At 37.0% G+C, this 120,825-nt stretch overlaps 12 protein-coding genes across 24 annotated transcripts; 4 read left to right on the forward strand and 8 right to left on the reverse strand.

Annotated features, from left to right (window-relative positions):
* The first annotated feature begins 10,363 nt into the window (after positions 1–10,363).
* Positions 10,364–27,374, forward strand: LOC100265284 (ATPase 10, plasma membrane-type). 3 transcript variants are annotated; one of them, XM_059739395.1, is made up of 22 exons: positions 10,364–10,801; positions 11,255–11,337; positions 11,428–11,547; positions 11,845–11,943; positions 12,084–12,221; positions 13,207–13,341; positions 13,534–13,713; positions 14,225–14,431; positions 14,765–14,884; positions 16,668–16,787; positions 16,883–17,005; positions 17,568–17,672; positions 18,442–18,586; positions 19,533–19,694; positions 23,975–24,213; positions 24,520–24,552; positions 24,678–24,759; positions 25,525–25,685; positions 25,788–25,958; positions 26,221–26,403; positions 26,523–26,686; positions 26,921–27,374. In XM_059739395.1, exons 2-22 carry the CDS (start codon positions 11,272–11,274, stop codon positions 27,015–27,017), a joined length of 2,850 nt encoding a protein of 949 aa, XP_059595378.1. In that variant the 5' UTR covers positions 10,364–10,801; positions 11,255–11,271; the 3' UTR covers positions 27,018–27,374. The 3 variants fall into 3 exon arrangements, with proteins under 3 accessions (XP_059595378.1, XP_059595377.1, XP_059595379.1); XM_059739394.1 differs by having other exon boundaries at positions 10,602–10,801; positions 11,249–11,337; XM_059739396.1 differs by lacking the exon at positions 10,364–10,801 and adding an exon at positions 10,866–11,134.
* A 1,727-nt stretch (positions 27,375–29,101) lies between these two features.
* Positions 29,102–32,058, reverse strand: LOC100246343 (triacylglycerol lipase OBL1). The gene is made up of 5 exons (XM_002270896.5): positions 31,565–32,058; positions 31,240–31,457; positions 31,071–31,104; positions 30,276–30,919; positions 29,102–29,613 (listed from the first exon to the last, which is right to left on the reverse strand). The coding sequence occupies exons 1-5, from the start codon at positions 31,890–31,892 to the stop codon at positions 29,359–29,361; spliced, it is 1,479 nt and encodes a 492-aa protein (XP_002270932.2). The 5' UTR covers positions 31,893–32,058; the 3' UTR covers positions 29,102–29,358.
* A 2,822-nt stretch (positions 32,059–34,880) lies between these two features.
* On the forward strand, positions 34,881–45,185 carry LOC100249831 (protein STRUBBELIG-RECEPTOR FAMILY 6). The gene is made up of 16 exons (XM_010656057.3): positions 34,881–35,236; positions 37,535–37,667; positions 37,768–37,839; positions 37,977–38,042; positions 38,137–38,208; positions 38,310–38,381; positions 38,809–38,880; positions 38,964–39,029; positions 39,138–39,200; positions 39,296–39,600; positions 41,980–42,263; positions 42,712–42,983; positions 43,677–43,809; positions 44,356–44,492; positions 44,609–44,765; positions 44,874–45,185. The coding sequence occupies exons 1-16, from the start codon at positions 35,149–35,151 to the stop codon at positions 45,024–45,026; spliced, it is 2,145 nt and encodes a 714-aa protein (XP_010654359.1). The 5' UTR covers positions 34,881–35,148; the 3' UTR covers positions 45,027–45,185.
* Positions 45,186–45,743: 558 nt separating this feature from the next.
* Positions 45,744–59,590, reverse strand: LOC100233125 (26S proteasome regulatory subunit 7). The gene is made up of 10 exons (XM_002263790.4): positions 59,378–59,590; positions 58,587–58,668; positions 58,298–58,389; positions 58,138–58,215; positions 49,057–49,118; positions 47,492–47,636; positions 47,133–47,351; positions 46,856–47,037; positions 46,215–46,390; positions 45,744–46,107 (listed from the first exon to the last, which is right to left on the reverse strand). The coding sequence occupies exons 1-10, from the start codon at positions 59,462–59,464 to the stop codon at positions 45,950–45,952; spliced, it is 1,281 nt and encodes a 426-aa protein (XP_002263826.1). The 5' UTR covers positions 59,465–59,590; the 3' UTR covers positions 45,744–45,949.
* Positions 59,591–60,897: 1,307 nt separating this feature from the next.
* Positions 60,898–66,083, reverse strand: LOC100256558 (uncharacterized protein YDL183C). 2 transcript variants are annotated; one of them, XM_002264160.5, is made up of 8 exons: positions 65,683–66,083; positions 65,544–65,608; positions 65,345–65,443; positions 64,176–64,223; positions 63,547–63,616; positions 63,149–63,220; positions 62,250–62,357; positions 60,898–61,409 (listed from the first exon to the last, which is right to left on the reverse strand). In XM_002264160.5, exons 1-8 carry the CDS (start codon positions 65,875–65,877, stop codon positions 61,266–61,268), a joined length of 801 nt encoding a protein of 266 aa, XP_002264196.1. In that variant the 5' UTR covers positions 65,878–66,083; the 3' UTR covers positions 60,898–61,265. The 2 variants fall into 2 exon arrangements, with proteins under 2 accessions (XP_002264196.1, XP_010654360.1); XM_010656058.3 differs by having other exon boundaries at positions 65,339–65,443; positions 65,683–66,071.
* A 408-nt stretch (positions 66,084–66,491) lies between these two features.
* On the reverse strand, positions 66,492–71,737 carry LOC100254979 (O-fucosyltransferase 36). The gene is made up of 3 exons (XM_002264051.4): positions 70,139–71,737; positions 69,568–69,817; positions 66,492–67,390 (listed from the first exon to the last, which is right to left on the reverse strand). Exons 1-3 carry the CDS (start codon positions 71,389–71,391, stop codon positions 67,214–67,216), a joined length of 1,680 nt encoding a protein of 559 aa, XP_002264087.1. The 5' UTR covers positions 71,392–71,737; the 3' UTR covers positions 66,492–67,213.
* A 1,002-nt stretch (positions 71,738–72,739) lies between these two features.
* Positions 72,740–80,432, reverse strand: LOC100241217 (uncharacterized). The gene is made up of 7 exons (XM_002270935.5): positions 80,217–80,432; positions 78,862–79,290; positions 78,687–78,739; positions 78,145–78,182; positions 75,173–75,491; positions 74,094–74,407; positions 72,740–73,657 (listed from the first exon to the last, which is right to left on the reverse strand). Exons 1-7 carry the CDS (start codon positions 80,227–80,229, stop codon positions 73,063–73,065), a joined length of 1,761 nt encoding a protein of 586 aa, XP_002270971.2. The 5' UTR covers positions 80,230–80,432; the 3' UTR covers positions 72,740–73,062.
* A 4,797-nt stretch (positions 80,433–85,229) lies between these two features.
* Positions 85,230–86,793, forward strand: LOC100267019 (RING-H2 finger protein ATL3). The gene has a single exon (XM_002263179.5). The coding sequence runs from the start codon at positions 85,566–85,568 to the stop codon at positions 86,478–86,480; it is 915 nt and encodes a 304-aa protein (XP_002263215.1). The 5' UTR covers positions 85,230–85,565; the 3' UTR covers positions 86,481–86,793.
* Positions 86,794–86,903: 110 nt separating this feature from the next.
* On the forward strand, positions 86,904–90,975 carry LOC100258348 (pentatricopeptide repeat-containing protein At3g18020). 2 transcript variants are annotated; one of them, XM_019222287.2, is made up of 2 exons: positions 86,904–87,814; positions 88,344–90,975. In XM_019222287.2, exons 1-2 carry the CDS (start codon positions 87,812–87,814, stop codon positions 90,378–90,380), a joined length of 2,040 nt encoding a protein of 679 aa, XP_019077832.1. In that variant the 5' UTR covers positions 86,904–87,811; the 3' UTR covers positions 90,381–90,975. The 2 variants fall into 2 exon arrangements, with proteins under 2 accessions (XP_019077832.1, XP_002271048.1); XM_002271012.4 differs by lacking the exon at positions 86,904–87,814 and having other exon boundaries at positions 87,987–90,975.
* Positions 90,976–91,577: 602 nt separating this feature from the next.
* Positions 91,578–93,054, reverse strand: LOC100854504 (uncharacterized). 4 transcript variants are annotated; one of them, XM_010656060.3, is made up of 3 exons: positions 92,668–93,054; positions 92,352–92,441; positions 91,578–92,246 (listed from the first exon to the last, which is right to left on the reverse strand). In XM_010656060.3, exons 2-3 carry the CDS (start codon positions 92,433–92,435, stop codon positions 91,842–91,844), a joined length of 489 nt encoding a protein of 162 aa, XP_010654362.1. In that variant the 5' UTR covers positions 92,436–92,441; positions 92,668–93,054; the 3' UTR covers positions 91,578–91,841. The 4 variants fall into 4 exon arrangements, with proteins under 4 accessions (XP_010654362.1, XP_003632814.1, XP_010654361.1 ...); XM_003632766.4 differs by having other exon boundaries at positions 92,678–93,052; XM_010656059.3 differs by lacking the exon at positions 92,668–93,054 and adding an exon at positions 92,553–92,661.
* Positions 93,055–94,157: 1,103 nt separating this feature from the next.
* LOC100261654 (ubiquitin-conjugating enzyme E2 34) lies at positions 94,158–104,209 on the reverse strand. 2 transcript variants are annotated; one of them, XM_002263981.4, is made up of 10 exons: positions 104,009–104,209; positions 102,714–102,866; positions 102,515–102,569; positions 101,035–101,073; positions 100,818–100,881; positions 100,628–100,689; positions 100,495–100,534; positions 100,360–100,387; positions 94,970–95,061; positions 94,158–94,673 (listed from the first exon to the last, which is right to left on the reverse strand). In XM_002263981.4, exons 2-10 carry the CDS (start codon positions 102,768–102,770, stop codon positions 94,397–94,399), a joined length of 714 nt encoding a protein of 237 aa, XP_002264017.1. In that variant the 5' UTR covers positions 102,771–102,866; positions 104,009–104,209; the 3' UTR covers positions 94,158–94,396. The 2 variants fall into 2 exon arrangements, with proteins under 2 accessions (XP_002264017.1, XP_059595380.1); XM_059739397.1 differs by lacking the exon at positions 104,009–104,209 and adding an exon at positions 103,932–104,000.
* A 1,731-nt stretch (positions 104,210–105,940) lies between these two features.
* Positions 105,941–114,991, reverse strand: LOC100248091 (pumilio homolog 23). Of its 5 annotated transcripts, none has more exons than XM_010656062.3 (11): positions 114,778–114,991; positions 114,035–114,335; positions 113,497–113,860; positions 112,870–113,169; positions 112,206–112,373; positions 111,850–111,993; positions 111,108–111,227; positions 110,709–110,894; positions 109,605–109,753; positions 108,718–108,900; positions 105,941–107,310 (listed from the first exon to the last, which is right to left on the reverse strand). In XM_010656062.3, the coding sequence occupies exons 2-11, from the start codon at positions 114,295–114,297 to the stop codon at positions 106,848–106,850; spliced, it is 2,340 nt and encodes a 779-aa protein (XP_010654364.1). In that variant the 5' UTR covers positions 114,298–114,335; positions 114,778–114,991; the 3' UTR covers positions 105,941–106,847. The 5 variants fall into 5 exon arrangements, with proteins under 5 accessions (XP_010654364.1, XP_010654366.1, XP_010654363.1 ...); XM_010656064.3 differs by having other exon boundaries at positions 114,035–114,275; positions 114,778–114,973; XM_010656061.2 differs by having other exon boundaries at positions 114,035–114,332; positions 114,778–114,973.
* Between the last annotated feature and the right edge of the window lie 5,834 nt (positions 114,992–120,825).

Genomic DNA, 120,825 nt, shown 5'->3' on the forward strand with positions numbered 1-120,825 from the left:
TCAAGCCTCATACACCAGTGGTACTATCTATGAATGGAACATAGATGGTATGACCGAGTATAACATACTCACTAAGCTTCAAGAAATGACCATGGTAAGTACAGCCTATAAATTAAACAATAGACTGCCAGATCATGCTGTAGCTCATACCATTGTTGCTAGGTTTACAGGTCAACTTAAGGGTTGGTGGGATAATTATCTCACTTTTGATGATAGAAATAGTATCCTTAAAGCCTATAGGATTAATGAGAGTAATGAAGTTGTTAAGGACGAAGATGGCCAAGATATTGAGGATGCAGTGGCTACTTTAATCTACTCAATATCCAAACACTTCATTGGAGATCCTGCAAAAATTAAGGATAAAACTGCAGATCTCTTAACCAAACTTAAGTGTCCCAAGCTTCATGATTTTAGGTGGTATAAGGAAGTCTTCCTAACCAAAGTCATGCTAAGGTCAGATTGTAACCAGTCTTTTTGGAAAGAAAAATTCATCTCAGGTTTACCCAAGCTTTTCTCTGAGAGAATTAGGATCAAGATAAGGGAACAGTATAACGGTCAAATCCCTTATGATAAGCTAACCTATGGTGAGATTATAAGCATTGTCACAGCTAAAGGGATTAAGTTGTGCAATGACTTCAAGCTTAAGCAACAAATGAAGAATGAACAAAAAATCTACAAGAATGAATTTGGATCATTCTGTAGCCAGTTTGGTTTCAGCCAAAAAGAAACTATGTCTCCCTCTAAGCAAAAACCAAGTAGGAAGCCTAACAAAGATAAGTTTTACCACAGTAAGAGAGGTACCCATGACAACTATAGGATGAATGATACTAAGCATTCAAGGCACGTCCAAAGAAGCGTCAACAAAGATACCCAGAAAAAAGTAGAAACTCCTTTAGATGTCAAGCCAATTATCTGTTTTAAATGTGGCAAAGTTGGCCATTATAAAAAAGATTGTAGAGTTAAGCAAAAGATTAATAACTTAAGTGTCTCAGATGACCTAAAAAATATGCTTTGTAAGGTAATGTTAAACTCAGATTCTGAATCAATAACTGATTCAGATAATGAAGATGACATTAATCAACGAGATAGTAGTGGTGAAGTTTCCAGCCAATCTTCTAGTGACCAAGCAGATTGTATTAAAGGTAATTGTAATTGTCGTCCTAAAACTATAAATGTCATAAGCCAAGATCAGGAATTTATCCTAGATACTTTAAGAAAAGTTGAAGATGAAAAGACTAAGCAAAATCTTTATGAAGTTTTTAAGAAGTCTGTTGTTAAGATAGAAGCCAAGAAGACTGTTAATCCTTACAACCTTAATGATATCTTAAACAGGTTTGACCAGCAGTCTCCCAAGGATGTCAGCATTAAGGAACTTCATGAAGAAGTTAAGCATCATAAAAAGGAGATTAAGGAGTTAAGACAATTCATAAGTCTAGGTCTCTCTGATCTCCAAGATCAAATCAATAGAATTGGCAACCAAGAAATCCATATGGATATTCCAGAATCTTCTCATGTTAATGATAATGAGACAGATACTTTTTTTAATACTGTGAGTAGGGTTATCTTCCAGAGGTGGGAAGTCTCCCTTACTATAGTAGTCAAAGATAAATTTGTCTTTGATATTATTGCTTTGATTGATTCAGGAGCAGCTGAAAATTGCCTTCAAGAAAGTCTTGTACCTATTCCTTTATGCGAAGAGACTAGTGAGTCTCTATTTGGAGCCAATGGTAAAAGACTTGCCATTAAGTATAAGTTAACAGATGTTCTTATCCGTAACCATGACATCTGTATTAAGCAATCCTTTATCCTTGTTAAGGACCTTAGGGAAAAAGCCCTCCTAGGAATACCCTTCTTAAGCTCTATTTATCCCTTGTGGGTAGATAACCAAGGTATAAGAACAAAGCTTTTTGATAAGGAAATTCTTTTTGAATTTGCTAATCCAACTGTAAGCATCACTCATTTTAACCAAGAAATTAACCTTGTTGGGTTAGATGTCCCAAGTAAGCTAATAGGCAACCAGTTCATGCATAATGACATTTTAAGCATTTCTTTATGCATTTCAAAATTTCAAATTGGGATTTTGAATCAAGAATTTTTATTAAAAATTATTTTCAAAGATTTTGAAAAAATTAAATATATAACTTTTAAGTATGATTTAATTAACTGGTATATTATTTTAAAATCTAAGTTTCAAAGTTACTTTATTAAAGGAGATTATTTCAACCCTAATCAGCTATCTCGTGAATTTTGCAGGGTTCATGAGATCATGGCCCCTAAAAAGAATACCCAAGCTTCTAGCTCTCAAAAACCCCAATCCAGTCAAGCTAACCAATCTCCTTCTACCCATAAAATGCTTTGGAGTCAACAAGTTGAAGAGGAAGAAGCACAACTTTTGGCAAAGCTTCATTCTTCTAAACCTATGCATGAATCCAGCCATATGCCTAACAAAATGTTGACCTTATATTATGATCCTTCTGATCATTCTAAACCAGTTAAGGCAACACAATATCCAGCTACCTCAGGGTCTCAGACCTTTAAGCAGGTTACTATGGCTAATCTCTCTCAAAAGGAATTAGCAACAAGCTCTTCTTTTTCAAGCAAACAAATTGTGGTGGCTGCCAACCCCACACCTCTTTCAACAAAATCAAGATATTGGCAAAATGATTTAAATCAATCTCTTTTAGTTATTGAAAGAGAATTTTTCTCTGAAAACCCCAGAGAGATTGCTGCAAAAGCATTTCAAGAAAATTTTCATTATCCCTCTAGTGATATTTTAAAAACAAGAGAGTTTTATGAAGCAGTCCTTATAGAAACTGGTTCTGTTAAGATTAAGCATAACGCTGATAAATTCAGCAATATGGGCTTGGCATTCTCCACCTGCCATATCTATAAGATCCTTACAGTCAAGCAATGGGGTGGAAATCCTAATCTTTCAAGGGAATTTTCTGAACCATCTAAGCCAAGATTTTTTAATTATTGGGATTATCAGAGAGCATGGTTTAATGCTTTTCTGATCCAGAATAGGGACTTCCATCATTCATGGATGTTCTATTTTCCATCTAAGAACCAGCTTTCCTCTTTCCCATTTTGGTTCTACAGTTGGTGGACTTATTATGGTCCAACTATTAAGATTCTTCCTAAGCCCATTCTGGATGGCTTTGAGCTATTCAGAAGTTCTTTTAATATTCCCAGAGAACTTTCAGCTTTTCCCCCTTTACTATTCTTTTTCAGCAATTTTGGCCTGGCTTGGATAGTCCAGTGGGACTATATTATTATTACAGATGAATTAGCAGCCTTTCCATATCTGGGAAGGACTTTTAAAACTAAATGGTGGGATGCATTGAAAAATGATGCATCTACTGATGCAGTCAAGCAGTATTTCCTCAAGAATCCCTCACAAGTCTCAGCCAGTGATGATATGTCTCAGTTTCTCCTCAAAAAGCAACAGTTACAAGCCATGCTCGCAGCAGCTAAGACCCCTCAAGAGTTTCAGAAAATCCTTGATGAAGGAAGCTCAAGCTTCTCCCAAGAAAATTCTTATGCAGAGTCTGACGATTCAACAAGCTACCTTCCAGACAATGGTGATGACTGTGAAGGAATCCTTCCTCCAATAAGAAGATCTAAGTAATCATCAGCCTTTTGTCTTCCATCAAGAGTATTTTACAAGCTTTGCAGTTTCTGTTCCAAAAGCAGCAAGCATGTGTCTACACAGTATAAAGCAGCTTGCCAGAAGTCTTCTCAGCCGAAAAAGGGTGTTTCGGGGGATTTCGGTATATAAGTGAATCTTACTTTTCACTATTCGCTATTCACTATTCAAGCACGGGTCTACTGTTCATGGTTACTATTCAAGATTCCTTTTTTGCCTATTTAAGAAGGCTCGGTCCTCATTTGTAAGGACGTTAAATTTAGGTTCCTAGGCTCTCCCTTCTCTCTTCTTTCTCTCTCATCATGTAACCTCTTCAAGCTTTCAAGCTTTCTTCAAGCTTTCCTACCTTTGTTCATTGTAAGATATTTCTCCTTATATATAATATAAGTATGTTTTGATTACCTCCTATATGGATGGTTTTTAATTAAGTTTTATTTTCATTTCATTTTATGTTCTTATACCTCATACATGGATGGTTTTAATTAAGCTTTATTTTTAAGTTTATGTTTTTTATTTTGTACCGCCTACATGGTCGGTTTTATGTTTTTTATTTTGTACCGCCTACATGGTCGGTTTTAAGCTTATTATGAACTAACAAGTTTTTTGGTTCTTTCTCTTTAAATTTCTTGTTGGATATCCTTTGTATTTTCTAACTCTCTTCTTTGTTTTGAATCATGGCATAATTCCTCTTTTCATTGCATATGACCTTGTCCTGGGTGTCTATGGTATATATATATATATATATATATATATATATATATATATATATATATTCATTTATCTATGCTAAAAAATATAGTGACTAATAAGAGTTTTGCATTCAAAAGGTATATAGTGAGTACTGATGGGGGTACAGGTTAGCCGATTCATATTTAACAGCCAACAGGTGTGAATTATATCGAGGAATTGTAAAGTCAGTGTGTACCGGTTGCATTTTAATTTCAGCAGATATGTACCGGTTGACTGGTTCCATTGAATGCAGTGTCTACCGATTGAGGAATTAAAATGACCGACATAGCTCATTTCTCAACCGGTTGATGAACTTATGGATGCAATGTCTACTGGTTAAGGATTTAACACGACCGACTAAGGAAATTTCTCAACCGGTTCATACACTATTAGATGTAGTCTCTACCGACTGAGGATCTCACACGACCGACTGATGAAATTTCTCAACCGATTGAAAAATTATTGGATGCAGTGTCTACCGACTGAGGAATTGACACAATCGGTAGAGTCGATTTCTCAACTAATTGAGGTCAATTCTCAATCGGTTGAGTTGGTCAATGCAATCATGCAATTTCATCATATGGCTATCGGCCAATAAATAACTATAAGCGGTAGAGGAAAATTTTCAACCAGTTAACATTGGTAATTGAGCCATTAAGTAAAATTTTGAGAATGAGAAATCATGGAAACTATAATTCCAAATTTTCGAATTATGATCTACCCAAATTGACATATATCACTACATTTGCCAACTTCATAAGAATTAAATCAAATCAATTACTTTCCTATAGGTAATTCATAACCACATAATTGTAAAACTTTAACCACATTTTCCTTTAATTATATTCGCATGCGCAACTATTTTTTGAAAATGATATAAATGAATCGGTTTCTCATTTGATCAATCTTACCACTTGTAATCAATTAATATAAATCTAGAGGATAGTGATTTCTATCAATCAACTTGACTCTGGTTCTGAATTCATACTTATCATTAAATACTTGGTTTAAAAGTACATATTACCCAAAATGATAACTTCAAATATTGATTTAATAGCTTCCATCACTTACTCCATTAAGGAATAACAAAAAGGTTGCATATCATTTTCATTTGGAGTATTTTTTGGATCCCCATATCCACATGGTGTTGTAATAGTTTTTTCATATTGCTGAAATCCTGGTATCTACACATGCACATTCCATGGTTAAAATTGACCCATCCAATTCCATTGCAGTTACTTCAACAAAACCATTAAGTAATGCATAGTTAAAATTAATGTCCAAAATGTTTTCGGTTCTAGAGGTTACATTCACAAGTGCACTGAAATCTATAAACATGTTAGATGTGTCATTCCACAAATGCTCTAGTCATATTCCCTGCATTTTCAAAGATTAAGTGGTGTCGACTATTGTTGAATTAGATGTTATCAAAGTTTATGTTGTTATATAACAAGCCTATCGTACATGACGTAAGGTTGCAAACATGTCAACTGATGAATTTGTTGAAGGCATCATTTCCATTTCATTGTCACATTGGGAAGACAAATTACTTTCTTGCAACAAATGCAATGAAAACAATTATGTTAGTTATATATGTAAGTACAACTAAAAAACTTAGGATTTGTGGCAAATGCTTATTGAATCTTACATACCATATCACGCTGATTACCAGTATGAGGGATTGTAGCTTCTGGACACTTTCAAACTATGTGACATACTCTTTTACAACGACTACATTGTCTTCCCTTTTGAAAATTTGATGCAACTTTGTCTGGATTTCCTTTAGTCTTCACTATATTTGGATCACGAACTTGGTGAGGACTTGTGGCTCCATCTACTGCTAATTTCTTCCATTTCAAGTTACTCTTATAGAATTCCTCCATTCTCACCGTTAAATTTTCTATTTCATTATTCGCTTCTAGAAATGAAAATGATGTATCTAACGCATAGTAAGAGAGCTTGTTGCACATCGAACTCAATGAACCGTATCGTACATAATTATTTAAAAAAAGACTAAATAATTAGAAAGGGTACGAAAAATGTGAGGAATCTTCACATTCTTCGTACCCTTCCCATTTTCTATTTCTATTACTTCTCACATTCTTCGTACCCTTTCCATTTCTGCTGCTGCTCCCAAGAGTCAAACTCCCAACCAAAATGTTGGACCGTATCGTACATAATTATTTAGTATTAAAAAATACTAAATAATTAGCAAGGTTACGAAAAATGTGAGGAATCCTCACATTCTTCATACCCTTCACATTTTTCATTTTTGCTACTCCTCACATTCTTCATACCATTTCCATTTTCCATTTCTGCTGCTTCTTACATTCTTCGTGCCCTTTCCATTTTCCATTTCTGTTGCTTCTCACATTCTTCGTACCCTTTCTGTTTTCTCATTTCTAATACTCCTCACATTCTTTATAACCTTTCCATTTTCCATTTCTGTTGCTTTTTACATTCTTCGTACCCTTTCCATTTTCCATTTCTGCTACTTCTCACATTCTCTGTATCCTTTCCATTTTCCATTTTTGCTGCTGCTCCCAGGAGTTGAACTCCCAACCAAAAGGTTGGGGCAAACACCCATCAACCATTAGGGCAAGTTTGCCCTTTGTTAATTATTATGCACCACACCCACACACACACACACACACACACACACACACACACACATATATATATATATATATTAAAAGTGTTCATATACACAAAATATTAAAACAATCCATTAAACAATGAATTAATTATAATTATTTTATAAGTGAAATTTTTTTTTTCATTTAATTAAGTATCAAAAAGTTTTTAATATCATTAATACATTAATTAAATATTAAAAAAATTATAAATTTATTATCATTTAATACAATTAAATCAAATATATCATAATTTTAATATTAAATATATTTTAAAATTAAACATATTATAATCAAATATCACAATATTATTATTTTATATTTTCATAAGTTTTGATAAATTTTAGGTCAATCGATATTTTATGTCAAAATATCTATTGATATATCTTCGATATATCCGATATATCCGTAAAATCAAACTACCGATATATCCATAATTACTGATATTTCTATCATTGGAAATAGGATCATTACACTTAGGAGGTGTTCAAATGATGCTCGAAAAAATCAAAATCCAAAAATGCTAAAAAATTACCAAGGGTACGAAGAATACGAGGAATCTCACATTCTTCATATCCTCCCAAATTTTCAATTATTTGAACTTTTCAAAAAATTTTGGGACTTTATATGATTTGGATATTATTTAAATGTGTTCATTACATTTAAAGAGTGTTCAAATGATTTCCAATTTTTTTTTTTTAAGTTTTTAAATTTTTTTTTACCTCATATGACTTGAATATTGTTTAAATAGATTCATTACACTTATGAGATGTTTAATGGAAGCAAAAAAATCATAATCCAAAAATACTAAATAATTAGTATGAGGGATAAGAATGTGCGGATTCTCTATTCTCTCATTCTTTTAACTTTTAAAAATTTTGGAAAAATCAAAATGACAAAAAAAATTAGCGAGAGTGTGAAATTCCATATTGTTACTAATTATATATATTTTTTGTATTTTCAATATTTCAACCAATATTTTATGTAATTGAATTTAAATTATAATAATTATTTTATTAATGCAATTTTCAATTAATGTTGAGTACATAACTATCTTAATGTTTGAGCAATGTATACTTATTTACATTTATTTCAATTTTTTTTCATTTTTTTATAGAAGTCTAATTAGACTTGCAATTCATTGAAATTATTCAATTATTTTATTTTTTACTTCTTAAACCAATTATATTGTTTTTTGCATTTTCAATATTCATCCAATTTTTTCCACAAATAATTTCAATTGAAAATAAAATAAATTAACTAACTCTCAGTTTATAAATTATGTTATCGAATTATTTTTTTTTACAATATTTACTTTATTTTATTTTTTTTCCTTCACCTCCTCGATTTATCACTTCATATTACAAAAATAAAATAAATTCTAATTTCTTTTTGTAGCAAAATTTTTGTTTTTACAAATTATTCAATATTTTTCAATTTTTATAAAATAATTCATTAAGATTATATAATTGAATGTTGTAAAAAATTAAAACTTTTGTGTTATATTGAATTATTATTATTATTTTTTTTTGGCATGGGAGTTGACAGGTTGGTAACCCATATAACAAGTTTTTTATTATTTTTTATTTACAATCCTTACATGTGGCAAAATGTCATTGGTGTAAGATTGGAGATATGGTATGGAAAAAAATATTTCAGTGACGGATTGATATATATATATAATAACTTAAATTAAATTATTAAGTTCGCTATGCCTCAAACAAGATTGTCATAGAAGTCCCACCACCTTGATAGTGACTCTTGCCCCTGGTACTAGCTGTGGATTCACTGCTTACTATTCCCTAATTAGAAATAGATCTCTTCACTTCCAGGTTAATGTTCATTTGTGATCTTGTTGTCTGACCTTAGTTTTTCCTAATACTATTTACATGGCTATTTCACTTATATTTATTTTATTATTTCCGCTATTCATCAGCTTATGAGTAATACCGTGATTTGCGATTTGGAGCAAGTCATGTGCCCAGTTGTTTTGTAGCCTTGCAATTAATTAAAATTAAAAAAATGGATACTTGAACCATTGCCATCGTACCTTGTGACAGAAAAATTAGGCACGAAAATTAGTTGGCTACGACTTTGGATCATGAGGTGTCTCCAAGCAAAAAGAAATACAAGGAGAATTTAATACTTTCACTTGATTTTGTTCACGTCAACTTTTAGGTGTATTCATGTTTTAATATGTCGTTTTTATATGAAAAATAAAAAAATTTATGATAATGATATCATATTAATTTTTCAATTTAAAATATTTAAGTTGAATTAAGATATAAATAAACGAGATTACGTTATAAAAAATAAATTTAAAGTAAAAAATATAAAGTAATTATATTAAGGTTTAAAACAATGGACTCGTATATAAAATATAAAACAATTAAACCCCGGATGTGAAATAACCCACTCAATCATAATGCATAAGTGGCTTCCCTTAATTGGAGGTATTTTTTCATATGGTCATGAATTTCACTTTTTATTTCTTTTTGTTGTTTTTTTTCATCGTCAAATTTTGTCTTATAAATAGTAAGGAGCATGAGTGGATCATACATGGTACATGTCATCAAGTCCATCAATCGAGCAACAATCATCGCCTCATTCTACCAGCTTAATAATCTTTACATATGAAAGAAAGAAAAACTAAAAATGAAGAAAAATTAAAAATTGTGAAAGAAAAAAAAAAAAATAGGAAGAAAGATAAAATCTAAATTTAAAGTTATTAAATTATTTTTATATTTTACTTTAATTTATTTTAACATTTCTTTATAAAGATTAAGTAATTTTAAAATATTTAATTTTTTAATTATGTTTCATTTTTTATAATAAAACAAAAAATGAGCAAATTATTTTAATATTTTATTTTAATCAAATATAACATGAAGGAAAGTAATTTTTTACGCTTGATCTATCATTAAAAAATAGGAAAATATTTAAAAAAAAATTAAAATTATTTAAATACCTATATATTTTCATATTATTTAATCTCTATATAAAATATAAGTTTATAGGAACTTTTAAAAATAAATTATTACTTTTCGTATATTTTATATTTTCATTATGTTTTCTTTTCTTCTATTTCTACCGTTTTCCCTCTCTATTTTGTATTTTCTGTGGTTATATTTTCTCTCTAATTTGGGTCAACGATTCAGATTTAGCCCTAAATTTTTTTAATTCAGATTTTAAGTTTGGTAGGATATGTAGCTCAACGGACCCACCAGTGGAACATACTCAAGATGATTAAGGGGCACGTGTTTGTAACATGAAAAAAGAAAAGGTTTCCAAGAGAAGGGGAAATCAAAATGGGAATGGCCTTTCAATTGAGAGGTGGAAGAAGGTCAAGTGGGGATTGAGAGATCTAAAATCAGAGGAAACGGTGGACTGTGGGGAGTAGTTGGGCGAGAGTTGATGGGGAAAGCAAGTGTTGGGTGGTGTCCAATAAATGAGGTGGGAGTCAAGACTCTTACAACAGGGCCCAGAAAAATGGAACGTTAGGTTTGAAGGTTAAGTTTTGAAAGGTGGTTGAAGAAGAAAGGCAAGGAAACGGTTTGTTTGTTTGAGCGCCATGACGGGATCCAGATTGAAGACTCGACTTTTAGTTCGTCCAAATGAATCACCAACCAATTATCATCTACCAAATCGTCTATCCCTTTTTAAACTCTCATCTTCTTCACGTTTATTGCTCGTACCATGCTCATCCACATCAACAAGGATCCATCCCACTCCACTACTCTCTGCTTTCCATAAACTTGGATCCTCTATCTTTCACAATTTTAAGCTTACCCAAGTAAGTCTCTCTATGTTTCTATCAACATTAGTGGTTTTTTTTGTTAGTTCATTGTTTTTATACTCACAATTGATATCTTCATAAATGGGAAATCCTTCTACCATAATGCTCTTCACTAGTCAATGCTTGTCAGCACTTGTCACATTTAGGCTAAATTAGGATATGGGCTTGGTTGATTTTTTTCCCTTGATGCTAGAATGCCTGTGGGGGATGCAGTTTGATGAGCAAACCATCTGGCTTACATGATAGGCAGATCTTGTTTTCTATTTCACACACAGAATGGGGAATGTGGCTCCCATTGGTCTTCATATCATTCTAACTAACTCACAAAAGGTGTTCATATGAGTGGAACTTATACTCATTTGGACTGTCAACCCCTGTGCTTGAGTACTTATAGGTTTGATTCATTTTGGTTCTGACATTTATGCTTGATTCTGATGGATTTAGTTCCAGGTTTTGAAGTCTGAGTCATGGCGGAGGATCTGGACAAACCATTGCTTGATCCTGAGAATTTCAACCGAGAAGGCATTGATCTGGTGAGGAGTGCAACGAATGCATGTACAAGCTTGACATCCTGAAACTCAAGTTCAATACTAACATGTTTCTTGAACAATTTAAATTATTAGGAACGGATACCGTTGGAAGAAGTTTTTGAACAACTGAGAACATCACGCGGAGGACTTTCATCTGAAGATGCTGAGGCCCGCTTGATAATTTTTGGCCCAAACAAGCTTGAAGAAAAGCCTGTGAGCACTCTAGTTCTGATCCTCTCTGATTTATAAACATTAGTGTTTGAAGCAAGAATAATATTTAATTTGAATAATAAGTAAGTTAATTTGAGCATCCTAATTGGGTTCCTATCAAAAAAGAAGTTGGAAGTAAATCAAGCCTAGGAAACTCCTCGAGTATGCAAACCATATAAATTTTTTATTATTCACAGGACAACAGATGCTTATGTTTGGCATCAATATTCATCAATTCCAAGTTTACATATTTTAAATAACTCCTACCTTCCATTATAACAAACATTTTATCTGATGCAGGAGAACAAATTTTTGAAATTTCTTAGTTTTATGTGGAATCCCTTGTCATGGGTTATGGAAGCTGCAGCTGTGATGGCGATCGTACTTGCTAACGGTGGAGTGAGTCAATTAGATCCTCCCATGCCTTTCTAGTTCACTGTCTTTCGTGGAATTTTCTTCCCTCCTCACTTTGCAATGTTAAAATTTCTTTTGACTGTTATCATTCTGTTCTCTTACCCCCTTTTTCAAATATATTTCAGGGGGAAGGTCCTGACTGGCAGGACTTTGTGGGGATCCTCTGTCTATTGATTATCAATTCAACAATTAGTTTTATAGAGGAAAATAATGCTGGGAATGCAGCAGCAGCACTTATGGCCCGTTTAGCTCCAAAAACAAAGGTATGCCTCTTTAATTTATGCTTTCAACTGAGAATAATTACATATGTCAAAATGTTCATTCAAAAATGTTCATTCAAGAATGTTCAAAATGTTCTTGCCCGAGTTTATTGTGCTTTTATATTGGTTTAGAATGTTATCCATTGTCATCAAAACCCCATTTATCTTTGGCTGCTCAGGTTCATGATGCCAAGAAAATCCCCCTTTTTTTATTTAGTGATGCTTAATTTTAGCAACTGTCTATCCACCTCAAACCCCCACTTCCTCTTCCTCCCTGTTATATTCCTCCTCTTTGAAGCATAAACACAGGCATGCATATATAGTCAACCATATGAACCAGACTTATTGTATTATTTTCTTTGCTCTCAGATAGAATGATTTGACATTTTGGATCATTAGTATGGTTGAATTTCAAATCTGTCACATCATAATGCATTTTGAAATGCTTTGGGTTGCTAATTTCTTAGAGAAGGAACCAGGAATAGGATTGCTGAGCCTCAGTTTTATTACTTGTAGGCTTAGAAGCCCAACCTAGCTTTAAAGGTATACTAGAGAAGGTACCTTTTAGTGGTTTTGCTTTTAATGATACTAGTGATTTAGATAAGGCCTAAGCCAGAGACCAGCTAGCCTGAAGATTTCCCGAGGGACTTCTATAGGTCAGAATAGTGTGCAGACTCGACTAATATGATTCATTCAGCAGTGCTTGTAGAAGCCTTGGACTTTCACTATTGTGGATCTCCTTAGGGACTCAACATAGCTAGAATTGTCGGCTGTAAATTGTAAGTTATAATTTGCACAGAACTAATGAGGATTCAGATGCTTTGGGGAATCTTTCTTCCATTTGATCACTTCTTGTCTCTCCTCTTTACCTCCTGGCCCCCTTCAAGAGGAGCTCTGATCAAGAGTATCATATTATTGCATAGTTCACCTTTTTTTTTATGAAGTAATACCCCTTGCATATGAAAGTAAAACTCATCTTCTTATACAGGTTCTCAGAGATGGGCACTGGCAAGAGCAAGATGCAGCTATTCTTGTTCCAGGAGATATTATTAGCATAAAGCTCGGTGATATCATCCCTGCAGATGCTCGCCTACTTGAAGGAGACCCACTAAAGATTGACCAGGCAAATATTTTTTATAAACTAAATTGTTTTTCATTAGTGTACTTTTGAAGTTTATACATTACTTTTTTGGCTGGGTGGTTCTTTCTTAACTTCGTAACATTCATTGCATGACTACTTACCTAGGTTGCAACTATTCTGGGAAACTTTATCTGATCTGCACAATGATGTTCAATTAAACCTTCTTCTGTGCAGTCAGCTCTTACTGGAGAATCCCTACCCGTCACCAAAAGAACAGGTGATGAAGTTTTTTCTGGTTCAACGTGTAAACATGGAGAGATTGAAGCTGTGGTGATAGCAACTGGAGTTCATTCTTTCTTTGGAAAAGCAGCACATTTAGTTGACTCCACTGAAGTTATTGGACATTTCCAGAAGGTAATTAGCATATAAGCCCGGAAGAGTCTATTTCATGCTTAAGTGTGGCCCTGATCTTGTGCATGAGAAATCACAAGATACTTCTCATTATCACATATGAAAACACACCTTGGAATTATTAAAACGGAAACTCTCAACACAGGTTGTTCCACAGTTATGCTATATGTCTTTTTCTCCAATCTTAATGAAAACAACTTGGACTAATGAGTTCCACAAAGACAAGTGTCTATTTGTGGGTTCTTGGGTGTGTCTGAATGTGCCTAAGCTTGAGTATTGGCTCTTGGATCCTGATTTCAGCATTGATTTTGAGTATTGGCTCTTGGATCCTGATTTCAGCATTGATTTAACCCACAGCTTCTTTGAACCTTGTTCAAGTTCAGAAAAATGTTGGGAAGCCTGGCCAAACTGGTTATGAGTTTGGAATTGCTTGAACTCACTTTAAGTTTTTGAAGTTCCATTGGACTCTAAAACCCTTACTAATCTGAGATCAGAAACATATCTTTTCCTGCAGGTTCTTACCTCTATCGGAAACTTCTGCATTTGCTCTATAGCTGTGGGAATGATTCTTGAAATCATTGTCATGTTCCCTATACAGCACCGATCATACCGGAATGGTATCAACAACCTTCTTGTGCTCTTAATTGGAGGAATACCCATAGCTATGCCTACGGTGTTATCTGTTACACTTGCTATTGGTTCACATCGACTATCTCAACAGGTACAGCTCTCTTTAGTTTCAAGGCTACCATGTGGCAAAACTATCATGAGATTTATAACCCCAATTAATCTGTCAAATAACATAAAAATAACTGAAATGAGTTGGAAGGTAACGCATATGAGAGGCCAAATTGTTTTAATGGTCTAAACCATCTGACAAACATAATTTCTTATATATGTGTATCTATATTGTATGGAAAAACATTTATCAATACTGACCAAACATTCTCATGAAATAAAGAGGGAAAAGAACTTCAAGTTTTTGTTTCACGCCATTACCAATTACAATTGCTGAAATTGTTTCTAATTCTTGTCTTTCATTTCTTTTCTTAAGGGTGCCATTACAAAAAGAATGACTGCAATTGAAGAAATGGCTGGAATGGATGTCCTCTGCAGTGATAAAACTGGAACTCTTACTCTGAATCGCCTCACTGTTGATCGAAACCTTATTGAGGTACAAAACATAATTTCATGATGGCTTTTTAATTCCTTCATCTAATATGATGATCTGGTTTTGGAAACTGTTATCATCTACAATGATGCAAATAACAAAACTCAATCATGTTTGATCTGGCACATTTTTAGTCATGGTATCCTAGTTGCTATGTAACATTAATATGGGAACACTGAACAACTTGTTGGATTAGCATGTTTGGTTATTGATGAGGCACCTGCCAGTTAAGAGCTTTATCTTTAGATGGGAGTAACCCACTTGAAATATTCTAAATGGACGGTGTAGTGCATACTTGGAATTAGCTCGACTCTGAGGATACTAAATTTTAGTTTTTAGATCCAACTCTTTTTTTATTTGTGTAATTACATTATGCTTTTTTATAAGAAGCAACAAATCTTTTGTTAGAAAGAAGAATTAAGGGCCGTCTTCTCCCAAATGCCTTGCGATGCCCCTCTAAGAACTCCGCCGTAGAAAAAGATTGAACATCCTTAAATAGCAAAGGCACAAATAAAAGGAACTAACCAAACAAACAGAACATCAAGACAGCCCCTAAGTGCAATAAAAAGAGTTATTAATATCCCTCAAGAACTTTCTAAGAAGAAGCTCTCCACTTTGCCAACCTGTGGGCTTCTTAATTAGCCAGATAATGGCTCACTAAGCATGCTTCAGAAGTAAGCTCTTTTAGCCTTTCTCTGAAAGCCCTTGACAGAAATAGCCATCATCCCTCAAAGATACCTTTAGGAGCTACCTGATGAATCCCTGTATGAAGAAACATCCACCATCATATATAAGAAATAGGACATTAAAGTAAAAGATGGCTTGTTGTGGTCCATGCGTCTATAGAGTCTAGAGGAGCCATCCCTTATGAGCGTTAAGAACTTCTCTCTCCCAGGCGATGTGGGATTTCACATGGTTAGCTAACTCCCAACTTCCCGCACATAAATGCATCTCTCTGGTCTGATGGCTTTTTAGAGCTTCCTAATCTGAAGCATTTCACTAGTATCACTTTATTCTGAGCCAGTAGCAAAGGCTTTGATTTTAATTTTATGAGGGGTGAAGGCCTTTACAACTCCAGAATAATTTGGCTGAAGAAAATGTTGTAAAATTATCGTTTACGAGAAGAATTGAAAAAGGAAATACTTTCAAATATTCTCATTGGATAAGTTGCATATCCAACCATGGACTATATGGTAAATAAAGCTTGCCTGGGAAGTTGTTGCTGAAATGGTAGCAACTCCATGCATGCCAATGTAACTTTGGAGGTTTGTTCTTGCTTCTAGAGATTTTAAGATGATAATTCATTATTTTTTTCTTGAAAAGGGACTTGTAAAGTCCTACTCATTTGGCAGTTTCACATAATAGTGCTCTTACTTGGTGCAAGATCTTATTGTATTTCATCAAATATATGGGATCATACTCTAACTCAGGGATGCTTTTATGTGAGAAAAAAAGGAATTTTTTATATTTTTTACAGGTACTCAGTTAGTTATCATGTATTTATTTATTTTAATAAGAAGTTTCATCTCACTGAAATACCTTTCATCTCAAATTATTCAGCCCATGTCTTTAGACATCAGAACATATAAATATAGTTCATTAACAGTTATGATATAACTTACAGTTCATTTAAGCTGGTGTCTTCTATGCAATAGTTGAGATTTATGTTCCAAATTTCTATGGCAATTCTAAAATATTGTTAATTTCTGGACAGGTAACTTGAGATGGTATTGAATCTTCCTTCTGTCTGTCTTGAGCCTACAAACTGAATGGATGTTTTCTGCAGGTTTTTGCCAAAGATATGGACAAAGACACAGTTGTCTTGCTTGCAGCCAGAGCATCAAGACTGGAAAATCAGGATGCCATTGATACAGCCATCATTAACATGCTTGCTGATCCAAAGGAGGTAGGGGAAAAAATATTTTACATTATCAGTGAATGTTGCTTGGTTTATTCTTGTTTTTGGGCTTAAATAATATCATAAATACTTTTTTCCTATAGGCACGTGCAAACATCACAGAAGTGCATTTTCTGCCTTTCAATCCTGTGGACAAGCGTACTGCAATTACTTACATTGATTCTAATGGTAACTGGATTCGGGCCAGCAAAGGAGCTCCTGAACAGGTACCCACATGTCTGAATGCCAATCACCCTAAAATTTCTAATGCCCTGGTACTTGGCAATCACAAACATTGGTGCAACTAAATATCATTTTTTTTTTTCACAAATAACAGTTTGATGGTGAATATTTCTGCAACTGAAAGAGAACCAAAGGAATTTAGATTAAAAGAAGGAACAGAACTCAAATTAGCATGCATTCATGACCAACCCATCCAAATCATGATTTATTGATCTAACTCATATCTTCATAATCATTGGATTGTCCATGGTATTAGCGATAGAATGGATGTTAGTTCCCTATAGCATTCAAAAAAAAAAAAAAAACAGAACAAAAATTCAAGGTTCTCCTTTTTGTATGTGTCTTCAGTTTTGAAGATCACATTTCAAGTTTATTCTTGTCCCTTTACTGAAGAAAGCATAACCAACATGAATGTGTCTGAAAATTTGTACTTAATGTTAAAAATCATGTCTTATGAGGATAATTTTCTGGTACAACATCCCTCCCTTTCTCTCTTTATCTAATTATCTGCCCAACTATTTATCTAATTTTAATTTAAAATTTCAGATTCTAAATCTCTGCCAAGAGAAAGAAGAAATTGCTGGAAAAGTCCATGCCATTATTGACAAGTTTGCTGAAAGGGGTTTGCGATCTCTTGGGGTTGCATATCAGGTATAGCATCTTGGTTATCTTTCCTTTTTAACTGTTATGTGAGGTGGGAATCATTGGCTAGGATAAACTCAGTTTCTTAGTTCGTGCAGTATGCATGCCACCAATAGAGTCATGAGCTGATGGGTGGTCAGTGGAAGAACATATTGCACTTGCGTGGAAAGATATTATAATCGTACAAAAGTAGCTGGCAGTTACCTAGGGAATACAATCACATGGATGTTACTACATTTTTAACCATGTTAGTTGTTAGAATTCTAGCCCAAGTAAGAGTATGTTTGACAGTGATTTTAGGAAGTGTTTCTAGTCTTTCTAATACTTGAAAGATAAAAAATTTCAAGTGTTAAAAAGACTAGAAACACTTTCTAGAATCACTACCATACGCACTCTAAGAGTGCGGTTGACAGTTATTTTATGAAGTGTTTTTAACATTTTTAATACTTAAAATTTTTTATCTCTCAAGTATTAAAAAGACTAGAAACACTTCCTAAAATCACTGTCAACCATACTCTTAAGTCAGTTTGATCTAGATTGTTGGCTCATTAGCTAACACACTTACATCTCTTTCACCCCCCCTCCAAAATATATTGACCCATGTGCAAACCAAAGAAGGCTGCCTTGGGTCAATTGGTGGCTTAACATTGGTTATTCAAAATTTTGGGTTAAACTGAAAATTACAAAAAGAAAAAAAAGGGTCTTGCTTTGGGCACTTGCTTACACCCAATCATTACGATTGTGTTTCATGCTCATTGCCTTCTTATAATCCTTTCAGGAGGTTCCAGAACAAACTAAGGAAAGTCCTGGAGGTCCTTGGACATTTTGTGGGTTGTTGCCCTTGTTTGATCCTCCAAGACATGACAGTGCTGAGACCATCCGCAGGGCGCTTAACCTTGGGGTTTGTGTTAAGATGATTACAGGTAAATCTTGATTTTTTGCAATATTACCAGGGGCTTAAATATTTCCTTACTAAGTTATGTTTTCTGATTGTGTAGGGAAAGGTAGAGACATAAGCTTTAACCAATCCATACTAACGGATGATAACTAACTGGGGAATTTTGTCAAAATGAATAAAAAAAAATTAATATCAAGAAACTACTTGCATTTTTGCTAGACACTTCTCGAACACCGACCTAAACCACTACCTGTTCTTAATATGAACCACTTAAATAATCTCATAAATGAACCAAGCAAACAACAGCACTATTGTTGTACAAGTCATGTAACTCCCAAAATCAGAGATTTACTCCAAACTTTAGATGCTTCTAATAGCTGACCCCTGAATTCTATAATATTGAGAGCTCAAGTCAATCCTCGGATTCTGAGCTATAACCTACCAAATAGGCCAAATATTTAGAAACTATGGGGTTCTAAGAAAACAAAAGTTACCACCTACCCAACCCAACCAGTCAAAATGAGTTTTACGGGGAAAATCCTGAAATGTATATATAAAATACTAACTATTTTTGGGCTAATAGATCTGGGAGATTAATTAACCAGATATAATCCAGTTAAAATCAGATTGTATTCGGGTTACCAAAACTGGCCAAGCAATGAAATATTCAACCTGAAACCATTTGTGTCAGTGATTAGATTTTGGAAGTTTTAAGCAACAGAAGACAGAAATAAATGCTTTGAAAGAGACTTGTGTCAACTCTTTATGCTTACTTATTGCTAGGGTTTTTTTTCTTGATGTAATGATGCTTCTAATTGTCTTTCATCTCAAAATTCATGATGCTTGTAATCTATGTTGAAATATCAAATGCTGCAAGTGTTTTTCAGAGTGATTTCAGGGAAACATAGTTGTCCATTGTTGGCAGTGAAAATCCTAAAGAGATAGTTGTTCTGTTTCATGTGCTAATGCAGGTGATCAGTTGGCAATCGCAAAGGAGACAGGTCGTAGACTAGGAATGGGAACAAACATGTACCCCTCTTCATCATTGTTGGGACGTGAGAAAGATGAAAGTGAAGTTCTTCCAGTGGATGAGCTTATTGAAAAGGCTGATGGGTTCGCTGGTGTATTCCCTGGTATTTAAATCCAATACCAGTCTTATGAGAAGCTAGCTTTACATTTTCATTTTTTCATTTGTTAAATCAATAATTTTTTTTTAATTATACATGAAATTTGAGGATACAAGCATTAAAAAAAGGCAAGTTAATGCAATGGAAAGAAAAAAATATAGATTTAAAGTTAATAAATTATTTTTATATGCTTTTTCAAACTCATTTAACTTATTTTAAATCTTTGATATAAAGATTAAATGATTTGAAAATACATTAGTTTCTAACTAATTTTAATTATATTTTATTTTCTTTGGTATTTTCATAGTTCAACCAAACATGAGAAGATTATTTTCCTTAGCATTTTTTTTTTCTTTCCTTAATACTTTCTGGGAACCAAACATAACCAAAGAATACTCCAACTAATGAGAACAACTTTTGTTCTTTCTCTGACCAAGATTGTAGCTTTCTTTACCTCTTCTATATTGTGCATCAATCAAGGATTCATAGTTCGAAATTGGTCTACATTCGATGATCTAATCAACCAAACTGCATTAGTAATATTGGCAAACTAATTATCTTACAGAGGCAGAGAGACAGTCACCAATCACAAATGCTGGGCATGAATGGAACATATTTTTAAATCAGACCTTCACAGTACCCATCCATAAGGCACAGGACTCTTCATTCCTTCTCACATTGTATATTCTCCCTTGCAGTGGTTGCTACATCAATATCATAATATTGATGATTTCAGCCTTCACCAGTGGAATCTTCACTCCTGATAGACTAGAATCTTTCTCATAACTCCCAAGTCTTATTCTAAATTCCACCAATTCCAGATGACACTGATTTACCCCTTTAATTAATACTAAGATAGCTTAGTGTCACGGACTTAGTCGTTCACTAAGCTCGTGCGGCACTTAGGCAAGTCAAGACGCTTGATCTTGCTAAGTCAGCCTTGATCCCCAACGCTTAGCTTGCTCGGCTCAGACACTCGCGACTCAGAAGCTTACGAAGCTTAGTAGGCAACTCTTTAAAGAATGGAAGCTCTTTATTACTCAAAGAAGCTTTTACAAGTGCTTGGAAGCTCACTTGCTTGGTTAGGAAGTGATTTGGGTGGTGCCTTGGCCAAATGAGGCCCTCACCTATTTATAAGCACCAAGGGAACTCTCTAGAACCTTGGAGGGTTCCCTTACAAATCAAGAATATTCTAGAACATCCTACCCTATTCTATGTACAACCCTATGTACAAGAATATACAAGAGATTCCTAGAAGTCTCTAGAAAGCCTTGGACTCCTCCCATGCCTTCCACCATAGTGTAGAAATGTGTGGACATCTCTAGGCATTTCTAGAACCTTCCACACTCTTCCCACCAATGACTTAGTGTAGATGGCTCCAGGAGTCTCCAGAAGCTTCCCTCCTCCTATATAAGCCCATGGGGAGGGTCATTTGAAACATCCTGTGACACTCTCCCCCACCGATGCCGTCGACGTCCTCGTCGTTGCCTCATTCTGAAACCTCTCGATGTGTTTCCAGAATTTTCTCAAGGCATCCGCATGTTCCCAGCTTACCCGCCTCTTAGGTAGTCCTTTCCATCGGACTAGGTACTCTACCACAGGAGGGACCCTTTGTCTCCTAGTGATCCGTTCAGCTAGGATATTCTTCACCTCCTTCTCCCGTGAGGCCGCAGATGGATGCAGACCCGTGCGCTTCCGACGCTTAGAGTGCTGCTTCCTCTTACCCATTGAGTTCACCTTTCCCTTGGTGACCTCTTCCATGTGTGTGCGGGCTACCTCAGCTCGCTCCCCTTTTTCCTCCTTTACTTGCACCCCTGCTAGTAAGGAGGTCTCAGGCGTACTAGGCTTCGGGTTGAATTGGAGGGCACCTAGTAGCTGCATTGAGCCCATATGTGCTTCGTCCTCCTGCTCCCTCTCCTCGATCATGGCACTGAGCGCCTTCCTCTTTGGACAATCCCGTGCCCAATGTGGTCCGTCACATAGGAAGCATTTGATTTTAGGCGTAAACTCCTTCCTTTCCGCCTTATCCCTTCCTTCCCGGACGTTAGACGTCTTGCCTGATCCCTTTTTAGGAGCATTGTGGTCCCTTGCAACCTCGTTTCCCCCACCCATGGCGTGGCTATCCTCCAAAGACTCGACCTTGGAGGAGTCTCCCCTCTTATAATCCGTTAAAGATTCTGCTATTGCCATAGCAGTGGCTAAGTCTTGAACACCTCAGCGCCTTAATTCCTGCTCGGCCCACCCTTGCAGGTTATCCATGAAGTTGAATAGCAGCTCCTCCTGAGTCATGTTAGGAATCTCAAGCATGAGCGAAGAGAATTCCTTGACGTAGTCGCGTATTGAGCCTGTGTGCTTAAGACGCCGCATGTTTTTCCTAGCCAGGTAAGCCACGTCCTCGGGGTAGAACTGCTTTTTGATCTCCCTCTTGAAATCCTCCCATGTCTCTATGGTGCAAATGCCTTTCTCCATATCGGCAAACCTTCGACGCCACCATAGAGTAGCTGTGTCAGTAAGGTAGAGAGTTGCAGTTCTTACCTTAGCCGCCTCATCCGTCAATGCGATAGCCTCAAAGTATCGCTCCATATGCCATAAGAAGTTATCCAACTCCTTGGCATCCCGATTGCCACTAAACCTATGTGGCTTCGGCACCTCCACCCTAGATGCCTCCTGTGTGGCCATGACCCGTGCCGACACAGCAGCCTTGTAGATGGCCAACTCCTGCCTCACCTCCTGGTCTCGGGCCTCCATGCGCGCAGCCAAGGCCTCCATCCTTGACTCCATGCTAGCAAGCATGCTTAAGACCTTTCCTTAGAAGGACACAAACTCCTCGTGCGACACTGGTTGAACCTGTGAGATTAGCACCCCCTCGCGAAGGTCTTGGATCTGCTCCCTTAGATCCTCTAAGCCCTTCTCCATGCCTTGCTCGATCAAGTCCAACCCCTCCCGAGTGTTTGCCATGGCTAGCTCCACCTTGGCTAACCTTGCCTCCATGTTGGCTAAGGCGTCACGAGACTTATCCTTCCTGCCCCTGCCCCGTGCAGTAGGCTCGGTCTCCCTCCCACGGGTTTGCTCACTAGTCTCCTCCACGTTGGAACCCGACATGCTTCCTTTGCTATGCCCACCTCGTAACCGCGCTCTGATACCACTTGTCACAGACTTAGTCGTTCACTAAGCTCGTGCGGCACTTAGGCAAGTCAAGACGCTTGATCTTGCTAAGTCAGCCTTGATCCCCAACGCTTAGCTTGCTCGGCTCAGACACTCGCGACTCAGAAGCTTACGAAGCTTAGTAGGCAACTCCTTAAAGAATGGAAGCTCTTTATTACTCAAAGAAGCTTTTACAAGTGCTTGGAAGCTCACTTGCTTGGTTAGGAAGTGATTTGGGTGGTGCCTTGGCCAAATGAGGCCCTCACCTATTTATAAGCACCAAGGGAACTCTCTAGAACCTTGGAGGGTTCCCTTACAAATCAAGAATATTCTAGAACATCCTACCCTATTCTATGTACAACCCTATGTACAAGAATATACAAGAGATTCCTAGAAGTCTCTAGAAAGCCTTGGACTCCTCCCATGCCTTCCACCATAGTGTAGAAATGTGTGGACATCTCTAAGCATTTCTAGAACCTTCCACACTCTTCCCACCAATGACTTAGTGTAAATGGCTCCAGGAGTCTCCAGAAGCTTCCCTCCTCCTATATAAGCCCATGGGGAGGGTCATTTGAAACATCCTGTGACATTAGGGTATACCATTGTCTTATCCTAGTCTTTGATTGTCAAGACTCTTCAAGTTACACCAGAACACCCATTAGATATTGTACTGGTATCTCTACTGGGCATGAATAATAGTGGGTGCTGAACAGATGGGAGTGTATTGTTGTGCCCATGTAATAGTATCTACTTCAGCTGACTTTGGGCAGCCAGGATTTAAGGGACCCCATGATGTGCTCTTGCTCGGATATCCATTTTTAAACCTTTTATCTGTATTCACTATTTCCGTCAGCTTCTGCGAAGCTCTATAGTATCAACCTTAAAATCATTTCTGGTAAATCAATTGTCTGTATTGCTGTTTAAAATAATTTCACTGTTCCTATTAAAATTTTTATAGTAGCTCAAAGCATAGAAAAAGTTTTCAAGCCACAGAACTATCTAACTCAATCACCTCAAAGTAGCTTTTGTTGTCTTTTATGGAAAACATAATTGATTAGTTGCAGCATAGTCAGAAATATATTCCATCTTGATTGTTCATTTCCTGATAGCTGATTCTAATTATCTTGCCTTGCAACTTTCAGAACATAAGTACGAAATTGTGAGAATTCTACAAGAAAAGAAGCATGTGTGTGGAATGACTGGAGATGGCGTGAATGATGCGCCTGCGCTGAAGAAAGCAGATATTGGAATAGCTGTGGCGGATGCTACAGATGCTGCAAGGAGTGCTGCTGATATTGTCTTAACAGAACCTGGTTTAAGTGTGATTATCAGTGCTGTCTTAACTAGCCGAGCTATATTCCAGAGAATGAAGAATTATACAGTTGAGTATCAGTATTCTTTTCTGAACAAAAAATTGTAGCTCTGTCAGCATACTTGTGATTTTTTACTTCCTGTCTCAAGTGTCTTAACTAAATACCAGCTATTTGAATGATCTAATCTCTATGCATGCATGGATTTCTATGTTTTACATTTATTGGGCTTCAAAGTCCTATGGAGTATACATAATTGCACAACTAGATATATGGCTGAGATGATTATATTATACAGTTTCCTTGTTTTATTTTTCATATTTCATGCTTCAAAAAATGTTTATATGATGGTACTGATCATATGCACGAATCTGCAGATATATGCCGTCTCTATAACCATAAGGATTGTGGTAAGTTGGATTTATCCTACAAATTCTGATGTCATGTTTTATGTTCACTTATGTACCTTAGAAGTTTCAGATTCTGATTTTTGTTTTAAACATAAAATAGTTAATGAAACCTAATTGTATTGCAGCTTGGTTTCGTGCTCCTAGCATTGATCTGGGAATATGACTTCCCACCATTCATGGTTCTGATTATTGCTATACTAAATGATGGTAATGTCTTAATCTATGGTTTTTTTTTTTGTTTTTTTCCTGTTAACAATAAAAATAAAAAATAAAAAATGTCGAAGGCCAAAAATTGAGAAAAATAGGCTTGATCACCTGAACTTTGACTGGTATTTGTATAACAAAAAAGGAAAAAAGTATGTAGAGGCCACAGTTCGAGGTTTTGGTTGGCTTGAACATCATGTGAATTGGCTGTGCCTGGGATAAGTTTCTATTGGTGTTAAGAAACTTCTTTATATCATCATCTATTAATACATTTTACACTTATTTGACACATTTGCCTGTTTTCTTCTAGTTATCTCATCTCAAAACTAGATTTTCAAACATGCAATTAGTGAAGTTCTTGTCTATTGTAACCTAAAGTGACTACAAAGTGGTTTGATTGAATTTCAACACTAAAGGCTGTTTTGACCCAAAAAAAAACTGTCAATTATATTATATGATCTCATAGGATATGAGCATTTTTTTTTCTCCTAGTTGGATGTGTGCAACTTGTTATTTCTCTTTTGTAGTTAACAAGTCATTCTCCCATGCATCTCTTGATTTGGGATCCCCATTAAGTGGAAGTTAGTAAAGTGTGTGGCTTTTAGAGCTTTCATAACTCATTCTGATTTCAAGGAAAAAATGTTTAACTGGTTTAATAAAAAAAAAAAGAAAACGATGTATCTCTTGACCATTGATGCTTAGCCATCTAAAACAAAGTAACTTCATGTGACTGTGCACTTAAACATGTTTCTTGATGTTTCTGAACAGGGACCATCATGACCATTTCCAAAGATCGGGTCAAGCCATCTCCAAAACCAGACAGTTGGAAGCTCAATGAAATATTTGCAACTGGCGTTGTCATTGGCACTTATCTTGCTTTAGTTACTGTCTTATTTTACTGGGTTATAGACAGTACCACTTTCTTTCAGGTATCAGAATTATAAAATGTGCCTCTCAAAAGTGTTAGATAATTTTGTTTTATTCCCTGTTCCCGATAGTTTTACTTGTTTAACATTTTTATTTGGCTGCAGACCCACTTCCATGTGAGTACCCTAAAGAGTACTGAGGAGATCTCATCTGCTATATATCTGCAAGTCAGCATTATCAGCCAGGCTCTCATATTTGTTACACGCAGTCAAAGTTGGTCATTTATGGAAAGGCCTGGGGCTCTTTTGATGTGTGCATTTGTGGTGGCTCAACTGGTAAGGTTTATGCAAATAGACTCAACTCCTGCAAGGAGATTCACATGTACGGTGTTTTTCAATTTATTCTTTTTCACTGATCTTCAGGGAATGTCTGTGAAGGTGCCTGTCTAAATCTTTATTTTGAGATTGAACTTGGGAATCTTGTTTGACCTTACTATTTAGAGTTCTAAAACGAATGTGATTATGAAGGAGAATGGAACCAAATTAAGTTGAGTTTTTGACATCATTAATTGGGTTTGGTGTTTCTCTTCGCTTGTAGGTGGCTACATTGATTGCAGTCTATGCAGAGATTAGTTTTGCTTCAATTAGTGGCATTGGCTGGGGATGGGCAGGTGTCATATGGATATATAGCGTGATCTTCTATGTACCCCTTGACATTATCAAGTTTACAGTTCGCTATGCTTTGAGTGGTGAAGCCTGGAATCTCTTGTTCGATAGGAAGGTTAGTGCAGTACTCACTTCTTCCTGTTTACTTGGTGTTATAATATTGTCTTTCTAGGGAAATAAGCCTCAGCTCCAAACAATTCTTCTTACTTTGTCTTTACCTCCGGGGTTCAACAGACAGCTTTTACTTCTAAGAAGGATTATGGGAAGGAAGATAGAGAGGCTAAGTGGGTACTTTCTCAAAGAACCATACAAGGATTGATGTCTTCAGAGCTTGAGATCAACGGCAGGCGGTCTTCTCTGATTGCTGAACAGGCCAGGAGGCGTGCAGAAATAGCCAGGTATATGGAATTTCGCTCATTCGGCTGACTCACTTTGATCCCTTAGTTTTCTTTCAGATTGGAATTTGTCCATGCCTATTTGGGAATGGATTTTTTATTTACTAATGTATGCTCTTTCTGTTTGTTTATCCTTTCTGCGTTGGCTTGTTTATTCACATGCTTTTGTTTTAGATGAAGGGTTCAGCAATATGTTTCCTGAATTTTACATCTTGAATTGACCCATGAACTCTGCAGGCTGGGAGAGATACACACATTGAGGGGACATGTAGAATCAGTGGTGAGGCTTAAGAATTTGGACATCAATGTGATCCAGGCAGCTCATACGGTATGAAGGCATGATGTGAAGATTGTATCATGCAATTTTCCAGGGAACAGAGACTTTGCAGCAGCCATTTACGTGATTAGTCTTGGCTATAATCTGCAAGATGCGTTGATCTTTTTGTTGTCAACTGGAAATGATGTTGGTAATCTGTGCGGTTATGTTTCATCAATTGTTTTGGACTCCAAAGGTCAGGGATGCCTCTAGAGGGTCTTCTGCTAATAATTCGTGCCATTCCTTAGTATGTATTACATTTTTTGAGAGGTGGAAATTCTAGTTTCTGTTTGCAGAGATCTTTGTGTGATGTTTGGACCATTGCGAGAGTAATAAAGCTACCAACATGGTGGAAACTCCTATTTACCAGATTCATCACCTCTCATATGATTCAGAGTTGGGTCTTATAGACCGTGCAAGTATATAGAGTTAATGGGTACCCTGTAGACTCCGTTTAGCACCATGGAGTTACTACTGTATCTAGTGGCTCATTGTAAATGCTTGAGGCTGTCTTTGGTTCCCAAAAATACAAAGAAAGAAAAAAATGCTGAGGCCATGTTTGATACGCAGGGATGGGAAGTGAGAATGAACATCTCTTTTTTTTTTTTCTCATACATTCCCATGCTTAAATAACTCAAGTGATTATGAAAATGAAATCAATAATGATTTCAAAGGTAATGAAATTTCATTTATAAGTGAGATTTCAATTCATACCCTAATAAAGGTATTTTGATTCCCTAGTGCAACTTATTTTTAAAAACATTTTTTAAATATTAAAAAATATTTTTTTTAGGTAAATTATTTTTTAAAATATTTTTTATTTAGATTTTGTAAAAAAAATTAAATTTCATTTATATAATATAAACTAACTTTAATTCAAGTCTTAATAATAATAAAAATAGTTTTGTGATTATAAATAAATTTAAAAATAAATAATTTCTAATAAAATATGAATATTAATATTATAATAAAATCATAAATTATATTTTTATAAATATTATAAAATTTTGGATATTAATATCTTATTAAAACATAATTGATTTATTTTTTTAAAATTAAATAATAATAATATTTTAAAATTAATAATTGCTAATACTATTTTATTTTAAATGAATTTAAAAACAAACAAAGTTTAACTTTTTAAGGTATAAATGAGTCAAAAAATTTATTATATGCATAACTTTAGTACTTAACTAAGAACATGATATTCTAAATTTTTTTATTTAATCTCTGAAATTTTTTATTTAATTTTTAATTTATAATTAATTAATCAATTTTTGAATTTTAAATTATTCTTAAAAATTAAAAGATTCATTAAAGAATTTAAAGTATTAATCATGTCTATTAATTTTTATTGTCATCATATCTAAAAATTAATAAACTTCTTACTTTGTTTTTTAAAAATTGTTTCTTAAGAACAACAATCAAGCAATGATATAATTTTTAAAAATAAATTTGTTTTTAAATCACACAACATAATAGTTTTTTTTTTTTTTTTTTTAATTCTGCACAATGTGAGAGTTATTTTAAAAAATGAAAATAAATATTTTAATATTTAAAATAAAAACAAATAATCATTCCAAGCCTAAATTCCTAAATCCATTCAAACTTAAGAATTGCAACCAACAAATCCATTCCTATTCAAGGAGGAATGAGAATGAAAAGAAAATATTCATTCAGATTCCTTATTCCCATGTACCAAACATGACCTAAGGGAAATAATTTTCTTATATTTGATTTCATTGATAAAAAATATAAGACAAAATCAAATATAATTCAAATTAGTTATAAATTTATGTATTTTATAATTATTTAATTCTTATACTGTGAGAGAAAATATGTGAAATGAGTTTGAAGATGTATATAAAAAGAATTTATCAATTTTAAATCTATATTTTATTTTCTTTCATTTTTCCTCTCTATTTTCTTTCCCTCACATTTTTTAGAACCAAACATAGCCTTAGAGTTGCTTCCATCACAATTTCAAAGCTATAGTTCCATTTGTAGTAATGCATCTATTTTATATGATACCGAAAATTATGGATTTCCAATGTTGGCGCAGAGTAGATGCTTATAATATCCCTCAGAAAGAAACCATTCCATTGGACTGATCCAGGCAAGAGTGTTTAATTTAAGGAATGCAGATACATAATGGTTTTAGTGGACGATGAAGGAACATTTGCCATAGCGAGCTACAAGGGTGGAAAATCAAGCAATAGACAATACTTCATTATGACTTCATCCATAGTTTAAGATTCTATAAATCCATGATGCAATGGCCTCATTAGTTGACTGCACTTCACTACAAAATCTACTCTGGTTTTGATGCTGCGACCAGCATTATTTGCAAGAGACGCTCTTAGAAGGACATTCCAGAAATATATTCCTTACCAAGCCTCACAGAGTTCACATAATTCGTGGGGCTGTGCGCAGAAACACCAGGGAGGGCTAGTCCTATTACCCTGAGAAATATAGACAACCAACCTTCCTTGTACTCTGGACCTTGCATGTACCCCATTGTTAAGCTTCTCATCAATTCCCAGACAGCATTCAGATACTCTGTAATCAGGTACCTCGACCCAAAGTAATTTCTGTTTGGCTCCTCATCCACTTTCTTCAGAGACAAACAGAAATGAAGAGGCCAAATCATTGCGAAACGATTAGGAGTGATTGATTAAAAAAAAAGCTTCAAATTGGAACAACCAAAACATGAAATCCTTCATCATAAGGAGGTTCAGAAAATAGTAGCCATCTCACAAATAATTTAGCAGAAAACTGGAAGTTGTGGCAATATGGCTCCCATTTTCTTCCTTGGCTCATTCTGTATGATGTGTGTTTATGTTCAATTAGTATGTAAAACACAATAAAGCCAAGCAAATTCCATGGAGATCAGAATGAACCTTCATCTTAACCAGTTATCTGAATTTCTTCCAGTTAACTGAAACAACAAATACTAGTCCACAAGGGTGGCAAAGATCTTAGGTTTAAACTTTAAACAGAAAGTTTCCACCTGTTTGACCATTTTGAGTAAGCACCTGTATTGTCTGATGTGTCAGAACTCATTGAGAAACTGTCATATCCTTGAGTACTGTGAGTCTGTGACAGGGCAGTTGAGATTCTCCTGTTCTTTTTCTTCCGGTTTATTATTTGGGAAGAATTTTTTACAAAATATGGTGTGACAAGATCATTTAAGATGAAGATAGACTCATAGCGAGTGCAGAAGAACTAGGAAATGTGAAAAAGGAAAGTGTGAAACGGGAAAGCTGGAGTACTTACTTGTCCAATGTACCAGCTGTCATAGTAGAGGCACACGCCAAAATGCTTATACAAGAACGTGTTGTCATCATAGGGCAACCTCGGCACAAGGTCGTTACAGTAGACTACCCTGAAGTACTTTGGGATTGGATGATCGAGTTGAGCTTCCATGAACTTGCCCAACTGCTGGTTCCCCACCCTTGGCTGTCCAAACGTGTATACGCCCAACAACCTTTGCATAACCTCCTTTTCCTCATGCAGCAACAGCACTGTTGGGAACAATATAGCAAGGGCTCCCCCTAAGCTATGCCCAGTAACTATGAATTTTGCCTTCTTATGCTCCATGAGCAAGCTTTTCAGCTTATTTCTCACTGCATAGTATGCGGTTCTCTCCAACATTCTGCCAGTACTAGCAGGCCCTGCATTAACTTGAAGGTGAGCCTGGAAGGTGGCAGCATTAGCTCTGTCGCCCAAACCTAAGGCCTCTAAGAATCCCATGTGAACTTTGCCTAATTTTGGGATCTCATACCAAGAGTAGTCAAAATCTGTGCTCCAATCATCGGCATCAAACGGCTCTGTACCCCTGAAGCTGATCAGTATCAAATTTGCGTCTTTGGGCTTGTCACATAGAATGAACACTTGGGTGGAACACTGCTTCTGGAAATCTGCAAAAACATATTCGGATTGATAGAAGAATGGGGGATAAAAAACACGAAAGTAAGAAAAGAAAACACAGAAACTTCCGGAAGAAGTAATGCAAAATTCGACTTAAAAGCAAACAAATAACTCAAAAATAGGAAGCATCTGCACCCTTACCATTCCAGCCATTGTAGAAGTCCACGAAATGCATCTGATTTTACCAAGAAATTCAAACACAAAAGTCAGTTTTATTTAAGTTATGAGAAGTTGGTACTGCTCTTTATCCTATCACTCGATATGAAAAGAAGCAAAGGCGGAAAGGAAAAAAAAAATTGAAGTAGCATGCCTTCCAGTGATGAACTACGATGTTCCTAATCACATTAGCATTCTCATAGGCCAACTTGGCAGCTATGATACAGAGGTCCATGAGAGCTTGCTCCCCTGAGGCAGAATCACCAACTTCTTTCACTAAATCATCTCTCTTGTACAAGTCTATTCGCCCATCTAAATGCCCAATCGTGCTTATAAAAGTCTCAGAACCCCTCTGCGGTATCACCACCTTTCCTGTTTCACAACACCATTATGGTGGCAAAAATCATTTTCCTTCCCTTCTCCTTTTCGTGCTAGTTGTGAAAGAGAGAAATCAGAGTAAAGAGAGAGGAAGGGCGTACCGTGGAGAAGGTTGTAGAGTAAGCCGAGGAGGCTTCCGTTCTGAGAGAATAGATTAAGGAGGAATTCGACCAAGCAGCCAGTCCACTCCATGGGCTTCCCGAAAACAGCTATGATCTTGCAAGCGATGACGGACACTAATATCACCCATCGGTGGTCCACCGCCACCGCGCCCAACAAATCCTCATCTGAGCTCTCCACAAACTTCACTGCAGTTGCTTCGCCACCCCTTACTAAGCCTCGCACAAGGTCAGCTATCCCACCGTTTTCCGGCCTAACAATCAGGTACCTGAAACCCCCAGTTGGGCTATCATCAAATTCAGTCGCCATGACTGAGAGTTCATGATTTTTGTTAGCAATTTCTACATAATTTATACATTATCCAACTCCAACACGTCCCCAAGAAAAACCCACGTTTTCGATGCAAAGCTAACAAATTGCCGTTAAACCCCTTGAGTTTAATTTCGTCATCATTGCTCCTGATGGCTCTGACCCTTTTCCTTTTCCCTTTTGTTTTTTCCCCTTAAAACTTGTAGTTTCCCAACATGCCCAATATGCAACGGTTTGTGGACATCCATTGTCCACGGCCCAACAGATAAATCCAACTTTAGAGCAAATCACGTACTCTTGTCTGCGCATCCCTGCAAGTTGCTTCATGGGCAGATGGCCTTTAGTTCTGTGGGCTGTTCATCCTGTATTCTTCCTTCCAAGGCTCATGGGCTACTACTTTCTTCTTCTTACCTATCCACGCAAGACCCAAAAGAAGAGCTAGGGACCCAGTAGATATGGCCACAGGCTCAGAGCTAAAAGAGGGTGGGACCGCTATCCAGATGCAATTCTTAGGAATGCGTGGACGTATTGAAAATGGAGAAGGTATGGCGTTCCCAAGGAAAAATATTTCTATATATATATATATATATGTGAAAGCCATAGACTCGTAGTTTGTTAGGAGCCTTCTTTTCCATTAACACCCATATCATTCTGTTATTTTTCCTCTCTAACTGCCTGCACTTTGATTCAGATAATTTATAAATAGCGTTGGTGGGTTTAGATCATTTCAAAGTATTAGCTAGCATTGAGTGCCGGTGAGTGACGAGTCTGAGCCAGGAATATAGTATATATATAAAAAATAGAGGGAATGAAAGAAGGCAAAAGTCAATTATGAGGGAGCTATGAATCCTAATATGGGCTCCCACTCTACAACTACAAGACGAGATTATAGAAAAAATGGAGTTAATAATGGGATGGGTCAGGTGCGTTATCCATTTAGTTCCTAACTTCCTACGGAAAAACATCAACGATCGGGTGGTAGTATCTGTGTAACACATGTCCTATTATCTTCTATACCCTTTTTTGTGTTTTTTTAACGTGTCTTGACCCTATAGTCTGTATTTATTTGATTCATATTTTATGGCATAGTTTTAAGGATTTAAATTTGAATATTTTAAAATGGGAAATGCTACGTTCCAGCCGACACGATGATGGAGAGTCACAGACTCACAATCTGGACAAAGAGCAAGCCTCCTCCCGCGTCCCGTGATGGTCGCCACATGGCGTGACGCGTGAGGTGCTTGATTTTTGACTTCTCATTACATCCTTCCAAAATTTCCAGCCCAGTACTTCTCCGACTCTAACGACAATTTCTTCTATCCCATCTCTGTCTTCAAATTTATTTATTTTGTAAGCATAAATTATTTTTGTGAAATCATACCAATATTGGTTGAAGCAGTACTTTCAACAATTTAGAAATATTATGGGACCATATAATTAGGAGTGGGTTCATAAAGAAGTATTATATACGAAAGACCTCACATTTCAAACTGGGGCCCTTCAAATGATGTTTAAGAATCATATAATGGTTATGGTAATTCTTGGGTTTGGATTGACTTGCAAAAAATGTACACTCTAATTCCCCAACATACACTAACATTACACTCATTCCATCTCATTGTGGGGACAGCCAGCTATGACATTATCTACGGCTCTTTGACTCTTTCCATTATTTTTGAAAATTGCTTAACATCCAACTTTTAATGTGAGCCATTGAAATATCTTTCAATTATGATATAAAAAAAAAAGTGATTTAAGTACAAAATGAGGCCTAAGGTATAAATTCTTTTATTATTATTATTATTATTATTATTATTATTATTATTATTATTATGTGGTACAATGGATCTTTTAATATCGTGTTTAAAATGTCAAAATAGAGATTGAGACTCAAAACTAAATCTCATTTCCACTCATTATTAATTTTGAATTATCTTTTAAATTTATTATATATATATATATATATATATATAAAAACTTTATTTGCATCAAGATTTTGATTCATCTATATGATTGTATTTTGATTTATAAAAAATTCTTGAAAAATAATATTTTTTATATTTAGGTATCATTAAAAAGGTAAGAAAAAAGGGAAAACCAAAATATATTTCCCTACATTTTCCTTTAATAAAAAGTGAACAAATTTTGAGAAAACTATTACTCTATTTAAAAAATGTTTTAAAAAACAATTGTCAAAATAGTTTTATAAAACAATTTTGGAATTGTTGTCATATGTTTTATCAAATAAAGATTTGTTTGAAAATGTGAAATAAATGTATTTTCTGTTTTAAAAATAATTTTTATTTATAATTATATAATTATTTTTAAAAATAATTCTTAATAAATAAATAAAAACAATTAAAAGAAAATACATTTTCTTATTTATTTAATAAAGAATAGGAAACTTTTTTAAAAAATAATTGCCAAATAAAAGTATTTTTTTCATATATACTTTCCTTACATAATTATTTCCTCTTTTTCCCCTTCAAAACTTCCTTACTCTGGGAGGCAGACATTGCCTTCTCATCTACCAAACACATTTTCAAAATAATATATTCAATGAAACAGATTGACTGAGATTGCATCCAAAAGGTCAATCAAATGATGGCCCGAAAATTTTTCCCTTCCGAAACTCAAAAGGAAAGAAAAGGAAACCCAAGCTTTTACGAGACTCTCGTGTAGGTTAAATGGTGAAAAAAAAAAGGGGAAATTTGTTCACCTTCAAAGTAAACTCCCCATCATTACGTCAGACGCACCAAACGAATTGAAAGCTACTTCCCATGAATTTCTTTCTGTTTCTTTCTACTTTAATCAATAGACTAAATACCAGGTGGATGAATCGAAAGCGTGTTTTTCTTGCGAAAGCTCCACCCTGTCTACTGCTTACATTATCATATATTTAATTTTCTTTTTCTGTAGAAAGAAAAATACGATTAAGATACGGTGTAAGCCATATGCGTGTTGTCCCCTTATTTCCTTTTTTTTTTTTTTTTTTTTTTTTTTTTGCGTTTGGGTTGGTGGAAAATACGTAAATGGGCGAGTAAAAGGGAGAGGAAAATGATATAAATAGGATAAAATAAGCCTTCTGTGGCTTTGGATTCTTCTACCAGTTCGTGCCTGCCAGCTTTACTTGAGACCGTGGGGACTTTAAAGTATAAAATCTGTGAATAGAAAAAGAGGAAGAGGAGGAAACACAGAGAGAAAAAGGGCTAATCAAGCTGCTTGCTCTGAGGGGAGAAGGGCGAGAGAGATAGAGATGTGGGACAAATGGAGAATGTTGGTTCTAATTTGCGTCTTGAGGTGGGGACCAAGTTTCATCAATGGTGCCACAGATCCACAAGATGGTTTGTACTAAACCCAGTTGCCCCTTACTCTGTCTCTTTTGCCTTTGCTTTTTCTTTCGTTTTTTAGATGATAAACTCAGCCAAATCTGCATTACTATGTGGGTTTGCGTTGCTATGGATGGGTTTTGTTTTGCATTTGTGCTTGAGATTAGTAATGGAGTGGGAACTTTTGTGGATTTTATTTTTATTTTCTTGTTTTTCAGTATACGGAATGCTGACAATGATTTTAGAGGTACCTGGAGGGTAGGATTATGGAGATCAGTTGAATGTTGTTTCTACTATGGAAAGTAGAAGTCAGATTCATGAAGAATCTTATCAAATATCTCTCTTATTTCTTACTGATGCTAGCTTCAGTTTTCAGTGTGGGCACCATGTTACCCGTTAAGCTTCACTTCTACTTTGTTTTCTGGTTGTGGTAATGAATTTCCAGGTGGCTGTGACCTAGGATCTGGTAGGGGTTAGGTAATGGTTTTTAGAACGTTAATTTTTTTATAGTTTTTTCTTTGTTGGGGCAATTTGGGGCCATTCTAATAGGGAATTAATGCTCCCCATCCGCTCCAACACAAAGCTTTAACAGTAGATTGTTGCAGGTAGTTGGCATGGGGGCTGAAACTGCCTAAGATGATCATCATAACCAAATAAACAGTATCTAGAGTTATTGAGCCACGGTTAGCACCGCTATAGAATTTCATGTTCATTATATACTTGGGAACCTGATGCTGTGTGCTTAGCTAGGGCGCAACTGCAGCATAATGGTCACAAAGGTTGGACGCTCCAACAAAATTCAATTCTTCTTTTTGTTTTTCTTTTGAAGAACACCCTAAAGAAACTGTTAACCCAAGGATAATCAAACAGAGATTTAAGTAAGGCCTCTTTGAGCTTGTGGAGAAGTTATAACAATTCAGAGACATTTGTTTTCAGTTATTTCCAATTACGCCAACAATGATCATCTTCTGAAAGCACCTTATAGGCGCCATCAAGAGACAGAAGAATCATCAGTTTCCGTACCATCTAATGATACATAAAAGTTGATAGGTTATTCACATATAAAATATGGGAGTTTGATTGCCAGATGTATTCACTGTTCCTCAGCGAAGCAATTAAGCAAAGCTTCCACATGCTTATTAAGTCATACGTATATACTTTCTATAAAATGTTTGGTGGTCAATAGACTAATGGTCCATCACGTGGATAAAGATAAGTATCTGAACAAGTATCATTTTTCCCACTCCTTTTGTACTTGTTGGAAATCATGTTCTAACTTTAAGCAATGAACTGCCATCTTCTCAAACTTCCACCACAGAAGTAAAGAGAAAAGGAGATAAGGTGTCACCCAGTCTCACATTCCTTGAGCTATGAAGGAAACCTGTGTGACAATCAGTTACCAACTTACCACAAGGCAAGAGGACACAAAAGAGGTTTAAGCAAAACTCTATCATGCACACACATTGCAAGCTAAACTCGTCCCTTGTTTATTCATTTATTCTTTGACATCTTAAAAATGCTTCATACTCTGGTCAAGCCTATCTTCCTTCTTCAGTTTCTCTGTGCGAATTGGTTTTGCTTGTGTCAACTTGAGGCACAGTTGGTTATGAAGGATTTTTTTAGAGCTTATTTTAGACTTTGTTGGTAATTTTTTTAAGGATGATTCATCCTTCTGTTTACACATTTCTTGCTTTAAGAAAATGATGAATGTTTTACAAGAAAACTGGAGTTTAGAAGGTAATTTGGTCTGGAAGAAAAGTAGGTCTAGAAGATGAGAACAGGTAATTCTAATTTTAGATTTTTCCTTCCAATATGCATTCTTTTGTTGTGCACCATTTTTTTTTTTCACTAGTATGTTCTCAGAAGGATTCTTTAGTTGCAGCCTTGCAATTACTCTTTGCTACCAAGTATGAGGTAGGACTAAGAACTTGTTGGCTTAAAGGATGTGTGTAAGCTTGGATTAAGTTTGTCCTCTGAAATTCTGATCACCTTGACTGTGCGTTGCATAGATGGGTCATGCACATCAAATGGGCTTTTACTGGATCTGAAAGAAAGTTAATTTATAATGCATAGAACCTATGACACATCCACAGCACATTTTACAGCAGTAAATCTCAGAAATCAAGAAAAGAAAAAGCAGGTGGAACATTGATGCTGAATAATTCACTTACCTTTGCTGAAAATGATATAATCATCATACCTATGTCATTCATTCACTTACCTATGTCGACTGTGTGTTGCTAAACTTGATTTAAGATTATCCGAAAGTAAAAATGGTATAGTCATTGTACCTATGACATGGTTGATGTGCAGCTTCTGCTCTTAGGGTCATGTTCAGCAGTCTTAATTCACCATCTCAGCTTGCCAAATGGAGCTCAAATGGTGGTGATCCATGTGGGGAGTCATGGCAAGGCATTACATGCAAAGGCTCAAGAGTCACAGAAATGTAACTTTTGGTTTGTCTGTTTATTTCCATGTTAATGGTATCCTAAGCATCACAGATGCTGTTGATTCATAACATATTGTCTGTTATTCTTTTCTATCAGAGAATTATCAGGTCTTCGACTTACTGGGTCAATGGGCTACCAGCTCACAAGTTTGACATCAGTAGTCAACCTGTAAGATCATTGCTTTTATATGATGTGTTGAACTTTTCCCTTTTTGTATCAAATCCTATCAATGGTTTTATAGGATGGGTAAACTTTTCTCTCCTTGTTTGGTTATCTTGATGCGGTGATTTGACAAAACTTTGCAGAGACATAAGCAACAACAATCTTGGAAACCAGATACCTTATCAACTCCCTCCAAACCTGCAACGATTGTATGCTTCAAATCTGAAAATCTTTCTTGTTCTTTTGTTTATTATTCCTATTTAATTTATAATGACTTCCATTATATAATTCGTATATATGCAGAAATCTTGCTGGTAATGGCTTCAATGGGGGCATTCCTTATTCTATTTCTCTGATGATTTCTCTTAAATACCTGTGAGCCAAATTAGATTTCTCTGTAATTTATTTCTTTATGCAACTTATTCTAAAATACAAACTAACATTTTTTTTAAAAAAAAAAAAAAAAAAAACTGTAGAAACATCAGTCACAATCAACTTCAGGGTCAACTGGGTGACATGTTCAGTCAGCTGTCGTCCCTCACCACATTGTGAGATCTTCCCCCAACTCTATCCCAATTAAAATTTATCTTTATGATAGAAGAGTCCAGAGTAAAAGGTTTATTGCTTTGTAATTTTCTTATTGGTATGGTTTTTGCTTTTCAATTTAAAAAGCCTATATAGCTTTTACTTTCCTCGTGTTACTTGCAATGTATTATTATTTTTACATAGTGTTGTCTATATTAATTTCTTCTCTTTCAATACCCCTTCTAGTATGTCTTTTAGAAATTTTAGAAGTGTCAGTTACCTCCTCAATTAGTAGGATGAATCAGATCTCCATATGGCATTTACATTCTACTTTTTTTTGGGTAATGTTCATTACATGATTAATTACAGAAAATGAAAATTATATGTCAAATAGTTGGGGTTTGTTTTGCTAGAATGTCAAATCACACTATTCTTTTTCCTATGCTTTAGGGATTTCTCTTTGAATTCCCTGACGGGTGACCTCCCAGAAAGTTTTAGCTCCCTCTCAAGCATAACGACAATGTGAGTATTTAAGAGATTATCCTGTGGAACTAATATTTTCATTTGGTTAGGATCCCTTGGTTATCTAATTTCTCATTACACAGGTTTTTGCAAAACAACCAATTTACTGGTAGTATTAATGTCCTTGCCAGTCTTCCTCTTGAAACATTGTAAGTGGTGTATCAATCAAAATGCATCTGGAGACTCATATCCCTTTCTTTTTTTCAGAAAAGATCTGTTATTTGGTCCTTTACTATGTTCATTTTTATGTTTCTTAGGAATGTTGCCAATAACCATTTTACTGGCTGGATTCCTGAATCATTGAAGAACATTAATCTGCAGTAAGCGTTTCATAGTACCATTAGTTGCTATGTTTGTTATTTTGTTTCTATAGGGCAATTTCTTGACTGTTTGGATTGGAGTAATGTTCATGCAGGAAGGATGGTAACTCATGGAGCTCAGGGCCTGCACCCCCACCTCCACCAGGTACCCCTCCAGTCAGCAGAACCCCCCCAAAACACAAATCTGGTGGTAATGATGGCCCATCTGGTGGTGGTGGTGGCAGTGGTGGCAAATCGGGAATAGGCGGTGGTGGAATAGCAGGAATAGTGATATCCATCCTTGTTATTGGGGCGATAATAACATTCTTTTTAGTGAAGAGAAGATCTAGAAGGCCATCTATGGATGTAGAAAAGCATGATGATCAGCCTTTTGCTCCTCTTGCTTCAAAAGAAGTACAAGGTAGCAATAACAATTCTGCAAACCAATTTGATTGCTTGGGAGTTATGAAAATCAACCTGGGGAATAGAGTCAGGTTTTTTTTTTTTTTTTAAATTCTTTTATTTAATCTCTAAAAGTACAAGCAACAAGGGAAGGTATTAGGAAGAACTAGCTTCATTGATAGCACACATCTTTGTGAAGAGAGTTTTCATAGAGGCTTCTACCAGAAACACCTCTGGGAGGTGAAACTCAGGATGTATACAAGGACACATCCAAAAGAAACTAACTGGAGAAAAGGCCAAGGCCAATGCTAAAATTTCTATAAAGTTGAAGAAATACAATTTCCCCGACTTAGCCCGTGAAAAGAGGGAAAGAATGCAAAGGGTTCTAGGACTAACAGCTAAGGTTTCCTCCCTTTCAAAAATCTTTCTATCCCATTTCTTCCATGGGCAGCTGAACTTGCTAAGTGGTGCAAAATTTCAAACTTCCCTATCTCTCTTTCTGACAAAGTATAGATGCCCACAAAGCGGAACTTCTGTCAAAGACAAAGACATTACTCAAGATGCCAAAAATTGAAGAAAATCATGGGCCATAGCTTATTAGCAAACTCATAATCAAGAAGAATATGATCAGCAGATTCTTCTTCCTTTCTGCATAAAAAAATACCAATTCACCCTAGTCCACCCCTCCACATCATCTGATTAAAGGTAAGAATATTTTCCAAACAGCATTCCAAGCCCAAAAAACTTCCTAGTAGGATCCGTGGAGCACCAATTAAGCGTTGACTGGAAAGAAAAAGATGAAGCATGTCTAGGAGCTTAATCTAGAATGCTTCCTTTTTGGATGCTTCCAACAATATGAGTCTTCCAACTTCTCCCTAATACAATAGTTGTAATTGGAATCCCAGAAGGACACCGCCAACTCAAGCTCCCAATCATAGAAGTTCCTAGAGAAACAAGGGCTCCATTGATCAAAACTACCTCATGAACTCAAGAGTTAGCAATAGAGGCCCCTTTATTTGAAGCCAAGTAAAAGAGACCCAAATTGATCCTTGAGAAGTCTCCTCCCTAAACCAAACATTAAGTCAAAATTTGGTTCCATCCCTTTCCTCACTAACATACACGGAAGTACATGGAAGAACTCTCTATTAGGTTAGTATACATTATGAACCTATTACCTAACGACTTAAGTTTTAGATCAAATTGATAGCTTAACATGGTATCAAAGCTATAGTCAACTAGAGGTTTTGAGATTGAGTCTCTTTGTATTTCCCCTATCTGTTTCTTTGTAATCCATGATTTGTGATGTGCTCTTCAGATGTGACCTAACAACTTAAACTTTTGGGTCAAATTGATAACTTAATACTCCCAACCTTTCTGCATGGCTTGCAACATATCCTACCCCTACCTACCCTATTCCACCACCTTCCTTTGGACTCCCCAAACTTTCCTCAATCACAGGTCTCCACAACTTATTCCTTTTAATATGAACCTCCAAAGCCCCTGCCTAATAAGCCTTGTTGAGGACAATTTTCAAAGGTGAAGTGCTTTTTGTATCGAAGGTAAAATGATGTGTTCCTTAAAGCTTGCATTTTGTAGTCTTCAAGTTCCTTCATGGAAAGAATGGTGCCTCTTCTTGATTTTGTGGACAGACTGTGAGAGGGCTGAGGGTGCTGCGGAGGGGTTATTTATTTACTTTTTTTGGCAACTTGTTATTTTCTTGCTATTCCTTCATCTGTTTACTGCGGTTGGTTGGAGACTCTTTCTGTATACTGTGTACTGGGGGTTCATCTTGTTTTGGTGCTTCAATTTGCACTCCCATTACTTAAATGAGCACCGATTCTAGAAACCAGTCACAACAATTGAAAAAATTATTGAGAGGCCCTTTAAGACCCTCTAATATAGGCTGTGTATCTCTTGCAAAATTTGTGTAGTCGACTTGCTTGATACCTGTTAGGACTTCAGCTCAATCAGCTTGATAAACATTGTTGTCCCTATTACCTAATAACATAAGTTTTGAGGTCAAATTGGTTGCTTAACATGGTGTCCGAGCCTTGGTTTACTCAATGCGCGGATTGAACCTCACGACATATTTATTTTCTCTAGCCCAAGTGCAAGCCTAAAGAAGGCTGCTTGTGAGGCAGGGTGTTAATAGCTTTAACCTAAATATGTCTAATATGTATTGTTGGCCCACTATTACCAGATAGCATAAGCTTTTGAGTGAGATTGGTAGCTTGAGAACTATCATGTAGGGTCTCACCCTACTGTGGTCTCATTGGTTGTCAATTTTAGTAGTTTGCCTCTTCATATTTAAGTTCATTGCCTTCAATCATTCTCTTGATTCCAGTTGAAATTTTAATTGTTTTTCTGTAATGTCTTATTTTTATTTTTATTTTTGCAGAAATGAAGTCTATCCAGGCATCATCCACAATAAACACAAAGACCTATGAACCTTCAGCCTCAATTAATCTTAGACCTCCACCCATTGATCGTCACAAATCATTTGATGAAGAGGATCTTCCGAAGAAGCCCATTATTACCAAGAAGGCTAATACTGCTCCTATAAATGCAATATCATATTCAATTGCAGACCTACAGATGGCTACAGGTAGCTTTAGTGTCGAAAACCTTATTGGTGAGGGGTCTTTTGGACGTGTTTATCAGGCTCAATTTGATGATGGAAAGGTACATATTTGTTTAATATTTTTCATGTTGCATGCTGCTGTAGTGTCATGCATGTTTTACTTATCCCTATATCCTAAGCTGCAAAGCATTTTTGGTTTTTTCTTTTCTCAATATCTATATTGATGATTAAGGTAAACTAGTCACCCGCTGTAAGGGACATGTTGCCTAGGAGAGAGTGGGTTGGAATGGGAAGGAGCTATAGTTGTGTAGTAACATATATTTATATATCATATGCAAATTTTGATGTGCAAAGAAATTGAACCATCAAATGATTCTTTGATTGATTCCCATTTCAACCAACACCCTCCTCTCTTTATCTCTGATTTTCATTTGGGTAACTGAAACTCCACCGAACATTGATGTCAAGCAATTGATGGAATTAAAAGACCATTTAGGTTGTTTATTTGTTTAATATCATCCTTAAAATTTCTCTTTGCCAATGTTGTAGGTTGTTGCTGTCAAGAAAATAGATTCATCTGCTCTCCCCGATCAATTTTCTGAAGATTTCACAGAGATAGTATCTAATATCTCCCAGTTGCATCACCCAAATGTAACAGAGCTGGTGGGTTATTGTTCAGAGCACGGACAGCACCTCCTAGTTTACGAGTTCCATAAAAATGGCTCGCTGCATGATTTCCTGCATCTTTCAGATGAATACAGCAAGCCTTTGACATGGAACACCCGCGTCAAGATTGCTTTAGGGACTGCCCGTGCATTAGAGTAAGTCGATAAATGGATAATGCCTAAAACAACAACAAAGTATAATTGCCTCTAGTAATATCTGTATTAGTCATCACATTAAGTCCTGTGAACAACACCCAATCAAATAGAGCATCAGCAGTTTATGTTTTGTGGATCCAGTTCTCATGATAGATTAGTAACATTGATGAAGCAATTAAAACATTTCTGGCTACCCTTCAGACTGAAATGGTGGGTCTATAAGGTTAACAGTTCTAAAATCTGAAAAGCCATTAGTTTGTTTTGCTCCTAAACTATGTTAGATCACTAATTTGTTTCTAATATTATTACTGTAATGTTGACAATCCACAATCTGAGACAGTTCTGGTGAGCCACTGTTCTGAAATCTCCCTATCTAAGGAGTGTTAAATCTCCGTAACATTGGCTGGCTTAGTTATTGCCTAGTGCTCAATACTGAATGCTCATTGGTTTTTAGGTGCTCAGAGTTTGCTAACCACCCAAGGTTTTTTAAAACTTGGAAGTTGCAGCTACTCTGATGAGATCGAAGTTGGCAGTCTATGTGATAAGAAAAGAGATGGACTCTATGAACCATTGTTTTTTCTCTGTTGGGGTTAATAAAATTAGCTTGGATTTTACATTTGATTTTGTAACCTCATTCTTACTATGATAATAATGTGAGGGGTGCACAGTACTCACCAAGGGAACTTTTATCAGGTACCTACATGAAGTTTGCTCACCATCAATTGTTCATAAAAATTTCAAATCAGCTAACATATTACTAGACACAGAGCTCAATCCACACCTTACAGACTGTGGGCTAGCAAGCTTCATCCCAAATGCTGATCAGGTAGATTTTGAGCCTCTTGAAGTTTTATTGGTACTGCTGATTATTGTTTTGACATATGATATTGTTTATCTGACTTTTCTCCTTAATGTACAATAGTTGCATGGCTTGTTTCATTTGTATCTCATGTAATGCTGGTTTCTATTATCACCTCAGCAAAGTTCATACCAGTTTTTACTGGAAACTGGTAAGTCAAAAACCAAATCCAGGACAGGACAGAACAGGCTAATTCACTTGCAGCATTTCTTGGCTCAGGCCTCACTTAGAGCCATCTGTCAAACCATTCTGGGGAAATTTTCTTTTCCTTAGATCTAAGGAGAGCTTTGCTCAAATATTTCATTGAGTGGACAAAGTGCATCCACCTTTTGTGGGCAACATATCATCATATATTGTGATTTTTAGTGGACACAAATTATTACACTTGTGTGAGATCTGCTTTGTGCCCTTTTTGCATCATGAATTTAGTTCAATAACCTACATTGAAAATTAATTTTGTTAATTGGGAAAATAGCGTGCTGACGGTTTAACTATTTCTTTTGAATTATGCAGGTACTGAACCATAATGCAGGGTCTGGATACAGTGCACCTGAGGTTGCCATGTCAGGTCAATATACTCTGAAGAGTGATGTTTACAGTTTTGGTGTAGTCATGCTGGAGCTTCTTTCTGGACGTAAACCATTTGATAGGTAAAAATGTTGCACTACTAGCCATCCAATGATTCCATTACCTTTTTTGAAGAGAAAAGGACCTGAATCATACCATTTTCTACTTAGCTAACTATTATGTTAACATTTTCTGACAGCTCCAGGTCCAGATCTGAGCAATCTTTGGTTCGATGGGCTACTCCTCAGCTTCATGACATCGATGCTCTGGCTAAAATGGTTGATCCGGCACTCAAAGGGCTCTACCCAGTCAAGTCTCTCTCCAGGTTCGCTGATGTGATTGCTCTGTGTGTCCAGGTAAGGTGTTTAGTTAAAGTAAAGAGTGCAGATGGATTCATCATCCTGTTTCAGCTGCTGATGGTAAAGATCTGTTCTCTGATTTTAATATTTTATCGTTTTGGGCAGCCTGAGCCAGAGTTCCGGCCACCAATGTCAGAAGTGGTGCAAGCACTGGTGCGGCTAGTCCAGCGGGCAAACATGAGCAAGAGAACCATTAGTAACGAACAAGGTGCATCTCCGAGAGGTGACAACCCAGACACACAAGACCACACATCTTGAAAACCCATTATTGGTTTCTTGTTTTGATGATTGAAAAATGAACAAATTAACCTTAATTTTCTTGTGTGTTGAGTGTAAACCTTAAATTGAGATTGGATGGCATAACTTTTTAAGTTTGACGTTGCAATGTAAACCTTGGAAAAAGGTGTTAATAGTGTATATGCTCGTTCTTTCGTTTTTTAAAGGGTTACCAAATGCTGCAAGTAAAATTTCAATGTATGGACCTGGCGAGAGAATTGAATAGTCTCACCAATAAGTTTCACATCATAATGAATATTTCATTGGTCAATTTTGTGGTATTTTAGTGTCAATTTGACAACATTTTTTAAAATAATTTAAAAAAAAAAAACAGTTTTCAATTCTATTTGAGAATGGAAAATAATTTCATCAACTTCTCTCTAAAAATATTGTAGACTTACGGACGATACCGCTCTCATTCTCGACATGAGACAAACCAATTTCAAGTCCCAAACCTGCCCAATGCATTTCATTCATAACATATGTGTCGTAATACAACATCACTTAAGCTGAAAATACCAATGTTCCATTTATATATTTAAGAGCACAAAAGCACAAAAAGCATTGAATCTGACAGCAAGACAACTACTGTGATCAAAGCAATCAAAAAGTCTCATCACAATTCAAACATTTGATGTAGTAAGAAGAAAGGCAATCCATAATGATACGAAAATTAAGTGAATAAATGAGACCCAAGCATGCCTGCAAAGTAGTTGGATAAGCCTTCATTGGGTCTTTTTAAATGGCACAATAGCCCAACAAGCAGTTCAAACTTCAAAGTTCCAAATAATAAATTAAGTTAAAAAAAAAATGTCAGTCAAAGGAGAATAAGGTCCATATCATCTGCAGATGGATGTATCATCACCTCAGCAAAGTTGTTTTAGATAAATGAGAAAATGGCTCGCTCAATTATAGACCATGTACTTGGGTGTTGCGCTGAACTTCTGGTATCCTTTGATAACTTTGTTCACTGAATCAAGGAAGTCCTTCTCGGTCACTGTCTTCCTTCGTGCTCGAATAGCATACATTCCAGCTTCAGTGCACACACTTCTTATGTCGGCTCCTGAATGTGGAAAAAGAATATGAGAAAAACCAAGAACCCAAAATAACAGCCAAAACCATCAATGGAGAGTATACAAAGACAACGTGCCCTTCAGATAAGTATTTTACCAGTTGAGTTTGGGCAAAGACGAGCCAAAAGTTCAAAACGGATATCCCTCTCACAGTTCATGGTTCTCGTGTGGATCTTAAATATCTGTGTTCTACTCTCCAAATCAGGAAGGCCAAACTCAACCTTGCGGTCTAACCGTCCAGGGCGTAACAGTGCTGGATCAAGTGTGTCAGGCCTGTAAAATGATAAACCAAATTTAAATTGTAAGTAGAGACATCTAAGCTAGTGGAAGAGACCCAAAAACTTGAAAATCAAACCTTATATCTAGAATTATGCTTCAAAAATGAAACATCCAGTTAAAGCTAGGAAGCAAATATCAGTAATCAATATGTGAAACAGAAGATACTTCAACTCTATTTGCACTCTGAATGAGTGAGGAGATAATACTGTCAAATTCAAAAAACTCAAAACAAATAATAAATAGGAACAATCCCAAAGTTGTGTTTGTTGCATCTGCCGCAGAGTTAAGCATCACAGAGAACACTCACAAGTAAAAGTCTGGAAAAGCAACCAAAACATCCGTAATAAATATGGTACTGGATTGTCATATTGCATTACTAGAAAAATAACCCCAACAACCATTTCTAACAGTGGTAGCACAGCAACACAGACAATAATCCAATGAAGGTAGCCAACTAACCTATTTGTTGCCATTAGAACTTTGATATTTCCTCGAGCATCAAACCCATCAAGCTGATTTACAATCTCAAGCATGGTACGCTGGACCTCATTGTCCCCACCAACACCATCATCAAAACGCGCACCCCCTATGGCATCTACTTCATCAAAAAACACAATACACGCTTTTTTGGAGCGTGCCATCTGCAGCAAAAAAAGGTAGCAGTCGGACAATATAGCAATGATCAAGAACAATAAAATAAATGAAGACAAACTGTAAACATGTGGCAGCTTGTGACCTGAAATAGTTCACGAACCATCCTAGCCCCCTCGCCAACGTATTTCTGAACAAGTTCACTTCCAATAACACGAATAAAACATGCATCAGTTCTGTTAGCCACTGCTCTAGCTAGAAGTGTTTTACCGGTTCCAGGAGGACCATAGCAGAGAACACCCTTAGGAGGATCAATTCCAAGCTTCACAAACTTCTCAGGGTGGAGCATAGGGAGCTCAACCACCTAGAGCCAAAGTTATAAATATCAGCAAACAAGAGAAGGACAGAAGTTCACAGGATCAAAAACTAGCTGTTAATCAAGAAAGACACGGTGTAAATGCATATATGATCTGACAAAAAAAAATGTAAAAAGAATATACACACTTCTCGCATCTTTTCAATCTGCTCCTTGCATCCACCAACATCATTATATGTCACATCCGGTTTCTCTTCTACTGTCATCATGGTTACACTTGGATCAATCTTTGGGGGCAAGGGAATTTGAATCTGATATTTATTTCGATCAACCCTGCAATGGCAGCATGTTGGTGAGACAAACAAGAACACATTAAACAAATAAATTTTTTCACCACAAAAATTATGAGGAAGTACATGCCTTTAAAGGCATCACAATAGATTTGTCAATCACATTGCAATAGCTACGTCAACAATTTATAGCTTAGACTTTGATATTGTTAAACAGAGGAATAATAAAAAATAATCATCAAAACAGTGCAAAAACATTAAATACTATGCCTTTGGGAGGAAAAAAAAATCCCTGCAAATCTCAATAATCACTGCAACAAAGTTAAAGCTACCAAACAGGATAGGAAAAAGTGATCTGTCATCTCTCCATTACCAGAGAGTGTCAGTTTTTTTACCAAAGTTAAAATTTAAGGACGTCTTGGCATCCAACACGCACGATTCTTGGGTGTAGGTCTTATTATCAAAGTTAATTTAGGGGGAGTGCAGCAACACTTACAATTCATCATGTTGAAACTCATATCTAGGTATAAATGTCATGGATAACAGGTATGAATAGAAGATATAAAAACATTAATGCACCCTCCATGCTTATTTTTTTTTTGATAAGTAAAGAAAATTCATATAAAAAGAGACGCCAAAAAAGCGACTCAAGGTATACAAACCTATGCTCGGTATACAAAGCTATACACCCACCACCAAAAAGCCACACAAAAAGAAAAAGACCCAAAGATCAACGGGCCCAAAATACAGCCTTAAAAGGATCCCAACCAATCAATAAAATTAACCAAAGATTAAGGACAATCAACTATAAACAGCTTAGCCTCAGACCATAGAGAGAGGATAAAGGAATATTTCAATTTTTGAATTGACAGCTCATTATCCTTGAAAGTCAATCTATTCCTCGTCTTCCAAACCGTCCAAAAAATATGCAGAGGAGCAACTCTCCACACCTTCCTGCGCTTTTTGCCCACAAAAGAACCTTGCCAATTGAGAAGCGTCTCTCTAACTGAAGAGGGCATCACCCAAGACACCCCAACCAAGGTAAAAAGTAACTCCCATAATGTCCTTGTTTTTGAACAGTGAAGTAGCAAATGATCTATGGTCTCCTCATTCTTAAGACACATAAAGCATCTATTAGCCAAGGACCATCCTCTTTTCTAAACAAGATCTAGGGTTAAAGCCTTGCCCCATGCGGCCTCCCACGCAAAGAAACTAATTTTGGGTTGTACCCTCCCATTCCAAATACAGCTATATGGAATAAGAATAAAGCACATTTCCATGCTTATAATAAGAATAAAGTTAAAAAGAAAGATCATTGAGTATTCCACATATAAATAAATCAAGCACATTTCTTGAGACAAAGAATCCAAAATATAAAAATTATTACAGCACAAAGGAGCAGCATTAAAATGCATGGTAGTGGAAATTTATTGTAAAAACGGAGAGATGAATATGAAACCTACCCAACACGCATGCCTTCTTCTATATCAGTTGGAGAAACTTTGTCACCCAGCCCAACAACAAACTGCAATCGTCAACATAATTAGAATGATGCTTGCAGTTTTGTATCTATGACTAAATCCAACAAATGAAAATTTGACTTCTGCTAGTTTCAAATCATATGCCATGGAAAACATTTCTGACAAAAATACTAATTTATCATGTAACAAGGGATCATATGCCATAAATTTGGAGTATAAAAGGCATTGTTTACAGAAAGCAATTATTGATATGTGTTTATTGGTGATAGGTCAGAACTGCAATTAGAGCAATGTTGTACAACAGTGGTGGAGCCAGAGAAAGAGTTGAGAGGCAACATATGAACTTAGTTAAGGGGGCAAATGAGACCAAAGTGCTCATATAGCCCAGTGGTAGCCATGTATATTTTGCACAATCCTGGGCATGGGATCAAAACTCATAGATTTGAGGGGGGGCATTTCCCCCCTTGGGCATAGTGTGGCTCCACCACTGCTGTCCAACTCAGCCAGGCCAGAACTGCAATAACACGAGAGAACTGCAATTCTCTCATGTAACTTTGTTTAGATACTGAGGAGCTCATGAATTAGTGGATTAATTTAGGACTGTTCCACTGCTGTTGGCTTGATGGTCCACACATGAATATTTTTAGGGTTGACAAATCTGTAACAAGGTGTTGCCTTCTTAAAAGCTACTAATGCTTAAAATGGTTTTTTAGCAAGGAATTAAGGCAAGCCATCCATCCACAGACCTTATTCAAATTCAGTCACCTTTGCATTTATACACCTTTCCCTAACTAGTTGTAGTCAAACAGTTTCACCACCAATATACAGGATTCCTTGGTTTGTGCTCATATTCACTGTTGCCCAGTTTCAAAACCATTGTTTATTTGCATGCATTCCTTGCTGTGGCAATCATCAACAACTGTGCTTATAAATAAGGCACAAGTGTGCCATTGGGATCATGGATCAGATGACACAGATGCACAAGGAGAAGAAAAATCATTATCCTTCGATGTAAATTGTTCAAGGTTACTATATTTTACTCCTTTTTATCCTTACATTGTGTATAATGGATCTGGCATTAGGTTCACTGTGGGATATGCCGTCTTTATCATCTCCTCACAACTATTAGATCTTTCAATGCCCCACAGATCTTTCAACACGCCTCCCAAATGGACAGGCTCTTCAATCTTTTCAGAACTATTTTTTTTGCTAGGTAAAAGCAATTGTACTAAAAGTGCCTAAAGAAGGGCGCACAAAAATATATGCAGTGTATAAAAGCTCCTAAGAACAAAAAAAAAGAGGGATACTTCAATTTGTGCCCCTTTTTCATCCTTCTTTTTTTTTTTTAAGCACCCTTTTTTCATCCTATCAGTCCTTCACTTGTTTCTCTTTAATAATTTCTGTTTTGTTGGTGGCACTATCTCAAATCTCTTTCATTATTGGAGATTTCTTGTCCTTGTGCAGGTTGTTTTGATATGAACTACAGTGGAATAATCTGGTTTAGTAGCGTTAAAAGTAGGTGGTGTTCTAAGAGGGGAAGGCTTCTAGGATGGTCTCTAGAAAACTATTGTAAAAGGATTATTTGTACCAACTTATATGGTGAGTTGGCAGGATGTATGGAGGATGGGGAGAAGAGTTCCTTAGAAAGGATGTTTCCTAGACTCATTGAACAAGGCAATGGATAAAAATGCTTGGGTGGTTGCTTATTGGCTTGATGAAAGTGGTTGCAGCTCCAGAATCCACTAAATTTTAGAAAATTTCATGATTATGAATGGGATTCAGTGGAGTTACTTTTGCAACTTCTTTTCTCTGCAGTTCGTGGTGGTAGAGATGATAGTTATAGTCTGAAGAATCTCTGAAATTTGTACTACTGACCAGCTAATGGGAGAGGGCAGGATTATTGTCGATTGGTGCAGCTTGTGCCAACAAATGGACAAGTCAACCAACCATCTTATCACAGACTACATGTGAGTTTAGTTTGCATTCTTTGTTAATATCCATTTTTAGGCTTTCTTGGATTTTGCTCTTGCATGGTTAAGAATACTTTTCTAGTTGGCATGACAATTAGTAGGCAAAAACCGAAAGATGTGTGGGGATTGGCCCGTTGTGCTTGTTTGGTAGGAAGAAGTGAGATCAAACCATGCCTGATTTGGAGTGTCCCAAGTTGGCTTTGAATAAGTACCTTTGCCTTTTGCCTTCCAAAGCTCCTTTTTATGCACACTGTGTAGGTGAACCGCTCACATGCATGCCAAATACACACACACATATCCAATGGACCACAATTACCAAGGAAATAAAAGAATTGCTATCTCTTCTATTTCAACTTGAATGTTCATTTTCTCTAGTAGGAATCCTCTGATTGGTTTTATGACCAATTAGTAACCTCCTCTTTCTCATAAAATTGAAGTGCAACTTTCATGAGTCTTCTTTGGTAAAACCTAGTGAAACACATATCGGTGGCAATGTTAGGGATCACAGCAACTTCTTATCTGCCTATTATATGCTTTTTTTTTCCTATTCAAAACTCATTGTTTATCATCTCAGGGACAGAAAGAGTCTGTTATCACTAATCAAGACTTTTTGAGAGGATCTCTTCGCAAATGAGATTATCATTTTCCTGGTAAAAAAACCAAGTTCTTGTTTGATATGTGATGTGGCAAGGATAATGGAGCTTAGCATTTAGAGAATGTCTAGAGGAGGTAGAAGACAGTTTACTGTGGAATCTAAAGCTTTTGAGCTTGTGATTGATGTAGTAGGAGGTAAGCTGAGAGGATGTATTTGGGAGAGATGTAAAGGGCTATCATCTTGGATCAGATTTGGAGATGCAAGCCTCAGTAGTTTGTTGGTAGGAGTGGAGTCCTGCTGTAGAGATAGAGATGATAGTAATTGGTCCCTCGCTTGGGAGGAGGAGGGAAGGAAGTATAGATTGGAGCGTCGTTCAAATGAGGCGGGTAGATTCATTCTCTGTTCTGTTCGTGATTTGGAGGCCAAAAGGTTTTGCTTAATTTTTCCAGAAGGAAAGAGGCTATCTGGAGGATGGAACACCTTGGCTGAGAAGCTAAGGGAGGTTGGGGTAGCTCCATTTAGAGGAGTAAAGGACCCTCTTTCTCTTGAGGTGCTGAAGAAGGAGAAGGAGCCTGATCAAAGGACATATGCAGATGCTGTAAATCTGAGATTGGGGAGACTTGGGGACAAGGTTTGGCTGGAAGCGGGAAGGAGGGTGAAGCCTGGTAGATTAGAGCAACTGGGTCATTGCTTAGTGGGCAGATGGGATAAGGTGGAGAACCATCCTCCTGCGTTGGATTATCTGAAGAACTGGGCTGTCCATGCTTGGCTCCTCAAAGGCAAGCTGGACATAGCTGTAATGGGAGGTGGGCTAATACTATTTGAGTTTGAATTGATGAGTGAGGCCGAGCGTGTTCTTGCTAGAGGGAAGAGAAAGGTTCTAGGCAGTGTTTTAATGATGGAAAGATGGCACCCGGAGGTGGGGTGTTTCAGCAATGGTGCTTTTGCTAGCGAGGTATGGGTGAGAGTGGTAGGTCTTCCCCTTCACCTATGGAATCGAGAGGTGTTTAAGCTGATAGGAGATGGTTGTGGCGGGTTCATTTCTGTGGACAACAAGACGGAATCAATGGCAGAGCTGCAATGGGCTAGAATGCTGGTGAAATTGGCGGGCAGGGATACACCTTCCTCCGTCCAGATTGTGGATGAGATGGGGTGCTTCTCAGTCCAGTTGTGGTGGGAATACCCACCTTGGTTCTCTCAGGTGGTGCCGGTGGGAAGTGGTCTCGGGAAAGGGGATGCCATGGCTGAAGAAGTTGCAGGGAGTGGGCCTCGTAATGAGTGTAGAGGAGGCGTGCTCGTGAAGGTTGGACAGCCGAAGGAGCAGAGGGGAGTAGTTGAGCCGCCCTGTGGTAGTTCTTCAAAAGGGGTTTCAGGCTGTCCATATGAGTTGGCTGAAAGGGGGCCTGGAAAGGAGGTGACTGATGGAGAAGACAGCTGCGGGATCAGCAGCCGAGGTGGAGGGAAGTTGGCAAATCTGGGAGGTTTTAAATCTGGGCCAGCTGCTTGTGTTTTTGGGCCCGATTGGGAGGCCCAAGCCAGGAGCGGGCTTGGAGAGGGTGGTCTTAAGTCAGAACATTTGGGAGCCCAGATGCTTGGGTCAGATTGTGAGCCCAGGCCCATCTTGTTAAAAGGGTGGATAATGGGCCGCGAGGAAAGGCCTTTCCTCATAAAGGGGTCGATCACGGGCTGTGAAGGGAGGCCCGACATGGGATTTGAACCAGTCTTGGGGGGGTTAAAAGAAAATAGGGCTTTTCCTTGTGCCGAGGTCGGGGGGGTGGAGATTAGGGCTTCGATGGAAGCTTCGGGTGGCCAAGGTAAGGAGGACAGGGGGATCGCTTGCATTCTAGGAGGAGATTGGAGGGATTCCGAGTATCAAATGGAGAAGGCGAGAGCGCGAATGACTGAAGAAGCGCTGTCGGCTGAAGCATCCAGGTACGAGACCGTTATCGATGTTCTTGGGGGGGAAAGGGTCCATTTCTCTTCTTCTACTCTTTCTGGGTGCGATCGGGCTATGGTGGTGGGGGGTGTTAGGGGTCCGTTAGTTATTGACGAAGGTGTTGGGTATCAAGCCCCGTTGCGTGCGTTGTTGACTGATGGTAGTCCATGGGAGACGGGTACAGAGGGGGGAAAGAACAGGGGCTTCACGTCAAAGGAGAGAGTGGATCTGGAGGAAGAAGAGGACCAGGGCAGCGGCTGGGATGACAGCAGCTTGGCTAAGTTTAGAAAGACTCTGGGATTCTCGACAGTTGGTGTTGAAGGGGAAATTCTTAAATTACTGTTAAGGCTGAAATCAAGGAGGGATCAAGGTAAGAAGAAAGGTATTTCAGGGATGACTAGGTTTGATAGGGAAGTGAAAAAATTGGAATGGTCGATTAATTATGAAGGAGAGAGCAGGAAGAAAGGCTCGGATAGAAGAAACGGGGACAGAGCTCTGTGTCTTAAATGAAGATTAAAATCCTATCTTGGAATGTCCGGGGGGTGAATGATAGAAATAAGAGGTGTTCAATTAAGGCCTTAATCAGATCCCAAAAAGTGGATTTGGTATGCTTGCAGGAGACTAAAATGTCTCAGATGACTCTAGGGGTGGTGAGAAGTCTTGGAGTGGGGAGATTTTTAGATTGGGGAGTTCTTAATGCGAGAGGGGCAGCTGGAGGGGTGTTGGTTTTTTGGGACAAAAGAGTGCTGGAGTTGGAAGGGATGGAGGTGGGTCTTTTCTCAGTCTCCTGCCGGTTCAAGAACTGTGAAGATGGTTTTAATTGGGTTTTTTTAGGAGTGTATGGCCCTACTGTAAAGAGATATAGAGAGTTGTTTTGGGAAGAGCTGGGGGCTATCCGCGGCCTCTGGAGCGATCCTTGGTGCATCGGAGGTGATTTCAATTTAATCAGATTTCCAAATGAGAGCAGAAGAGGGGGAAGGTTGTCTTCTTCAATGAGAAGATTTTCGGAAGTGATTGATGACTTGGATTTGAGGGATCTTCCCCTCCAGGGGGGTCCATTCACGTGGAGTGGAGGGCTGAACAATCAAGCTATGACCAGGTTAGACCGTTTTTTGGTGTCGGAGGATTGGGAGAGTCACTTTAAGGGGGCGGTGCAGTGCACTCTTCCTAGGCCTGTGTCCGACCATTTCCCTATTCTATTGGATGGAGGAGGGGTGAGAAGAGGTCCTGCTCCTTTCCGTTTTGAAAATATGTGGCTTAAGGAGGAGGGATTTAAGGATCTGTTGAAGGGGTGGTGGCAGGGTCTAAGCTTTAATGGCTCGTTTAGCTTCATCCTTGCTGAGAAGCAGAAGGCTTTGAAGGCGATTCTTAAGTTGTGGAATAAGGATGTTTTTGGGAAGGTGGATGTCAATAAGAAAGTGGCCCTGGACAAGGTGATTTTCTGGGATGGTCAGGAGAAGATTCGCCCCTTATCTTTGGAAGAGTTGGAAGCTAGAAAGGTCGCAAAGGGGGATTTCGAAAAATGGGCTCTAATGGAGGAGGTTTCTTGGAGACAAAAATCAAGAGAAGTATGGCTAAGGGAGGGGGATAGAAACACGGGCTTTTTTCATAAAATGGCTAACTCCCATAGTAGGAGAAACTGCCTGTCCAAGATTAAAGTTGACGGAGTTTGGTTAATAGAGGAGCAGGAGATAAAGAGGGGTGTGGTTAGAGCTTTCAAGGACCAGTTGACTGACCCGGGGTGCTGGCACCCTTCAATGGAAGGTCTGGACTTTAATAGAATTGGTAATGAGGATGCAGCTAGGTTGGAGGAGGTTTTTTCAGAGGAAGAGGTCCTCAAGGCTCTTTCAGACCTGAACGGGGACAAGGCCCCGGGTCCAGATGGTTTCCCCATTAGGTTTTGGCAATTTTGCTGGGATGTTGCCAAAGAAGAGATTATGGGTTTTTTGTTAGACTTTCATGAACGCGGCAGATTCGTTAGGAGCCTAAATTCGACCTTCCTGGTTCTAATCCCAAAAAAATCTGGTGCCGAGGACCTTAGAGACTTCAGACCGATCAGTTTGGTGGGCGGTTTGTATAAACTGTTGGCAAAAGTATTAGCCAACAGACTTAAGAAGGTAGTGGGCAAAGTGGTGTCTTCAGCTCAAAACGCCTTTGTTGAAGGAAGACAGATTCTTGATGCTGCCCTTATTGCCAATGAGGCAATAGATTCTCTGTTGAAACGAAACGAGAGTGGGGTGTTATGTAAATTGGATTTAGAGAAGGCATATGATCACATAAAGTGGGATTTTCTGAGTTTTGTACTGCAAAGCATGGGATTTGGGGAGAAGTGGATTGGGTGGATATCCTAGTGCATATCTACAGCAACGTTCTCAGTATTGATCAATGGCACCCCGGAAGGCTACTTCAAGAGTTCAAGGGGGCTGCGTCAGGGGGACCCCCTATCCCCTTATCTTTTTGTGATAGGAATGGAGGCCCTGAGCAGGCTGATCAATAGAGCAGTGGGGGGAGGGTTCCTATCAGGCTGTAGGGTTGATGGAAGGGGTGGGAATGGGGTTTTAGTCTCTCATTTGCTGTTTGCCGACGACACGTTAGTGTTTTGTGAAGCTTCTGAAGATCAGATGGTCCACTTAAGCTGGTTGTTGATGTGGTTTGAAGCCATATCAGGGTTGAGAATCAATTTGGACAAAAGCGAAATTTTACCGGTTGGTAGAGTGGAGAATTTGGAGAATTTGGCTCTTGAGGCTGGCTGTAAAGTGGGTAGGCTGCCTTCTTCTTATTTGGGGATCCCTTTGGGGGCGAACCATAAGTCTGTGGCGGTTTGGGATGGGGTGGAAGAAAGATTTCGGAAACGGTTGGCCTTATGGAAGAGGCAATTTATTTCCAAAGGAGGGAGAATTACTCTAATTCGGAGTACATTGTCAAGTATGCCTATATACTTGATGTCTTTACTTCGAATGCCAAGAGTGGTTTGTCTAAGGTTGGAGAAAATTCAAAGGGATTTCTTGTGGGGAGGGGGTGCTTTGGAGAGGAAGCCTCACTTAGTTAAGTGGGAGACCGTTTGCATGGATAAAAGGAAGGGGGGTTTGGGAGTTAGACGCCTTTCCATCCTTAATAAGGCTCTTCTTTGTAAGTGGAATTGGCGTTTTGCGATTGAAAGGGAGAATTTGTGGAGGCATGTAATTAGTAGGAAGTTCGGGGAGGAAGAAGGGGGGTGGAGTTCTAGAGATGTAAGGGAGAGTTATGGAGTAGGATTTTGGAAGGAAATAAGGAAGGAAGGTGCCCTTATGCAAAGAAAAGTCGCTTTTCTAGTGGGGAATGGTAGAAGGGTAAAATTTTGGAAAGATTTATGGTGGGGGAACGTCCCCTTATGCAATTCCTTTCCCTCCTTGTACGCTTTTGCTTCCTCTAAGGAGGCTTGGGTAGAGGAGTTTTGGGACACTTCGGGAGTGGAAGGGGTTTGGAGTCCTAGATTTTCTAGGCCCTTCAATGATTGGGAGGTGGAGGAGGTGGAGAGGCTTCTTTTGGCAATCCGAGGTGCAAGGCTTAATCCTCTTATGGAAGATAGAATGATGTGGAAAGTGACTTCAAATGGGAGTTTTTCAGTTAGAGCACTCTATAATGATCTATCTTCAAGAAGAGTTGGTTTTTTCCCTCATGGCTTGATATGGAACCCTAGTGTGCCTTCCAAAGTGTGTTTCTTTGCTTGGGAGGCTTCTTGGGGTAAGGTGCTTACTATGGATCAGCTTAAAAAGAGGGGGTGGGCTGTTGCTAACAGATGTTTTCTGTGCTGTGAGGAAGGGGAGTCAATTGATCATATTCTTATACATTGCTCCAAGGCAAGAGATTTATGGGATTTATTGTTCGCCCTTTTTGGAGTGTGTTGGGTCCTTCCGTTTTCGGCTAGAGAGACCCTTGTTGAATGGAGGGGCTTTATGTTGGGCAAGAAGCATAGTAAGGTGTGGAAGGCAGCCCCGTTGTGCCTCTTTTGGGCGGTTTGGATGGAAAGAAACAAGATTGCTTTCGATAATGAGGACTTTTCGGTTCATAGGCTGAAAAATTCTTTTGTTTGTAATCTTTGGGTGTGGACAAAATCAATTGTAAATGAAGGTCCTCTCTCTTTACCTAGTTTTCTTGATTGGCTAGGCGCTAGTTAAGGGTCGGGTTTGTTTTTCTCTTCCCTTGGGTGTGCCTTTAGGGTCCTTTTGTATACTCCCTGTATGCTTTTGGGTTTTCCTCTTGGTGCCCTCTTTTAATATAATTCTGTTTTTGCCTATCAAAAAAAAAAAAAAAAAAAAAAAAAAATCATTTTCCTGGTAAAGATGCAAGAAAAGTTACTCTATACTTCCATCCACACATTGTACACCTCACGTGTCTTATACTAGTATCTCGCTTGCCCTTTTATTATGACCTTGCTTATGTATTAAATGGGAAAAAAAAAGGAAAGAATTTTATGTTTCAGAAAAATTTTGCGTTTGAACAAAACAAAAGGAACAGAAAAAGAAAGTCCATGCTTTACAAGTTTCTATAGGAAGAAACAGAGTCTTAAAATTGAAGCTTACCTTTGCAATTTGTTTAACATTTATCACATATTTGGCATCCTCAGAATTGGGGCTAATTATCTTTGTGCATCTTGCCACCTAGTTTCCAAAACCAGCCACTCTTCAGATATACATTATATTAAGACAGTAAATGTTGTTCAACAAAATCAAGAAAAACCACCTGAAGAGGCTGCTCCTCCTGCATCATTTGCTTATCAGAAACAAGATCCCACTGACTTGGTGCAGCTAAGCCAGTATCAGATTCCTTGATACCTGTTATAAGATGAAAATCATTGCTATAATTTCATGAAGTGTTATTCAAGCCATAATCAGCCCATAATACATGCCTAGTTTATCAAAACTTCTCATATAACCTTGGCTACTACTATTTTCAACATGGATCAACATAATACATGCCCAGTTTATCAAATAGCACTATACATTGGAAATATCACGAATAAGAAACATACCACATAAATCGTTGACCTTCTTAGCCATTTCTTTAATTTCCTTCTCTGTTTTCTTTATTGGTGCAGAATAAGGTCCCAAGCCCTGCATAAACCATTCAACTGTTTAGAAGAACTAATAACTGACCCACCAAAATCTAAGAAGCTAATAACAGCTGAAAAATGAAATTCACAAGAAATAATTTTAATGTAAGTGTGCATCAAGAAGCACGCAACCCCTAAACAAAATTCCACATTCTAAATATAAACTAAAAAGCATTGTCAGGTTGAAAAACCAGGCCAACCCAAATGATTGACTCAATTAATGGGACCAAAATCATAAGAATTGACCCACCAGGCCCACCCATGCAACTTCAATTCAATGCCCCTAACTCTGAGAAAATTTGGGCTTGCCGTTATACACTTCTAGCACCATCAGATCTCCATCCACCCCTCGATCCAACTATCGATTTGACCACTTTAATTTTGATGTGCTCGTCAATAACATCATCATAGAGATGATAATTTTCAAGCTGTTATTGATGAACAACAATCAGGGGATAAAGGAAGTTTCCATTAAACCCATTTTTCTCCTGTCTCTTTTCAACAGTGTAAAATATGAAGTGGCCAAAATCAGCACATAGCTGATACTAATGGCAAGAACATCACAATCGCAGTAATGAAAGAACAGTGGACAAAGAGAATCAACAGCGCGAGAGAATCTCACCGGAAACCCAACAAATTGCAACAAATCTAGTCGAAACAAATCGTATTTGGAGCGTAACTATTAGGGTTTAAAGGGGACGAATACTTACATAGGTTTTAAGGAGAGCAATATCATCTTCATCAAGAGGCCGAGGGTTCTTCTCATCCTTAATCTCATCTTCGGGCTCCGGCGCCATCGATGCTTTGTCTCACCTCTTCTTTTTTTTTATCTTTCTTTCCAAACAAGTTACCTCGCACAACAGACCTCACGCTCAGTTCCGCTTCCTCAACATCGATTTATAGCTCCCCCAATGGGTTAATTTGGGCCGAAGGGGCCCAGTCTCACCGACCTTCCTTTTGAGAAAGTGGGCTTAGTTTTGGGCTTAGTTTTATTGGGCTCTTGAAGTTCAACAACCCAAACACAATTTGTTTACCATTTTCTACAATAAAATATTCTTTTTTTTTTTTTTCATACGTTTTGATTGACATAAATGTATGGATGGTAACGGGGCGGGTTCAAGACAGGTCGCCTCATCATTTATTCAAAATAATTTTCATCTTCCTCCCATTAAAAAAAAATTAAACAAAGCGGGACGAGTATAAAAATTTCTCATACCCACCCCGCCTCGACTTGTTTATATATTTTTTTTGAAATTTTTAGAATTTTTTAATTATATTAAAATAAATATATTTTATAAATAATTAAATTATTATATTTTTGTAACTTATTTTATTGAAAAGTATTTTTATTATTGTTACTATTATTAGTCTCAATGTATTAAAAATGGAAAAATAAAAATTAAATTAAATTAATTTTTAAAATTAATTTTATATATAATCGGGACAAGGTGGGGTGGAACAAGGCTTTACCTGAACTTACCTCGAACCCATCCCATAAAAAAAAAAAAAAAGGGAAAGCGGAACAAGTATTCGAAAAAACCCACTCCATTTCCAACCCTACATACATTGAGATTGGGCTAACCAGTTGAGGTAGAATATCCATTTGCCAACCCCACTTCAAGAGAAAACTTGGTTAGGGTTTTGCCACAACACTCAAAGAGACGTATGAATTATTTGAAAGAAGAAAACTTACCCTTGTTTAAGAATTTAAGGTGATGGATAACCCGGAGTCATTTTTAGAATTCATTTAAGAATGATTTTGAGAAAGGTTAAAAGCTAAAGTCATTTTGGTTTAAGTATATTTAGAGTTTGTTTAAGAATGATTTTGAGAGAGCTTAAAAGTGCTTCTAATAATAATAATAATGGAACGGATTTTTTTTGAGTTATTTGAGGATTTGAGGTTTTTTTTTTTTCCTAAACACATCTAAATTTTTTTGACAAATACGTTTCTCCTAAGTTTAAAGAATTTTTTTGTTACATAATGGCATACCAAAAACATACTATCAAAAAATTTGTTTTGGTATAAAAGTATGTCCAATAAAAGCGTACCCAAAATTACTCCTAAATAGACATATATATATATATATATATAGACGAAAATGCAATTTATGAACACAAAAATATGATTTTTGAAAGAACAACCTATGAATTACAGCAAGTGATTCTGTAGATTTTGCCAACTACCTGATTTAAAATAAAGTGCTATCAAGCATAAGAAATCACTTCCAAATTGGTTCGAAATATAAGAAACTTTTATTAAGATCAACAGTTTAGAAAAGAAATGTTTTGTCCACATGAGGATTCTGCTACAACCTTAGAAGAAAATTATCATTTGGGCCATTAGCCAGTTTACGTGCCTAGGGCGATGGCTTTAACAAAGATTTATGGCGTGATATATGAAACCAATATATCAAGACCAAACCCAGAATAATTGGATACAACTGACTTAAGAAATTTAAATTTTCCATGGTCTTTTGGTATGAGGTTAACATGGAGCAGCTGCCCAAAACCTCCCAAAAGAGAGAACAAAAATGAAATGAACAAAACTTGGTTACATGTCTTTCTCCAGATGCCAATGACATATACAAGAATCTGTAACTACATTGAATCCCAGAACTTCAGAATGTCATTCTTGTTCAAGTGAAAGGTCTTGCAGATATCTGAAACAGCATTTTTGTTAACACCATCATTGGCATCACCAATACAAAGAAGCTTCTCGAGTTCCTCAGATGGCTCCAATACCTAATTACAATAAAGAAAAAATAATTAAACAAGACAGAAGACCCCTTCACCATAGATGTCTTAAGAACATTAATATCATTATGCACAATAGCCAAAACAAGCCGTCTTAAGAAAAAGAATGCCTTATCAACAACTGTCTGATAATTTCATAGATTGACAAACAGAGAATGCATTTGATGAGTTGAACCACTTGTCAGTAAATGCATAATCCATCTGGCTTGCAGCTAGGCAACTCACATCTTACTGACAGAATTTATTTTCTGACCTGAATTGAGAATATGTGGAAAGAGAGAATAGGGATCACTCTGTCATGCACAGTACAAAGTTCACTGGCATGGATATGCCTCTTATAGAGTTATAGGCTTGTTAATCCTATGTTACCAGTAAAGAGTTCTGATCAAAGACCAATCTTTTTACCAACCAAATAAGAGATGAAGTACCTATGATATTATTGTTCACAAAAGAAGCATTCTTCTTGTTAACGATAACCCAGCTGAGTTCCAAATTAAGAGTACAAGTTTATCATGAAACCTAACAAAAAATCTTTATGATTTTCAGCCTAGGTTAAAACCAAAGAAAAGGTTAATTGCCTGAAAAATCAAATGAAAGACATCAACAGAGTTTGGGAAAGTTTTGAACTTATAAAGTCCACCAATGAGTAATGCAAACTCAGTTAATGACACAGAAAAGGAAGCGTCAACAAGTTGGAACTTTTAAGATAACGACCACAAGGCTCCAGAAAATAAAACATCCTACCAATTGTATGAAGTAATAATATCACCAACCAAAGCCATACTCCAATTATTGTCATTAAGTTCAAAATAGCAAACAATATCTTACCCATGGACAACCAAGTGATTTATGGATTTCATCCTTGGATTTATTAGAAGCATCCGATTTCTGAGTCTCTATGCAATCTGAAACTAGCCGAAGAAGTCTCTCGCTTCCCTAAAAGATCAATATAAACATATAAACAAAAATAATAAAGGAAACTGTAGTTTCATGCATATAAAGGAAAAGGGGTAAAAAAGATATACAACAATATCTGTAGACCTAGGAGACTCATCTAGGGGGAGAACAGCACAAACAGATAATATGACCATCAATACACAACATAAACCATACTAAAGGAAATACACCCATACAACTAAAACTTAACAAATCCTTAAATTTTAATCACACGTCTTTTCTTGCTTCCTCCAGTCAATTCCTTTTGCCACCCACCCCACCCCAAAATATCCACTTCTCCTTATAAGCATTCACTGGTCTTGCACATTGTAAAACCATCTTGACTGACTTCCCTTCATCGTGTCCTCAAGTGTTAATCCCTCTAGCTTCTCATGTGCATTCATGTCTTATTATACTTTTTTTGGCCACTCATCCATCCCAACATCCTTTAGCCACCATGCCATTTTCTGAATCTGTCTCTTGCCTGCCAGCATTCTATACCACCAAGGCAACTCACACCATATTTACATAAGAAAAACATTAAAACAAAATCCATTTAGTGGAAGAGTTTATGAAAAATAACCAAGGAAGATTGAACAGTGAGTAAATAATGAAGAGTGAACAATTCCCTTATTCCCTATAGATCATCCCAAAGGAGGGAAGATTGAATAGATGTAATTCCTACTCCCTTGGTTTCTAAGTGCCCGAAAGTAACTTATTTAAGATCATAGTATTTACCATAACCACATGAGCATAAAGTTAGTCACAATGTCTAAGAACATCATACACACCTGGAGAGCTTGCCAGTGAGAATAAGTGCGAAACGAAATCCAAAAGAATGGGATGTTAGGCAGAGGTAAAACCTATATAAGATAAGAAACAAAACAAGTAAGAACCTGCTAGCCAACATATTTGACAAAAGAATGTGAATAATGAGCATTTGAGAACATATAGTTTCAAGCATGCTAAGAAATAAGTTTGACAGTTGATAGAACTAACAAATATACATCCAAAAGTGAAAATGGAGTACAAGAAACAATTACCAATGTACACTGAATGCAAACGTGAACAGAAGCAATGAAACTGAACCGTAGAAGCATTTCTTGTGAATAAAATTTGACAATCAATAGAAATAACAAATATACATCCAAAAGTGAAAATGGAGTACAAGAAATGATCACCAACGTACACTGAATGCAAATGTGAATGGAAGCAATGAAACTGAACCGTAGAAGTATTTCTTGTGAATAAAATTTCCCCTGATAATCAGATAGCAGTTCCTTTCAGTAAACATTATCATTGCTAAGAAACTAATACAAACAACATAGTATGATTCAATTGAATTAAATACATCTTCAACTTTCTACATGCTTAAAATTGACAATAAGGTAGAATGAAGCTCTTATAAAGGCATAGCAATGCCCGACTCAACAACGCCTAACATGAACCATTTAGGGTCAATTCCATGCTATCTTTTGCCATTCTAAGGATCTGCTTGATCCAGGGTCATGTCTTTCAAAAGATATAGCGACTGATGGGAAATTCTAAAATTTAATCAATCCTACTGGGTGATTTGCCACAACAGAGGAGAGTTACCAAAAAAACGATTATTCATTGGCTTTAATTAGTTGAAGAACGATGCTAACCTACTTGTCATCTCCTCGTTTGGCTTATAACATTTTACTTGTTATACAAAATTCTTGGAACTATATGATCCAAATTGGCAACTTGAAGGAAGGAATGGTGACAAAAAAGCAACAATAGTTTATAACCTTTGAAATATTGAGTCACACTAAAAGAAGAAAGAATATTAGTTACCTTAGGGCAACATGCCGTAATCTTCGACGTACAAGTCGTGCATTTAAGCTGCAAGCCATGAAATACTATTAAATATTGATAGATGGATAGAAGGCACCAAAATAAAAACCGAAAAGAAATAGAATACAGGCCCTGCAATCATATCCCATGGTTACAGTCCCCTGCAGAGCATAGCACATGTAAATTATCAATATAATACGGCTCATAGAATTCAACATCCTAGTTGAATACTTCTTCTAATATCTATCAAAAAAAAAAATTCAAGACTCCCATCAACTTGAACAAAGGGTGAAAAAAAAGGTTAAAGGTTAGACCAGTGTAGTTCAAATTTCAATATGTTAATTCATACTTTTTTTTAAATAATAATAATAATAATCTACACAAACTGGACAACTTAAAAAATATAAGTAGTTTCAATGGGGTAAAAAACGACAATATGTGCTTACTCAGCAAAATTTCTAATATTTCAAAATTTGAGTGGCTCTTGTTACCTATATAAATAAGTTAAAAGTTACATATCCAAAAATTAATTAATAAGTATCTAAACCACAGATCGGAGATACAGAAAGAAGAAAAAATAACTCAAAGCAAGAAATCCTGCCCTAACTATCTAGGACCACCTGCATGAGCCCTCCCTCATCATCAGTGTTTTACATAGGGTCATACCTCAATTTATTCAGAGGATATCATAGATTTTGTCAGCCCGCAACCCGCATTCTACCAGGTTAGTAGCAATCCTCACTGTTGCAGCCACTAGTCTTAAACATACAGTTCAACCACAGTTCTCTCAAACTGGCTCCATCGGTATTACTTTTTCTTCTTGGAAATGCAATCATTTACAACTTTTTCCCTTCATTCTCAAGACAAATGCATTTTAATATTTTGTGAATATATTTCTTTAACATTTAAACAAAATCTACCAGAGAGAAGAGATCCAAACGTAAAAAGATGAAAGGCCATTGAAGAACCTACCCACAAGATGTTTATTCATATTGGTTTTTTGTTTCAGCTTTAGTTATAATTAAAGGCGTCAAGGGAAGAAAATAGGACTATAACAAGAATATCCCACACACTTGGTAATCAACAAGCGAACCCAAGAAAAAGAGCCAAAAAAAAAGAAAAGCGAAAGGGTTGAGGTGAAATAAGAGAAAAAAAGGAGAAACCTTGACCTTGACGGATATGCAACATGGACCTTTGAGACCTCCTTGGAGATAGATTTGAGGAAAATCTCAGAAGGCTTAACACGAGCCAAAAGACGCAAACCCAATCTGCATCACCACAATATGATTCAGTCCCTCTTTTACTTTAAAAAGGAAAAAAGAATGATAAAACAGGGGGTGTAAATTTAAAGAGAAAAGTCAGGATTACCCATAAAGCTTGTTTTTCAAAGTTCCCTCGGGCGCCTTCTCCAGACCCACCCAAGCTTTATTCATCTAAAAATATTGGAAATAAGAAACGAGTAAGGAGAGTTGAAGAAGAGTAAACGGAAAAAAGAAAGAGGGGAGACCTTGTTGGAGGCGAAATCGAGAAGGAGCTCAGCATTAGCGTTGAGGGGCTTTGGATTGGAGGAGATGCGGTTCCAGAGGTCTCTGAGAGTGGAAGGAGTATGAGCAGCCTGAGAGTCGGCAGCAGCGGGGTCTACGGATCTGGCGAAACACCACTTTCTTCCTTTGATCGGGAAGACCACCAATCGAGCTTTCATTCTTGAAAACCTACCCTATCTTAATTCAATTTCATTCCTCTTTATGTTTTTTTACATTGGAAGCAAATGGAAGCCCAGAGAATTCAAGTTAGAAAAATGAACTTTGAATCGCACAGAGAAAGTATTTGTGGAGGGGGTTGAAAACGAAATGCGAAAACGAGGTGAATCGCCGCGCATTTAAAGGCAAGACGGTTTTTTCTTTCTACTTTTTTAATTTTTTTTTTCGAGATGTATAAAAATGGTAATAGCAGTGAGGTCACGAAGCGATGGACTGTGAGTCAGTTCCCACGTGCCCTTCTTTATTTTTCATTCATTAGGAAAATTCTATTCCACTAATTAATCGAATCTCCAACGTCCAAATCAATCTTATGAAATACGAAACAATGACATCACGTAGTGTACTTCCGTCACCACCACCAATCAAGTGGTACAAATATCATCATTCGTATCCTTATTTACCTTACATATATTCAATGATATGGTTTAAATCTTTTGTTTGGTGGATATTACTATGAAATCTAAACATTTTTCAAAACACATACATGACAATGATAAACATCTAATTAATGATCCATTTTCGATAGATATAAAAAAAAAATGCAAATACATTTCGATTAATTTAAAGTTCAGGATCTAATTTCCATTTATTCATATCAATAAATTGAGTGGAGCATGATTAATATTACAAAAAAAGAGTGATGAGGTATCCACCCAACTTGTGAGCTGTTAATTTGTACAATCAAATTTAAACTATTAAACGAAAGCATAAGGAAATGGGACCATTTCGATACCATACCATAGAATTACCCTCTGTTACAAACACTTAAAAAAGAGTACTTCTCTAATCCCATTTCCAAAGACATCGATAAAGCCTTATATACGTGTGGCTAGTGGCTCATATGTTTTTACAAAAGCATCTTCCCTGCACCGAGCTGCAGTTCGTTCATGCACAATTTGCCATTACAATACTCCTTCCCAATGGGCCCTCTTGTCTTTACCTTCACAACATAACAATTCCAAAAGTTGTTTCTCAAAAGTGAGCATCAGTTGATTTACATCACAAATAATTCCTTGCCTGAATTCACTAGCACCAGGTGCATAAAAAATATGACTGACAAAACATGCCTTAAAAAATAAAAAAAGGTGTATGAAAGAAAATTTGGGAAAAAGGCATATGCTATATCATACACTACTAATACATGTTGATGGCAATCTGAGCAACTCAACCATTTGGAAATCCAATCATCCTGCTGAACTAACAGAATGAATGCGTACCAAGTGAAGGCAGCCAAATTCACCTAACACAAAATATCACCAATCTCTCTATTGTTTGTCTTCACTCATTGTCTGCTATGAAGTTTGGCTGTTCACCTTGGCAGAGATACTCATCACAGTGTGATGCAGATCCCCAGCCCCTCCGGAGCCGCAGAATGTCTTCTGTGAAAGTGGAACCAGGGGCTCCAATGAACACACTAGCCATAGCACAAATTGTCTTATCCAGCATGGCTTCCACCTGCAATATAACAAAATTACCAAAATTATAAGAATAATAACCAATAAATTCTCAAATTTTCTTAAAAATATTTTTGCCAAAAGCCAAACGACAACATTTATGCTTGTTAATAATGCAACACAACCACTGTTTTTCATACACAGGCCTGATCAGACTTTTGAAGGGGATACTTTTTGATCCCATTCCAACAGATTTAATTTTGGTTCATGGCTCAAATTTCAATCTTCACTTTCCACTGATAAAGCCAACCAATCTCACCTTTTTAAACTTTAACCGTGTGTGTACCTGAGTGACCTTGAGTCATTGTCTTAATATATGAGGGTGACACTGTAGCATTATCTTATTCAAATTGGAGAAAGGAAATCAAGCAAACGAAGAAACCCTAGCCCAAAAAGAACATTAAGTGGCAAGAGAAGATATGATGGCAAAGGATTTGGCAGAAGTTCTGGGACTACTACATAGAGCTGAATTGAGAAATAGGATTCATGCAGCCAAAAGATTCAGGTAGCCAAGTTCAAAATATTTGGAAGGTCTTTAACAGCTACAAATTTAGCTATGAAGATCTAACCTTAACTAGCTTCAAATGTTCCTTACATTATATGATAATGTAAGACACTTCTCCCCACTGTCAATTTTGTTTCGATAGGCAAACGGGAAAACATGTATTAAAGGCCCCTCAAAAGAGACATAACAAAGCACACATGTAGTATACAAAAAAACACCTAGTAGCGATGAGGGAAAAGAACAAAAAGCCTCCCTTCCATACTGCCAATTCATAGATTGGACATTTTTAAAACACATCCATTCCCACCTGTTTCTAGAACTGGTTAAGACACTTACCAAAGTGTCCAACTCAATTTTCATCAAAAAATATGTTGGAGGACAAGCATATTTACAAAAGACTCCTATAGTGACATTGTATCATGCACTTCTAAATGTTACTTTGAATATCTCTTCCAAAACCACCATTCTCCTTAGGATTTCAGCCAAATGAAGATCTGTGTTCCCTAAACTTTGTTGATCATAGCTAAAGAAGTGTCGAGTCATGGCTTTAATGAGGAATTTCAAGGTGTCCTAGATAGTTTTTACGCATCTAAGGGGCGTCAAAGAGACCCAATTTTATATCCAGTAACTCCATAATTCACTCATTTTTATATATGGAAGTAGTACAAGGACCATCTCTAACTTTATGAAGATATCCATGACTACTGAAAATCCTTGGCCCAATTGGCAAATGTAGAGAAACATAATTCCATTACTCTTCTAAGAAATGCCATGTTTGGACTCAAATTATCCAACGGCTACTGGTTTTTATCAGAAAATGTTTTCCATTAAATATTTGGGTGCTCCTCCCTATGTGGGTAAAGCTTCTAAAGCCACAATTTCTTTTTCTTTTTTTTCCTAATGCCATTGGCAACACAGCAGAAGGATGGAACAGATAATTATTAAATTGAAGTGGTAAGTTGTTGAAACATGTTTCAACAGCAGCCTCAGTTCATATTTTTCGATCTTAACAATTCTCAACTATGTTAAAGGTTCTGCAACGATCATTTTATCAAATGTCCATAATAAGACTCCCCTTCATCCACAATTCTGACATCTTACTAATTTCTTTTCAAAAATTTAGTTTGAAAATATGTTCTAGCAAACAAAGCTTGGATTGTTTAACATGCATTGGAGATCAAATTTCAATGGAGCAATTGCAAACCGAAAAGGATCTGCACTTTTGCACAGATGAACACAGGACTGGGCTCAATGTGGACAAACACTTCTTCTCCCAAGAAGAATTTCATGAGTTAGGGATTTAGATACCCAAGCCAATGTTCTTCCAAAAGACATGGCAGCTAAAAGGACATTACCAGATGTGATGATGGTGCTTCATCCCTCACATGCTTTTTGGTAGGACCATGAAGATTTCTCCTTCAAAATCCACACCTAAACACTAACATGGCCTCCATGTACCATATATCCCACAGACTAATCTTTTGGATAGGCCTCAAGAGATTGCATATCACATGGCAATTCCTTTGGCAAAACCAACAAATTCAGGGTTAAACCCATTGGTGGCATAATTTTGGAATGACCAGTTGAAACTTCCAAGAGTGGAATGATTGCCAATATCCAGGTAACTATGCTTGAAAGTATAAGATGAAAGAAAAAAGAAAGCACGGTCTGACCTGAGAATCTCCATCAAGGCCATGTCTGTAGAGCAAAGCATCCCATTTTTCTGCTGAATTACGGGTTGGTCGCTTAATGAGTGGCACAAGCTTCCCATTCAGGACAACCAGAGACTGCAGTAAACCAGTTTCACTTTCAGCAGCATCTGTGGAAAGATAGATGACTGGTGTATCAGCCCTCTCAACCACACGACTAATGCAGTCTGCAGCTTGGGGAATGGGGAAAAAGCAACTTGGTTCTTTAGCATTACTGACAAAATAAGCAAGAATGTTAGAGATAAATTTTGATGGCAAAGTTCTGTTCAAAAGTTCACCAACTCAGACACTATACACTCTCTGTGCCCCACTTTGCACTACTTAGTAGATAAATTTAGAAATTCCCATCATGAGAACTGAAAAAAAAAATGGAAATTGAACTTCAACTCTCAAAGGCTAAACTATTTAATACAAAATCAGCAATGCAATTCATGTATTGTTACGACAACCATGCTTCCATGCTGTCAAACATAAAATAATAAAAACATGTTCTTCAGAAATTAAAGCAAGAAAGTAAAGCCAACGAAAAGCATACCAAAACTTCAGAAACCCATGTCGTCGAAAATGGAGAGCAGTAAAACTCTTCCCCAAGAATGTTTGAACAAAACGTTGGGCAGTGAGCATAATGAGACGACTTGGTTCAATCAGAGTCTGACATTTGTGAGCAAGGGGACCACCCGGTTGCATGACCCACTCTTCCTCCACATTAGCATAAAAAACATCACCAATAGCAATAACATCATCATTCGAAGAAAATTTAGCCTGGACATCCTGGGCTGTCCTTTTCTTTGGCTTTTTGATATCCTCAGCCCAAGCAGGTTCAAGCTTACCCATTGAAATTCCCAATGACTTCAGCTTCTTAACATGGTCATCGTCCACATAGCAAGGCAGTGGCAGTGAGAAATAGCATATAACCCTGTCTATGTGTAAGTGATTCTTTTTAGATTCGGTAAACTCTTCAAATGTGACTACCACTTTTCTTCCCAAACAATTATTTATATGTTCAATATCAAGTACCCGATTGTATTGATAATCAAATTTGGAGCTGGGAATAACTAAAATGCGGTTGAGGAGGGCTGCAAAGAACATGTGTTTTTCTAAACAAATCAAGTGGTTGGACATCTGCCCAGACAAGCATATTGCAAACAGATACTTATCAGATCTCGGCTTCCATTCTATGGTTGGCCTCTGGGACATATTCTGATTAACCTTTGGACACCTATTAAAACTGTAAGCCCCGAAATTGAGATCCCCGTTGTCGTCCACCAATTCGGACAGGTTCCCAGATGGATGAGACGACAAGAGGACTTGCTGAATCTCTTTATTCAACGAAATCTGCTTCAGCAGAGCAGATTTAAAATCGGCAGAGGAGAGAAGAACCTGCCGTGTAGAGAAATCAAGAGTGGAATTGGAAGAATTAGAAGGAATGGGCGCGGAATCAGCAAATGCAGTATGGTTCCAAAGAGAGAAGAGACTCAACTGCTGCTGCCTCAACAAATACAAAGCTCGCAATTCGGATTCCCTCATACGATCAGTGGGAGAATCGGCTTTAACGATGGAAATACTGGTGGTAAATAAGTTTCGAACATCTGTGGTGAAATAAATGAGGAGGATGAAGAGAGGGGGGAAGATGGCGAAGAGGTACCTCTTATTGAAGGAGAAACGATGAGCAGAAAGTCTAGACTTGAAATCCTCGATCTGGAAGCCGGATCGATGAGGGAGCTTCCGCTCATTTTCGTCGATTAGGTTTTGTCGATCCTCCTCATCGTCGGAAGATTCTCTCTCCATTTCGAAACGCAATGCCCAAATGCCCAAAGGCCCAATTCAATTTCAAAGAATGGTGAGTGAGTTCATGTATGTATTTAGAAAATCAAAGAGGAAAGTGGTAGAGAGCGATGATGAAGATGTGGGCCGTAGGGGGGGAGGGAAGGTGGAGGTGGGGTTAGGATTGGATGGAATTCTGGACTTAGAATCAGATTCAAGTTGAGATTTGTAACGGGGAGGGTGGCAGGGGGCTTCGGAAGCAAGGAATGAAAGGAGTTGGCGATGTCGGTGGGTGATAGTGAAAACTGAAACCCCATCCACCACCACTCCTACTACAAGACGTTTCAACCATTGGCCGTTGCCCGTCCCGACTCCGCTTCTTTTATATTGATTAATTAATTAATTAATTTTAGAAGATAAATAAGAAAATTTTACTCTATTTTTTTATTAAAAAGATAAAGTGCAGGAACTTTTTTGTACATTGGATTTTTTTTATAGGTTTAAATTTTTTTATTTTTTTATTATTTATTTTCATATCAAAAAGTTATTTCTTAGAAAATATATATATATATATATATAACTTTTATATAAAATAATGTCTAATATATATATATAGTTTGACCTGTTCATGACTTTGCGTGATAACCTCGAGCATCTCCTAAAAACTAGATTTTTTTATTTTTAGCATTTAAGTTCTTTACAAAAAATCACATACAACACATATTCAATATATGAGGCGAATAATATAATATTATAATAAAATAATTATTATCATGATAATATTAATAGTATAAGCAATAACATAAAAATTTTCAAATGTAACCCTTTTCAATAATTTTCGCTAGATAAAAACAAGCCAAGCACCCAAATGATGACAGAGCGCCACGTCTACAACAAAGAGGCCACGTAGGTGCGGTCCATGCTTCCACTCCCGATATAGAAAGAAAGGATTGCTCTTCCCCATCATTCCGCTTTGAACCTTCTTCAAAAATGCAGGCGAGTCTCAACTGCTAATCTTCATCTAACTCTCTACTTTTGGTTTTGTCTTTATTCCAGAAGGAGGAAGTGGAGATGGAGATCAACTGAGGGAAAGAAAAGAAGGAAAAGAAAAGGGAAGAAATTGGGAAGACTGTGGAATCCCAATTCCTAACTCAACCACCCCCAAGAGTCTGATTCTCCCACTAAATGATCAGTGATCACCACCATAACCTGCATGTAGAATTGTTCTATCACTACTTACTATGACTTCGATTATGAGGGCCCTTGTATGAAAAACACTATTTCAAGCCAGAAGTTCACTTCTTTCACCAGTTCATTGTATGTGCCATCCGCCAAGTTAATATAAAAATGTGGCAATATTGAGGAGTTCGGATGAAACAAAGAACTAACCCAGTTCAAAATTCAAATAAAATAGCATGTACAAGAGCAATATCAGTAGATTCAGGACTATTAATGTTGCCAGAACTGTTATTTGATCAAAATTCTTGTAAACATATTATATAACAAGAAACATAATCGGCCATAGACATGAACCTCACCAGACAAGAAGAGGATGAAAGAAATCAACTTTGATGTGCCAAGACTGGGAGGCTATTCAGTTTGAAACAGCTATGATCAAGAATTGCATTATGTGGACTACACTTTAAAAGCTGAGATAAAATTTAGCTTCAGTGTTCCTTGAACCGACTCTCTCTCCTAATCCTCTTCTGCCACTTCGACGAGCCGCCCGCGAACCCATTTCTTAGTTGTAGTTACTGAATTAGCAGGTGCTGCCTCTTTTCTGGGTTTAAGTTTGCTTCCATTGGGTAGTGGGTTGTCTTCCCGTTCGACATTTAGATTTGGTAGTTGATCCAGCGGCTTTGTTGAACCTATTAGACTGTCCAAATCCAGAGGGGACAAACCATACCCACTGGAGCTTGTTGAGAGAAGCTCCATGTCGCCATTCAGTAGATCCTGCCAGGTGAACTTACCAAAATCAAAGCCCTCATTGTCATTTTTACTTGATACCAGGGTTTTAGTCCCATTTACTTTTCTTTGATCTGCTTGGTTCAGGCCTTCAATTCCCGCATCCATTTCCTTCTCAACATGGTTTACTGGTACAGCTGAGGAAAATGAAGGGTCTCTGCTGTTCTCATGGGAGGAGATCTGCCCTGCTTCTATGGATTCAATTGATTGAATTGCTTCAGCTATAAGCTTCTTGGTTTCCATGAGGGAAGCGTGAGCAAGAGGACTCCTTGTTGCTGCTACCTCAAGTGCCTTTGCTGCCTTCTCAGCTTCAGCAATTAATAGCCTGCAGAATATCATTGATACACAAAAACAAAGCTGCTTGGTGACCCGTGAAGTAGCTTATAAAACTAGCCTAATGTGCCAGTGGGGAATCGATAGCATCAAAAGAAAGATAGAAGCTCTGGGAAATTGAATAGGTCTATTTTGCCCAGCATTTCCTACAAAAGAAGACACTAAAGTTCCAGTGCTTGGGTAATCCTGGAAGAGTCATAAGTGTGCTGAAGATTGCACTCTGCCATCACATTTTTATAATTAAGAATCCATGACAGAGTTGCAAATGTCAAGTGAGCTTAACTTTTTAATACCAATGGAATCAGCACATCCGTGCATCTACAGCCTGAAATAATGTCTAGGGGGTGTTGCATTGTCAATTTGATGGTGCAGGGCAGTTTTCTATTCATTTTTAACCCATGGATGAAAGTGAACGTAAACAAACTTACCTTGCTCGTTCAATAGCTTCGGTCTTCTTGGTTTCAGCAGCTACCCTCTGAGCTCTAATATTCTTTATCATCTCTAATTTGGAATTTGCCAAAGGATCCTTATACATCGGTGAATTACTTTTCTTCAACCTGGTTTTCTGATTTTGGCTTTTAGTTTCACTCCCAGCAGAATCAAGTATATGACTAGTTGTTTTATTCGCAGGACTCCTTGTGGACTGTGTGTCACCACTTGGCCTTCTCCTTGGCTTTCTTGGAGCTCCTTCTGGTATTCCATGATATTTAGCCAGGGCAGAGCAGACCCGTTCACGGTAGGCCTAGTAGGAGAAGAAAAGTACATTTTCAACAAACAATGGTTAGGCACAATGCCATGAAATATGCGGTAAAATTAGAAAGACCGAATTGAAAATACTCAGTATCAGCTTGAAACAAGTGAGGAAGAATTCGGTCCTGAGGGACTTTAGTCTAGCATAAAATTAGATATTCTTCACAACAACCAGTTGACTGCAGATATAGGACACTAAGGGCGGAAAAATGAATCAGGTCCTCAATTTTAGGTTGAAAAAGGAGCATAACAAGCACATTTGTATATTTGTTATGTTCAAAAGCTGGGCCAAATTTTGGATAGGATTATTCTGTTCTAACCTGTTTTTACAGGTTGGATTCTATTGAGCTAGAAAATAGCACGAGTACAAAATCTTCGGGATATACAAGAGGGAAGGGTATTATGCCTTATCATCATGTTCAGACCATAATGTGGTCAAAGAACCCTTGTATGACTAAAAAATTTGGTCTCCAAGGATAAGATATTCAGGCCTTGACTCTCCACTGATAAATCCAAGGAACCTAATTATCCATGACCAATAATATGATCCACCAATGGCATTGAGGTGTTAATGAAAGATTATGCATCCATTAGTTGATAGAAAAACAATTTCCTAGTATTCTATCAGGCTACTCCCTGTAATAGTTTGATTTTCTATGGAAGACCTATAGGGATAGCAGCTATGATCATCATGAAACAACCCACATTCTGCTAGAGAATTTTCAAGACTGTTCAAAATGTCATGATAAGTTCTTACAGGATCAGACCATTTGGCAGAAATGGCCTCTGAAATTTTCCTCCTTTGCTCAGGGGACTTAGGTGCTCTCTTGCTACCCTTTGGTCTAGGCATCCTTTTTCTTTCTTCTACACTCTCTAACCACTCCCGCTCAAGCTGTTCATCCAAGATATCGTAGGAATCCCACTGAAGCTCTTCCTCACCAGCATAGCCTCTTCTAGAAGCTTCTGCAATCAAGCTCTGCCACTCAAAATAGCAGGTTTCCTGCAGCATCCGCTTCTCACGGCGTCTCTGCCATCCCATTCGCACTCCAACCCCAATTTTAACCCTTGTCTCTTCGCTGCAAAATCCATTAAAACAAGTCAGTAAAAAATGTGTGGTGGAATACAGGGAAAAAACATAAATCAAAATTTCAAAACTCAAACCTCCAGAACTTAATGAAGAACCTAGTACAAGCCAGTTTGGGAGGTATCAAGAAGCTGAGTTCTAGTTTTCCATATTTCAATAGCTCAAATTTGAACAAAAAGAAAAAATAACAAACTTAAAAGGAATAAAGAAATACCATTGTAGGCTCCAGTAACCAATCCTGACCCAACACATGGATCAATTAAATTAAGCTATGCAGGCAAGAGTATTACGTGCCACAGTCAGGCACCCATGTGGTGATGTCACCTGTGAAACTGAAAAAAGAGGGGTTCTAGACCATCCTATGCTAAGTGACCATAACCTTGGCATGGATGCTAACAGCTCAGGTGGATGCCCATAACAACAGAAGCTGCCATTCTGGTGGTTACCCAAGAGACCCCTTTCTTGAAGGCCCATTTTTAGGCACCCAAGATACAGTGCCTGATGCTTATTTTCTTGTCCAAGTTGGAAACAGGTGCTAGGGAGTACAAAAGTTGGACTTGTGCCTTACAGGTGGGGCAAACCACCCACCACCAAGTCTTCTTGGAAAGGTTTGAGGGCCTTAACTTGGTGGCTATGGATGGAAGATTCAAAGTCACAGCTGGACAGAAACAAAAAGTCAGGCATTTACATCACCAGCACCTGAGAGGAAAAGAGACCTGCCTCTGTCATAGAATAGTTATCAGTCCCAATCAGGTCTGAACACCAAAAGGCCTGAACAAGTATCATCTATGACAAAACATGAAGTCCAGGATTTTCTGAATCCTGAGGCCTGAATATGGCAAAGCCAGGGCCCCAAGCACCTTACATTCTCTTGACCTCCATTACTTTAGACAAGGCTCTTGACCTCCATTACTTTATACAAGGCTCAACTGGCCACCAGTTAAGGGGTTCAAACACCATAAGCTATAGCACAAGGTCCTAAGTTCTAAGAATTCTTTTTTTTTTGATTGGCAAACACACAAAGAAGCATATATTAGCAAGGAGCCCCAAAAACAGGCCCAAAAGCATACAGGGAGTATACAAGAGGCGCCCGAGGGCACAAAAAGAAGCAGAAATACAATACCAGCCCTCACCTAGCACCTAGCCAATCAAAAAAACCGAATAAAGAGAGAGAACCTTCATTTACAACTGGTTTAGACCACACCCAAAGATTACAAACAAAAGAATTTTTCAACCTATTCAACGATAGCTCCTCATTGTCAAAGGCAATCCTATTTCTTTCCTTCCACACCGCCCAAAAGATACACGAAGGGGCAGCCTTCCACACCTTTCTGCGCTTCTTGCCCATATTAAATCCACTCCACCCACAAAGGGTATCTCTAACCGAATAAGGCAGGACCCAAGAAACACCAAAAAGAGTAAATAATAATTCCCATAACACTCTAGCCTTGGAGCACTGAATAAGAATATGATCAATAGATTCTTCTTCCTCACCGCAAAGAAAGCATCTGTTGGCTAAACACCGACCCCTCTTTTTGAGTTGATCCAAAGTTAACACCTTACCCCAAAAAGCTTCCCAAGCAAAAAAACCCACCTTAGTAGGCACACAAGGATTCCATATAATATTGATAGGGAATTGAACACCTCTTCTTGAATCTAAAATGCTATAAAGAGATTTAACTGAGAAAATCCCATCCTTTGTCTCTTTCCACAACAAACAATCTTCCGCAAGAGGATTAAGCCTCCTCCCCCGAATTATCACAAGTAATCTCTCCACCTCCTCCACCTCCCAATCATTAAAGGGCCTAGAGAATCTTGGACTCCAAACCCCTTCACCTCCAGAATGGTCCCACATCTCCTCTATCCAAGCCTCTTTATAAGATGCAAAGGCATACAAAGAAGGGAATGAATTACAGAGAGTGGAGTTCCCACACCAATTATCTTTCCAAAATTTCACCCTTCTACCATTCCCCACAGAGAAACCCACCCTGTTTTGCAAAAGAGCACCTTCCTTCCTTATATCCTTCCAAAAACCAACTCCAAAGCCCTCCCTGACCTCTTTAGAGTACCACCCCCCATCTTCCTCCCCGAACTTCCTACTAATGACACGCCTCCATAGATTATCCCTTTCATTCGCAAAGCGCCAATTCCATTTACAAAGAAGGGCCCTATTGAGAATAGACAAACGTCTAACTCCCAAACCACCCTTACTCTTATCCAAACACACTGTATCCCATTTTACTAGGTTCTAAGAATTCTAAACCCACACTTGGAAGTCTCTAAGATCCTTAGAGTGTTCCAAGGATCCCAACCCTCAAGACCCCCTGCTTCATTCATTTTATAACTCCTTTATAAGCCTACTCACTTCTATCTCTGAGTTGTACATCTCACCATCTACATGATTAAACTCCTCTACATGAGAACCTACCATAGACAGTTCAATTGGTTCACGTCCTCTTTCATGGCTTTATAGGGCAAGCCACTGAAGATTACATGAAAAATATCATATACTTCATTACAAGGCAAAACTATAAAAGCAAGAACTTTAGAATGATAGCTACTGGAAATTTGACGTTCAGACTATAATACTTGAGACATTCATTTAACAAATCCAAGAGAACAAAGATGGAAGGCACAGGACCCACCTCTGAGCATGTCCCAGGTTAACCAACTTCATCTTAACCTGCATGGCAAAATTTTGTTAAAAGAAATAAACAATCCAATCAGATTCTAATGAAAACAATTAAATCATGACAACCCTTGTCTCCTCTTCATCAAATACATAATCTGTTGGTTACCTCATAATTCTAAAGCATCACAGATTCACTTCACCTATTGAATTGGTTGATTAAAAGGGAAGGATCTAAGGTGACTGCAAACTGAACAAGTTGACACAGTTGTTTCAAATTTAGGCGAAACTGAAAGTGCTTTTATCCTATGGAGAAAGTGACCTTTATATTATTGCATGCCTGTCCAACTATGAACAAAGACATATTTCAAATGGCATACAGTAACTGAATGTTTTTTTCCATCAGTTTGTGTGTGCCACATAAGGAATAAATGGGGGCTTAAGCAAAAGCCTGATATGAACCTCAAGAAGTGGCTCTAGTTATGAAATTGAGTTTATCCTCTACTTCATCAAGGTTATACCAAGGAAATGTGTAAAATAATTCTTACATGACATCACCTTAGGATCCTGCATGGCAAGCTTAGTTCTCTCTCTGATCCGCTGAAGGGTTTCTGCACAAAATTAAAGAAATATATATTTTTTTTATAGGTTGCACAAAATTAAAGATATTTAAATTTACAATGCAACACTATTGCGAATAGAGTGATAAATAGTTCAACCAGTACTCAGTTACCTGCGCTGTGCTTCTTTCCTTTGTTCCATGGTGTGTTTCCTTTATTTGCTTTAGAAATCCTCATTCGTCTCAACCTTTCTCTTTCGTCCAGTTCAGAGTACTCTTCACTTGAGGACTGAATTGGATTACCTGGGGGTCTTGAATCAACACCCAAGGGTAAATTGTTGTAACCTTTTTGCCCATCTTCACCCTGAACTGAGCACTTGGCTTCAAGAGTAGCAACTGCCTTGATCAGGAATTTGCCCCACCGCGCCTCAAGATGCCCAACATTGAAGTCCACTTTTTTGGGGATCTGGAAGGGTTTCCATGCAGAGGCCAACCTCTTCTCAGGTCCAGAGGCAAATTTACCTGATACCTTACCATGAATGAGGGTTTGAGCACTCAGTGTAACTAAATGATTTTGGAAAGAAGGCTGTGCTGTAGCAATATCTGCCAAACAAATAGCAACACAAGAAAGATGTCCTCAGTAATTATCAACATGGGACTCCTAAGACCACAAATTTTTCTTCCAAAAAAATCTATGTTATTTCCGTCATATTTTCTGCTAAGAGTTCCATGTAAATGATACAATTTTTTTTTTCTCTTCCACATTTTAATGCTGCTTTTACGTATATCCAAATTTACTTCAAAATCTTATGTTATTTCCATTGTGTGTTGAGGCCTATTTTGGCACTTCAGGCACAATATCAAAAAGTACTAGGCAAAGGGAAAAAAATGCTAAGAAAAATAAAATTTCCTGAATGATTTACCATAAAAAAAAATGGTAAAAGAAAATTAAAATTAGTTACAAAAGTTTATAGATTTTCAAATTATTTTTTAATACTTATATTAAAAAGAAAAAAGAGAAAAAAAAAAAAAAAGTAAAATGCATGTAAAGAAACATATAATTTAATGCTTTTTCTTTCCTATTTTCATTCCTAGCATTGTCCCCCAAATTTTCTGCAACCAAACATAACCTTCGAGTTTTTATCCAAACGATGCATTTCAATCTTGGCTAGAATGCTTTCATACCAAAAAAACACCAATACCGAAAATTTTCCGCTGGAAACCACCAAAACAAATCGAAATTCTTATAACTTCAGCAGAACTACTGCTCCTTTTTCAAAAAAGGAAAAGGGGAGAAATAAAATATTTAAAACTTGTGCATTACAGATACATTAAAAAACCTAGAACTTGCATAGAGCTACCCAACGAAATAGCCAAGTAAATTTGAGAAGGCGCGCCCAGAAGCAAAATGCCCACAAAACCCTTATGCGCGGGTCTGCTGTGTGAAGGAGCAATTGAGCTCCAATCACCAAATTTTCACATTTTTAGCAGATTGAAATCGCGAAGAAATAGAAAGAAGAGGCGTGTACCTAATAAAGGCATGGATGGGGAGGTGTCATTCAGTGAAATGCTTCAGATGGAGATAGAGAATGGTGCCATAGAAGTAGGAGTGGGATGGAGAAAGAGGCGAGTAGATGAAGCGAAGCAGCGAGAGGAGAAGAGGCCGCCCAGAAAGAGAGAGCACAGTGAGAGCCACACACACTACTGTCCAAAATGCTGTAAACGCTGGATAACGAAATTACATTCAAGCTCCAAGACTAGAGCTTCCCAAATAGGCTCACTCTTGGGCTAAGATATTTTAAGCCCATTCTGTTAGGCTTCTCCACCGTGGCTAAGCCCACTAAGCCGAGTCCGATTGATAAGGTTTTGAAAACGGTTTTGTATGTCCCGCTTGACAAACAACTATAGGAATGATTAAAAATAAATCACTTTATTTATTTTTAAAACATATTTAAAAATATGGAAAAAGGGCGAGGAGCATTTTAAATTCTTAAATAGATGTCATCGTAGGAGAGTTGTAAAATACTATTTTATTTTTTTTTTGAAAATATTTTCACAATACTTGACAAAAACAAATCTAAAAATCTATTCTTGAGAAATGTTGTAATTATATATATATATTTTTTTCATTTTTATAAATAATCATATTTTAATAAAAAAAAATTAAAATATTTTCTCCAAATACCCACTTTGAAAGTGCTTTTTTGAAATGAAATTAAAATCTAATGCTATGTTTGGTTCCCGGAAAATTTGAGGGAAAATGCGAGGGAAAGAAAATGCAAAGGAAAAGTAGAATGAAAGAAAAAATGAAGGAAAATAAAAAAATAGATTAAAAGTTGATAAATTATTTTTTTTGTTACTTCAAATTCATTTTATTTATTTTAACTCATCAATATAAAGATTAAATAATTTAAAAATACATAAGTTTTTAATTAGTTTTAATTATATTTGATTTTCTTTGATATTTTTCATAGGACAACCAAACATGAGAAAATCATTTTCCTTAGCATTTTTTTTCTTTCCTTTGTACTTTCCGGGAACCAAACATAGTAAATGTTATTGATTTATGGGAAAATTACACAAGAATAGTAATTAATTTATTTTTGTAATAATTTCATAGCAAGTTTGATGGGCAATGGCTTCACTGGAGGTTTCAAGATCCAGGATGGTCTAACATATGAATACTAGTGAATTTTATAATGAGATTTAAAAAAATAATGCATGCAAGTTAATGAAATGATACTTAAACCAATTTAAAATGATTTTTATTTAAAATTAACACATAATAAAACATGTCGGGTTATGATTATCAATTATTAGACTGGATGCTCCATGCTGCCCACACGCTACAATAAAAAATTAAAAATAATAATAATTTTAAATTTTAAAAATAAAAAATGGAGACGTCTACTTTTGTCAAAAGTTCAAAACTCAAAAGTCAAGCATTTGAACGGCCTGGGCCCTGGTAGCCTCCCGTGAATACCGAATATAGTACTTGACGAAATTCATCAATTTGTAAAACTCAAAATAAGGGATTTTGAAAAATCAAGAATAGTCATTTTTAAAAATACAATAATTCAAAAAATACTTTTAAATATATGATAGTTAGAAATTATATTTTGAGGCAATTTGGAATTTTGGAGACTACTTCCCATTGAAATTGTTTTTCTAAAAAAGAATGAAACAACTTTAAATATTCAAAAAATGATCATTTTTCCAAAATCCATCAAAATAATGTCCAAAAGAATACATCTTATTTAGCTAAAATGATAGAATTCATATTTGAAAATTTGCTAAAGAAAAAATTAATTTTCTCATATTTGAAAAATAAAAAAAATCAAATAATAAAATACTTTTCTTTTCTTTTTTCCTTTTTAATAAAAATATAAGTAAAATTTAGAGCAACTTATAAATATAATTTTATTTTTAGGAAAAAAAATTATAATTTCTCTTTCAATTTTCATTATTTTTTCACTATATATTTCATTATTTATTTATTTATTTTTTTAGTAATTTATATATATATATATATATATATATATATGTATATAAGTTAGATAATATTAAGATCAGAACAAAGTAATGCTTGTTGGATAAGAATAAACATGATAATTTTGATTCCACTTAAGCTTTCTTTCCCAAACCATTAATTTAATCCTCACTAGGCCCCTCCTTGTACAAATTAAAACAAAATTTATAGTGAAGTGGGGAATTATTAATTGGTGAATTATGAGTTTTTTAATGAACTTTGATTTTGTTAGAATTTTGGGAAAGATAGAAACTCTCTCTCATTCATTGTTTTTAATAATTTAATAAAGTATTTTATGCTTATTCAACCATTTTTTTTTAATAAGAGTGAAAAAATATTTCATATTTAATAGTAATTTTATGTTCAACTAAATTTTATAATAATGTTTTAAAATTTTGACTTTTAACACCATGTTAAAACCAAAAACAAATGTTTACAAAATAAAAATAAAAATAAAAGTTTTTTTATCTTAAAAATAGAAAATGAGATATTTTTAAAGATTTTTTAGAATTATTTTTATTTATCTTTTTAGAATTATTTTAAATATTAATTATATAAATATGAAAAGGCACTAAAAGTAAACTATTTTTTTTAGAAGTACTTTGAAAGCATTTCCCGCTTAAAGCTCAAGGATTGGTTCAATACTTCCATCACAAGATTCACAACCACGGCGCCAACAGACAAAGGCGTCCCCGGATCTTCCCTTTCGGCTGGTCTCTGGACTATAGACAGTAGATCCCTAATCCCTATCCAACCTTGTTTTTCATGTGAATTATGTTGATGGTAGGGTAGAGACTCAGCCTCAGCCTCCGATGGCTACAATGGTTGGGTGGGTGGCAGGTTGGCTGACTATTGACTTATGGAGCCACGAATCTAGGAAGAAAGGGCGGTGGGCGCGCGTGAACCCTTTTCCTTTGAATTTTCAAAGTCAGTTATGAACGGCCCCCTCTGTTCACATCTATGGTCTGATTCACAGAACCCTCCCCTCCCCCCTCCTGTGGGCACAATGACAAGGAAATATCATCATTTTGTCTTAAACGATATACCCTTCACTTGCCTGTAAAACCCAGAATGATATTTTATGATTGCATTTGCATCTATACCTTAAAATGGGGTCTCTCACATCTCAATAATCACGGGGCTGGATCATGTGTGAGAGCCTAAAGAGGCATTAATCAATGATGTTCATTTGAAAGCGACACTCCACCCTCCCTACTTAAACCAAATAATGATTAGAATTCAAAAGTTTTGCCCGCAAATGTAGGCTTCTCTTTTGCTAGGTTTTCAAAAGCACTTCCAAATAAACAATTCTTTAAAATAATTTGAATTTTTTTTTTTTTTTTTTTTTAACTTTCTAAAACCACTAGAATCAACGTAGGTGATTACTATTTTAAACTAACTTACTTATTTATTAATAACTCTCTGTTTTCAAAACCCACTAAAATCAACACTAGTAATTACTATTTTAAACCCTTCCTTGAATTTGAGTTTCAAAAGGAAGTTGATTGCTAAAACTAAAAGGAAGACCAGAAATTGACAAGGAGGACTTTCCTGGTCGTTACTTACATTGACGCTGACCACCAACAAACCCACCATCGCCGTATTGACCACCTCAAAGCCCCAAGAAGCACCAAGGGTGGATCACCACGTCACCGGCTTTTGTGGTGTGGGTCATCATTTATTTTATTTTATTTCTTAGAAAAACCAAAATAACTGTCGTGCCCATTGAGAAGAATTTGTGATGCTTGAATGGGAACCAGAATACGGGTAGCTTTCATCCTCTTTCTCACTCGGCAATAAAGAAGAGAGTGAGAGGGAAAGTAGGTATTGACTAGGTACAGTATCCAACCCAAAATTTAATCTATTGATATGCAAATAAATGAGACTGAAGTAAATAAAATACATTTTTTTTTTCTATATGGTATCAAGCTTTTTTGGTAACATAGAATCAGCCCAGGTTGAGGCTAAGGAGATGGATAGGAGGTTGATAATAATTTTGTTTGTAGTCGGAGTTCAGATGAGCAACCCTCTTGGCATGCTTATCCAGTGATTTTTGTCTACCATTCAAGGATAATGTATAAAATATTTAAAATATTAAATCATTTAAAGTGTGAAAATGCCTTTTACAATGGGCTAAATAAATTAGGCCAAAATAAATCTTCTCTTTTGTCTTTTTTGAATTTTGTACATTGATTTACGAGATCTGTTAAGCTAATTTTTTGAGCTTGTTTGCAACATGGTGGGCTGCGCCCCCTCTTTTGCTAAAGCATGTTTTGTTCAATTTGCACATAAAAAAAAGAAGGCTAAGTAGACCCGATAAGAATTGGGTTATTATATGTGCACATGAGTTCATCAATGATCATATAATAAGGATATTTATAATCCGGTATATATAAAAAATATGATAAATCAAATGATGTCGATTCTTATTATTCACGTATGATTTTATTATTTTATACCTTAGTTCAATTATTTTGTACTTTAATCTTGTCATTTTATACATTGACTTTGATATCATGATGTTGTAAATGGGTACCATCATTTAGTAATTAACCGTGATGTATCAATTTAGCAGGATTAGATTTTTCGTTTTGTATAGTGTATGAAGGTCTGATTAGAGTATCGAAGTAATCATTGACCGGATGGTGGTTTCATATGTATAAATTGACTTATCCCATGATCTCATACTCTGAGATGAGATTTTTATGGGACACTTTCTACGATCAATATTTTAACTTGGATGGTATGGATGGGGACGTAAATTTTATACAAAATATACCACCTATTTTATAATATGCTGATCACCCATAGTGAAACAACATCACCGTTACATCATTAAGAAAAAAAAAACACAAAGGCAAAAAGGAAAAACCAGCAATGGAAACATGGATGACCTCGTACACAAAAGTCAAAGTAGGGGGTAAAGAGAGGGAAGAAAGCAGAAGACAATGGGCAGTAAGCCCAAGTGGGAAAAATGGGTAGTGATGGTTAAATTGAAGAGCAGTTGCGTGAGTGAAAATGGGGTTGGGTTGCGTCTTCTAAGAATCTAAGGCCACGGGAGGAGTCAAAGGGAGAAGGCAGTAGGAAGAGAAAGAGGGGGACAGGTTTGGTGTTTACTCTATGGCATGTCAATGTAGAATTTAGACCCATCTCTCGTCATCTCTTCCCTCAATGAGTTTCCTTGTTTGAACTTTCTTTCGTTTAAATGCCTCTGAATTTTCCATTCTCCCAATCCCACCAACGAACAAGTCCAATTTGTTCTTCTCCTCGTATTTAAAGCTTCTCTGCTTCATATCCCCAAATCACATCCCCCTTCTACACCATTTTTCATTCATAGAGAGGTTGAAAGATGGGGGACTCCTTTGATTCGAGCTCGTTGGACGACTCCGCAGCCGTGGAACTGAGCGGCAAGATTATGGTGGTAGCCATAATAGTTCTCTTCTTCGTGGTTGTGTTTGTTCTCTTTCTGCATCTCTACGCGAAATGGTTCTGGTGGAGAACGGCAGACAGAGGCAGCTCCTTTGGTGGTAGCCGCCGCCGCCGCCGCCGCTTCGTCTTCGCCCCGGGCCAAGACCCGGCTCTGCCCGCCATGCGCAGAGGCCTCGATCCCTCCATTCTTGGTTCCATACCCGTACTGGTCTTCCGTCCTGAAGAGTTCAAGGACGGTCTGGAATGTGCTGTTTGCTTGTCTGAGCTCGTCACCGGCGAGAAAGCCCGGTTGCTTCCCAAATGCAACCATGGGTTCCATGTTGAATGCATCGACATGTGGTTTCAATCCCACTCCACCTGCCCTCTTTGTAGAAACCTAGTTGCGACCGTACTCTCCGACCCAACCACTCCTCAGTCGCCGGAGAGTATTCAGTTATCGGATGAGAGTTCAGCTGCTGGGGACTACTCCTTAGAGTCTCCGAATTACCCCACAAACATCTTGTTTTGGGGAAACCAGACTCGGGTCACCTCTGCTGGATTGTGCTTGGAAGAAGGCGCTGCTTCTTCTCAACCCCCTTGTGCCTCCCCTGGTAATGGGCCAGATGGGATGTTGGTGATTGACATACCCAGGCAGACGGCTGAGAATTTTTCATCCTTGTCGCCTTCCACAGGAGGAACTTCTGAGGAAGAACTCAAATCGCCAATGACGACCAGACTGAGGTCATTGAAGAGGCTTTTGAGCAGAGAGAAAAGGGTCGTTCCTTGCAGTCCCGGTTCTGTTGATGTTGAACAAGGAGGGAGAGGACAAAGTTCAAAATCAACTCTAGATGTCTGAAGACATCACCTCCCCCATTTGCGAGCATTGCCCCTGGGACATGACAATCCAGTCGAGAGCTTGAGATTGTTAAATAATCAGATCTCAGGTAGACCAGCATTCGTTATTTTTTGGTGGTTCTTTTTGAAGATGAAATGGTGAAGCTGCAGCACTTCAAATCTCTGCAATCTGTTGTTTATACTAGAATGTATCTTATGAAACAAAAGTAGGATTTCTTTCATTTGAGAGGATGGACAATCCATCTGTTGTAAAGCTATTAATCGAACTGTTCAAAACCTCATTCTCTATATAGAATCTCTTTACATTTGCTGCAGTGGAATTGATTTCTCTTACAATAAACTACTTGTGATGGAGAAACTTTCACATATGGGCTTGATTTTTCATCAGAGACTTGAAATTCCACTAAATTGAAATGCAATGTGTATCGAACCGATACTCCAAATTTGATACTAATACTAGTCAAGAAAACAAAAATTGTTGTTTAGGGGATGGACAGGTATGTGCAAGACAATTGGTTATTCATTAGAGATGCAGGCATCTAGAACTTGGTATACTACAATCTTGTAGTTCTGTTGAATACAAAAATTCATTCAACTCACTGTTATTAACAGCTTAAGAACCCCTGAATGACAACCTGATAAGTTATGCTAAAGTCATTGGTCTTACAGGCTTGTCTACTGGTGGACATTGTTGCATATGGAGGTAGCCTATTTACACAACGAAGAATGGTGGAATTATCTTTTTGTTGTTTTTGGAAGTTATACTTACCAGTCAATTTTATGATTCATTGTGCATTTGTTTGTGGGATTTGCATATTTTCAGTTTCACATTGTTCTGTAGAAGTTCATTGTTTGGATTTGATTTCATTTGATCTTCTGTCGTTATTATATCAAAGTACAGCAACTTTGCTTTAGTTCTGGTGTTCACTACAAGTATTCTTATTTATGTGGACTCTCATGTCAAAATTTTCTAAGAGCAAGGATATGAAAATTCTCTCTTTTGTTATAGACTTTGTTGGGCTTTGTTTGGCATTAGCTCTTCTATCAATCAAATATCATCTAATGTCTCTTGTTTCTCCTGAGCCAGACATGAAAATGATGGGTTGGAATGCGAATGTGTGGGCAAATGAGATCACTTCTGAATCTCTGATTGACCAAAGCTACCAGAGGTAGAAGAATCATGCAGAAAAGTTGGGAAGTTCATTGTAGAAGCCCTTCAGCAAATCATGAAAAATGTTGGGAAGGTTTTGTTTGAAAACTGTTTGGCTGAGATTACAGCTCAATCCAATTGTTTTCCTCAAGCACCAAGTCCTGCAGTGGCATTCATAAATCATGGTGGTTTCTCAATTTCTTATACCTTCTAGGCATATTCAGTGGATTGATGAATTGGTGATTTTGTTCTTTCTACTCATTGTTTTGGGATAGTTTTATTAACTTATGATTGTTTGGATTAGCTTGGAGAAATGAAAGGGCTTGTGTCCAAATTGTTCTTGAACATGGTTTTATGTTTTTATAAAATAAAAAACTCCTTTTTAATTTAAAAAATTATTTTGAATTTTCTCTTTTTAAAAATTAAATTTAAATATTGAGTTGTTTTCAACTGGTTTTTGAAGACAACTAACTAACATGAGGGATGCTATCTTCGTGAATTAATTGAGAAAGTTGTTTTCAGTATTTGAGTCAAATTGAACTCTTGTCAAAAATTAGTTTCAAAAAGTGATGTATAAAATGTTGCCAAACACAGATGGAAAGTGTTTTCCTTCTTCAAAACACAACAACTTGTCTATTTTATTTGGTCACTGAAAATTATGAATTGAATGTCAAAAGGACAAGATATTGATTCTTGTTATATGGGGAAATGCAGTTTTTGATTTGTATGGGGAAGACGATCAATGGGGTTAGGTTCAGGGGCCGGGTCCAAGTACCACAGTTGCCATCAGCAGCAAACACTCTGCCTCTTGCATTCTTCTTCTCCGCTCAATCCACCCCAAATCAACAACATGAAGAAGAAAAAGAAGAAGAAAGCATAATCAACAAGGCTTTCTGGAGCAGAAAGATTCATAACCTCTGCACCCGCGACCGCAACGTGGACGAAGCTCTCCGCCTTCTGGACTTGCTTCGCCTCCGAGGCTACCGACCCGACTCCCTCAATCTTAGCAGCATAATTCACGCTCTCTGTGATGCCAACCGTTTCTCTGAAGCTCACCATCGCCTTCTACTCTCCTTTGCTTCTCACTGCGTCCCGGACCAGCGCACCTGCAACGTCCTCATTGCTCGCTTACTTGACTCTCGTACCCCACATGCCACACTGCATGTTTTTCGCGGTTTGATCGCTGCAAGGCCCGAATTTGTGCCCTCTTTGATTAACTACAATCGTTTGATACATCAGCTTTGCTCGTTTTCACAACCCAATGAAGCCCATGGATTGTTTTTTGATATGAGGAGCAGGGGCCATTGCCCAAACGCGGTTTCTTACACTACTCTCATAGATGGTTATTGTAAAATTGGTGAAGAGACTAGTGCATGGAAGTTGTTTGACGAAATGCTTGAGAGTGGAGTAGTGCCCAATTCACTGACCTATAGTGTATTGCTTAAAGGGGTTCTTTGCAAGCGGGATGTTGAACGTGGAAGGGAACTGATGTGCAAACTTTGGCAGAAAATGATGGATGAGAATGACCCATCTGTGAACAATGCAGCCTTTGCTAATCTCATTGACTCTCTATGCAAAGAAGGGTTCTTTCTTGAAGTGTTCAGGATTGCAGAAGATATGCCTCAAGGGAAGAGTGTGAGCGAGGAATTTGTATACGGGCAAATGATAGACTCTCTTTGTAGATGTGGAAGGAACCATGGGGCTTCCAGAATTGTTTATATAATGAGAAAGCGAGGGTTTTTTCCGAGCTTAGTATCTTATAATTATATCGTACATGGGCTAAGCAAGGAGGGTGGTTGTATGAGGGCTTATCAATTGTTAAAGGAAGGAGTTGAATTTGGGTACATGATGTCAGAGCATACATATAAGGTTCTATTAGAAGCTCTTTGTCGTGACGCTGATCTCTGCAAGGCAAGGGAAGTTATGCAGTTAATGTTGAACAAGGAAGGAGTAGATCAAACTAGGATCTACAATATTTATTTAAGAGCTCTTTGTCTTATGAATAACCCAACCGAGCTTCTGAATGTGCTTGTTTTCATGCTGCAGACCCAATGCCAGCCTGATGTGATTACCCTGAACACAGTTATCAATGGGTTCTGCAAGATGGGGAGAGTTGAAGAAGCCTTGAAAGTACTAGATGATATGGTGATGGGAAAATTTTGTGCTCCTGATTCTGTGACCTATACCACTATTATCTGTGGTTTACTGAATCTCGGAAGAACTGAAGAAGCACTTGATGTATTGCGACGAGTAATGCCCGAAAAAGGTTTTAAGCCTGGTGTTGTAACGTTTAACGCAGTTCTTCATGGTTTGTTTAAGCTGCAGCAAGCAAATGTAGCAACGGAGGTTTTTAACAGTATGGTAAGTGATGGGGTAGCTGCTAACACTATAACCTACACTATAATAATTGATGGATTATTTGAGTCTGACCAAATAGATGAGGCTAAGAGGTTCTGGGATGATGTTATCTGGCCATCAAAGGTTCATGATAACTTTGTTTATGCAGCAATTCTCAAAGGGCTTTGCCGCTCAGGCAAATTGAACGAGGCTTGTGATTTCTTATATGAATTGGTAGATTGCGGGGTTACTTTGAATGTTGTGAACTATAACATTTTGATCGACCATGCTTGCAAGTTAGGTTCGAAGAGAGAAGCTTATACAATTGTTCAAGAAATGAAAAAGAATGGATTGACCCCAGATGCTGTGACTTGGAGGATTCTTCACAAATTACATGGGAATGTGGGGAAGTGATTCTGTCTTGAGGATTTAGCATTGCAACCCAAAGAGGGTTTGCATGAGGCAAGAAAATCTGAATTTCTGAAGCAAAATCAATGAAAAAACAGAAAGGGATCCAGACACTGAACATGTAAAAAGTGACCTGATGTGATGTTTCCTGTCACGGGTCAGGTCAAGGAGGCTACGTCTATTGCTGGGAGATATCATCCATCAAAAGGATGATGCTAGAATTCATGATGTAAAAGCATGGAATTATTAATTTAAGAAATTTTACTGAATGAAAAGATCTACAAAGAGTGTTTCTGAATATCAATATTTGTTCCAATTAGTCTGCAACTCAATTTCTGTGGGCTGTGTACCGAAGGAGATAAAAGCAGCCAGGTACAGAATTTTTATATAAGACTAAGGATGGGGGTTTTTTCCTTTTTACTTTTTGATTCTCTAGAATGGAAGATTAGCTAATGTAGTCCATTGCTGGAGAAGATATCAATTGCTCTTTTTCAGTGTGTCCGAGTATCCTACTTGTAGGATTACAGTCATCTCTGTAACTGCATATGCCCCATAACTTCTTGGTCATTTATGAAGGATCAATGGATTCCAGCTTATCTTATTTACCTGATCGATTTTATGCTCTCTTTTCAATCCTTTGTTTGTGGAACATGCCCCTCATCTTACTGGACAAATTATACAGTTCTCTGATAGTTATGTTCAAGGTTTGAAGGATATGGGCGGACCACACTGCTCGTATCGGACTTGGGGGAAAAATAGGAATTTCAGCTTCCTCTAGTTTTTGCCTGAGAATGATCTTGTATGTACTTTCTGTTTCACAACTTCCTCATCCCTCTTATATCATTTGGCTTGCCCTATTTCTACTTTTCTGTTCCCCAACTTCCTCATCCTTTTTTGTTTGTCTTTTTTCCTTGATAATATGAACATGAAGTCAAGCAATGACCGCTTTACTAAAGAAGGGGGAAATGGACAAATCAAACATGTTTTTGGTTACGTATTCTTTTACTCTCTGGCTCCTGCTGGCTGGTTTCTTGCCATCTTTATCACCCAAGAGACTAATATGGCTTGATGATTTCAAAAATTTTGAGTCATTTTCTGTATCTAGTTTCTGAGAAATCTCAGAAAGTAAAAGCAAATGCAGCATTATCCCCGAAATTAGAAAGAAATCCTGGGAAAGTTAGAGAAATGCACTAACAAAACAGAGGAAAAAATGAAATGGAAGCTCAAGAGACTGCTTGGAGATTTTCTTGCGCAACTTAAAGAGAACTCAACCAACCAACCTAGTTGGCTCTATTTCCAAACTCTGCATTCCCTTCAGACATTCCAATTGCTTAACCATTACAGCAGGCACTCAGATTCTACACACCATGGAAATTATCTTATTACACTTCCTTGTCGCCAAACTTCCATTGTTTTTCCAATGTACCAACATTTTCAGGCTTCTGCCAACCTTCTGGTGTCGATTCTTCACGTTACCAAGTAAACAGGTCCATAGGCCTGGGCACTATGTGAACTGCTCAGCTGGTTAAGACTCACATAGGGAATATCAGTTTCTGCTTTCCTTGTGGGGTTGAAGAGACTAGTAAGCGGGCCAGATGTGGGGCGGCGCTGCTTGCTATCTGTTCGCCTGCCGCTCCCATAAATTGGACCAGAAACATGTCCGCGTCTTGGATCAGAAATGCGAGAACAGGGCACCTGTTCCACACTGGGCTTGTTCTTTTTATCAGCTTTCCACCATGAAAACAGAGTGCTTTTCCATGACTTCTTGCTCCTTTTCTCTTCACTCAATCTTCCCTTTCCAGCTTCATCTCCATGTGGTGATGGGCCCTGGGGATTTCCTTGTCTTGCATGCCTTCTTGCTTCCTCCAAAAACTGATCATAATCGAAAATCGAATAAATGAACAGACTCAATATAGAAGGCTGTACACATAGGTCTAGAGATAAGTAGCGGAAGCTGACAAAGAGTGTATTAAATACCTGTGAAAAGTCCTCCTGAAGATCAAGACCATGGTCATTGTAATCCCCCGTCTCACATTTTGGATACACTGCAGATTTCAACATCTTTGCCTGAAAGCAACAGAACCCCATTACCATGACTAAAGCAAAACTAAAATCAAACTAGTAGAAGAACTTGTTCTGTCTCAATTTGATGATTTCAAATCATTTCCAAAAGCAAACCTCTTTCAACAGATTGAATAATCGAATCCTCCCAAAATCTATTAAAAGGAAGTGAAACCAATGGAGCAGACACTGGCAGAGAGATCAAAAGACAAGAAGATGGAATGCAACTCACGTTTACTTACCTTCAAGTATGGTTGGCTTGAAAGAGAAATGACATGAGAAAGAGAAATCTTGTTCTAACAACTTTATGATTGATGGGTGGACGAGGCAAAGCCAACCACTCCATTAAAACCCCATCAAACATCAGTATCTGTATATTTTGTAGAGTATAGAAAGCAAGCTGAATTGGCAAACAAGGGGGCAAGGGCCTTTTAACTTTTCTCTTTTTGATTTATACTAGGGTTTTGCTTTTGGCAAGGAGAGTGGTGTAAAGGAGAAGTGAATGGAAACACAGTAAAAGTCAATCCACACATTACCAAAAAAAATCAGCATCAAGACAACTCAGCCTCTACTAACAAAGAATCAAATCTAAGTTTGCCCATCCGTGAAGGAAGAGCCAATTAAAACAGTTTAATGTATTACCAGTTTAGTATTAGAATATCTGATTACCTTCCTTACTAATAATCACCAGGATGGAAAACAGTTGATATTGGAGGAGGGAAAATATTAATTTGAATAGATCAAGATATACTCTGTAATCATATTATAATGGAGGGGAATAAATTAAATGGTTGAATTGCATCAAGTCCGCCGCATGTTTCGGATTCTCACGCTACTTTTTCTGTGGGTGGAGCAAAGTATTGACCGACTTCATCTACAAACTCTCCCCACTCAATGCCTCCTGCTTTTTCTCCCTTTAGACATTATGCTGCTCGGATGTGGGTGTACAGAATTTAAAACCTGTTCTTTGATAATAAATTTCTAATTTAAAAAACATGATTAGTAAATTTTTGTGTCATATCAGTTTATGATTGAAATATTTTCAGTTATTATTTATAGAATGTTTGAAGAAACAATTGAAAAATAGAGAATACTTAAAGAGATTTCTACCATACTTAGAGGTTTTCAAAATTGAAAACCAAAAGCTATTTGAAAGAACCGTAGTCAAAAACTTATTTTTTTTCCCGAAAATTGTCAAACATGTTTGCCTCTAAATTGTAGCTAGCAGATAAGACAAATGCCAATAACGTCCGTCCAATTCTTGGATTTGATATTTGCATACTCCCATGATCCATCAGCATTAACATGGCCGATGGTTTTTTGTCTACTTCTTTCAGAAAGTGCATTAATTTTGTTGAAAACCACTTGAAAGCGTCTGAAAGATCTGCCTGTCCCAAGGTCCCTGTGAGCTCCAGCTCAAGGTTACGTCAAATTACATGTGATTTCTGGACTTAAAAACCCAATCCCACTTCCAAAACCTAGGAATAATGATTCCCTATTCTAGGAGAAAGGGGGACCTACAGAAAGTGTAGCTAATGACTATGCCCTTGAATCCACATAATACAAATAATTTCCACCCATCATCTTTAATTCCAGTCTACTAACTATAATTGCCAGAGCATTTGGGTGCCCTTCCACCGAAATCCACCCATTAGTGGCTGGAGATGGCCCCGGCAGTTGGGCTTTAGACACGGAAACAAATAAAGGAATACCAACCTCAACTGAGCCAAGCAGAAACCTCAAATAGATAAAAGATGACATCACAAGCATGTAATATCTCAAGGATGACAAACAAGGCGTCATCGGTAGAACAGAAGGAGAGACATCAGGCAAGAGATCTAACTGACCCTCTCTCCCTTCACCCCCCTATACAATTCTGTTAGATATATGGCAAACCTAGAAGCATTTTAAAAGGAGTGTTTGAACACTGCAAAAGCTAGTCTCCTTTACCATTCTACATATCAAAGTTGAAGAAGAGGGAGAGCCATTACGATGCCAAAGATGGAAACCAGCAGGACCAGCATCCAGGTTGGAAATGACTGCCTCCTGTTTTTTCTTGTGTCCTTTGGCGTTTCTACTCTTTTCAGGTCCTCCCGCATAGAATTTCCAACTTTATCCAACAAGCGTCTGGAATCTTCTTGAGAAGGCGCAGGTGACCCCTGTTCTGAAAGACTTTGCTCAGAAAGCTGCTGGTTATACTTCTCCACATACTCAGGAAACATTTTCCTAAATGTTGCGCTGTCATGAACAAAACCAAAATGGCGGTTGAGAATAATCATCATGGCAAGGTTCTACCAAAATGAACTAAATTCAGGCAGGCAATCAACAGGAAATAAAAGGGTGCCAAAACATGATAGAATAGATTGGATAACATGAAGTGTGACAAACAGAAAGTTAATTGCCTGAATATAGCATGCTATGGTGAATTACCATTATCCGAATTTAAGGGAAATGAATTTTGAAGTTTCATCCAGAAACCACAGGAATTGGGGATTAAATTACAAAAAACAGAATAAGAATAGCAATGGACTTACTTTTTACAATTGAAAGAAAGAGAAGCCTTAGCAAGACGTTGCTTCTCTTTAGTAGTAGTTGTAACACTGCCTGTTGTAGGACTGTTGTCCATCTGCATAAGAAAAATGCATACTCAGGTAAGTAGCTCTTGGGAATGGACAAATTAATAGAAAGGTATCACTATTTTAAAAGATCTAAAAAATGGTTTTAGGTTCAATCTATGGAAATAATTTCCTCAAGGATTTTTCCCATCTCTCCTTGTGCCCCAAAACCACCAACCTAATAACAACAATTTCTGGTATATCATTTCAGTAAGGTATCCCATCATATAAGGGCAACCCAGTCAGGAATATAAATTTAGATGGAAGTTTCCAGCTATGAATCCACAAAGAAACAGGTGAAGAAAAGTTTCCCAAAGCGCTCAAGACATACATCTTTTCCCTGGCAAGCTTTTTGGTGGTGGGGATGTTAGTGTGGCGGCCATGGTGGTGGTTGTGGTGGGTGAAGAGAGTTAAGAATAAAAATAAAGCACGAGTAAAGGGGCTTAAGAGCTCGCAAAGCAAGTCAAGTCATAGTTAGACCAATGCAAGGCCAGACGTTTGTATCTATTTGTATTGTGTGCACTTGGCATGAATGTTGAAAACAAATAATAGTGATAATACTTTTTCTTTTTGATGAGTAAATGGCAATAGTATAAAAGTGTCAAAAGGAATGCAACAAAGAACACACAGTTATTACAACAACTGCCAAAAAGGACAAGAAAAACAAATATAGTCCCTCCCTTAATCCAACCCCAACCAATTAATAAAATCAACTAAGGACAAAGTTATATTTTCTACAAACAAATTAGACCAAGATAACAAGCTGCACAAAAACAAGAATTTCAGCCTTTGAACGGAGAGCTCCATATTCTTGAAAGATCTTCTATCTCTCCTTTCATATTGTCTAAAAAAGACATAAAGGCGTTGCTCTCCAAACTTTTTTCCACTTTCTTCCAACAAAAGAGTCATGTCATCCTAAAAGGGTCTCTCTAATTGTAGAATGGATCACCTAATACACCCCAAACATGGAGAACAAGAGCTCCCACAACACCCTCACCTTTCCACAACGCCCTCACCTTTCCACAACGCAAGAGAATATGATCAATTGACTCCTCATGAGCATAGCAAAGCAAACATTTATTGGTTAAAGACCAACCCCTCCTTCGTAGTTGGTTTAAAGTCAAAACTTTCCCCCACGATGCCTCTTAAGCAAAAAAATTTACCTTTGGAGGAACCCACGCATTCCACACTACACTTGATGGGAAAGGCTCTACCCTTCCCGCCTCAAGGATAAAATAGAAGGACTTAACAGAGAAGGATCCACTATTTGCCGCCATCCAATACACCTTGTCCTCCCCTTCCACATCTACCGCCATATCTTGAAGCCTCGATAAAAAGCACTCCACAGTCTTAATTTCCCAGCCAGCCATTGAGAGGTCTAGAGAAGTTAGGAATCCAAACACCCTTCTCATTAGAGTGCAACCACAAGTCCGCCACCCAAGCCTCTTTAGAGCTAGCTAGAGCAAATAAGGAGGAGAATGAGACATATAAAGTCTCATCACCATACCATTTGTCTTTCCAAAACTCAATCCTTCTTCTATTGCCCACCGTGAAGGAAATCTGACAATAAACTAACTCCCACAAATTCCTTATAGCCTTCCATAACCTAACACCACAACTACCCCTCACTTCCTTAGAACACCAACTCCTTTCCATTTCCCCAGATTTACCACAAATAATTTCTCTCCAAAAGACATCCCTTTTTGTAGCAAAGCACCAATTCCACTTGCAAAGGAGGGTCTCATTTAAACAGTGAAGGCAGTCAACACCCCGAGGTTTGGGTCCTCATGGAGAGTCCTAAGAGCTTGCCCATGGAAAGTTCCTTAGTTATCAAAAAAAAAAAAACAAAAGACAGTGAAGGCGTCTAACTCCAAGACCCCCTTTCTTTTGTTTGAACAAACAATAGCCCACTTCACTAAATAAGACTTTCTCTCTGAAGACCCACCTCCCCAAAGAAAATCCATTTGAATTTTCTCTAAGCTCAAACAAACTCTCCTCGACATCCGGAGCAAAGACATAAAGTAGATTAGCAAACTAGCTAACATACTCTTGACCAACATTAACATCCCCCTTTTAGAAATATATTGTCTTTTCCACATTGCTAATATCTTTCGAAACCTTTCTTCGACCCCATCTCAAGCCACCACAAAATTATGAGCGACTTCTAACGGGAACCCCAAATAAAAGGTCGGGAATACACCCACTTTGCAACCAACTTCAAAAGTAAACTCCACATTCAACACTCTTCTAACCGGAATGAGCTCACCCTTAGCTAAATTAATTTTCAAACCCGAAATGATCTCAAACCACATAAGCAACCAACTCAAGTAAGTCATTTGGTTAGAAGTGGCCTCATAAACTCCAAAGTATCATCAACAAACAAAAGATAGGAAACCTCCAAACCCTCTCTATCTCTACAAAACACTTTGAAACCAGACAAATAACCACCCTCCCTTGCCCTTCTAAGAAGGCAACCGAGTGCCTCCATGGCTATTACAAACAAATATGGTGAGAGCAGATCCCCCTGCCTTAATCCCCTAGAGCTCTGAAAAAGCCCCAATAGGATACTATACACTAACACCAAGAATCTTGGTGTTGAGACACACCAACTGATCCAATTGATCCACCTTCCCTTAAAGCCCATTTTTTCTAATACCTCAAGTAAAAAATTCCAATTGACATGGTCATAAGCCATCTCAACATCAAGCTTGCACAGTACCCCTGATCTATCACTTCTCAATATTGAGTCAATTGCTTCATTTGCTATAAGCACAACATCAAGAATTTGTCTTCCTTCCACAAACACATTTTACAATTTGGAGACCATTTTATCCACCATTTTTTTAACCTATTAGCCAATAGCTTGTAAAGGCTACCCACCAAACTTATCAGCCTAAAATCCTTCAAATATTCACTCCTTTCTTTGGCACCAACACTAGAAATGTAGCATTGAGGCTTTTCACTAAACAGTCCTGTTCATGAAATTTCTTAAAGAAACCCAAAAACCTTTTCCTTAACAAAATCCCAGCAACATGGCCAAAAAGCCATAGAGAATCCATCCAACCCCAGTGCTTTATCCCCATTAAAATCTGACAAGGCAATGAACACCTCCTCCTCTCGAAACAGTTCCTCCAGCTTTGTTGCATTTTGACTTTGTAAAACATCGAAACACAAGTCCCTTATACAAGGATGTCACTCCCCTGATGTTTCTGTCAAAAGAGATTGGAGTGCTTGAACAATCCCTACCTTAACATCAGTCTCCTCTGTGAGAGTAACCCTATTAATCTTCACCTTAGTCAAAGTATTCCTCCTCCTATGTGCATTTGCCATTTTGTGAAAAAACCGGTATTTCTATCACTCTCCTCAACCAAACCTCTCTAGATTTCTGTCTCTAGCTTATTTCCTCCATAAGGACCCATTTTTGGTATTCTACCCTTGAAGCCTCCCTAATAGACTCATACTCAAAACATAAAAGGTCCTTGTAAATCTTTTGAATCCCAAAAATCCACTTGTTACAGGGCCAAATTTTTCTTAACTGCCACATTGCCAAAAACATCAGTGTTCCACCTCTGCAAATTAGACTTTTCTACTTTTCTACCAAAATGAAGCTGGGAGACCCCCTAAAATTGATGTTCATCCACCAAGACTTCGCTAAATATTTGAATCTCTTGTCCTTAAGCCACATATTTTCAAACCTAAACTGCAAACCCTGCCCTCGCCCTTCCCCCACCAAAAAAAAAAAAAAAAACAGTATCACTGAATGGCCTGATACAAGTTTGGTTAATAAACACAGTATCACACCACTAAAGTGGCCTTCCCACCCATCTGACACCAGAAATCTATCTAATCTTGCATGGGCTTGATTATTCAATCCCTTCCTCCAAGTAAAGGAACCTCCTAGCAACGAAAGACCTCTCAATTGAAGGTCTTCGATGACCTTTGTAAATCTTCTCATTGTTGCACACAGTCTAGTGTTGGCACCAAAACGCTCCCCTAGGAATCTCACAACAGTAAAGTCACCCCCAATGCACCACAGGTCATTCCACAAACCCCTTATTGCCCCCAAGTCTGCCCAAAAATCTTCTCTAACACCCCCAAGGGTAGGGCCATACACCCCAGTGAAAATCCAGACAAAACCATCATCATAGTTCTTGAACCGATAAGAAATTGAGTACACCCCAACCTCCATACCCACCAGCTCTAGAACTTTATCATCCCAGAAAACCACAATTCCCCCTACTGCCCCCCTCACATTCACCACTCCCCACTCAAGGAATCTGCTTGTCCCTAGACTTCACGCCAATCCTAAGGAAATATCTTGGATTTTGGTATCCTGAATGCAAACCAAATCTACCTTCCATGCTTTGATCAAAGATTTCAACACCATCCTTTCATTACTGTCATTGGCCCCTTCTACATTCCAAGACAAAAATTTTAACTTCATAAGCCTCTTGCTGAAATCTTCCCACTCTCTGTCCCTTCATTTTCTGAATTTGTCCACTTATAGCTCACCGACCACTCCAGCTTCTTAAGCTCCCTTTCAAAGCAAGAGGGCACAAATTTACCATTGCTCCTACTAAGTCTTTGACACTCATGTCCCTTACACGCCTTGATTCTTCTTAGAAGTGCCAAAATCTCCTTTTCAAAGCCTTCGGTTGGCATCCCCAGGAACTTACTAAAGGCAGCCAACCTGATGAAGGACTCCCCTCCTCCATCCCATCATCCTCCTCGCCTACAACAAAGGCCTTCCCCTCTTCATTGTTTCTCTCCTTGCAGTAACAATGTTAAAACAAATAATAGTTTACACATTAGCACAAGGAATAAAGAAGAAACTGATAATCATGACAACGATCACAATGGAAAAAAGAAATGTCCCTGGAAATGGTTAACAGTAATAGGTACAGAGTTTCCATATGATTATGAGATGGATATTTTCAGTCTAAAGTGCATGTTTCGTTTATATAGAATATCAGTTAAGAGTGTAACAATCATTAGCATGTATTAAAACTGTCCTACTACTTGTATTTTCATTCTTATTTGATTTAATATTTAGCCACCACATTTTTCAGCCAAAGAAGTGAAGTGCCTAAACGGGTGAAATTCCATATCGTAATACGTGTTTTATATATGTTTATTCAAATTGATAAGTCACCAGGCCAATATCAACATCTATCTCAATTTACTAACATGATCGTAAAATATTTCTTACACAAATAACAAAAAAGAAATTCCAAGACAAGGAGTACCAGTCACAGTAAATCAATCTATTCTTAAAAGGTAATGTAGACAAGAAGGCACAATAAACTCACCATAAATGACAGAAGCCCTGTAAGTATGCTGTATTTGTAACATACAACCATGTTAGTTCAAAAAGGCTATATTAAATAACAGAAAAGATAACATAAAACAAGTGTCGTGTATAAGAAATCTTGGCTCTGTCTTACCTTGATACAGACCACATTGGGTTCCAGCTTTCTGGATGAACTGGAAAAGTAACAGAATAAAAGTGAAAATAAAATCAACTTCTAAATATAAATAAGAAAGGATTTTCCATCTATGAAACAGCAAGAGACTTACAATCACTCATGGATAAGCAGATTTTCTTTTGTGTCATAAACCGTCCATTGGGAGTGGTCATGCTACAAGAGAGGAAAACGTCATTAAAATTAAAAGCAACTACATGAATACATTAATATAAGTAAAATACTGCTGCTAAAAGCAACAGAATATTTCTTGGGAAAATTGAAGTAGCCAGAATACAGAATACCTGATTCCTGGAGGTTTATATGGATACTCTGGAGGAAATTTGATCTTTCCATAGTAATATCCACCTTATCATCATGAGAAGAAGAAATTTCAAAAAACAGAATAAAACTGTTGAATCCCAAAGTTCAGAATGAAAGAGACAATAAAAAATACAAATCCAACAAATGACAAACTAGCGCCCAATATCACAAAATGAACAACAAAGACAGAAAAAAAACCTGCAAACGGTGTTCCCTCACTTCCCTCCAGCACATAATCTGAAACATCAAGGTAGGAGAATAAAATCAAGGTTACAAATGCTCAAGAAAATTAATAGACCATAATAAAATCAGGAAAGTGAGAGAAAAACATAATACCAGGGAAAAAAAATCCTGAATAATAATCCCCTACACTACAAAGCAGCCGCTACTACCGAGTTAAGACCAAAGCAGAGTACTTTCTAGAGACAACACGAGATAACCAAGCGAAATGGAGTAACTAATTACCATAGAGTTTACCCATGAAAATTACTTGAATTACAATATTAAGGCATAATTTTTGTCTTTTATAAACAATGAAACCCTAAGGAAGTAGATTTGACCATAATTAAGAACAGGCAATAGCCTCCCAAGTCCCAATCCATCTATGGATGAGTCCAAGTACTAGTTTGAGACATTTCGTAAAATGCAAGATTAGTAAGGAGTAAGAATATAATTGAATTTAAATTCTACGCAATTTTAGTTTTGCATCTACAATAAATCCATCTAAATACTTCTTTTTGAAGATGAGATCAAAACATAATGGAACAGTAGATGATCCACCATTTTCTCATCATATCTTGCACATATAATACCAATCGAGGGGGACTCTTCCTCATAAGACTATATTATCCGAGGTTAAGATTTTAAAAAGAGATGTCACCAAAGCAAAGAAAGAGACTTTTAAAGGGGCTCACTGCAATAAACAGATGATCTTTACCAGTACAACAAAGAACTCAATTCCAGTTATTGCATGCACCAGATATTTTAAGAACTTGCCAAGGTCCATTAGGGGTTGTTCCTTAACAGGATCCAGTTTACTTACTATCTATCTAGAAGGCAATTACATCCAACCACACTAATCAAGTTTCAAGGGAAATGCAATTTCTATTGTTAAACACTAGTGGAAAGCAAATGCTTACTTACATCCTACAGTATATGTCAACTTATCCAAGGAAAGCAATGGGAATTTGTTATTCTCAATCCATTTGAGGACATTCTAAAGCAAGTCATCAACAGGGAAACACTGGCACAGCCATGCCATATTAAAAGACACACACAATTGCAAATTCATTAAGTGAACTAAAGTTAACAAGTCAGCTCCAATAATCAATCTTTATTAGCTTGCATTATCCATAACTCCATTCTCCACAGGGTTGAGAAAAGACATGTTCCCAATTTTGCTCTATATGCATCCCGGATTTTTGGAAGTGTATCTTATACAACATATTTCATGACAGTTTCCAGTTGTAACCTACAATCATCTATCTAAAGACTAATCATTAATCTCGGTTATTCTTAATAAAGATAGATAGACAGACAAAAATGGAAGACTCAATATTGTTACAGTGCATGTGTTCAATCAATCACAGTATAGCCTTATCTAGAAAAGGTTCAGTTTCTCTAAAAGGAAAATTTAATTGAAGTAGAAAGCAAAGAGATAGAGATAGATGCAACTTACGCCACTCAAGAATATCATTTGGGGAAGGGCGGGCAACCACATGGGAAACTGGTTCCTGCAAGTTCATAGAAAGCATGATTAACAAATTTAACCCAAAAGAAAAACAAATCAAAAGTTCATTTCCAGAATGCATATGTGCTATAACTATATAATTAGTAGTTATTTATACAATTTAAAAGGGCATATTAAGAAGGCATACTTTACAGAGTGCTCTATATTCTTTCTGAAGGCGCTTGACACATGATTTTTCTGCCATCTCCCAGCTTTGGATGGTAGTAAAGACAAAAGTTGAAACTCTGTACTGTTCCTTCAATTCTTGGAGAGCTAAAGCTACAATGGATTGGATGATAACCTGAAGGGAAAGAATGTTATTAAGAAATGTAATTAGATATTTAAAAATAATAAGCCTTTAAGACCTGACCCAGGTCTCAAGGGGTAAGGGGAAGGAATGGTGAGGTTCCAGGTTCCGTTCCATGTACTCAAAAAATGCCAGAAAAACAAGTACTATTCTATGCAAGAAACAAAAACATCTAACAAGAAAATGGCATATCATGAAGATAGTATAGACAATACAAACAACCAAAAAAGACCCTCATATACATGAAATGTGGCATGCATGACACTGCAAAAGAAAAAAATATTAAAACAAATCTCCTTGTTGCATAGTCTTGCAGCCCCATCAACAAAATTTGTATAGAGAACACATCAAAGATAACATAAATTCTATGCCTATGGATTACAAAATGTCATAACACAAGATATTAGCAATTAACTAATTCCAATTAAAGTTCAACCAGGACAGGAGGGCATTCAATCAAAACCTGGAAAAAAAAAAAGGCAAGATGGTAAAACATTCCCTCTACGTGTAAATTGCAATAGCTGAAGTTATAATTGCAGTAACAAATTAGAGTTGTAAACACTAAATTTGGGACCAGATTTGTTGCTCGTGCATGCCGTAAATCACAAAAATTTCAGGTCACGAATTCATAAAAACTCGGACAAAACCAAAATCCAAACCTTTCCTCTAGAAATTCTCAACATCCTAACTAACATAGAATGCTAGCAGACCTGGAAAATCTCCAAAGCCAATCTAGATTGAATTGATTGAGAATCATCTCTCATTCAAATGATAAAATTCTCCTAAAAAGCATCCAAAAGACCGTGTTTTGACTGGCAAGCTGACCATCAACCTCAATTCCAGTGACCCTAAACTCACAACCATTGAAATTGGGAAGCAAAACGCCCAAATCAGACACCAAACAAACAAAAAATCCAAAAAAGCATGCTATTCAAAACCGAGATCCACAGAGCATTACACATGTAGTAAAAACAATCAACAAAAAACCTAAAACTGAAAAATCAAACAGCGGAAAGCAAAGATTGGTTTGATTGCAATGAGGAAAAGATTCGTCGTTACGTGAGAGGCAAAGCAAACAATCAATGAAATGGAATCAAAAGCAGAGAGAGGATCGAAGGGGAAGATCGAAGGCTTACCTCGATCGATTCACAGGATTTGGGGGCTCTCAGTCTCAGCCATACGATCGCTTCAGCGATGACAATTTTTTATTTTCTTTTTATTTTTATTTTTGGTAATAATGCGTATATAAATAATAATAATAATAATAATAATATTAAAAAATAGTAGCGTTGAGTTCGTGAAAAGATGTGTACAACAGTACAAACGGCGAGTGGCATCGTCCGAGAGGTCTTTGATGAAAACTGGCGGTTTACTCTCATACTGTAAAAGGACGAATTTGCCCTTTTGGATTCCCGTTGGTAAGTTTACCCTTCTCCAAAGCAATTGTCTAGTTTTGACCTTTCGCAGTAAGAACCATTTTTATTTGGGAGTTGTATTAATCCCAACTTAAGCCTTAAATTATTAATCAAAAAATAATTTATTTTGATCAGAGATTATCTGTGTTTCTAATTCATTTTGAATGTAGGGTATGTTTGAGTTTTCATGGATTCAAAGTATTTTGTAATGCTTAAAATACTTTTTTAAAGATGGAAAACACAGATTTTTATAATCAGTTTTATATATGATAAAAACCGAACCATTAGATTTAGAGTGAAAACTTGAATCAAACCAAAGCTTTTTAAGGTTGGTTTGGTTTGGTTTGATTTTCGTGAATTAATTTCAACCTAACTTAAATGGTTTTTTTTTTTTTAATGCTTAGTTCAATTGTAGATTTTTATTTGTTTTGAACTTAAAGTTCATTAATTTGAATTTATATTAGTTCTTAAGTCTAAATTTGTTTTTAAATTAAAATAAAATAAACTTGAATTTGATATTAAAAATATATTAAATACATTTAATCATAATATGAAAAAGGATAAATTACCTTAATTGAATATAATATTTAAAAAAAATTATCAAGTATCAAACAATTATATATAAGTTTTTAAAATATAGGTTTTTATGAGTCAAGAGACAAGAAAATTGTAAACCAAACTGACAAGGTCCGAACCAATAGAATGTTATGCTTACACCCCTAATTCGGAGATAAAACTTATTATCAAATATGAATTTGAAGATTATTATAGATATTTTTGAATAGGATTTATAGATGGCTTGGGGTCTTTCTTAGGTGTTAGATAAAATATTTAATTTGTGTTTTTTCTAAAACTTGTTATTTTATTATTTTAAAACGATTTGATATTTGTTTTCTTATCATGAGATATAAAAAAAATAAAATAAAAAATCAGTTAATAAGTTTAGAAGCTTATCAAACATAGTTTACTTTTTGGGATAGGGCCTCCCAATAATTTGATGCAACCCTTGTGGCACTGGTATATGGTTGTTAAGTTTAGAGTTGGTTGGTACTTGGTGGGCAATGTAGACGACGAAATAGGTAGGACTAGAGAATAATAGAATGTGAGTGTGATCACTGGTGCCCCCAGGGGCCAGGGCCCAGGCCCCACCCCTCAGGGTTGGAGGGTGTTTTCCAACTCATTGCGGCCCACGGGTCCAAAGTCCCAACCCAACACACTGTCCTTTCAATCCCCTCAGGGTTGGAGGGTGTTTTCCAACTCATTGCGGCCCACGGGTCCTAAGTCCCAACCCAACACACTGTCCTTTCAATATGTGGGTGGGGATGAGAAGATTGAGGAGTGATTTGTCTAATTCATCTTTTACTTTTATTCAAACTCTATACTCTGCTATAATTCAAATTAATAATAAATACTGATTTAAATTAAGGATAAACATTAACTCTCCTACTTGAAAAAAAGGGTAAATTTCTTGGGATTGAATATTAACGGAGAAGCAGGTCCTTACAGCAAAGTCTTAGGAATCAACATCTTCTAAGTTCTAACTCGGACTGAGTTTGAATGAGGGAAAGATGTAGGCTTGCTGTGGTGTGCATAACGACACAAGGCAAAGGCAATGGCAATCCCTCTTTTTTTATATTAAACAACTGCAGTAGGTTGACAGGCAGAAGCACCAGGACCAAAATCATAATATAAAACCCTTAATGTTGCAATCACGTGCCTAGTCACATGACCCGTCTGATACTATGGTAGTATGGTACCATATCCTATGGTATAGTTCCAACATGGGAGCAGTCAAAGATGCTTCACATGATCAAACTAGTGACCCAGTTTGATATTACATAAATCAACACCAATGACCAACCCACCATCCTTCAATCTCTTCACAACCTCCTAAACCCATCTTCTACTTACCATGAAGGCCTGCTGTCTTCTTCTTCTTGCTCTTGCTGCTGCAATCTTTCCATGCCTCTGGGCCAATGGAGCCTACGCCAGGCACCTTCCCTTCCCTCCACCATCTTCTTCCCCTCCGGCTCTCAAAGATTTGCATGCGGACAACAGGTTCAAGTTCCCTTCCAAGCAGGTAGGGTCCAGCTTCAGAAGAATACCTCCAAGCACTTCCAATCCCATTCAGAACAAGTAACTTCTGTCACCAACAACTGAAATTTCAGGTCTTTCAGCCATTTGCAGCTTTCCATAATTGACTCCAATGCTACATTTTTGTGCTAGGTGCAGCCCTCCATCAGATGACTGATGACTGAAAGGGAAGCAAAACACTGAAGATAACAAGATCGCTCTACATTTAATTTTCAGTTACATTCGCATCCATGTTTGCTACTGTAGACTGGTTTTTACTTCTCTAGTGTCCTGCAAGAGTCACATGTACTGAAATTTATAATGAATATACAACAGTTTTCAACTAATGCTTGCAAGGGAACTCACTATCCAGCCTAGACAATATAAACAAGAACAAATTCTCTGATTAAGCTATAGTCATGCAGCTTAAGTTAAGTCATACAAAACTGGGTGATCAAGAGAGATCAAAAGCTACGTAATCTGCATTTCAGACCTTCAACTTCTTTGTAAAAGGTTTTGACAGGCCATCCTTCCAGCTCCGTTTCTTCTCCATCTTGTCAACAGATTGGGATGGCTCCTTATCCCTTGCTGCTGCACTGGCATGCTCAATTGAACCATAATTCTTTTTCTTTTTCGATTCTTTGTTTTTTATTTTCAAGACATCTTCATCCAAAGTCTGTTTGGAAAATTTTTCACTGCCCTGTTCAGCTCCTTCTGGATGGCGCTTATGCCCAGAAACATTCAATTTAGTCACTGAAGCCAAGCACTGGTCAATCTCTTTCCTCATTGCTTTTACTGACTTTGGGTGCGATGAGTGGTAGGAAGGATCAACAAAGCTGTCAGTTTTGGATGACTGAGTTTCTTTAGAGCCAAATGTAGCATAAAAGTCTTTATAAGCAGATTCTTTTGATGATTGTTTCAGCCTCCACTGATCAGGCCAGGCAGCAAATCTGTTGCAAAAGGCAAAAGAGAACACAGATAAAGATTAACAAAAATAATAAACTGCCAAACTGCAACAATTTTTTTATAGGCAAAAGAGCAATATATTAGTAAGCCCCCAAAAAAGGCAGCACAAAGTACACAGGATGTATACTAGTGCGCAGCAAAGCAAAGAACTAGAAAAGGGCAAAAAAAAAAAATGTATTCCCTCCCCTTTCGTGCTGCCTAACCAATCGACAAAATCAAACATAGACATGGACCTAACCTCTAAGCCCCCTTTGGTCCATTCCAAAAAGCTACACATAAAACAGGATTTAAGTTCTTGATCTGATAACTTCTATTTCACCCTTTCCAAATGATCCAACTACGAAGAAATATTATACCACTTTATATAACATCAGTTAAGGTATTTTGTTTTTTTGTGTGTGTGTTGGGGGGTGGGATGATTTCTGAAAATTGAACATAAAATTTTGGGAAGTTGTTACTGCAAACATGTATATAAATCACTCCAACTATGGCGAATGGATGGTGCATGGTGCTACATATACCACCACCTTAACCATCGGGTTGGATGGCTGGAGCAATTGAATATAGTAAAAAATGCATTAAATGCAAATTTTTTTTTTACCATCAATCACTGATTGTCACCAAACAAAGTGATAAAAGTGATGGTGCAACTAGCATTTTCCATTGCTAATTATAATCAATTTCTCCTCATGCATTATTTAAGCAATGCCCAGAGAAACGTAAGACACTAAAGAAATTGATGCCCCACACCCCTGTCTCAAGAAACAGAGAATCGTGAGGAAGAATAAAAAGAGTGGATACGCAAATACAAACCAAGGTGGTTCCTAAATTGAACCACATGGAAATCTGATGTATTTATGTGCCTCATACTGGCAGGAGTAAGTGCAGTCACATTTTGATGAAACAAATCTGTGTTTTTAGTCTGTTCAATTGATTGCATTTAAAAACAAGGTTTAAAAACTCAATAATCAATAGTAGTTAAAGCTGAAGTTGATATGTAAAATTAGCAGTGATCCTCGTTCTGCAGGGCTCAAGTAACTCTTCATTTATTAAAAAACAAAAGTTTTAGGACCTAACAGTCAATAACAAGACCTTCTCTATTTGAGCAATGGATGAGCAACCCTTGAGTTTGCAAGTTTCAGGCAAACACATTGTAGATCAGTTTACCAAATTCTACACTCGTACAATCAAAGTATCTAATTAGGGTATGGAAATTCAATTAAAGTTTCAGTTAGTCTAAGCATTCAGCAAACTCATCTACAACTCAAAAAATATTTCAAACACTGTAAAGGCTATGTAATCCTCAATTTAGTTGTCAGGGGCACATCACTAAAGACAGAAAATTCAATTAGTATGCCATGAAATGATAATATACATAACCAATATATTACCTGTCAACATCTAGTCTCCTTAAGAGGTGAGGGCCATGCTTAGTCTTGGAGAGCTCGGTTCGAACAGCTAACAACTCATGCATAATGGTTTCTCTCAGTGACACATTACAGGCAGTGAAGCATTTTTCAACTGTAAATGAACCTGATGGGTGCATTGCAAGCTCTCCAAAATGTCCTCGTAGCCTTCAAATAAACAACAAGAGACCAAAGAATAAATAAATAACAATGTAAAACAACATAAAATTCAAAATCCTAAGCATTTAAAAATTGTTTCCGAATAAAATTTCTAATATGATGTCCAAACTAAAGAACTTCAAAGATCTAAAGTTTCTTATATGAAAAAAAAAAAGGTGCTTTCTAGTCCGGAACGGTTGCCGGGCAAGAGAACACTGCTGGTCTGGTTTTCCCCACTATAACCTTGTTTAAATTTCAAGCATAAAACTTTCGTTAACAATGGAATCAGACCACTTTAAAGGAATTAGTTCTCATACACAAGGTCAGAGGGCAAAAATAATCAGATCTGATAAAAAAAATTTAGCATGGTCAACTGCTTCTTCCAGTGAAAACCTTGGCCATTTGCCTTAGAGATTGATGAAGGCCTAGTAAATCAGTTTTTCCTCTTGATGCTTTGCTTCTTACCCTATTTAACAATTACTTGTTGCATATATCACACCATGCTGAGAGACATAAGTGGTCAAAACATAAAAGGGGATCCCATACAAATATCACAGCATGCTGGCATACGTATGAAGTGGAATTTTAATAACTAAGCATACAAATTTTTGGTTATTCAAATTGTTTCCATGATGCATTCCAACCAAAGTTCCTCATCATAAATAAGACTTTCTGAAATAAATACAAGCTACTACTACAGCTGCATAACTTACTTCACAACTAATCTCTGTTTGTGTTTCTTAGAAGCATTTGAACTTAGAAAAGCTTCAATAACACGTGCTCCCCCTGCATCTTTTGCTGCTTCAAGAACATGGTCAGTTTCCATGGATGTGATACTTGATACATAAGGCTGAATAAATCCCTGCAATACAGAAATTCATGATATGGCATACTGCTAGGAATAAACTAAAATCATAATACATTACATGTAACCGCTTAACCCAAGTAATCCAGCATCACTCTTGAAACCCCATAACAGATTGACACGAACATGAAGAATAATTGCAGTGTCAAATATCTGGACCATTATGATCATATTTGGGAAGTAAAAATTTATAGTGTTCCTCACATAAAAACAAACTTAAGACACAAATACCAAATATGTTCCAGAAGAGAAAAAAATACTTGGAAATATTCAACTTAATACGAGACTCCAACAATTGATCTCCGATACTGTAACATTTTAATGGAAAGGTTAGAATGATGACATAAAGAGAAAAAAGGCCAACAACACTGATAAGGTTACTATAACACTGTCATCAAACAAACCATCTTAATCATAGGGTTGAAACCCTGGCTATTACCAATGACAAAATGCTCAACATGAATAGACTATTTTCTTTAGTTGATTCCAGGGGAATGGACAACTGAAATAAGAGCAACCAATAACCATAGTTTGCATGACATAGTATGTACTTTAAGTTTTTAATGGCTATAACACAACACACTGTATGCCAAAGAATATGCAGTAAACATCCAACACTCTCTGTCAACAGAACACACGATACCACAGGATGGTTGAATTCCTTTCAATTGAAAATTTTCTTTAGGTTCTCATTTCCATGGTTCCACCAAGATTCATCACCAATGCCATCACTCAAAGCTCAGCATGTTTTTTCATTATAGGAAATGAAATTTATTGTGAGAAGAAAGAAGGAAAATTTCATAACTCCTAAAACAAAAAGAAGGCATAAAAACCCTAATATAATGAGATGTCATATAATTATTGCTACTAATAGTGTTATGGAGGAAAAAACAAACCAACCTAGGGGAAAAAACAGAAGTCAAATGCAAAAGAGGTGAGAAAGTTCACATACACTCAGACATTTAAAAACTGTCTGCAAAATCAGAGAACCTAAGACATGCATCTTAACACCTCGTGGCCAGGTCCAATTGGATTTATCTTCACAGCATAAGTAGCTTTCAAGAAATAATATCCGAGGAACAATACATTTTGGAGGCTCATTTGCTGGACATACTGCAGCAGCAAGGGCCTGACAACACTGCCAACAAAAATGAAGTGTAACCAAGATTTGATTAGATATATTTGGAGCAAGGGTATCAACTTCAGATTGTCAGTTTTATGAATAAAAATTGTTTTTTAACAGCTTATCAAAATAAATTTTACAATTTTACAATTGGCTTAAACTGTTTAAAAGTTTCCAAAACATTGATATTAACACAGATGAAGATGAAAGGTGCTTTGAGTTGTAAACCTTTTGTGCATGGGTATCAAGCCTTTGACTTGCTGCAAGCAGAGAAGCTATAACCCCTGACCTTCCCATTTCTAGAAGATCCTTAAACTTTGGACCAAGTTCTTCCCATATGGACTCCACCTATTGTGCAAAATGAACCAATGTGCATAAAAACCCAAAACACCACTTCAAGAAAAATGGAAATTGTAAATGTAATTTACTAGCCATAAAATTAGACATCAGATTGCAAGGGGTAATGAGTGCATTAAGGATTATTAAAAAAAAAAAAAAATTGACAAAGCACTGTAGTTAGAAGTGGACTGTAAATGATTTATGACACAGCAATTGGGGCTTTCTTCACTATTCTTTAGAGATGAAGCAGTTTAATGCTGAATATATGTCTTCTTTTTGGCCTCCAATGGTTTTCATCAAAGGATCCCCCTTTTCCCTTGTTCACCATGGCTGTCAATTCCCTGCATAGGTTCTTTCTGAAGGTCAACAATACCAAGTTAACAATCCAAGTCAAAGTTGAGTGATTGCTAGAAGCCTAGAAATGATGTTATGGCTTCTCCACCACTATTTGCACATGATATAGTTTTTAAGAAGATATTGACGAAGTTTGGTCCATACTTAATGCTACTATTTACTAATTTTGGGTTGAACTTAAAGGTTAACGGGAGAAAATCTCAAACAGGGGCTGGCTACACTTCCATAGAGCTTAAAGAAAAGGGAGCCATATGCAATAAAAAGCTAGAACACGTACTTGACGTTGACATCTTGCATGAGAAACTAACGCCTGAACAGAAAAATTTCCACAATGATGAGATGAAACCTCAAACAATGAATTCCTGAAAACTTTTGTGAATATCTCATCGTACAAGGTTTCAGGAGCCACTTCCAAAATAACCTGAAAAATGCAAATAAAACTCACTTAAATCAAAAGTTCACAAAAGGCGATATCAGAAAACAATTAGCAGGACCCCTGGCTTTTATGCTGAATCTGAATGCATAAAAGCCAGGGGTCTTCTGGCCATTTGTGTCACAAAAAAAGGTATGACTTTTTAAGTTCAAATACACATTAATACAAACATAATTCAACCTTGTTGATGGGCCACTCACCTCCATTAGATGGCTAAATGCAGTTTCTTTCATCAAATCAACAATGTTTCGCACTTCATCTATTTCTATGAAGTTTCCTTCCTTACTATTTTCCTTTTTGCAGCCAAGAAGAAGAGGAATAATATGCCACAATTCTTCATCATGTCCTGCTAGTAACTTCAAAACTGTCTGAACAATGACAAAACATCAAATGTGAAGTATCTGGTTATGGCACTGATTCGCAAAACTAAGATCTTATTAGGAAAAAAAAAACAATCTGAATTATTGAAAACATGAAAGGACCACAGGTAAGGACGGTGCCTCAGATAGGGAAATAAAAAATACAATGAAAACTTTATAACTCACCCATCCCATCCATGACAAATCAACTCGCCAAGAAAGAACATCCAAACACCACTTTCAATTTGTAAAAAAGGATTTCTCAGAAAAGGGCACTAAGCACCAAATAGGACTTCTAAGCTTCCTGAACTCAGTTAACTATTAGAAAGATATTTGACTATTCAAACTACGATCCTCCATATGTTCAATACATATTTTTAAAGTACTTCTCAAGATTAGAAAGGCCTTCTTAATCTTCCTATTTATGCAGTGCATCTTAATATGCGTGAACTTACCATACCTTGAAAATACAGGTCAGTAAGTTAATTAGAGATTGGAAACTTGCCTGGAGAACCAAACTGCTGTACTGTTCAACTTGCAGGATTGCAATATCTTTTTGGGCACACTTAAACATCTCTAATACAAAAAATTTAAGCAATTCTGGTAATCCCTGTTGATGCGGTACGCCATTTCCATCCAATTGAGGTGGCCTGAAATTCAACCGCTCTGCTAGAACTGTAGATGACTTTGTGGCATGGAACTCAGGAGAATCTAATGGTACTCCTTTACAAAGGCAAAGAAGACTCCGAATAACATGAGATCCATAGCAGTTACACATCACATCAACAGGATTGACTACAATCACCTGAAAAGAAGAAAAGATAAAGCCAATTGATCAGATTACGTAAACCAAATCCATCAAAATTATATTAACTACTCTAGGAATTATAATCTATCAAAAAAAAGAAATTAACTTCTCTAGTAATTATCAGCAGTTTATTTTGCCTGTGAGTGCACCACGACATCCACTCTCCTAGGTAATTACATTTACAAGATTCAGAAATTCCTCGCTAGAAATGTTCTTAAAATGGTACCCCACCAACTGGATATGCACTACTGGGAAATTAGTAACTATCAACGCAGAATACAGGAATCAGAAACTCAATTTTGATATATTTTAAACATTTGATACCTTGCATATCGTAGCTAGAGTCTCTTCGACAAGAGTGTAGGACTCTTTATCCTGAAGATGCAAAGATAAAGACTTGAGAGCTGTCTCGGCTACATGAGAACCGGACCGATCCATGGCAATATAAGGGAAATCCTTTGCACAGCTTTGAAGGAAACGACAAAGGTGGTCTACATCACAGCCCTCAAGGAGGGCTTGCAAAGTGTGACTTATGATATAATCAGTTGCCAGCTCTAATTCTTTCCCTCTAGCTTCTTCCAGAGCATTACCACAAATAACTGATCGTTCCTCCAAATCAACCTCATTACCCTCAATTACATTTGCAATTTCTGAGAAGTATTTTGCCATTTCTGGATCCACCTGTTTCCTACAAGTATATTCAAGCCAAAAACATGCTTATAACATCTGGCATTGAAAATAGTCAATTACAACAACAGAATATCCATATAGTAAGCATGCATTTTGTTCATGAAAGCTAAAAAACTACAAGATAAAACCAATGTAGCTCATCACACAAGAGAAAGAGAATAAGAAACAGAACCTGAGACGATAAGTTTTTGGTTCTGAGGTATTTTTGTGCTTGAAGGGCTTTTCAGGTTTCACAGTTCCATCAGGCCCCCACCCAGATAAACCCTTTTGACGATGATCCCCCTCAAACTCACGATACCCCTTTGCAGCTTTCCTTCTTGTGTCTTTCTTCCTTCTGCCATAGGAATTGTCCTCCCCAGCCATCAAGTTATCCTCAGTTAAATTATGGGTTTTGTGTCTCCTCGACGGTAAAGCTTTTGAACCAAAAGAAACCATAAGCACATCACCAGCTATTCTCTCCTATCATAAACCTACTGTGCAGTAAACAAACAAATAATACACAACCTCTACCAGGTTAGCAACACAGCTGATAATTTAAAAGGATCAATAATCTAAAACCCACATGAAATAGTCAAGGCATTCAAAGCATTAGGGAACATGAGCGACAAAAACCATTGCATTGAGCATTCTTTTCCTTTTTTTTTCTCTTCTTTTCCTAGTTAAATTTTAGAAACCACGAACAAACAATGAACAGCCAAAACCCAGAATCCAAATTTGCACAGAAGCAATTCCCTGGTTTCGGGTCTACAGAAAAAAAAACCCCAACCAAAAAAATAATACAGATGGGATATTGCTTTATAAATAGAACTCGAACTAGCATGCATTAAAGGGAATATTGGACGAAAAAAAATTCTAAACAAGCATACAGAAAATAAAGGAAAACAGAGGAAATTGTTCTGAGATGAGAAACCTAACCAAAGAGCAAAGAGAGAGTGAGTGTATGATTCTTGGAAGAGCCCTCCAATGGAAACTGGTTCGGTATTCAGAGGAAGCCGAAGGGGGCGGTGGCTTTTTTTGTAAATTGGAACGGTAGGGCGTGGCCCAATAGTCAATACCTGTTTCAAGACTAGGGCCGAGCCAGACTAGGGCTAACACTTTTAACTTTTAAGCCTGTTGAAATATCGTATGTGTTTACAGTTTGCACCCTTTTAAAAAAAAAAAAAAAAGTTTTATGTTTTTTAAAATAATAATAATAATTTTTTAATTTAAAAAATATATTTATTAAACTCTGGACATAAAATATTTCTTTTCAGGATTTACCCTAAAAACAGTTGTTTTAAAATAAATTATTAAATTTAATATGTTTTCGATTATTTTTTATATAGCATTTTGAAAAAAGATTAAAAATACTTTGAAAACTTTTAAATTACATAAAGAATAAATTAAGAAAAATGTTTTTCCTTTTAAGTTTCAAATAGAATTTTGTTCCTAAAAACAAACACTGTTCTAAAAAATTGTCCCTTTTTAGATTAAATTTCGGCCTCTAGGCCCAAAGTTTGGACCCAGCCCGCCCCAAAATTTTTGAGTTTTGGGACAAACCCATGTTTGAACCGGCATAATCCATCTATGCTGGGTTGGGCTTGGAGGAATTTGTACATTCAACGTAGCCCATATACTGGCCTGAGCATTGAAGCCCAAAAACTTCCATAAAACACATGCTTCACTAAATCAAGTCTTTTTTGGATGTTCAGGTGTTTATCGTTTCATTTTGTTGGAAAGATTAGGAAAAAAGGTAAATTTTGGAAATTCAATTTTTGTTCCTCTTCCTCGAAAGCCCTAACTCCCCAAAACCTTAAAATCTTATAATTATCAATTTATTTTATTTTATTTTATTTTTGTTCTTTTTTCATAAGATGAGTTTCTTCTGGGCTTGTTAATTCTTCTTTTAGGGTTTTGGTTGTTTCAAATGACAATTTTACCCTTGCTTATTAAATGACGTAGATGATATTTCCGTTTAGTGTGTTTAAGAAGTTTTGAGGGTAGGTTGGATTTTGAAGATCAAGGGTGTCAAGGGGTAAAGTTAGCTTTTAAGAAGTTTGGAGGGTAAGTTGTTAGATTTTGAATGTGATGGGACAAAGTTGGTCGGTCCTTAAGAAGTTTGGAGGATAAGTTGTTGGATTTTGAATGTAAAAGAGAAAGTGATAGGTTGAGGGTAAAGTGTATTAAACTTTTTTTTTTTTAACTACCAAAAATTTTTGTATTTGCTAAATTGTTGAGAGCTTGAGCTTGCGTAAGAGTCAAATTCCTTGTTTTTTTTTCCTTTTAGTTTATATGTCTAAAATGGAGTTTTAAGTAGTAAAATAAAAATAAAAATTGAGTCATTATTTTTCTATTATTAATGTATTTAGATAAATTTTATCAAGAATTTAGTGTGATTTTCAAGTTCCATATACATTGTTGATTTAGGTTAATGTTTGATTAATGCATATTGTACCTTAGGCTTGGGAAATTATGTGCAAGGGCTTACGATAAAAGATTATAAAGGGATAAGTTCGAGGTGAGTCATTCCCATCTTATTACTTAATTTAATTTCTCTTCCTATCGTGAAGAAAGTTTTAAATGAGATATAACAATATATACTTTAATAATAAATTATTTATATTTAAACTTAAAAACTTAGTATTACTTCAACTAACATACATTAATAAATAGAAGAGATTATAAATAAATATTTTATTTGTTAATAAATTAATAATCTTAAAATAATAAATTTATATAACATATGAATAAGATATAAAATTATATAATTTATTAATTTAAGATATTTAATTTGTTATTTTTTAAGATATTAATTCATTTGTATTATGATAAATTTATTTTTATTGAAATAATAATATACTCTTAAGTTTTCATATATAGATTTTTTTTGACAAAATTATTTAATAAAATTAATTAGAAAAAGTCTACTACAAAATGTAATTTTTAATAGTTTTATCAAAGTTATAAAAAAAACTCACTAAACATTTATATAATAGAAAAAAAAAAACATATAGAATCTCACATGCCTCTACAATGAGAGAAGCTATGTGTAACCCGTATTCTTTTTCTTTTTGGCCACTCATCTTTAATTATAGCTGATATTGCATGTGACACATGAAGAACATCCGTCTGTGATAGAGTTGGAATTGAAAATAGAGGTGGTGGTGGAGGTAGTAATCTGGGTCAACATAGGTCATGCCTACCCTTCGAAATGGTTGGAGGTAAATATAGCTGAGTAGATGTGTCAGTCTACATAGACATATGGACAAATATATATAACTCTGGTGAGGATAGAATTAATATCATAAACTCGTATCCTAGTGGAGTAGCTAAGGAAGCATCTAGGTGCAATGAAAGAGAATCGACATATGGGGTAGTAGACATTGAAAGTGGGTCTAAATAGGTAAGGGATTACACTGATGATGTGTCTGAAAAAGTAGGAGATTGTACTGATGATGGGTCTGAAGAGGTAGGGGATTCTGCTGATGATGGGTCTGAAGAGGTATGAGGTTGTATTGATGGTAAGTTTGAAGAGATGAGTGACTGTACTAATCGTGGGGATAGAAAGGTAAAGGGTTGTAATGATGCTGACACTGACGAGGTGATGGACTGACGACTAATTTATTATTTAAATATGTATTTTAATTTTAATAATAAATTATAATTTAATAGTTTTTAATTAAATTTAATTAAAAAAAACTGAAACCTCAATTGACAATTAAAACTTTAATTAAAAAATAAAGTCTTAATTGTCAATTGAAGTTTTAACTAAAATTATGAACATATATATATATAAGCCGCGGCTAAAGTTGCAAAAATAAGAGCTTGAATACCACTTGAAAATAATCCAAGGAACATGACAGGTATAGGAACAATTGAAGGTACTAAAGAAACAAGAACAACAACTACTAATTCATCAGCTAATATATTACCGAAAAATCGAAAACTAAGTGATAAAGGTTTTGTAAAATCTTCTAAGATGTTAATAGGTAAAAGGATTGGAGTCGGTTGAATGTATTTATCGAAATAACCTAATCCCTTTTTGGTAAGACCCGCATAGAAATAGGCCACTGATGTGAGTAAAGCTAAAGCAACAGTAGTATTTATATCATTCATGGGTGCAACTAACTCCCTATGAGGTAACTGTATGATTTTCCAAGGCAAAAGAGCCCCTGACCAATTCGAAACAAAAATAAATAGAAACATAGTTCCAATAAAAGGAACCTAAGAACCATATTCTTCTCCAATTTGAGTTTTGCTCACGTCTCGAATGAATTCAAGGACATATTCGAACAAATTCTGACCGTCAGTAGGAATGGTTTGTGGATTTCGAACAGCTAGAGTAGCTGAACCTAATAAGATAGCGATTACAACCCACGAAGTAATAAGTACTTGGGCATGGACTTGGAAACCCCCTATTTGCCAATAGAAATGTTGGCCGACTTCCACACCAGATATATCGTGTATATATATATATATATATTTATGATATGATTCCTTGGTATCAAAAAGGCCGCTTTAAGTATAAGTTTGTTATATATATATAAATTAGCCATTTTTGATCCAAAACTCATCACGACCCCAATCCCCTCCCTCTATGAGGAAAGGCCTTTCTAAAATCAGTGTGGGACAAATTCAATGATGTCAGGCGAAGAAGATGGTAGTTTGTTGGCCATGTGGCAACTTGACCCTAAACCCTAAAACAAAAACTATCAACTGAAAAGCATATCTTGAACCTAGGGACATTCGTTGAATGTTACACATGCCCAATTTTAAAAGTATACTAAGGGGTAGTTAATTAGTTACTGTGCTTCTTAGTTGTACTACATTCCATTTTAAGCTGTGCAAAAGAAAATAAAAAAATAAAAAGAAAAAGAAATATAAATACATAGAAGAATTGGATTGATGATGTTTTTGAATATACAATTGTTGCAATGGGAATCCTATGTAAATAATTAAAATGCTCCATCGTATTTGAATTACTTTGTTTGGATGGTACAAGGTGTCGCACTGTGAATGTGAATAGAAATTAGGCCTTGGAGAATGTACTAGGACTTATCCACATTAATAAGAAGAAGATGCCCACGTTGTGGGTCACAACTCAATTGTTTAGGCCAGCCGACACCTTTGAATACCTAAATTAATTAATTAATTAATGTAAAAAAAACCATTGAATCAATCAGCACCTTGCTTTACGGTGCAGATGGAATAAACAATGGAAAATTGAAGGGCTCTTGAACTCAAACTATGGCTTTTTTTTTAATAGAAATAAAGAGATCACAAATGGCTTTTGCTTAGATATGATAAGTAGTTCTGGTTTCATTCTCTAGGAAACTACTCTTTTCTATGGAAAGTTTACTGGGTGTGAATTTTTGACTCCAGAGTTTTTTTGGCCCCCCCATGACAAACACCCACACAATCATTCCAATTTTGGTGGATGTTTGAAATGGAGAAAGCGAGAATCACGCAGAGATATGCAATGTTGAAGGAAGAGACGAGACGCTGAGACGGTGAGAATCAGGCACTGGAGAGGAGATTGAAAGAAAACGTGGGTAGAGCCCATTTGACTCTAAGAAAGCAGCCATCGACGGTGGCTGTGAAACACCTCTCCTCATTAATTCTGTAATTTGAAATTGGCTCATGGCTGGCTGGTGGGTCCTCTCTCCCCCCACCTTGTAACCAAAATCAAAACATAAATTAAAAACTGACACCCAATGAGAGTAATTGGAGTGCAAGATGACTTAGACAACATGGAACAAAAGCACATGGTGTGACTTTTTTTTCCTCCATACATTCTACAAATTCTGTTTTGTGAAAATTTTGATGTTAACAACTAAACTTAAACAAAGGTTTTTTCTTTACTGATTCAATCATTTTTTGGGGTCCAACCTCCCTTTGTTGATTAGACATCTCTTATTGTGTCCCACCCTCACTTTAAAGGAATGCTCGAAATAGCATAAGGTGGGTGTATGGTTTGTCGTGTCTTTGTGTTCTTCACCAAAATTATGTATTAGTGGGGAATCTTGTTTATGCGACTGAGATATTAAAATTGATAACATTGTCCGTTTCCGAATGGGAGGGACACTTGGTCGTTACATTGTCTTTTTCGATCTATTTGGTGTGTGTAGGTTAGTAAGTTGTGAAATCGAATCACTTCTACTTACATGATGTTTTTTACTCCAAAAAAGATTAAGCAAACACTGGACCCTTTACTTTTGCCAATCCCTTCGTAGCAAAAAATGCATATATGTATCCCATAAACCGGAGGAGAAGATCTAGGGGGCACCAAACATGTCCTCGAGCATTTGCCCAAAGATGATTATATGGGACTGGAAGGTTTATGCCATAAAATCCAAGAAGCCAGGTTGTGAAGTCCTCCGGCGTCTTTCCCTTTATCACCTTCTTGTACTTCACCAACAATACCCACTATTAAACTCTCTTCAGTCCTCTAAGTATGCCTCTACCCGAATCATTCTCCATGTGGGTGGGTCCCAGCCATTAATCTGTTGGTTGCCAGCTGAATTTACAGAAAAAAAGGAAGTCAATGTGTAGACCCCCGGAAGAGGGACTTTTTTTTTGAATTTTAAGTTTTATTTTCCCGGGGCTCGACATGATGGGAGGGCTGTGTTTGGGGGCTATGAGGCTGCAGAGAGGGCAGAGTTTTTGGGCGGCAGAGGGGACGGGATACGGCTGGCTTGCTGAGGAAGACACGAACGGAAGCTAAAGGGAAGACAGAGAGATAGAAAGGGGGGGCTTTTCTGGGAGGCGGAGGACGAATCGAGAAGGAGAGTGAGAGCTTATAGAGGAGGGAGTTGAGTAAGCACTACCAGAGAGGTTCAGGTATGGCCAACATGGATTTCTTTATTTTGGATTTCTTCATTTTCCTTCTCTATTATTGTTGTTTTTTTAGTATAACTTGTTGTTGATCTCTTGGTTCACATTTCCTGGAGTTTTGTTCGGGTATGAGCTGTCTCTGTTGCAGCT

This window comes from Vitis vinifera, chromosome 9 (assembly GCF_030704535.1).
Source record: "Vitis vinifera cultivar Pinot Noir 40024 chromosome 9, ASM3070453v1".
Classification (NCBI taxonomy): Eukaryota; Viridiplantae; Streptophyta; class Magnoliopsida; order Vitales; family Vitaceae; genus Vitis; species Vitis vinifera.

Bases quoted from the DNA above. Each gene is read 5' to 3' on its own strand.
- LOC100265284 (XM_059739395.1), top strand. From the start codon at position 11,272: ATGGCGGAGGATCTGGACAAACCATTGCTTGATCCTGAGAATTTCAAC. The intron at 14,432-14,764 runs GTACAGCTCTCT...TCTTTTCTTAAG, and splicing joins CACATCGACTATCTCAACAG to GGTGCCATTACAAAAAGAAT. The intron at 24,214-24,519 runs GTTGAGTATCAG...ACGAATCTGCAG, and splicing joins AGAGAATGAAGAATTATACA to ATATATGCCGTCTCTATAAC.
- LOC100246343 (XM_002270896.5), bottom strand. From the start codon at position 31,892: ATGGCGACTGAATTTGATGATAGCCCAACTGGGGGTTTCAGGTACCTG. The intron at 31,458-31,564 runs GTACGCCCTTCC...GTTGTGAAACAG, and splicing joins ACTCTACAACCTTCTCCACG to GAAAGGTGGTGATACCGCAG. The intron at 30,920-31,070 runs GTAAGGGTGCAG...ATGTTTTTGCAG, and splicing joins CTTCTACAATGGCTGGAATG to ATTTCCAGAAGCAGTGTTCC.
- LOC100249831 (XM_010656057.3), top strand. From the start codon at position 35,149: ATGTGGGACAAATGGAGAATGTTGGTTCTAATTTGCGTCTTGAGGTGG. The intron at 37,668-37,767 runs GTAACTTTTGGT...CTTTTCTATCAG, and splicing joins GGCTCAAGAGTCACAGAAAT to AGAATTATCAGGTCTTCGAC. The intron at 37,840-37,976 runs GTAAGATCATTG...AAAACTTTGCAG, and splicing joins TTGACATCAGTAGTCAACCT to AGACATAAGCAACAACAATC.
- LOC100233125 (XM_002263790.4), bottom strand. From the start codon at position 59,464: ATGGCGCCGGAGCCCGAAGATGAGATTAAGGATGAGAAGAACCCTCGG. The intron at 58,216-58,297 runs GTGGTTTTTCTT...TTTGGAAACTAG, and splicing joins AGGAGGAGCAGCCTCTTCAG to GTGGCAAGATGCACAAAGAT. The intron at 47,352-47,491 runs GTGTGTATATTC...CTTTGGCTCTAG, and splicing joins AGATTGAAAAGATGCGAGAA to GTGGTTGAGCTCCCTATGCT.
- LOC100256558 (XM_010656058.3), bottom strand. From the start codon at position 65,877: ATGAAAGCTCGATTGGTGGTCTTCCCGATCAAAGGAAGAAAGTGGTGT. The intron at 65,444-65,543 runs GTAATCCTGACT...GTGGTGATGCAG, and splicing joins TTGAAAAACAAGCTTTATGG to ATTGGGTTTGCGTCTTTTGG. The intron at 64,224-65,338 runs GTTTCTCCTTTT...CATGGCTTGCAG, and splicing joins GCATATCCGTCAAGGTCAAG to CTTAAATGCACGACTTGTAC.
- LOC100254979 (XM_002264051.4), bottom strand. From the start codon at position 71,391: ATGGAGAGAGAATCTTCCGACGATGAGGAGGATCGACAAAACCTAATC. The intron at 69,818-70,138 runs GTATGCTTTTCG...TTATTTTGTCAG, and splicing joins CATGGGTTTCTGAAGTTTTG to TAATGCTAAAGAACCAAGTT. The intron at 67,391-69,567 runs GTCAGACCGTGC...GTTATATTGCAG, and splicing joins GCCTTGATGGAGATTCTCAG to GTGGAAGCCATGCTGGATAA.
- LOC100241217 (XM_002270935.5), bottom strand. The intron at 74,408-75,172 runs GTAAGAACTTAT...TTCTCCTACTAG, and splicing joins CTGCCAAATGGTCTGATCCT to GCCTACCGTGAACGGGTCTG. The intron at 73,658-74,093 runs GTAAGTTTGTTT...GATATTCTGCAG, and splicing joins GAAGCTATTGAACGAGCAAG to GCTATTAATTGCTGAAGCTG.
- LOC100267019 (XM_002263179.5), top strand. From the start codon at position 85,566: ATGGGGGACTCCTTTGATTCGAGCTCGTTGGACGACTCCGCAGCCGTG.
- LOC100258348 (XM_002271012.4), top strand. From the start codon at position 88,338: ATGCAGTTTTTGATTTGTATGGGGAAGACGATCAATGGGGTTAGGTTC.
- LOC100854504 (XM_019222289.1), bottom strand. From the start codon at position 92,468: ATGGTAATGGGGTTCTGTTGCTTTCAGGCAAAGATGTTGAAATCTGCA. The intron at 92,247-92,351 runs GTATTTAATACA...GATTATGATCAG, and splicing joins TTCAGGAGGACTTTTCACAG to TTTTTGGAGGAAGCAAGAAG.
- LOC100261654 (XM_002263981.4), bottom strand. From the start codon at position 102,770: ATGGCAGAAAAATCATGTGTCAAGCGCCTTCAGAAAGAATATAGAGCA. The intron at 100,882-101,034 runs GTTTTTTTTCTG...CATGATGATAAG, and splicing joins TGAGGGAACACCGTTTGCAG to GTGGATATTACTATGGAAAG. The intron at 94,674-94,969 runs GTAAGTCCATTG...TGTTCATGACAG, and splicing joins CTTTCTTTCAATTGTAAAAA to CGCAACATTTAGGAAAATGT.
- LOC100248091 (XM_010656062.3), bottom strand. From the start codon at position 114,297: ATGGTTTCTTTTGGTTCAAAAGCTTTACCGTCGAGGAGACACAAAACC. The intron at 113,170-113,496 runs GTATCAAATGTT...TCTTCTTTTCAG, and splicing joins CTCTAGCTACGATATGCAAG to GTGATTGTAGTCAATCCTGT. The intron at 110,895-111,107 runs GTTTACAACTCA...TTTTGTTGGCAG, and splicing joins TTGATACCCATGCACAAAAG to TGTTGTCAGGCCCTTGCTGC.